This window comes from Tursiops truncatus, chromosome 11 (assembly GCF_011762595.2).
Source record: "Tursiops truncatus isolate mTurTru1 chromosome 11, mTurTru1.mat.Y, whole genome shotgun sequence".
Taxonomy (NCBI): domain Eukaryota; kingdom Metazoa; phylum Chordata; class Mammalia; order Artiodactyla; family Delphinidae; genus Tursiops; species Tursiops truncatus.
In genome coordinates, this window is record NC_047044.1 from 56,347,408 (window position 1) to 56,491,586 (window position 144,179).

General features: G+C 40.4%; 2 long non-coding RNA genes and 1 other non-coding gene across 3 annotated transcripts in view; 2 read left to right on the forward strand and 1 right to left on the reverse strand.

Annotated features, from left to right (window-relative positions):
• Positions 1–2,691, reverse strand: part of LOC141275780 (uncharacterized) — a 5,582-nt gene extending 2,891 nt beyond the window's left edge. Inside the window, exon 1 of the long non-coding RNA XR_012324072.1 lies at positions 2,211–2,691. This is a non-coding gene — a long non-coding RNA (uncharacterized lncRNA). The remainder of the gene's footprint in view (positions 1–2,210) is intronic.
• Positions 2,692–40,508: 37,817 nt separating this feature from the next.
• On the forward strand, positions 40,509–99,997 carry LOC141275858 (uncharacterized). Its single transcript, XR_012324326.1, has 3 exons — positions 40,509–40,609; positions 98,593–98,882; positions 99,749–99,997. It is a non-coding gene; the product is annotated as an uncharacterized lncRNA (long non-coding RNA).
• Positions 99,998–133,518: 33,521 nt separating this feature from the next.
• Positions 133,519–133,591, forward strand: TRNAG-CCC (transfer RNA glycine (anticodon CCC)). The gene has a single exon. It is a non-coding gene; the product is annotated as a tRNA-Gly (tRNA).
• The last annotated feature ends 10,588 nt before the right edge of the window (positions 133,592–144,179 follow it).

Sequence of the window (144,179 nt, forward strand, 5' to 3'; positions counted from 1 at the left end):
TTTTAACTCCTGCGTCTTGCAAATGTACTTTCTTGTTGGCATCTTACTCCTAGTCCTGTGGAAGATTACCTCTGGAATGATTTTTTTAATTAGACTGCAAAAGAAAAACCAGAATAAAGAAGAAAAAGACATAAAGATAGTGCTGGCATTCTTGAGCCAGTTCGTTAGAGCATATCCGTTTGGGTCTTATGAGTCACTTATATGGTGAGATGGCTTTAGGCATTGAGAATATGGAACAAACTGTAAATACCACTGTTATCACAAGTGTTCATTTATTGAGCACTTCCACCCTATACAGAACAAAGTGTCATACATGCACTATTTCCCAGCTAATCCATGGGATAGATATTGTGATGACTGTTTATAGATGAGGAAATTGAGATTCCAAGAATTGTAATGAATTGCTCAAAGTCACACACATCTACCTTGTACAAGGTAGATCTGGGACTTGAACCCAGGTTGTGTGACTCGGTAGACAGTCCTCTAAAAAAAACAGATGTCACAAATTCCACTAATAAAGTATTTTATCCTGCAGTGACCTTAATTTAAAGATCACCTAATCAAACTACTCATTCCTCATTAAGGCGGCTGAAACCATTAGATAATTCCTGCTATATTTGCATTTAGGCACCCCCCCCCAAAAAAAAATGTAACACTTGGAATTTAAAGTCTGAGACTGACAGTTTTAAGCAGGATCACGCATACAAAGAAAGAGGACTCAACTGAGCTAAAAGACACAGTGAACTTTGATCTGAGCAATTTCACTCAGAAAAGACGTTTTTGGAAGAAAAGTCTATTAGAAAATAAGATAGAAGTTCTTGGAGTAAACTTGCTACTTTGCCTTTAAAACAGAGTAAAAAAGGGTGGGAACTGTTTTGAAGCTCTTCTGATGAAAATAAAAATCATTTCCTCAATAAGGAATTGGAAAACGTTAACTTAAAAAACGACGTTCAAGCTACTGCAACTGTCGACTCTGAAAGAAACATTAACAGTTCAAGAAGAAAGCAAGAAAAGAGGAACGAACAAATGAAGAGGGGGAATAAGGAAAGGGAAGAGGAGGAAAAGGAGATGAAGGAGATGGGCAGGGTCAGGAAGTAAGGACGAAAAGAGAAAAGAAAAAAGGTAGAATAAAAAAGACATTTAAAAGGCAAGAGCTGCTCATTTACCTGTATTCTTATCCTTCCATTAATCTTTTTCCATTGAATAGATACTCACTAAGGTATTTTATGGAGCATATTATTATTTTTGATATGGTCAGAATGTAAAATATGTCAGGTCAGAGATTTAGTTTTTTACTTTGTTCACTGTTTTTCTCCCCAGCATCTAGAACAACAGAAGGCATATAGATGACATCCATAATGTTTGTTGAATGAATGTTGAAGCTATGCTTTCCTCTAAGGAGAGCTAGTCAGTTAGGTAATTAATCTATTCCTTATATTGAATAACTTAGCAATAGAGAGAATAACTGCCTTCTGACAGAATGAACTTTTCTGAACAAATGCATTTCAATTTAGCATGTAACGTGTCAACTTTGGAGCTATTTCAGACACACAGCAAATTATCAAAATTGTCAGTTGGGTCTGTGTACTGACTAGTTCCTACTTCCTCTCAGAAACCCTGTATTCATTACTTCTGCCAACAGGAAAATTTTTCTTGATGTCGAACTTAAATAGAATTGGGTAGGGGGGTTGATAATTTTGAATGTGAAATACTTCTAGTAATGGGTCTAAGGAGAGAGTAAATATGGGCTGTGGTAGCTTCTGACCTTTCCTACTTTATCCTGGAAAATATCAGAGTGTCCTGTAGGCACTTACGTGAGTGCAGCTACTACCATCCCAATATATATATATGATCAACAATAGCAACAAAACAAACAGTGGTCATTTTATTTAGCACTTATTAGATGCCAGGGACTTTTCTGAGCATTTTCCATGTAGGAACTCCTTTAAATCTCAGAACAGCCCTGCAAGATAAACACAACTTGATTTCTTTTGAAGTCTCTTGTTTCCTTTTCTCCATTTCTCACCACTGAAGCCACAAGTATCTATTTCTGAGGTTGACAGATTCCTATTTGTTGCCTGTTTCTATAAATAAAGTTATTGGAAAAGAGCCACACCCATTCATCTCTGTACTGTCTATGGCTGCTTTTGCATTATAAAAGTAGCTGTGATAGAGAACAGGCAGCCCACAGAGCCAAAAGTGTCTACTACCTGGCAATTGACAAAAGCCAGCCGACCCACGACCTGCGCAGTCTGCAGAGGAATTCGGCAACTCTTGCTTCTTCCTTTTCAGCTGTCTGAAAGTTCTGCTCCATTTTTGTTGCTCCAGTCCCCCATTGTCCTGACATTTTGTCCTGGAGAGTTAGCTGGAGAGGCAGGGTGCAGACTTCAGACCCAGACTGCTGAGGCTTAGATTCCATCTGCTCTGTAAACTTGGCAAACCTGCTGAACTCCTCTGTGCTGAGGTTGTCCCTGGGGCAACTGCTCCCATGTCTGCTCTACTGTTGTTGTTTTGGCCACTCTCCGCCTTCATGTCTGTTGTACTAAAACAAGAATCTCAGGGACTAGCCATCCCTGTGTTTGCTGCCAGGATGGATTCCCAGTCAGGCTGACCCTGCTGTCCTTCCACACAACAGCAGAAACTCTGGCCTCCCATGAAGCTTTCCATCTCCAGCCCTTTTTTAGGGGAAGCGTCTCCTAGGAGCTAAAGTCGCTTGTGTTCGTTAATGAGCTAGACACCACTTCACAAAATATGGAGGCTTTGGGGAGTCTTTCGGCTGAGAGATTAATTTGCTAGAAGCATTGACTTTTTAGAGTGTTGAGCCTGCTACAATAATAATGGCATGCCTCTCTATTTTTTATGGTTTTCTTTGCTGTTCTTCAGTAAAGTTTTCTTTATAATGAAAGTAAATAAATAAATAAAGAGTCGCTTGTGGATACTGTAGCCAAGCTGGACGGGGAAGGAAGTCCGACTTTCTTCTCCCCAAGCAGTTTCCGGGAGTCCCACAGTGCCCTCACTGCTACCTTCCCTCTACCAGGCTGCCTACTGCTGGCGAGGGATCTGCTACTTAATTGCCCACATACCACATCCACAATCAAATCTCTGGATGATGATACTAAGGACTTTTGTTTGTGTCCCTTGCAAAACATTACATAATGGAACAAACTCCAAACTGAGAGTAGAATTGCCTAGATTTTAGTCCTGGTTCTACCCCAAATGACTTCATGACCTTAAGCTATCCCTTTAACTTCTCCCTATTTTCCTTTTCTCACCTCTAAAATCAGGCACACTAGATAATCTATAAAGCCCCTATAGCTGTAGGATTTTTATGATGCTATATAACCCCGAACTGACTATAAGGGACACTTAAAACTTGCCCAAATGGAGTCTATTCAAGCAGGATTCAGCCTGTGATCCTCAACTCTCTGGGCTACTGAAACAATGACCTTTGTCTTAGAAAAAGGGGTTAATGGGTCATCCTTTCTGAGGCTCCTTCATACCAAACAGGTTCAAAAATTGTAGAGAAGAAAATAAAAAGAGCTTGCATAGTCCTTTTAGATCTAGGCCAACTGTTTCTTGCAAAGGAAAAGAAATGACTTACTTTTCTTAGCAATGATTTCTACACCTCAAGCTGTATTTTAACATAAGCCTCTTGGCTTCTGGCAGAGGAAATATATATGACAGTATATTGGAGGAGTTTAAATGTCAGATTTATTCAATGTTTTCAAAGCAATAGCTTCAATAAAAGGGAAAAAAAAAAGACATCCAAGGACTAAATTTGAGAACAAAGATTAAAGGCTGTTCGTTTGTGTGAAGAAGGAGGGAAAAATGACATGATGAGTTGGGAACTGAAAATAATATGAAAGTGTGGATGTTTTAATTTCAAGAAGCATAAAATAAAAATTTCAAACTATGCTTGATACATTATGAGGGGTCTTTATTTTTAATCCTATTTCAAGAGAACAGGATTAAAATTATTAAATTTTAGTCTGTGAGAGATATTCCTCAAATTCCATTCCTAAGTAAAGAATGACTATACTAAGCACAGGTATTTGGCCCTAAATATTGTAGAGAAGTCTTTGAGGACATGTTCGTGGGCCCCTTTGATCAGTGACATATTGAAGATTATATTTCTCAGATGCTGTTTCAAGAGTTTTACCACTTCTGTTCAAACCCATTTAAAATGAAGAAAGGAGAAATCAGATTCAAAAACGAGTCTTTTGTTTTCGTAATTTATGGAGTCCAGTACATGGTTTCTTTCTTTGTTTTTTATATAGATATATATATAGAGAGAGAGAGAGAATTTGTGTGTGTAGTTTTTTTTTTTTTTTAACATCTTTATTGGGGTATAATTGCTTTACAATGGTGTGTTAGTTTCTGCTTTATAACAGAGTGAATCAGTTATACATATATATATGTTCCCATATCTCTTCCCTCTTGCATCTTCCTCTCTCCCACCCTCCCTATCCCACCCCTCCAGGCAGTCACAAAGCACCGAGCTGATCTCCCTGTGCTATGCGGCTGCTTCCCACTAGCTATCTACCTTACGTTTGGTAGTGTATATATGTCCATGCCTCTCTCTCGCTTTGTCACAGCTCACCCTTCCCCCTCCCCATATCCTCAAGTCCGTTCTCCAGTAGGTCTGTGTCTTTATTCCTGTCTTACCCCTAGGTTAGTCATGACATTTTTTTTCTTAAATTCCATATATATGTGTTAGCATATGGTATTTGTCTCTCTCTTTCTGACTTACTTCACTCTGTATGACAGACTCTAGGTCTATCCACCTCATTACAAATAGCTCAATTTCATTTCTTTTTATGGCTGAGTAATATTCCATTGTATATATGTGCCACATCTTCTTTATCCATTCATCTGATGATGGGCACTTAGGTTGTTTCCATCTCCAGGCTATTGTAAATAGAGCTGCAATGAACATTTTGGTACATGACTCTTTTTGAATTATGGTTTTCTCAGGGTATATGCCCAGTAGTGGGATTGCTGGGTCAGTTGGTGGTTCTATTTGTAGTTTTTTAAGAAACCTCCATACTGTTCTCCATAGTGGCTGTACCAATTCACAGTCCCACCAGCAGTGCAAGAGTGTGCCCTTTTCTCCACACCCTCTCCAGCATTTATTGTTTCTAGATTTTTTGATGATGGCCATTCTGACTGGTGTGAGATGATATCTCATTGTAGTTTTGATTTGCATTTCTCTAATGATTAATGATGTTGAGCATTCTTTCATGTGTTTGTTGACAGTTTGTATATCTACTATGGAGAAATGTCGATTTAAGTCTTCTGCCCATTTTTGGATTGGGTTGTTTGTTTTTCTGTTATTGAGGTGCATGTAAATTTTGGAAGTTAATCCTTTGTCAGTTGCTTCATTTGCAAATATTTTCTCCCATTCTGAGGGTTGTCTTTTGGTGTTGTTTATGGTTTCCTTTGCTGTGCAAAAGCTTTGAAGTTTCATTAGGTCCCATTTGTTTAGTTTTGTTTTTATTTCAATTTCTCTAGGATGTGGGTCAAAAAGGAACTTGCTGTGATTTATGTCATAGAGTGTTCTGCCTATGTTTCCCTCTAAGAGTTTGATAGTTTCTGGCCTTACATTTAGGTCTTTAATCCATTTTGAGCTTACTTTTGTGTATGGTGTTAGGGAGTGATCTAATCTCATAGTTTTACATGTACCTGTCCAGTTTTCCCAGCACCACTTATTGAAGAGGCTGTCCTTTCTCCACTGTACATTCCTGCCACCTTTATCAAAGATGAGGTGACCATATGTACGTGGGTTTATCTCTGGGCTTTCTATCCTGTTCCATTGATCTATCTTTCTGTTTTTGTGCCAGTACCATACTGTCATGATTACTGTAGCTTTTTAGTATAGTCTGAAGTCAGGGAGCCTGATTCCTCCAGCCTTATTTTTCGTTCTCAAGATTGCTTTGGCTATTTGGGGTCTTTTGTGTTTCCATACAAATTGTGAAATTTTTTGTTCTAGTTCTGTGAAAAATGCCAGTGGTAGTTTGATAGGGATTGCATTGAATCTGTAGATTGCTTTGGGTAGTAGAGTCATTTTTACAATGTTGATCCTTCCAATCCAAGAACATGGTATATCTCTCCATCTATTTGTATCATCTTTAATTTCTTTCATCAGTGTCCTGTAATTTTCTGCATACAGGTCTTTTGTCTCCTTAGGTAGGTTTATTCCTAGATATTTTATTCTTTTTGTTGCAGTGGTAAATGGGAATGTTTTCTTGATTTCACTTTCAGATTTTTCTTCTTTAGTGTATAGGAATGCCAGAGATTTCTGTGCATTAATTTTGTATCCTGCTACTTTACCAAATTTATTGATTAGCTCTAGTAGTTTTCTGGTAGCATCTTTAGGATTCTCTGTGTATAGTATCATGTCATCTGCAAACAGTGACAGCTTTACTTCTTCTTTTCCGATTTGGATTCCTTTTATTTCCTTTTCTTCTCTGATTGCTGTGGCTAAAACTTCCAAAACTAAGTTGAATAAGAGCGGTGAGAGTGGGCAACCTTGTCTTGTTCCCGATCTTAGTGGAAATGCCTTCAGTTTTTCACCATTGAGGACGATGTTGGTTGTGGGCTTGTCATATATGGCCTTTATTATGTTGAGGAACATTCCCTCTATGCCTGCTTTCTGCAGGGTTTTTATCAAAAATGGGTGTTGAATTTTGTCAAAGCTTTCTCTGCATCTATTGAGATGATCATATGGTTTTTCTCCTTCAATTTGTTAATATGGTTTATCACGTTGATTGATTTGCATATATTGAAGAATCCTTGCATTCCTGGAATAAACCCCACTTGATCATGGTGTATGAACTTTTTAATGTGCTGTTGGATTCTGTTTGCTAGTGTTTTGTTGAGGATTCTTGCATCTATGTTCATTAGTGATATTGGCCTGTAGTTTTCTTTCTTTGTGACATCCTAGTCTGGTTTTGGTATCAGGGTGATGGTGGCCTTGTAGAATGAGTTGGGGAGTGTTCCTCCTTCTGCTATATTTTGGAAGAGTCTGAGAAGGATAGGTGTTAGCTCTTCTCTAAATGTTTGATAGAATTCGCCTGTGAAGCCATCTGGTCCTGGCCTTTTGTTTGTTGGAAGATTTTTAATCACAGTTTCAATTTCAGTGCTTGTGATTGGTCTGTTCATATTTTCTATTTCTTCCTGATTCAGTCTTGGCAGGTTGTGCCTTTCTAAGAATTTGTCCATTTCTTCCAGGTTGTCCATTTTATTGGCATAGAGTTGCTTGTAGTAATCTCACATGATCTTTTGTATTTCTGCAGTGTCAGTTGTTACGTCTCCTTTTTCATTTGTAATTCTGTTGATTTGAGTCTTCTCCCTGTTTTTCTTGATGAGTCTGGCTAATGGTTTATCAATTTTTTTATCTTCTCAAAGAACCAGCTTTTAGTTTTATTGATCTTTGCTATCGTTTCCTTCATTTCTTTTTCATTTATTTCTGATCTGATCTTTATGATTTCTTTCCTTTTGCTAACTTTGGGGTTTTTTGTTCTTCTTTCTCTAATTGCTTTAGGTGCAAGTTTAGGTTGTTTATTCGAGATGTTTCCTGTTTCTTAAGGTAGGATTGTATTGCTATAAACTTCTCTCTTAGAACTGCTTTTGCTGCATCCCATAGATTTTGGGTCGTCGTGTCTCCATTGTCATTTGTTTCTAGGTATTTTTTTTTATTTCCTCTTTGATTTCTTCAGTGATAACTTTGTTATTAAGTAGTGTATTGTTTAGCCTCCATGTGTTTGTATTTTTTACAGATCTTTTCCTGTAATTGATATCTAGTCTCATAGCGTTGTGGTCGGAAAAGATACTTGATACCATTTCAATTTTCTTAAATTTACCAAGACTTGACTTGTGACCCGAGATATGATCTACCCTGGAGAATGTTCCATGAGCACTTGAGAAGAATGTGTATTCTGTTGTTTCTGGATGGAATGTCCTATAAATATCAATTAAGTCCATCTTCTTTAATGTATCATTTAAAGCTTGTGTGTCCTTATTTATTTTCATTTTGGATGATCTGTCCATTGGTGAAAGTGGGGTATTAAAGTCCCCTACTATGAAAGTGTTACTGATGATTTCCTCTTTTATGGCTGTTAGTGTTTGCCTTATGTATTGAGGTGCTCCTATGTTGGGTGCATAATATTTACAATTGTTATATCTTCACCTTGGATCGATCCCTTGATCATTATGTAGTGTCCTTCTTTGTCTCTTGTAACAGTCTTTATTTTAAAGTCTGTTTTGTGTGATATGAGAATTGCTACTCCAGCTTTCTTTTGGTTTCCATTTGCATGGAATATCTTTTTCCATCCCCTTACTTTCACTCTGTATGTGTCTCTAGGTCTGAAGTGGGTCTCTTGTAGACAGCAAATATATGCCTCTTGTTTTTGCATCCATTCAGCCAATCTGTGTCTTTTGGTGGGAGCATTTAGTCCATTTACATTTAAGGTAATTATAGATATGTATGTTCCTATTCCCATTTTCTAAATTGTTTTGGGTTCGTTATTGTAGGTCTTTTTCTTCTCTTGTGTTTCTTGCCTAGAGAAGTTCCTTTAGCATTTGTTGTAAAGCTGGTTTGGTGGTGCTGAACTCTCTCAACTTTTGCTTGTCTGTAAAGGTTTTAATTTCTCCATCAAATCTGAATGAGATCCTTGCTGGGTAGAGTAATCTTGGTAGCAGGTTTTTCTCCTTCATCACTTTAAATATGTCCTGCCATTCCCTTCTGGCTTACAGCGTTTCTGCTGAAAAATCAGCTGTTAACCTTATGGGGATTCCCTTGTGTGTTATTTGTTGTTTTTCCCTTGCTGCTTTTAATATGCTTTCTTTGTATATAATTTTTAACAGTTTGATTAATATGTGTCTTGGCGTATTTCTCCTTGGATTTACCCTTTATGGGACTCTCTGTGCTTCCTGGACTTGATTAACTATTTCCTTTCCCATATTAGGGAAGTTTTCAACTATAATCTCTTCAAATATTTTCTCAGTCCCTTTCTTTTTCTCTTCTTCTTCTGGAACCCCTATAATTCGAATGTTGGTGCTTTAATGTTGTTCCAGAGGTCTCTGAGACTGTCCTCAGTTCTTTTCATTCTTTTTTCTTTATTCTTCTCTGCAGTAGTTATTTACACTATTTTATCTTCCAGGTCACTTATCCGTTCTTCTGCCTCAGTTATTCTGCTATTGATCCCATCTAGAGTATTTTTCATTTCATTTATTGTGTTGTTCATCGTTGTTTGTTTCATCTTTAGTTCTTCTAGGTCCTTGTTAAATGTTCCTTGCATTTTGTCTATTCTATTTCCAAGATTTTGGATTATCTTTACTATCATTATTCTGAATTCTTTTTTCAGGTAGACTGCCTATTTCCTCTTCACTTGTTAGGTCTGGTGGGTTTTTATCTTGCTCCTTCATCTGCAGTGTGTTTTTCTGTCTTCTCATTTTGCTTATCTTACTGTGTTTGGGGTCTCCTTTTTGCAGGCTGTAGGTTCGTAGTTTCTGTTATTTTTGATGTCTGTCCCCAGTGGATAAGGTTGGTTCAGTGAGTTGTGTAGGCTTCCTGGTGGAGGGGACTAGTGCCTGTGTTCTGGTGGATGAGGCTGGATCTTGTCTTTCTGGTGGGCAGGTCCACGTCTGGTGGTGTGTTTTGGGGTGTCTGTGGACTTATTATGATTTTAGACAGCCTCTCTGCTAAGGGTGGGGTTGTGTTCCTGTCTTGCTAGTTGTTTGGCATAATATGTCCAGCACTGTAGCTTGCTGGTCGTTGAGTGAAGCTGGGTGCTGGTGTTGAGATGGAGATCTCTGGGAGATTTTCACTGTTTGATATTATGTGGAGCTGAGAGGTTTCTTGTGGACCAGTGTCCTGAAGTTGGCTCTCCCTCCTCAGAGGCACAGCACTGACTCCTGGCTGCTGCACCAAGAGCCTTTCATCCACATGGCTCAGAATAAAAGGGAGAAAAAGTAGAGAGAAAGAATCAGTCGAAGTAGAAAGAAAGAAAGAAGGAAAGGCGGGAGGCAGGGAGGAAGGAAGGAAGGAGGGAAGAAAGGAAAAAAAGGAGATAAAGTAAAATAAAATAATATAAAATATAATAGTTATTAAAATAAAATAATTATTAAGAGAAAAAAAGAAAAAAATTAAAACAACAACAAGAACAAAAAAAACGGAGGCATAGACCCCTAGGACAAATGGTGGAAACAAAGCTATACAGACAAAACCTCACATAGAAGCATACACATACACACTCACAAAAAGAGAAAAAGGGGAAAAAATCATAAATCTTGCTCTCATAGTCCACCTCCTTAATTTGGGATGATTCGTAGTCTTTTCATGTATTCCACAGATGCAGGGCACATCAAGTTGATTGTGGAGCTTTAATCCGCTGCTCCTGAGGCTGCTGGGAGAGATTTCCCTTTCTCTTCTTTGTTCTCACAGCTCCCAGGTGCTCAGCTTTGGATTGGCCCCGCCTCTGCGTGTAGGTCGTGGGAGGGCGGCTGTTCTTCGCTCAGACAGGACGAGGTTAAAGGAGCCGCTGACTCGGGGGCTGTGGCTCACTCAGGCCGGGGAGAGGGAGGGGCGTGGAATGCAGGCGGGCCTGCGGCGGCAGAGGCCGGCGTGACGTTGCAGCAGCGTGAGGCGCGCCGTGCGTTCTCCCGGAGGAGTTGACCCTGGATCCCGTGACCCTGGCAGTGGCGGGCTGCCCAGGCTCCCCGGAAGGGGAGTGTGGAGAGTGACCTGTGCTCGCACACAGGCTTCTTGGGGGCGGCAGCAGCAGCCTTAGCGTCTCCTGCCCGTCTCTGGGGTCCGCGGTTTTAGCCGCGGCTCGCTCCCGTCTCTGGAGCTCCTTTAAGCAGCGCTTTTAATCCCCTCTCCTCGCGCACCTGGAAACAGAGGTAAGAAAAAGTCTCTTGCCTCTTTGGCAGGTCCAGACTTTTCCCCGGACTCCCTCCCGGCTAGCCGTGGCGCACTAACCCCTTGCAAGCTGTGTTCATGCCGCCAACCCCAGTCCTCTCCCTGCGCTCCGACCGAAGCCCGAGCCTCAACTCCCAGCCCCGCCCGCCCCGGCGGGTGAGCAGACAAGCCTCTCGGGCTGGTGAGTGCTGGTCGGCCCTGATCCTCTGTGCGGGAATCTCTCCGCTTTGCCCTCCGCAGCCCTGTGGCTGCGCTCTCCTCCGCGGCTCCAAAGCTCGCCCCCTCCGCCACCTGCAGTCTCAACCGGCGAAGGGCCTTCCTAGTGTGAGGAAAGCTTTCCTCCTTGACGGCTCCCTCCCACTGGTGCGGGTCCCGTCCCTATTCTTTTGTCTCTGTTGTTTCTTTTTTCTTTTGCCCTACCCAGGTACGGGTGTGTGGGGGGGTTTCTTGCGTTTTGGGAGGTCTGAGGTCTTCTGCCAGCGTTCAGTAGGTGTTCTGTAGGAGTTGTTCCACGTGTAGCTGTATTTCTGGTGTATCTGTGGGGAGGAGGGTGATCTTCGTGTCTTACTCTTCCGCCATCTTCCCGGAAGCCTTCGAGCAATCTCACTTCTATGTGTATTTGAGAAGAAAATGAAATCAGTATGTTGAAAAGATATCTGCACCTCGATGCATTATTCACAACAGCTAAGATATGGAAACAGCCTACATTTCTGTCAATGGATGAATAAGATATGATGTGTGTGTGTGTGTGTGTGTGTGTGTGTGTGTGTGTATGTGTGTACAGATATATTATCCAACCTTACAAGAAGGAAATCGTGTCATCTGTGACAACATGGATGAACCTGGAGAACTTTATGCTAAGTGAAACAAGCCAGTCACAGACGGGCAAATACTACATGATACTACTTACATGAAGAATCTAAAATAGTCAGACTCATAAGAGCAGAGAATAGAATGGTGGTTATCAGGGGCTTCGGCGCAGGGAAAACGGGAAGTTGTGGCTCACTGGGTATGACGTCTCAGTTACCAAAGATGAATACATTTTAGAGATCTGTTGTACAACATAAATGTCTACAATTGACAATACTGTACTGTACACAGAAATTTGTTAAGAGGCTAGATCTCGTGTTAAGTGTTCTTACCACAATTTTTTTTTTTAAAAAGGTGAGCATTGAAGATGTTTCTCCGAGAAGAAAATATCAAAATGTTATATATCTGTTTTGAGTTTTTCTTACAAAAGAAGCTTTTTGAAAAATAAAATAGTAAATAAGAAGTGCTCAGAATTCCATCCTGGAGTTACTAACTATAAATAATGACCTCTGACAGTCTGCGTTCCCTCTCTGGTTTCAGTTCCCATCTATAAGTGAAGGTGTTGGTCCGAGACACTATGCCAAACAAAATATGTGTCAATGAGGGTTGCATAGGACTTGGAACCTATATTTATTTTATCTTTCAGATCAATACTACTCTGTGCCAGATATAAAAATATTTCTAAATTGTCTCTCATCACCCAAAATACAAAATAGTTATAGAGATTTTCAAACTGAACTGTGGTTTAGGTTGGTGTTGGTAATTACAGCTACATTATCGTAGATGTTGAAATTTTTTGAGGCATGGTTAACCAGCTTCTGCTGCCATATTGACCCAGTTTCCCAAACATTTTATTCTCAGCCAATATAGACATGGTAATTAAACTTCCAGAGGGAGATTCTTTTTGGCCACAATGTATTTTTCTTTTGTTAAAAAATTTGTGATTTCTTTAGTCCTGCTTAAAACTGGGCTTATGCATTTTAGCTTAGGCATCTGGAAAAGTAGAGGAGGAAAATAGAACTACTTGGTCTTTCTTCGAGATTGTCACTCAGTTCTCAGTTGTCTACGAAATGAGTCCATTGTTACTAAGGTCTTAGAAATCTACAGAAATACCCGGAAGGCCTTTCAGGTTTACTGGGGTGTGTTTAGATTAATTCTGAGGCAGCTCAAACATTTCTTCCATGTGGTAGACTGTAAAATTAAATTCATCCTCAATGTCTGTCCTACCAGTTCTTTACAATAAGATTGGATGAAGTCATTGTGAATTGGAAATTTGACTATTCAACCAAAGTAAGTTTTGGGAGACATGATGTTTCTGGTAAAAATATGCAACTACTTACTACTTGGATTACCATATAACCTTGTTATTTGGGAATTGGTCTCTGAGGTAAATACCAAAATAAACAGATAATGCCTCCAGGGTGAACCTAATAAGAGATTTTTAACTCCTGCGTCTTGCAAATGTACTTTCTTGTTGGCATCTTACTCCTAGTCCTGTGGAAGAGTACTTCTGGAATGATTTTTTTAATTAGACTGCAATAGAAAAACCAGAATAAAGAAGAAAAAGATATAAAGATAGTGCTGGCATTCTTGAGCCAGTTCGTTAGAGCATATCCGTTTGGGTCTTATGAGTCACTTATATGGTGAGATGGCTTTAGGCATTGAGAATATGGAACAAACTGTAAATACCACTGTCATCACACGTGTTCATTTATTGAGCACTTCTACCCTATACAGAACAAAGTGTCATACATGCACTATTTCCCAGCTAATCCATGGGATAGATATTGTGATGACTGTTTACAGATGAGGAAATTGAGATTCCAAGAATTGTAATGAATTGCTCAAAGTCACACACATCTACCTTGTACAGGGTAGATCTGGGACTTGAACCCAGGTTGTGTGACTGGGTAGACACTCTTCTAAAAAAAAACAGATGTCACAAATTCCACTAATAAAGTATTTTATCCTGCAGTGACCTTAATTTAAAGATCACCTAATCAAACTACTCATTCCTCATTAAGGCGGCTGAAACCATTAGATAATTCCTGCTATATTTGCATTTAGGCCCCCCCCCCGAAAATGTAACACTTGGAATTTAAAGTCTGAGACTGACAGTTTTAAGCAGGATCACGCATACAAAGAAAGAGGACTCAACTGAGCTAAAAGACACAGTGAACTTTGATCTGAGCAATTTCACTCAGAAAAGACGTTTTTGGAAGAAAAGTCTATTAGAAAATAAGATAGAAGTTCTTGGAGTAAACTAGCTACTTTGCCTTTAAAACAGAGTAAAAAAGGGTGGGAACTGTTTTGAAGCTCTTCTGATGAAAATAAAAATCATTTCCTCAATAAGGAATTGGAAAACGTTAACTTAAAAAACGACGTTCAAGCTACTGCAACTGCCGACTCTGAAAGAAACATTAACAGTTCAAGAAGAAAGCAAGAAAAGAGGAACGAACAAATGAAGAGGGGGAATAAGGAAAGGGAAGAGGAGGAAAAGGAGATGAAGGAGATGGGCAGGGTCAGGAAGTAAGGACGAAAAGAGAAAAGAAAAAAGGTAGAATAAAAAAGACATTTAAAAGGCAAGAGCTGCTCATTTACCTGTATTCTTTTCCTTCCATTAATCTTTTTCCATTGAATAGATACTCACTAAGGTATTTTATGGAGCATATTATTATTTTTGATATGGTCAGAATGTAAAATATGTCAGGTCAGAGATTTATATTTTTACTTTGTTCACTGTTTTCTCCCCAGCATCTAGAACAACAGAAGGCATATAGATGACATCCATAATGTTTGTTGAATGAATGTTGAAGCTATGCTTTCCTCTAAGGAGAGCTAGTCAGTTAGGTAATTAATCTATTCCTTATATTGAATAACTTAGCAATAGAGAGAATAACTGTCTTCTGACAGAATGAACTTTTCTGAACAAATGCATTTCAATTTAGCATGTAACGTGTCAACTTTGGAGCTATTTCAGACACACAGCAAATTATCAAAATTGTCAGTTGGGTCTGTGTACTGACTAGTTCCTACTTCCTCTCAGAAACCCTGTATTCATTACTTCTGCCAACAGGAAAATTTTTCTTGATGTCGAACTTAAATAGAATTGGGTAGGGGGGTTGATAATTTTGAATGTGAAATACTTCTAGTAATGGGTCTAAGGAGAGAGTAAATATGGGCTGTGGTAGCTTCTGACCTTTCCTACTTTATCCTGGAAAATATCAGAGTGTCCTGTAGGCACTTACGTGAGTGCAGCTACTACCATCCCAATATATATATATGATCAACAATAGCAACAAAACAAACAGTGGTCATTTTATTTAGCACTTATTAGATGCCAGGGACTTTTCTGAGCATTTTCCATGTAGGAACTCCTTTAAATCTCAGAAGAGCCCTGCAAGATAAACACAACTTGATTTCTTTTGAAGTCTCTTGTTTCCTTTTCTCCATTTCTCACCACTGAAGCCACAAGGATCTATTTCTGAGGTTGACAGATTCCTATTTGTTGCCTGTTTCTATAAATAAAGTTATTGGAAAAGAGCCACACCCATTCATCTCTGTACTGTCTATGGCTGCTTTTGCATTATAAAAGTAGCTGTGATAGAGAACAGACAGCCCACAGAGCCAAAAGTGTCTACTACCTGGCAATTGACAAAAGCCAGCCGACCCACGACCTGTGCAGTCTGCAGAGGAATTCGGCAACTCTTGCTTCTTCCTTTTCAGCTGTCTGAAAGTTCTGCTCCATTTTTGTTGCTCCAGTCCCCCATTGTCCTGACATTTTGTCCTGGAGAGTTAGCTGGAGAGGCAGGGTGCAGACTTCAGACCCAGACTGCTGAGGCTTAGATTCCATCTGCTCTGTAAACTTGGCAAACCTGCTGAACTCCTCTGTGCTGAGGTTGTCCCTGGGGCAACTGCTCCCATGTCTGCTCTACTGTTGTTGTTTTGGCCACTCTCCGCCTTCATGTCTGTTGTACTAAAACAAGAATCTCAGGGACTAGCCATCCCTGTGTTTGCTGCCAGGATGGATTCCCAGTCAGGCTGACCCTGCTGTCCTTCCACACAACAGCAGAAACTCTGGCCTCCCATGAAGCTTTCCATCTCCAGCCCTTTTTTAGGGGAAGCGTTTCCTAGGAGCTAAAGTCGCTTGTGTTCGTTAATGAGCTAGACACCACTTCACAAAATATGGAGGCTTTGGGGAGTCTTTCGGCTGAGAGATTAATTTGCTAGAAGCATTGACTTTTTAGAGTATTGAGCCTGCTACAATAATAATGGCATGTCTCTCTATTTTTTATGGTTTTCTTTGCTGTTCTTCAGTAAAGTTTTCTTTATAATGAAAATAAATAAATAAATAAAGAGTCGCTTGTGGATACTGTAGCCAAGCTGGATGGGGAAGGAAGTCCGACTTTCTTCTCCCCAAGCAGTTTCCGGGAGTCCCACAGTGCCCTCACTGCTACCTTCCCTCTACCAGGCTGCCTACTGCTGGCGAGGGATCTGCTACTTAATTGCCCACATACCACATCCACAATCAAATCTCTGGATGAGGATACTAAGGACTTTTGTTTGTGTCCCTTGCAAAACATTACATAATGGAACAAACTCCAAACAGAGTAGAATTGCCTAGATTTTAGTCCTGGTTCTACCCCAAATGACTTCATGACCTTAAGCTATCCCTTTAACTTCTCCCTGTTTTCCTTTTCTCACCTCTAAAATCAGGCACACTAGATAATCTATAAAGCCCCTATAGCTGTAGGATTTTTATGATGCTATATAACCCCGAACTGACTATAAGGGACACTTAAAACTTGCCCAAATGGAGTCTATTCAAGCAGAATTCAGCCTGTGATCCTCAACTCTCTGGGCTACTGAAACAATGACCTTTGTCTTAGAAAAAGGGGTTAATGGGTCATCCTTTCTGAGGCTCCTTCATATCAAACAGGTTCAAAAATTGTAGAGAAGAAAATAAAAAGAGCTTGCATAGTCCTTTTAGATCTAGGCCAACTGTTTCTTGCAAAGGAAAAGAAATGACTTACTTTTCTTAGCAATGATTTCTACACCTCAAGCTATATTTTAACATAAGCCTCTTGGCTTCTGGCAGAGGAAATATATATGACAGTATATTGGAGGAGTTTAAATGTCAGATTTATTCAATGTTTTCAAAGCAATAGCTTCAATAAAAGGGGAAAAGAAAAAGACATCCAAGGACTAAATTTGAGAACAAAGATTAAAGGCTGTTCGTTTGTGTGAAGAAGGAGGCAAAAAGGACATGATAATTTGGGAACTGAAAATAATATGAAAGTGTGGATGTTTTAATTTCAATAGCATAAAATAAAAATTTCAAACTATGCTTGATACATTATGAGAGGTCTTTATTTTTAATCCTATTTCAAGAGAACAGGATTAAAATTATTAAATTTTAGTTTATGAGAGATATTCCTCAAATTCCATTCCTAAGTAAAGAATGACTATACTAAGCACAGGTATTTGGCCCTAAATATTGTAGAGAAGTCTTTGAGGACATGTTCGTGGGCCCCTTTGATCAGTGACATATTGAAGATCATATTTCTCAGATGCTGTTTCAAGAGTTTTACCACTTCTGTTCAAACCCATTTAAAATGATAAAAGGAGAAATCAGATTCAAAAATGAGTCTTTTGTTTTCGTAATTTATGGAGTCCACTACATGGTTTCTTTATATATATATATATATATATATATATATATATACATACACACACATACATATACAGAGAATTTGTGTGTGTGGTTTTTTTTTTTTAACATCTTTATTGGGGTATAATTGCTTTACAATGGTGTGTTAGTTTCTGCTTTATAACAAAGTGAATCAGTTATACATATATATATGTTCCCATATCTCTTCACTCTTGCGTCTCCCTCCCTCCCATCCTCCCTGTCCCACTCCTCCAGGCGGTCACAAAGCACCAAGCTGATCTCCCTGTGCTATGCGGCTGCTTCCCACTAGCTATCTACCTTACGTTTGGTAGTGTATATATGTCCATGCCTCTCTCTCGCTTTGTCACAGCTCACCCTTCCCCCTCCCCATATCCTCAAGTCCGTTCTCTAGTAGGTCTGTGTCTTTATTCCTGTCTTACCCCTAGGTTCTTCATGACATTTCTTTTTTTAAATTCCATATATATGTGTTAGCATACGGTATTTGTCTTTCTCTTTCTGACTTACTTCACTCTGTATGACAGACTCTAGGTCTATCCACCTCATTACAAATAGCTCAATTTCGTTTCTTTTTATGGCTGAGTAATATTCTATTGTATATATGTGCCACATCTTCTTTATTCATTCATCCGATGATGGACACTCAGGTTGTTTCCATCTCCGGGCTATTGTAAATAGAGCTGCAATGAACATTTTGGTACATGACTCTTCTTGAATTATGGTTTTCTCAGGGTATATGCCCAGTAGTGGGATTGCTGGGTTATATGGTAGTTCTATTTGTAGTTTTTTAAGGAACCTCCATACTGTTCTCCATAGTGGCTGTACCAATTCACAGTCCCACCAGCAGTGCAAGAGTGTGCCCTTTTCTCCACACCCTCTCCAGCATTTATTGTTTCTAGATTTTTTGATGATGGCCATTCTGACTGGTGTGAGATGATATCTCATTGTAGTTTTGATTTGCATTTCTCTAATGATGAATGATGTTGAGCATTCTTTCATGTGTTTGTTGGCAGTCTGTATATCTTCTTTGGAGAAATGTCTATTTAAGTCTTCTGCCCATTTTTGGATTGGGTTTGTTTGTCTGTTATTGAGGTACATGTAAATTTTGGAAGTTAATCCTTTGTCAGTTGCTTCATTTGCAAATATTTTCTCCCATTCTGAGGGTTGTCTTTTGGTCTTGTTTATGGTTTCCTTTGGTGTGCAAAAGCTTTGAAGTTTCATTAGGTCCCATTTGTTTAGTTTTGTTTTTATTTCCATTTCTCTAGGAGGTGGGTCAAAAAGGACCTTGCTGTGATTTATGTCATAGAGTGTTCTGCCTATGTTTCCCTCTAAGAGTTTGATAGTTTCTGGCCTTACATTTAGGTCTTTAATCCATTTTGAGCTTATTTTTGTGTATGGTGTTAGGGAGTGATCTAATCTCATAGTTTTACATGTACCTGTCCAGTTTTCCCAGCACCACTTATTGAAGAGGCTGTCCTTTCTCCACTGTACATTCCTGCCTCCTTTATCAAAGATGAGGTGACCATATGTGAGTGGGTTTATCTCTGGGCTTTCTATCCTGTTCCATTGATCTGTCTTTCTGTTTTTGTGCCAGTACCATACCATCTTGATTACTGTAGCTTTTTAGTATAGTCTGAAATCAGGGAGCCTGATTCCTCCAGCCTCATTTTTCGTTCTCAAGATTGCTTTGGCTATTCGGGGTCTTCTGTGTTTCCATACAAATTTTGAAATTTTTTGTTCTAGTTCTGTGAAAAATGCCAGTGGTAGTTTGATAGGGATTGCATTGAATCTGTAGATTGCTTTGGGTAGTAGAGTCATTTTCACAATATTGATCCTTCCAATCCAAGAACATAGTATATCTCTCCATCTATTTGTATCATCTTTAATTTCTTTCATCAGTGTCCTGTAATTTTCTGCATACGGGTCTTTTGTCTCCTTAGGTAGGTTTATTCGTAGATATTTTATTCTTTTTGTTGCACTGGTAAATGGGAATGTTTTTTTGATTTCACTTTCAGATTTTTCATCCTTAGTGTATAGGAATGCCAGAGATTTCTGTGCATTAATTTTGTATCCTGCTACTTAACCAAATTCATTGATTAGCTCTAGTAGTTTTCTGGTAGCATCTTTAGGATTCTCTGTGTATAGTATCATGTCATCTGCAAACAGTGACAGCTTTACTTCTTCTTTTCCGATTTGGATTCCTTTTATTTCCTTTTCTTCTCTGATTGCTGTGGCTAAAACTTCCAAAACTAAGTTGAATAAGAGCGGTGAGAGTGGGCAACCTTGTCTTGTTCCCGATCTTAGTGGAAATGCCTTCAGTTTTTCACCATTGAGGACGATGTTGGTTGTGGGCTTGTCATATATGGCCTTTATTATGTTGAGGAACATTCCCTCTATGCCTACTTTCTGCAGGGTTTTTATCAAAAATGGGTGTTGAATTTTGTCAAAGCTTTCTCTGCATCTATTGAGATGATCATATGGTTTTTCTCCTTCAATTTGTTAATATGGTTTATCACATTGATAGATTTGCATATATTGAAGAATCCTTGCATCCTGGAATAAACCCCACTTGATCATGGTGTATGAACCTTTTAATGTGCTGTTGGATTCTGTTTGCTAGTGTTTTGTTGAGGATTTTGCATCTATGTTCATCAGTGATATTGGCCTGTAGTTTTCTTTCTGTGTGACATCCTTGTCTCGTTTTGGTATCAAGGTGATGGTGGCCTCGTAGAATGAATTTGGGAGTGTTCCTCCTTCTGCTGTATTTTGGAAGAGTGTGAGAAGGGTAGGTGTTAGCTCTTCTCTAAATGTTTGATAGAATTCGCCTGTGAAGCCATCTGGTCCTGGCCTTTTGTTTTTTGGAAGATTTTTAATCACAGTTTCAATTTCAGTGCTTGTGATTGGTCTGTTCATATTTTCTATTTCTTCCTGATTCAGTCTTGGCAGGTTGTGTATTTCTAAGAGTTTGTCCATTTCTTCCAGTTTGACCATTTTATTGGCATAGAGTTGCTTGTAGTAATCTCTCATGATCTTATGTATTTCTGCAGTGTCAGTTGTTACTTCTCCTTTTTCATTTGTAATTCTATTGATTTGAGTCTTCTCCTTTTTTTTCTTGATGAGTCTGGCTAATGGTTTATCAATTTTGTTTATCTTCTCACAGAACCAGCTTTTAGTTTTATTGATCTTTGCTATAGTTTCCTTCATTTCTTTTTCATTTATTTCTGACCTGATCTTTATGATTTCTTTCCTTCTGCCAACTTTGGGTTTTTTTTGTTCTTCTTTCTCTAATTGCTTTAGGTGCAAGGTTAGGTTGTTTATTCGAGATGTTTCCTGTTCCTTAAGGTGGGCTTGTATTGCTATAAACTACCGTCTTAGAACTGCTTTTGTTGCATCCTGTAGGCTTTGGGTTGTCGTGTCTCCATTGTCATTTGTTTCTAAGTATTTTTTTATTTCCTCTTTGATTTCTTCAGTGATAACTTCCTTATTAAGTAGTGTATTGTTTAGCCTCCATGTGTTTGTATTTTTTACCGCTTTTCCTGTAATTGATATCTAGTCTCATAGCGTTGTGGTCGGAAAAGATACTTGATACCATTTCAGGTTTCTTAAATTTACCAAGACTTGACTTGTGACCCAAGATATGATCTATACTGGAGAATGTTCCATGAGCACTTGAGAAGAATGTGTATTCTGTTGTTTTTGGATGGAGTGTCTTACAAATATCAATTAAGTCCATCTTGTTTAATGTATCATTTAAAGCTTGTGTTTTCTTATTTATTTTCATTTTGGATGATCTGTCCATGGGTGAAAGTGGGGTATTAAAGTCCGCTACTATGAAAGTGTTACTGACGATTTCCTCTTTTATGGCTGTTAGTATTTGCCTTATGTATTGAGGTGCTCTTATTTTGGGTGCATAAATATTATAATTGTTATATCTTCACCTTGGATCGATCCCTTGATCATTATGTAGTGTCCTTCTTTGTCTCTTGTTATAGTCTTTATTTTAAAGTCTATTTTGTGTGATATGAGAATTGCTACTCCAGCTTTCTTTTGGTTTCCATTTGCATGGAATATCTTTTTCCATCCCCTCACTTTCAGTCTGTATGTGTCTCTAGGTCTGAAGTGGGTCTCTTGTAGACAGCATATATATGGGTCTTGTTTTTGTATCCATTCAGCCAATCTGTGTCTTTTGGTGGGAGCATTTAGTCTATTTACATTTAAGGTAATTATCGATATGTATGTTCCTATTCCCATTTTTAAATTGTTTTGGTTCTTTATTGTAGGTCTTCTCCTTCTCTTGTGTTTCTTGCCTACAGAAGTTCCTTTAGCAGTTGTTGTAAAGCTGGTTTGATGGTGCTGAACTTTCTCAACTTTTGCTTGTCTGTAAAGGTTTTAATTTCTCCATCAAATCTGAATGAGATCCTTGCTGGGTAGAGTAATCTTGGTTGCAGGTTTTTCTCCTTCATCACTTTAAATATGTCCTGCCACTCCCTTCTGGCTTACAGAGTTTCTGCTGAAAGATCAGCTGTTAACCTTATGGGGATTCCCTTGTGTGTTATTTGTTGTTTTTCCCTTGCTGCTTTTAATATGCTTTCTTTGTATTTAATTTTTAACAGTTTGATTAATATGTGTCTTGGTGTGTTTCTCCTTGGATTTACCCTGTATGGGACTCTCTGTGCTTCCTGGACTTGATTAACTATTTCCTTTCCCATATTAGGGAAGTTTTCAACTATAATCTCTTCAAATATTTTCTCAGTCCCTTTCTTTTTCTCTTCTTCTTCTGGAAACCCTATAATTCGAATGTTGGTGTGTTTAATGTTGTTCCAGAGGTCTCTGAGACTGTCCTCTGTTCTTTTCATTCTTTTTTCTTTATTCTGCTCTGCAGTAGTTATTTCCACTATTTTGTCTTCCAGGTCACTTATCCGTTCTTCTGTCTCAATTCTGCTATTGATCCCATCTAGAGTATTTTTCATTTCATTTATTGTGTTGTTCATCATTGTTTTTTGCATCTTTAGTTCTTCTAGGTCCTTGTTAAATGTTTCTTGCATTTTGTCTATTTCCAAGATTTTGGATCATCTTTACTATCATCATTCTGAATTCTTTTTCAGGTAGACTGCCTATTTCCTCTTCATTTGTTAGGTCTGGTGGGTTTTTATCTTGCTCCTTCATCTGCTGTGTGTTTTTCTGTCTTCTCATTTTGCTTATCTTACTGTGTTTGAGTCTCCTTTTTGCAGGCTGCAGGTTCATAGTTCCCGTTGTTTTTGGTGTCTGTCCCCAGTGGCTAAGGTTGGTTCAGTGGGTTGTGTAGGCTTCCTGGTGGAGGGGACTAGTGCCTGTGTTCTGGTGGATGAGGCTGGATCTTTTCTCTCTGGTGGGCAGGTCCACGTCTGGTGGTGTGTTTTGGGGTGTCTGTGGACTTACTATGATTTTAGCCAGCCTGTCTGCTAATGGGTGGGGTTGTGTTCCTGTTTTGCTGGTTGTTTGGCATAGGGTGTCCAGCACTGTAGCTTGCTGGTCGTTGAGTGAAGTTGGGTGCTGGCGTTGAGATGGAGATCTCTGGGAGATTTTCGCCGTTTGATATTATGTGGAGCTGAGAGGTCTCTTGTGGACCAGTGTCCTGAAGTTGGCTCTCCCACCTCAGAGGCACAGCACTGACTCCTGGCTGCTGCACCAAGAGCCTTTCATCCACATGGCTCAGAATAAAAGGGAGAAAAAGTAGAAAGAAAGAATTAGTAGAAGTAGGAAGAAAGAAAGAAAAAGAAAGAAAGGAAGGAAGGAAGAAGAAAAGAAGGAAAGAAAGAACGAAAGGAAGGAGGGAGGGAGGGAGGGAGGGCGGTGGGAGGATGAAAGGAAGGAGGGAGGGAAGGAAGGGAAAAAGAAAGAAAGAAAGAAGATAAAGTAAAATAAAATAGGTAAAATATAATAAGGTTATTAAATTAAAAAATAATTATTAAGAAAAAAAATTTTTTTAAAAAAACGGACGGATAGGACCTTAGGACAAATGGTGGAAGCAAAGCTATACAGACAAAATCTCACACAGGTGCATACACATACACACTCACAAAAAGAGGAAATGGGGAAAAAAATCATAAATCTTGCTCTCAAAGTCCACCTCCTTAATTTGGGATGATTCGTAGTCTATTCATGTATTCCACAGATGCAGGGTATATCAAGTTGATTCTGGAACTTTAATCCGCTGCTTCTGAGACTGGTGGGAGAGATTTCCCTTTCTCTTCTTTGTTCTCACAGCTCCCAGGGGCTCAGCTTTGGATTTGGCCCAGTCTCTGCATTTAGGTCGCCGGAGGGCGTCTCTTTTTTGCTCAGACAGGACGGGGTTAAAGGAGCCGCTGATTCGGGGCCTCTGGCTCACTCAGGCAGGGGGGGGATGGGCACGGAGTGTGGGGCGAGCCTGCGGCGGCAGAGGCCAGCGTGACGTTGCACCAGCGTGAGGCGCGCCGTGCGTTCTCCCGGGGAAGTTGTCCCTGGATCTCGGGACCCTGGCAGTGGCGGGCTGCACAGGCTCCCCGGAAAGGAAGTGTGGATAGTGACCTGTGCTCGCACACAGGCTTCTTGGCGGCGGCAGCAGCAGCAGCCTTAGCGTCTCCTGCCGGTCTCTGGGGTCCGCGCTTTTAGCCGCGGCTCGCGCCGTCTCTGGAGCTCCTTTAAGCAGCGCTTTTAATCCCCTCTCCTCGCGCACCAGGTAACAAAGAGGTAAGAAAAGGTCTCTTGCCTCTTCGGCAGGTCCAGACTTTTCCCCGGACTCCCTCCCGGCTAGCCGTGGCGCACTAACCCCTTGCAGGCAGTGTTCATGCCACCAACCCCAGTCCTCTCCCTGCGCTCCGTCCGAAACCGAAACCCGAGCCTCAGAGCCTCAGCTCGCAGCCCCGCCCGCCCCGGCGGGTGAGCAGACAAGCCTCTTGGGCTGGTGAGTGCCGGTCGGCACCGTTCTGCTGTGCGGGAATCTCCCCGCTTTACCCTCTGCACCCTTCTTTCTGTGCTCTCCTCCGCGGCTCGGAAGTTCCCCCCCGTCCGCCACCCGCAGTCTCCGCCCGCGAAGGGGCTTCCTAGTGTGGGGAAACGGTTCCTCCTTTACAGCTCCCTCCCACTGGTGCAGGTCCAGTCCCTATTCTTTTGTCTCTGTTTTTTCTTTTGCCCTACCCAGGTACTTGGGGAGTTTCTTGCCTTTTGGGAGGTCTGAGGTCTTCTGCCAGCGTTCAGTAGGTGTTCTGTAGCAGTTGTTCCATGTGTAGATGTATTTCTGGTGTATCTGTGGGGAGGAAGGTGATGTCCGCGTCTTACTCTTCCACCATCTTCCCCTCGTCCCCAGTACATGGTTTCTTACAACTAGATTTATAATACTTTTTTCAAAACAGGATATAGAGATTCCTTAGTTTGGAATGTGTGTGTAGAGGGGGTTTTGCAAAGAAGAGGTGACAAATAGTAGAAAGGGCTTGTTCATATCTTTATCTGGGTAGAAGAACTGTGTTTAAGCAGTGCGCCTACCACTCCAGTAGCCCCTGAAGGGCATGGCAGTGCCCAAGATTGAAGGACAACCCGCTCATTAAGCCCAGGGGTCATGGCAGGTAAACTTCATTGCCCAACTTCTACTCACTCCAGCCTTGTTGGGCTTTGTACCACACTTAGAAAGCTAGAATTTCTGGAAACATTCAAAAAGGTTAAAAAAACTCAAGACAGGCTTTAAAAATTTATCAACAGTGACAGGACAATTATTACTGTCTAACAGTGACTCATATTGTCTATGAAAGCACCCGTGAGTCATCCCATCACTCACTTGGTAGGCCTTCAGCACTGCACTGAGGTCCTGTATGAATAGAACTGTTTCTTGCCTTGACCTCACCCTTATGTACTTGAGAGGCTGAGTTTTCTTCTTGCGTGCTCCAATAAACAAGTTCTCTAGATTTGGCCCAGGCTAGCCCCCATGCTGGTCCTCCTACTTTCAACCCCACTGATATGTACCCTCCTCTACAGATGAATACATAAACCTCTCAATTCCACATTCATCCAACTGCATCACTGTGGCAATGTGTATACTCACTTGTAGCCAAAGTAAATTTTACACCTTGATCAAAATTAATTGGTGTAAAGACTTCACAGTGAGCCAGAGTGTTTGGGAATTCTGATAGGTAACCACTGAGTGATTTAAAAACCAGCAACAACAAAAACCTGTTAATTCAATAGGCTTAAAGATTTAATGATTGAAGATTCTGGGGTTCCTGACTTTTACATAATGATTTTTAACTAAGACACACTCAGATATACTTTGCCACATATAACCCTTTTCTGACCCATCAAGATTCAAGTCATATTTAAATGTTAAAATGTTTGCTCTACAATATTTATGGTCCCTGCATATCTGGTTTAGCTACTCTGTGCTGCAGCAATTTTCATAATTATTTTCCCTTTCAGAGCTTTTATAGTAATTTTATATTCATACTGTGAGATGCTGCATTGTGTTTTCTTTCAGCTTACTAAATGACTTGGACATCACAGTCGGTTGGACACATTTGCCCTGTTTGTGTCTCAGGGTTTGGGAGGCAGGGGATTGTTAAGGAATTGGATAGATTATATGGTATGGTATTTTAGTGCTCATTTGTATCCGTCTAGCAGAAGCTTGTGTGTCACTCAAAAGTAGCCCCACTTAGGCTGTCAACACTGTGGCCCAATAGCAGAGTGATTGTAAGTTATTCCTAGAGGAGCATGTGCCTGCCAAACACACAACAGTGCTTCCCAGGCTTGACCTTCTTTCACGTCGTCCCTCTTGCAACTAGAGTCTGGCACAGAGGCTGGACTTCCAGTTGGTACTTTAGGTTCATTGGGCCACCAGAGGCAATGAACGCACTTGCCATTTACAAAATGTTTGCTCTGAATGCACGACGATAACAAATAGCCGGAGTTGAATTAATGAGTGACCAGTATGCAGAGATACAGACTGTCTCAATGGAGACCTCCCTGCAGTGTCCAGGCTTACAAAAAGAAAGAAACACATTTGGAAGCTAAGAATGGTTCGTGGATTAGGTGCGCCCAACATGTGCAAGACTCAGCAGGAAGAACACAGCCAGGTATCTGAACTGGAGATTTGAAGAGCACCCATGCATGTCAGGGGAAGGGAGTTCTACCTCAGGTTCAGCCAGCTCTCTATGAAGCTTGTATCCTCAGTTAGCACCCAACTCAAGACTTTCATAGTTATGTATTGAGCCAAATATTTCTTTATTTGACTGGCAGTTGAGTAAGTGTGGCAGAACTGTGAAAACCAGTATTTTCTGACAATGAAGGGAATTAAGCCTTTCTTATCGCCCTCAGAAAAGGAGAAGAGAAAATGTTCCTTTATTCCATTTTATTATTATCAAAGAGATACACTTTTGTTAAAAAGTAAAAATGCAAAAATGTATAAAGAAAGATATAAAAACCACTTGCCGTCCTCACCGTCTCAGATAAACCCTTTAAGTAGTTTGGTTAATATCCTTCTAGTCTCTTTTTAATATATGTGTATATGATTAATTTAAAATACATATAATATAAAGTATAAAAATACATAACCTGCTTTATCTTTCCTCACCAACACAAGACTATCATCTTTCCATGACATTATTCTTCCACTGTTTCATTTTTAATGGTACATGATATTCCAGTACAACCCTACTGTAATTTACTTAACCTCACACATTTATGTTACGGCCACCTGTTTTGCTACTAGAAGCAATGCTGTAATGAACATTAAGTAGAGGCATGGCCCTTGAAATTGGGTCCACTTTTAACATTTCCCAGCATTCTTCTGCCCTTGCCTCCATTTTAAATTAACCATGCACCCACCTACTCACCAAGCATCTAGTTTTCCTTTTTATCTGAAACTTTACTGATGTCCCAATATAGAAATGACAGGAAATATTCAAAGAGCTGCCACATAGAAGAGGATTTATAATGGTTCTATGTTTTCTCTAGGACAGAACCTGAACCAATGGTGAGAAGTGATGGGGAAACTGATGTCCACTCAACATGTAAACTTTGAAACAATGAAATAGGCAGAGCTGTAGAGTATGGAGTTCACATTCCTAGGATTCAAGCAGAGGCTGGAACGATATCTGTTCCAGATATTTTAGAAGGGATTCTCATTTCAGATGGGAAGTAGATTAGCTTAGACTTTTTTGAGGTTTTTGTTTGTTTTTCAGATGGAACCTTTCCTGCAAACTTAATGTGAACCCTGTATAAATAAGAGCAGCATTTTATTAGCATAAATATGACTTAGTACAAACTTTTGACACTTACTTATTGTGAAGTCCGTCATGAGGAAATTGAAAACTGGTGGTCCCCAATATGTTTAAAACTTAAATATCTGACATATTTGGGGAGAGCTTTATTTTTAATAATTTACAAATTCATATAGTTGGAAAAACTTGTTTTGAATCAAACAATTAGAGTCCTTGAACTAGCTCTGCAACTTTATGGTTTTGTGGAATGAAGATTGAAAACTAGGGCACCAGACTGTCCTTAAGAAACTTTCTAAGTCTAAGAATTCATATTTCTGCAAAATTTGAAAAGGATCTTATCTATATGAGCCAGTTTCTTGATTTAAATGTTGCTATATTTTATTCAGTGATGCATCTATTGGCAGAGAGTGTAACAATTGGAGAATATATGTGGAGTATTGTCAGTCAAATTGAGGCAGGGTTTGAACTTGGGACCAAGAAAAAGCTGGAGTTAGTTTGCACTGATTCTCAAAAGAGTCCGGGCTAAACAGATGGGAGGGGAGAATAAGTCAGGCATCAGGGATCAAAAGCCTAAGACAGGAACTTCCCTGGTGGTCCGGTGGTGAAGAATCTGCATTACAATGCAGGCAACACGGGGTTCCATCCCTGGTTGGGGAACTAAGATCCCACATGCCACGGGGCAACTAAGCCCACACACCACAGCTACTGAGGTTTCAGGCCTCAACTAGAGAGCCTGCATGCCACAAACTACAGAGCCCACGTGCTCTGGAACCCACACACCACAACCAGAGAAGAGAAAAAAAACCCACACGCCACAACTAGAGAGAAACCCATGCACCGCAACCAAGAGCCCAGCGCCCAGCAATGAAAGATCCCCCCGCATGCCTCAACAAAGATCCCCCTGGCCACAACTAAGACCCGACGCAGCCAGAAATAAAATAAATAAATAAATAAATAATAAAATAAATATTTTAAAAAGGCCTAAGACAACAAGAGTTGAAATCTAGTTCATGGGTATTGATGTCAGGGAAGGATACCAGCAAGGAAGAAAGTAGCTTATTATATGGCAAATTTCATTCAAAGTGGGAAGTCTTTCTCTTTTTCCTGCCAAAGACATGTCATGCCCTCAAACAGTGGAGAGATCTGAGCTCAGAATTATAGGTTAGTAAAGGGTCCTGTTTTTAATTGCATGAAGATGCAGAGGAAGAGTAGAACATCTCTGACACTCACAGTTTGTGGATGGGCAGTTTTTTAAACAACTAATTATGCTTAGAAATAGTGTTTGTTGGTCTGGTAAAGTTTTTAAGGAGATTTTCTAGGCTTATGAGCACGTGGTGCCCTCTGGAGTGAGAGAGTCTAGTGTGATGATATGAGGAGAAACTTTAAGAAAATTAGCTTCACTTCCATTCTGAAGCAGGTAACGAATGAATCAAGATCAAATCGTAGTGTTATTTCCAGGGCAGCACAGACTCAATGCTTGGTATTCTGTCCAACAAAAGGAAGAAAATTAAGAAGGCACATTTGTGTTTTAGGATGTTGGTGGTCCTCGATCCACTGGCTTTGTTACCAAACCAAACTTGGGTCTGCTCACTAGAGGCGCAGCAAAGCCAATCTACTGACACCAGGTTGTGGTGAAGGAAGGTACAGCATTTACTGTAGAGCCCAGCAAGGAGAATGTGTAGCTTGTACTCAAAAGACCTGAGCTTCCCAGTTGTTTTGGGAGAAGGGTGTTTTTTTTTTGTTTTGGGGGCTTTTTGTTTTTTGGTTTTTTTTGGCTTAAACAACAGATATTTCTTTCTTACAATTCTGGTTGGCTTGGAAGTTCAAGATCAAGGTGCTAGCTGGTTTGGTTCCTGGTGAGCCCCCTCTTTCTGACTTGAAGATGACTACCTTCTCACTGTGTCCTCATATGGCAGAGAGAGCCGGCTCTGGTCTCTCTCTTCTTATAAGGACACTAATCCCATTGTGGGGGTCCCACCCTCATGACTTCATTAAACCTAATAATCTCCCAAAGACCCTTCCTTCAAATACCATTGTATTGGGTGTTGGGACTTCAACATATGAATTTGGGAGGGACACAAACATTCAGTCAATAACAATATACATCACCTTATATAGGTATCCCCGCTTTTCAAAAGTTCATTTCACGTCACTTTGCCTTTATGAAAGATCTACATTAGTATCTGTTTTCACTAACTGAAAGAAATCTGGAGAGGATTTTCACTTTTACAAAATAGATGAAAAGTAAAAATAGCATTCAGCATTTGTTTTGCCACACGGCCATTATAGAGGCAGCACTCACTCTGGGCAGCCAGAGAGGTACTGCCAAGATGCAGAAGGGTTTTTAAAGGCAGTGTGATGGGGAGGGGTTCATGGGGTGTGTGATCAACTTGTGGACATACTTCTAACTGGGTGGTGGTGAGGTAACAGTGTGGTATTTCAGGTGTCGACATTATCAACTTTCTGGTTTCAATCAATCTGGGGGCTCCATGATGGTAGTGAGCATGCAGTTAACTTCCTCCACCTGTTGGGGGTTTTAGGCTCTACAAAACAACTTAGGAATGTATGTCAGACTTAGCTTTACCTTTGAAACAGAACTGGGGGTCCTTGTGACTGATTCATTGTTTAAGTTATGGCTACTCTCTACCTGACTGCCCTTTGTTTCTGTATTCTTTACTTCCCCAAACATTAACTGCTAGGCCCTGTTCTTTGTTCCACATGGAGGGTCTAGGAGGGCACAGTGTATTTCCATAACCTCTCTTCTCCGTCAACAATAACCGGGGACACAGAGGGGCCTGTCGCCAGGAAGGCCCCTACGTGGTCCTTCTTGGTTTCAACTTTTTCATCTACACCTACATAAATAATAACCTCAGAAGTCATTTCAGATACAAAAGCTGCTAATATATATGTGTATATATGTAATACTTACAGATGACTGTATAGTTATGCAGTTATTTTTATTTTGAAGGGAAGATATTTATTCATTAAGTAATCATTCATTAATTAGGTATTTGTTGATTTCCCTATCCTAAATACTGCTAGGTACAAACTAAATGACTTCTGTGCTTAAGGAAATTAAAATGTTGCTAAGAAACACACAATGTATACTTTTAAGCAGTAGTCTTATGCTTTATGTTTTGTGGATTCTTTCCATATATGTTATCTCATTTGTTCCCCAGTATTTCAGAAATTTCCAGCTGAAAGAGATCCAGAGATCACCTCCTCCACCGAGTGTATAGATGAACAGACATGAGACTAACTTGCTTAGACAATTAATATCAGAACCAAAGTCTTCTGACCCGAGAGCAGTGCACAGACTACATTCATTCTTCCTGTGCAAACAGATATGCCAATTCTTTTCTTTGTAATACACATTTAATTTTCAGTTTGTCCAGTTCAATTCAAAGTCTGTCAAATAGCTTGAACTACTTTTCACATATTTGAGGTTTGGCTTGATATAAATCATATTTGTGAAGAACATTTTATTTTAATTTACAAAGCTGTATATACATTTTAAGGGAGAATTAGAACATACGTTTCTGATTTATTTACAATTAACCTTTTATTTTTCAATAGTCATTTGATGCTTAGATACTTCATTGTGACTTCAAAATAGTTTCTCCTAAAAGTAGAAATGATAGTTCATTAAGATTAAATAAATTACGCCTAAAAACTCACTGTGTGTGCCTCAAAACTAGTTTTCATAATATTTTATTAGATTCCAAACTTAATAGACATGGCTCATTTTTACTAAGGCAAACTTATTCTCCATTTAAAATCTTTTCCAACTCTTTATGTGCTATTCAGATAGTGATTTTATTTTACATTTTCTCCAAATCATTTAGAATATATATATCACAGTTATTGAAATGGATTTTTGGTGTCAAAAAGGAAAGAAAAAGGAGAGAAAAAAAATCACAGGGTTTTTTTCAAGAGAAGGTAATAACAAGACTTTTAAATGAATACCTCCTTTCACCATTCAGACGTGAGTGAACTTGGCATTAAACCCGTTCTTAATTCAATCCATCTGTTCAGTGCCCACTGCTTTATTCTTAGTGCCACCATTTAAACCACCTGAAATACTTCACAGTGAAAATTAACAAAGAGCACAGCATTCCCAAGATAATAAGCATATATATATGTTCACCAATGAACCATCTTCTCTGATGGGGTAGTATTTATCTAATGTCTCTTAATACCAAAGACACCTTTTGAAAAAAATTCTGCAATTTTTATGTCAGGGAAATGTAACCACTAATCATGTGGTCTATTCAGTGTGGCATTTGAGTGTAAATTATTCATTTAATGTAGTGTCAAGTACATAGACTGGATGTTAACAATTACTAGCAACAAAATAGAAGAGGCATACTTTGTCGATGTATAAAAATGTAAGAGGCAATGAAGACAAACAACCTAGGTATATTTACTAAAATTCTGTAGATGATGTTGTCTGCAGTGCCAAGCGGTTTGTTGAAGCTCAGGCTTCGTCACTATCTTCAGACCGACTGACATCCTACAGCTACACCATGACTGCACAGCCACATGGAGGGAACTGCAGTCAGCCTGGGACAGCAGCCAGCAAGCCTTGCTGGTCTGTGCCCAAGCTTCCCCTGCTGACCCTCCTCTTTCCAAAACAGCCCTGGGAGTTTCTCAAAAAGACCTGATTGTACTGCTTTGGACTACAGTTTTAGGCTCTGTACGCTTCAAAACCAGAGTTTCCTGTTTCAGCAGGAATTCCTGGTATTTACTTTTAAAGCCAAAAATCAGAAGTTTCGCATACTCTAAAACTTTTTATTTTACATAAATAAAAAGCTGTACATCAGGGCTTCCCTGGTGGCGCAGTGGTTGAGAGTCCGCCTGCCGATACAGGGGACACGGGTTCGTGCCCCGGTCCAGGAAGATCCCACATGCCAACAGGAAGTTGTCAACAGGGCAAATTCCCATACTGTTACCAAACCAAACTCAGGTCCACTTACAGTAAAGCCAGTCTACTGACACCAGGTTGTGGTGAAGCAAAGTACAGTGTTTATTGCAAGCCCAAGCAAGGAGAACAGGCAGCTCATGCTCAAAAGACCCAAATTCTCCAATGGCTTTCAAGAAAGCGTTTTTTAAGACAGTGTAGGGAAGAGGGCTATGAGGTGCATGACCAGCTCATGCTCAGTTCTCTGATTGGTTGATGGTGTGGTAACAGCATGCTGTTTCAGGAATCTCAATCATCAACATTCTGGTTCCAACCAGTCTGGGGTCTACATGCTGGTGGTCAGCATGCAGTTAACTTCCTCCACCTGATAAGGGTTTTAGTATCTGCAAAACAACTGAAGGATATGGCTCAGGATACTATTTTTAGTCCCAGTCTGGGGTCTACATGCTGGTGGTCAGCATGCAGTTAACTTCCTCCACCTGATAAGGGTTTTAGTATCTGCAAAACAACTGAAGGATATGGCTCAGGATACTATTTTTAGTCCTTGAGGAGGAACTAGAGGGCCCTGACTTTGTTTTATGACTAAACTATTATTATTTTGTCTTTCTTGACTGCTTTCCTTTGTTTCTGCATTTTCTCACTTCTCTGATTAAATTTTCTCTTTGGAACTTGGGGAAGGCCCAGGAGGCTAAAGCTTTTTTGCAAACAAGATGCAGGGGACATGGGGAGGTCTGCCCCCAGGAAGACCCCCACAGGGTCCTGCTCAGTTTCAAGACAAAGAATAGAATTGCTGTGGTATATGTCTTATTTTTTCAGTAAATGCCCTGAGACTGAATGTAGTCCTTCTGAATTTCTTCTTCAAATGAACTAGACCCAGTTGTTTTCAAGTCATTATCTGGAGGAGTCATTAATTTTTTTCCATGCCAACCATTTTACTCCCAAAGGTAAATGCCTTAATCTTGAAAGCATCTAGTTTGGCGACCAGGGGTGGGAGATATCCACTACCTGGGAGGTTCACTCCTTTCTCCTTTTCCCATCCTCTTCTCTTTATTTAAGTGCCTGGTATTAAGAATGCTTTATTCCACTGGTTTATGTGGGTTAGGGAAGAGTGGGATAATCCATTTCCCACAACTCTAATTCCTTCACCAAATAAACAGAGGTTTCCTATATATCATAAATAAATGTTACAATGCATTTGCTAAGAACTACTGCTAAGAGATGTAAAGATAATGCTGAAAAAATGGGTAAAATATATTTCGTGCTTTCAGGTATCCCACAGTCTCATGTTGTATAAGGTCATTCAAAGATAGAAAAATTATAATTTTTCATAGCATAATGTCTAAATACTGAAGAAGTAGAAGCCAAGGCAGAAAATATAAAATGAGACCAAGTTGCCTGAGGACTCCAATGTCAGGCACATAGCAGACAGTTATGGCCCACAAATTAAAGAAAGGTAATCTGGGAGTGGTGTGCATTCAACAGAGTGGAGGGACCCAAGTCATAGAGACCAGGCAGAAGGATATTGCATTAGGCTGAACAGGAGGGGCTGGCAGAAGTAGAATTTAAAAGATCTGTTGACTGATGGGAGGTAGAAGAGATCAGAAGGGGAGTCGAGATTGACCACCAGTCTTGCTCTCTCCCTGTAGGAAGCTCCTATCTGGTTGGGAATCTCTGTTGATAGACAATAAACACCAGGATCCAAGAAATCCACCTAAACATGAAACCACCATGTAAACAGGACTGCAGAGCATTTCCCTCAGGGTTTTGTCTTAATGAGGAGGATAACTATAACCAGGTTATGAAAGTCAGTCATTGCTTCTGCAATTGAATTTATGTCAGACCCCTTACCTGACCTTTTATGTCTCAGGGATTCTCCCTTGGATTTGTCCAACTATGTCCTCCCTTAAAACCACTTCTGTTGCTACTTATTTTCTTGCCAATGACAATCAGTTCTTGTTTCCATGGCATTGTTGCTCCTCATTCTGTCACTCTTGTACAGGGAAGCAAATCTCTCTGTTTCCATGGTAAAACAGAGATTTTACTTCTAAAATCCTTCACCTGAGAGAAGAGATAGACTTGGTTGGGTTGATGGGATCTTCTGAGACCTGAGGACCCAATAATAGAGCTACAGGTGCCCATTTGTCTCCTTCTGATCAGTGAAAGGACACGGGAAATGTAAAGGGAAACCTTCAAGTTTGGTAAGAAGATATACTTGGTCTTCTTCTCCCAAAGCCTCTTCCCTAAGTAGTATTCATAAAGCTCCTCCCATCAATAGGTTATATGTGTCACTAAAAATGGAGGGATGGAGCATAAGAGTGATGGAGCAAATGATGTGAGAGATGGGGGAAAGAAGATGAGGGAAGCAAAGGGAAAAGTGAGCAGATAGGAATATGTGAACAGGAAGTGAGTTGATCTGTTGAGAATGAAGTTTGTGGAAGTGGATTAAGACATCAGCAAAGTGGCGCTTTTGATGGGTAACAATGATGTGGAGCGCTTGGTAGGGCACATGTGATCTTTATGCAGTGCTGAGGACCAACTGGCAGGGCAGAGCAGGGATCTGTTATAGATTCTTTTGTCTCCTTTCTGAGGTCCTGGTGGGAAAAACAGTCCTTGGTGTGGAATCAGTGTAACACAAATGAGGGGCAAGTGAACAGCGATTTTCAGAAATGTACATACTGCTGCTTCCAGCTTCACCCAGACACCAGTAAACACAATGGTGAAGCAACGATGTGAGGGTCCTGTGATGTCAAACCGTGACTCAGGGTCGGGGGAGGGGGCTTGAAGATAACTGCATGGAGGTGAAATACCTAAAGACATGATTGGTTGCTGAGGTTATATGCTTCTGGCGGTGAAGGACACCATCCATATTAACATAATTTGCGTTTTACTTTTAGGGTTTTTTTTTTTTCTCTCTCCTAACCACCCCACTCAGGGACAGGGTAAAGAGCTTTAGGGTGGGGAGGGGGATTAACTTATGAGAATTTTATATACTATTTTAAAGAAGGTGAAAGTGGATGTCTTGTTGTCCCCTTTAATGCTGATTTAAGTAGGGTCTCTGTCCTTTTACAGCCCTACTAGAGGCCCCTAACACTTCCTAGGTACACAAGTCCCATGAGAAGAAAGGGCAAGTGGGAGACAGACTATCATAAAACTATTTTAGAAACCCCAAGGCAAGGGCAGTAATTGCCAAAATTTTTTTTCATCTTCAGTTCTGGAGTCTGACAATCTTTCATGAGAAAACTAATCCCACAATTTATGATGCATTTATGACTCATTTACACTTAATTTATCAAAGCCACATTTTTCAGATAATTCTCAGATAACAGACAGACGACAGGCCTCTTTATTAAGCCACTTTAAAAGGTAATTCTTTGAAAGCGAAAAAACCAGACTTTACCCAAACTTACTAGAATTTGTTCTTGAGTTTGATTCAGCTCTGAGTATCTCAGAGCTTGGAGGATTTCAAACATGAAACAACCTGTTCTCCAGTCTAATTATCAAGCTAAGCTTTAACTGACGAGGTATATTTTATTTATCAGGCACTTATGTCATCAAGGGTTTTAACCAACTCTGTATTGGGCAAGACCTGGCTACCTTCCAATTTATAATGTGCCATCTGATCTCTCCAGAGCCACAGGGCCAGCAATTATACAAGCCATCTATACTGACACAACAAAAACAGATTAGCCATCTAAAACAAATGGATTTACAATTAGGTCATTAAGAAGATGGCCACCCTTCTAACCCCTTTTCTCCATCTCTGTCAGAAAGAAGGCCAAATAGGTCTGCTCATTTCCCACTGTTTCTCCCCTAACTTCTGAGGTATTTGGTGAGTGAAAAACCTATAAACTTTTCCCAGTGCTTTTTATCTTCTGCCATTTTCCTCCATCCTGCCGTAGGTCATTTAAATAAATGTTTGTTTCTTGAATCCATTTGTCCTGGTGGCAGTGATTAATGTACCTGCTTGGTTTAATTTTATATGCATTCTATATCACCCACTGTACAGAGACTTATTAAATAAGTGCTCCCTCTTTTCACACATAGTCAGTAAGCATTTTATTTATACAATGTGAGAGTGTGTATATCTGATTATAAAACCCATTTTCTTTTCCTTTGAAAATAGAAATACCTAGCCTTAACCACCTAGAGTTATGTTTGTTTTCTAATGCACATGCTGCACTGCAAAATGAAGACAAAGCTCTGAGTTTAATAATCGCTTCATTCATTTAAAACAAAACAGCTTCAAATTTAACTCTTTATTGACAGTGCATTAAGTAGATTTCCTAATAACTCACCCAGAAGCGAATATCTACACTTTTCTTAACAAATAGCTTTGGGTTAGGGGACTTTATAATATGAATTTATAGGCAAGATTTTTTTTTTTTTTTTTTTTTGCGGTACGCGGGCCTCTCACTGTTGTGGCCTCTCCCGTTGTGGAGCACAGGCTCCAGACGCGCCGGCTTAGTGGCCATGGCTCACGGGCCCAGCCACTCCGCGGCACGTGGGATCTTCCCGGACCCGGGCGCGAACCCGCGTCCCCTGCATCGGCAGGCCGACTGTCAACCACTGCGACACCAGGGAAGCCCTGGAGCTTACCTTTTAATAGAGGTGTATAACAACGTAACCAGAAGGTGTAAAGAAACTAGGGACTTTCCTGAATGGAAAATAGTTTATTTTCAGGTTCATGTTCTCTTGTTACTCTAGTAAGCTTGACTTTGCTTGAAACATTGCTTAGTATTTTCTTAGACCACCCACTTCTACCCTTGTTCAGCCACCTGTTCCAGGTCCTTTAAGTCACCGTATATTTCCTCGCTAATTTACTTCTGTCCCATCATGTTTATAATGCTGTATATTCTGGTTTCACCTCTTACTACCTATGTGTACTTGGATAATTTACCTCCTAAGCCTTAATTTCCTCATCTGGAAAATAAAGGGTGTTCAGTGAGTACTAAACAAAACAATTCATGTTGGGAGCTCAGTATAGTGACGGATGCACAGTAATACCTCTTAGCTATTTTGTTCATGATGATAATGATGGAGAGGAGGAGGTAATGAGTATGTGTGAGGCATTCAGTAGTTACTGAATCTCCCGGACTAGGTCACGGGTCCACAAACATTCCTACAAAGAGCCAGATAGTAAATATCTGGCTTTGCAGGCCATGTAGACTCTGTGTTGACTACTCAACTCTGCTATTGTAGTGTGAAAGCAGCCGAGGCAATATAGAAACCAATGGACATGATTGTGTTCCAATAAAATTTTATTTATAAGAACGTTTGTTGGGTCAGGTCTGACCTGTGAATGGTAGTTTGCCAACCCCTGGACTGGATCATAGGATTTCCAAATCTAGGAGAGTTTTGTGTAAGAAATTTAAGCAACGTAAGGGATCAAATACCTTTTGGGCAAAAGCTTTCGGCTGACTTTCAACAGAAGCTATTTAACTTTAGGGACAGTTCATTCAAATAAAGGGGAACAAAAGCAAACTATGAGTTAAACCAAATGGAAAATGTAGCATGAACCCCTGTATGCTTTAAATATGGCTTGAAATTATACTGTAAATCCCAGAAGTGCTAACAAGCTAGAGCTCATGAACAAGTGTTATAAAAAAACAAAAACAGTGTGTCGCCACTGCTGATGGCCAAAGTTGATGTAGAAGAAATTGTAGAATGAATGTGAAGGTCAAGATTCATACTTTATGAGATTTAGGAAGAAATTAGTATGTAATAGTATAGGTTAATGTAAGCTAGTTTCTGTTTGTTTTTTTAAAATAGTGTGCACTTAATAAATCATTTCTTTTTTTTCTCTTAAAACTATTCTTTAATCCATGGTGACATTTTACTATACATGACATCTAAGAATTGAAGAAATATAGTATTCCTTTCATGAGGCAGTTTGTTTCAACAGAAATTTTGTAAAAATAGAGTTGAAGCTTAGGAATGTATTTGTGTTTACCCAGAACTGTTTAAAGAAGAGAAACTGATTCTGGCAGATGTGAGTGTTACGGTAACTGACATAGTAAACACAGCAATGGACAAATACTTTTCTAAGCTTGAATAAAATATTCTATAATAATAGAAAAAGCAAAACTAAATAGCAGCTTCATTTTATAACATTTGGTGTTCATCAAACTACCTACTGATTAGTCATATGATTTTCCAGATATTAGGATAACAGAAATAGATCATGTTCACATGATCTTCATTAATAATAACTGCTGCTTATTGACTGACTCTAGTCCCATAAAAAGCACTTCCTATGAATTGTCATGACAATTTCATGAAACAGAACTATTATCTTCATTTTATAGGTGGGGAAACCAAGGCTTATAGAATTATGCAAGGTTACGCAGCTAGTAAGTGGTGGACCTTAACTTAAATCCAAGACTGACTGACCCTAATGCCCACACTATAAACCTCTGATCATTCTTGCCACCGGAAGGAAATAACCACCCACTGGAAACCATTAAATGGTACTTCTGGTTGATAAACTCAGCTCTCTTGAGCTGATATGAATCAGTTGCTAAGCCTATACAGATAGGAACGGACCTTTGAATGCCAGGTGTCCCGATGTGGTAAGTGCCGAAAAACTCACCCAACCAAACTCTCTACTAAGCCATATATCTAGCAGTTAAACTACATCATTATAGTAGTTAACTCTGATAATGTCCCTACAGGGTAAATAAATACAAGGTACAAGTGAACGCAAATTCTAGAACCAAATTGCCTGGGCTCATATCTCAATATCCCCACTTAGCAGCTGTGTGGCCTTGGACAGGCTACTTAAGCCTGAGTTTACTCATCTATAAAATGGAGATTCTATTCAGACCTGCCTCATAAGGTTATAGAGAGGATTAAATGAGATATAATTTATGTAAAGCACTTGATACAGCACTTAGAACACAGTTAATGTGCAACACTTAGTATCTTAAAAAAAAAACCAAAGACCATGACTCAAATAGTTGATTGGCACTGTTCAAAAACAATATCTTTAATGTCTGTCTCTACCATACTGAGGCCAAAATGGTTGACTGCTGGGAGTTCCCTGGCAGTCCAGTGCTTATGGCTCTGTGCTTTCACTGCCGAGGGTGCGGGCTCCATCCCTAATTGGGGAACTAGGATTCTGCAAGTATTACAGTAGTTACTTACAGTAATTACAGTAGTAATTACAAGTAGTTCAGTACACTTATGGGGCAGCGGCCAAAAGAAAAAAGATTGCTTTGGCTGCTTTGCTTTGACTAATAAACCCATATCTATGGTAGAGTACATACAATGGTAAAAGTTCCGATTTTTCAAATGTCCCTCGTTTTACCCTTGACATGTCTAGTTAATTTTAGACAATATAGTAAAATGCACGGTGTCCTTTCTGAATGGCATTTCAAACATGAAACCCCAACTTAGAGATTGGATAAGCCAACCCAGTTTCTGCCCACTTAATGGGGTAGTCAGTTCCAGCCTAAGGTTCACTGCAAAATTTTCAGTAGTAAAATTATTTAAATATGTTGGAAGCTGTCCTTCCAGACTACTTGCTTCAGTCATGGAAACCATAAGAATGAATTACCCAGCAGAAGCCAGGTGTTCCGCAAACTTAGGCATTACATTTAAAGACGGACCGGGGAGGAAGACTGCCATTTACACCACACCAACGTCACTTGCTCAGGTCAGCTTATTCCAAAACCAGATACACAGCAGGTCCATCATATATGCAGATGAATGTTCTTGAAAATGTTAATAAAATGGCTGTTAGTTAAATCTGACAGCTTTGAGATTTGGGAGCCAGTCTTCCAAATAAATATGGTATTAACTGGACAATGGCTCTAATCTGAACCTAGTCTTTATGTCTGACTCTATGTCTGTGTCTGGCTTTTTTCTAAGTATGTGCTTAGAAATAACAATTAGAATACATAGGTGCTAATGCAAGTGATGTATCTTTCTTTCCTCTCCAGGACCTATTGCATAATTCTGAGTTTTGGAAATGAAGAATTATGAAGGTATTTTGCAAATAAAGAAACTCAAAGAGATGATGGAAGAGGACCACACGGCATTTGAAGGTACCGCATTTTAAATTATTTACTTATCTTGGTTTGCAAGGCTTTGTTTCTGAATGTACGTGCGATTTTAACAAATGTTTTTAACAAGCAAAATTAACAATATTACTTAAGTACAATCAACAATGAAGTGCCAAATTATCTGAAATCAGAGTATTCTGGATAAAACACAGGGGGAAACAATGGCTTTCCCCCATTTAAAAAGGCACAAGAGCACCTCTTTTCTATTTGCTTCTCTTCAAGTGTTCAAAATGGTAAGAACACTTTCCACGCCACTGGAGGCAAGAGTTTCCAAACAGACTTGCCTTTAAAAGCTCAGTAACTGGTTCAGGGTGTCACGTTTTTTAGATTCCAACCATATCTCTTAAAATTAATTTCAGTCCTGAGTGGACGACAGTGCAGATATTATTATAGACAAAAAAATTGCAAAATCAAATAATTACCTTGTCAAAAACTAAAATTAAAAAAGAAAAACTGGGCTTCCCTGGTGGTTCAGTGGTTGAGAGTCCACCTGCCGATGCAGGGGACACGGGTTCGTGCCCCAGTCTGGGAGGATCCCACATGCCGTGGAGCGGCTGGGCCCGTGAGCCATGGCCACTGAGCCTGCACGTCCGGAGCCTGTGCTCCGCAACAGGAGAGGCCACAACAGTGAGAGGCCTGTGTACCGCAAAGAAAGAAGAAAAGGAAAAGAAGAAAAACTGTTTAGGACTTCTTTTTAACTCCTGAAAATATTCATTAGTATGTAAGTTTATTAATAGTAAAAAGATGCTTTAGGTAGCTTTGTCATCTGCCTAAATTTTTAGTTTACTTCTACTGTGTTTTAAGGTTTTCTTTTTCTTTTTAATTATAAATATTCTCTGGAGTATCAGTTGCAAGTGGTTCAGTACGCTGAATGTTCTATAATAAGTATGAATGCAGCATTTGCAGCTTACGGCACTTTCTATGTTTCTGAAAGCATTTTTATGAATGATAGTATTGTTCACTAGACTAGCAAAATCGCACTCATCCTTTAAGGCCCAATTTAAATCTAATCTCCACAGAGCTGTCTCTAATCACCGCAGACTAAAAGACATCTAATCTCTTAGAGTACATATCTTCTGTGCACTTGTTTTTATTATCTTTTATTTTCCATGACCATTAATGACTTAATTATCTGCTCATTTGTACAGTTATTCACCTACTCTTTCGTCCATTCATCCTTTAATAAACATGTCCTAAGTACATTCAATATGTAAGTCATTGTACTAAAATCTGGGAATATTAAATTACATAATCGTAATTGCTTTACAATAAGGGTATTATATACAATATAACAAGAGAACCAGAGGTCAGAAAACCTAGCTCTGTCAAGAGGAGTCAAAGAAAGCATTGCAGAGGAAAAGACATTGGGACTGGGACTTACAGGATTAGACGCTTAACAGTTACAGGATTGGATGCTTAACAGTTTTCTAGGTGAAAAAGAGATCATTCCAGACCAAAAGAGACTAGGAAGTCATAAAATGGCATGGAAGTTTTCAAAATGGATGCATTTTCACTGAGATTTCATCTCTTGGCCCAGATGCATTATTTCCCAGTGACCACATTCTTCTGAGCACCAAGGCTTTCTCTGTTCATACTTGAATGGAAATGTGGTCACACAAGTCCCTGTTTGGAAAGGGCCCTGCAAGGGAACTAGATGTTAATCCTTCAACTAGAAGAGTAATTAAATGCCCCACTGAGTGAGACACCCTGTTGTGATAGAATACCTTTATTTGGAGGGCATAGAAAGAATGAATTGAGAAATCTAATGTTAGTTGGCACAGAATTATAAAATCTGGCCCTCTGGAAGAACATATACTACAGATGTCAGGACTAGATATTAACCTTTTTGTAAAGATGCATGCACTTCTATATAAATAGATAACTTGGTTAAGCAGAAATGCTCGGATTTTCCATGTAGAAAGTTCTTTGTTTCATCACTTTTAGTTGGAAAGTTTAAGTTTACCTCCTCTTTTTTGAAATGAAGTATACTAAATATTCCTAAACCTTTTTTAATAGGTAGAGATCTTACCTCATGTTAGTAATTTTGCTCACTACTGGACAGTACCAAAAATCTATACAGCAAAGGCGATTGGGATTAATGGTCAGTAACCTCAACAAAACAGAGTTCATGAGGAAATCACTAATAAAATCCTCTTGTGTGTGTGTGTAAAAACCAAGTGAATGGGGGGAAAATGTAATATGGAAAACTGGATTTCTGCTAATTTAATGTGGGTGACTGGGTGAAATAGGCATTTCCTTCATTAAGCTCCATCTTCATTAGATTCAAATTATATTATCTGTCATGGCAATTCTTTTAGGTGTTACCTGTAGCTCTGATGGCTCTATGTTTCTCAACCGAAAACCTTGATAAATCATTTGGCAAAGGAATTTCTGAAAACTGAAAAATGAATTTCAATGAAAAATGTTTTAAAGATTTTAGAAGTCTCATTTCACTAGCTCTTTGCCAATTTAACTTTTGTGACAGAAGAAATTGTGTTCTAAGAGAAGCAGCCCCAAGATAAAAATTTGTGCTCGTGACTTATTAAGGAAGTGCCCAGGAAAACCATGGAAGGGAATAGAAAGAGAAAATGAAGGGAAAATGGCAGGAATGTGCCATCTCAGGGTACCTCAACCAGAGTTTCTGCAGGAGAACTATGGAGCATGAGCTGTGTCTCTAAAGTTGTCCTAACAAAAACAAGGAAGGCAGGTTTTCACACCCCAGTAGCCACAGAATTTGACCACCTGTAGACCTGTGAAACTTTCCAGACATTTTGTCTCTCAGAGTATGCAGAAAAAGCATCCTGTGGTAGCCTGAGGACAGGCTACCAAAAAAAAGACACTGGCTATTGGAAAAGAAGGAGTATTTAAAAGAGAGAGAAAAGCAAAAGGAATGGAGGGAGAGGAAGAGGAAGAAGGGGAGGGAAGGAGGAAGGCAAGGAAAAGAGGAGAAGAAGAAAAGAAAAAATGGAGGAAAGAGAGAGGGGAAAAGGAAATAACAGTAAAAAGGGAAGGGATGTAGAAGATCTAAATGGAGCGCTGGTACAGGCTCACTTGAGAAGAACCTAAGAAAATGCCAGATATATAATCTGATACCTATTTTAATTTTCCTTACCTGCCTTGCCTGCCACTTGGGGAAACTTCATTATTAAACCTATTAACCCTAACATCCAGGGATGCCAAAGTATTTAGATGGGGCAGGGATGAGAACAAATCACTACACTTTATTCATATTCTACCCGCTATCCTCCCTCTGGGTACCTCTGTGACACTTTAGTGTCTGTAAGTAACATATTCTAAAGAAATTCTGTCCAAGTCGATTAGCACAGTCCTGTCATGTGTTGTGGTTGATTCTTGCTTGTCATTTTCTTTTGCATGCTTTCTAAGCTCAAAATTTTGTAACCCACATTGGGCCCCCCTGTCATTAGTGTGAGGTGAGAGATTGTGCTTCTGTATGAAATAGGCAGGTATGTATTAGTTTGATTTCTCATCACGGGAGAGAACTGTAAGGTAATTTGCATGCTCTGATGCTCCAAGATAACTTAAAAGGTACCCCTGCTTTGCTTGACATTGATGAAACAAGACAATACCCACAGGCAATGGCTCAAGGTCACGCTTTGGATTTTCCTTCATCTTTGATTTCCCTTCATTCAATCCCTACAAATTTATATTGGTAAAATGAGCTCACTTTGTACTGAATGACCCATCTTAATGAATACTGATGTTGTATAACTTCTCATACTTGGAGTTCTGTCAGACATTTACATGACAGTCTCTAGTGGATAGAGCAGGTTAGAATATAATGATTCCATGAATTCTTTTCTGCCCCTGGAGCTAAAATTTCTACCAGCTTCACTGAGATTTAAAAAGAAGAAGAAGAAGTAATTCTACATTCTGATAAAATTCTGTGCCTCAAATCTTTCCTTTCAACTATATCCTCAAAGGACATATCTTGATATCACTATTTGTTAATATAGGTGAAGATGCTACATCTATAGGTAAAGTTCTCAGGAATCAATTTAAAGCATTTATTGTTATAAATATCAAAGAAAACAGCCAGATAAAACTTGAAATTAATTGTATTTGTGACCCTCTTAATTTGAGAAAAATCTGTTTTTAAAATATTTACATGCACATCGCAAAAATAAAATGAAATCATACCCCACTCTCATTTCCCAGCAAGAAACACCACTAAAGTTTCCTGTGCATTTAACAAGACTTTATAACACATGCATACAAATATATGGATATTTATAGGTTTTCTTTTTCTAAACAAATACTGGAGCATACTATATATACTTTACAAATTGTTTTATCACTGAACAATATATCCTCAACAACTTTCCATACCAGTCCGTAAGATCCACTTTATTGCTTTTAAAATCTTCATAGTAGTGCATAATGTGGAAGTGTTGCCAAATCCAAGTTCATGTACCCAGTGCGCAGTGAGGCCAAACAAACCCAAACATCAGAGTTTAGAGCAGAGAAGAGTTTATTTCAGGGCTTCAAGCAAGGAGAATGGGCGGCTCATGCTCAAAAGACCCAAACTCCCCAGTGATTTGGGGGGAAGAGATTTAAAGGCAAAATTTGGGGTGAGGGCTTCATGGTGTGTGACTTTCTTCTGATTGATTGGTGGTGAGGTAACAGGGTGATATTTCCAGAATTTCAGCTTTTGGTTCCAGCCAGTCTGGGGTCTACATGCTTGTGATCAGCATGTAGTCACCATCCTCCACCCTGTGAGGGATCTTTGTTTGTGTAGAATAACTCAAAGATGTGCATCAGATTGTTACCTGTATCCCTTCTGGAGGAGCTAGGAGTCCTGTGACTCTATTATCCTATTAACTGCTTGAGCCTCTTCTTTGGAACTCAGGGAAGGCCTAGGAGACGAAAGCCTTTTTTCTACAAACAAGAAACAGGAGACATGGAGGGGCTTTTATACCCAGAAGGACCCCGAAGGATCCTGCTTGGTTTCAGAAGCACCATCATTGTTTTTCTCTGTTCCCTGTTAGTGGATATTCACATCATCTCTAGATGTTTGCTCTACCAAATAATGCTCCAGACATCTCTGCTCTCCTTCTTTTCAGCAGGTCTTCTTAGAACTTCACTTCAGAGGATCACTTTTACCTGAGTAATGAAAACACCAGAGATTTCTCTACTTTTTTCTGGACTTTTCCCCTCAACTTTATCTCTCAAATCTTGGTTGTCCTTTCCTGGGATTCTTTCCACAGTGATATTCATTTTATTCATCTGGAATATTTGCCTTTCCCTACATCTATTCTTGTTGTAATCTGGCCTTGTTCTCCTTACTTACCAAGATCTGCTTCTTTCTGGTGCCTTAGAAATATCTTTATAAACTCCATTATCTTCCTAAACTCTAACCTGAAGATCTGTTGCATGTTAGGACCCTCAGTTGGTGACAGGACCACAAAATTTCCATTTTGGAATCCCTCTTAAATTTCACTGACTCCAACTTGTCATTGCAACCACAAAGCAGCATGGAGGACTCTCTGGCCTGCTCATCTAACCTGGGTTTGAGCCTGGAGCTCCACCTACCAAGAACTTCCACTAGCCTGGTAACCCAGTGGAGGCACCAACCCTGTTACATCTACTGCCCTAGGAAACCTTACATTTGACTCAGTTTATCCAACAATAAAATGGGCCTATATATAATAACAACATTAAATTTTTGATAAGGATGAAATAAGATAGTAAATGAGATTGCATCCATAAAGCATGTAGATGGATCCCCAGTACATATTTCGTACCCATAATAGTCATTATTCTCATTATCCATTGAATGACTGTTTCTCAGTCGCAGCTAAACATCAGCATCACCTACATAACCTTTAAAAAAAATACAGCTTTGGGCTTCCCTGGTGGCTCAGTGGTTGAGAGTCTGCCTGCTGAGGCAGGGGACACGGGTTCGTGCCCCGGTCCGGGAAGATCCCACATGCCGCGGAGCGGCTGGGCCCGTGAGCCATGGCCGCTGAGCCTGTGCGTCCGGAGCCTGTGCTCTGCAACGGGAGAGGCCACAACAGTGAGAGGCTCGCATACCGCAAAAAAAAAAAAATACAGCTTTCCCTCCTCACACTTCCTTGGAGCTGGGCCTGGGTGTCTGCAGTATTAAGAAAGCCCCATAGGTGATTCTACTGCACATCTGGGTTATGTGAAAATGTCATTCGTCAACCAGCTTTTGGAAAGTTTCATCTTTCCAAAGCTCCAACTTCTAGAAAGATCTTCCTTTTATTTAGTCAAATTTAATTTCTATTCATATTTTTATTTTTGACCCTGAGGAGTAGACAGAACAAGCGAAGAACATTTTCTCCTTGCAAGTCCTTCAGATACATGAAAACAGCTATTACCTCTCCCCATGTCTTTTCTCCTCTTGACTAAATATTCCCGGTTTTTCAGCCACTCCCATATGACATGGTTTTAGCCTCTTCATCCTTCTGGCGTACTGAGTTTCAGTGCCTAGGACAAAACGCAGCACTCCCGACTTCTTCTGATCGGCCACAGGAAGAAGGGTCCTGTTGCCGCCCTAAGTCGGTATCAGGTTTGTTTGTGTTTTTGCTGAGAGGTTGGGAGCAAGGCGCTATTAACCTTTATTGACTCATCTTTATGGTGCTTGTTGTCACCTAAAGCTCCCCTATTATCACCTACAAAAGGATCCCCTTCTCTTTCTTGGCACCATCTCACTGTGCTTCTTGATCCATGAGTCAAATTTGATATTTATCTCACTCGTATATCTTTTCATTAGTCAGTCTGTCCTGCCACTTAAATTTCACCTGAATCCCAAATCTATCATCCAATGCAATTGCTACAATTCTACAGAATTGTGACCTCAACATTTTAACACAACATTAGTAAAAAATATTGAACAGGCCAGGAATGAGAAGACTGGTGGTATACTACTAAAAAATAGCTTTTTTCTTTCTTTTCTTTCTTTCTTTCCTTTCTCCCTTCCTTCCTTCCTTTCTTTCTCTCTTTCTTCTTCCTCTTCTTCTCCCTCTTCCTTTTCCCTTTCCCCTCCCCCTCTTCTTCCCCCTCCAATTCCTCCCCCTCTTCCTCCCCCTCCCCCCTCCCCTCGTCCTCCCCCTCCTCCTCCTCCTCCTCTTCCTCCTCCTTCTTCCTCCTCCTCCTCTTGTATGTCACTAGACTGAGAGGCAGACTCTGAATGGCAGTTTCTTGTTCCAACTGCAGCTTCTCTACTTATTAATGACATGACTTTTGGGGAAGTTAATCAAGTTTCCTGTGCCTCAATGGTCTAATCTATAAAATGGGGATAATATAATAATAGCTCTTGACTCCTAGGGTTTCTTTGATTCAGTGAGCAATTCATGTCGAGTAAGAAAAGAAAGCTGGTGACTGTTAGGGACAGGAAGTGTTAGGTATGCATTTAAATTCAAGCTGTGCTACCACTCACCAGTACCTTCCACCTCTGAACCACAAGCTCCCCTCTGTGAAATGAAGATGTAATCTTACCAACTTATGTAATTATGAGTATTACATGAGATGATGCATGTAAAACACTTATCGCAGTAGCTGTTACATAGAGATCACTAAATTAAGTGTAGCCTTGTTGCTGTTATTGTCATTATTTATAATAGCATTCAGTTCTTTTGATTCCCTGTGCATTATTCTTTCCATTATTTTATATTACTCAGGTCCCTCTTTTCAAAACTAAACTATTTGGCTGTCAGTGCCTAAATAAATCTTTGTTCTTTTGAAGGGAACAAAATGCAATAAATAAAAAATTTTATATATAATCCTCCCCAATTTTTATAACTTCCCCTACAATAGACTTTTAAACACACTGCTTAGAATACCATTTCAAAGATTTAATAAATCTTTGAAGCCTTTTATTTTTTCTAGTTGTGTCTCAAGTTTCTTTCACTACATGTAGAAAAATCATGTTATGACTTTAGAACAGTGCCGCTGTTCATTCTGCAGTCCTGAATTGTCCTTGAAATAAGGCCAAGCCTTCACATTGCTATTACTGCAGGATTCTCAAGTTAGAAAAAAATCAGTGCATTTAAGGACCCTTACCACCACCTCTTATTGATATTATATCTGAGTACACATGAGTTATCACACAAAAACTCGACTCAGGTGCCAGATACTAATGAAAGTTCTGATATGGGGAAATAATGATTGATACACTAGATTGCTTGCTGGGAATCTCTTCCCTGGGGCTTCCCTGGCAGGTGGAGGTGAGACAGATGATGTGTCTGTGTTCCTGGCAGCCATGCATCGTGCCTCTGCTTGTTGATCCTGACGCCTGCTCATGTTGCTAGACTCCCATCTGCAGATCCTCTTAAGCTCTGATCCTCCCCTTAAGAATTATTTCCGGGCTTCCCTGGTGGTTCAGTGGTTGAGAGTCCGCCTGCCGATGCAGGGGACGCGGGTTCGTGCCCCTGGTCCGGGAAGATCCCACATGCCGCGGAGCGGCTGGGCCCGTGAGCCATGGCCGCTGAGCCTGCGTGTCCGGAGCCTGTGCTCCGTAACGGGAGAGGCCACAGCAGTGGGAGGCCCGCGTAGCACAAAAAAAAAAAAAAAAAAAAAAAAAAAGAATTATTTCCTTCACTCCTGACTCAAGCATGGATTCCATCCTTCTGCTACAGGGCTCTATTCTCCCATGATTTCAGGACGCTCCTTTTTTCGAGCTCTTCTTGAAGGTTGACTCAGGAAGTCTGCCATCTTGTCCCCCATCTCTCTTCACATGCTTCTTCCCATGCCCTCTGCTCCCAGAAGGATTAACCCCAGACACATGTAATCTGGAATTCTATGAACTACTTTGTTGGCTATTACCTGGAGAACTTGGTATAAATACAGATAATGGATTTCCCAATTCATCTGGTCTTGGTATATAGGTCTGTCTGATTAAAAAGCTTCCCAGTTCATCCTGAAGTACATCTAAATTTAGGAGCTACTTTTTACATATCACATATCACTACCACAACAGTTTTCTTAAATCATGGTTCCGATAGTAACAAGTTCCTGCTCAAAATACCTTAATGTTTCTCCAGTGCCTACAAATTAAATTCAAAATCCCTAACCTGATATATAAGATCACCACAATTTGGCTCCAACAGTTATCTACTTTTCTTTCCATTGCTCCCATGTACATATCATTTTCTCTAGCCAAATTCTGCCATAGGCATTCCATCCTCCGTGATTTAACAAATGCCTTGTTCTCAACCACTGCGCCACCAGGGAAGCCCTCCATCTTTTAAGAGTCAACTCAAACTCTACATCAGAGTCTTGCCTAACCTTCCACCTTCACCCCCATATGGAACCTTCATTCAATCAGCAGATATTTACTGAGAAGCAACAATGTGCCCGGTAATGAGGAAAACACTGGTGATATAGGGCCTCATGAAACAGAGCCTTCACGGAGCTTACAGTCTAGTAGAGTTATGCCTTTGAACCCTTACATCACTTGGTTTATGCCTTTCTCCTGACACTGACCTTGTCTCAGCTATTTGTGTGCTGTCCTGTGTCCTCTCTTAAACTGTAAATCCATCTATTGTGCCCTGCAGCACCTGCCATGAGGGTGCACACATGGCTGGTGCTCGTCAGCGTGTTACTGGACTGAACTGAATTCCTCCACAAGGTTGAGCACAGAGTAGATGTTCCACACTGATTGACATGGGACACTTCAGCTACTGGGGATCGTTGTCTGCAACAGAGTATATGTTTATGGATACCAAAGCAGCAAGTCAGGCAAAATATCGCTCAGTTTCTAAAGGTAAATGTGCTTTCCTCAAAATGCCCTTAATATTAGTGTCTGAAGCTAGAATACTTTGAATTACCCTTCAGAGGAAAGTACTGAAGTCATTATAAGCCCATGTATGATTCATCAGCCTCATTGTTGAACGGAGATAAGAGAATATGCACAAGGTGCCCATGTCAGCTTAATTCTCAGGAATAAAATTGAAGAGTTTCCTTTCTTGAAAACCTCAAGATAAGCAGGCCCAGGAAGAAATAATAGTAATAAAAAAGCCTTGGAGGTATGTGACCAGTCTCTAAATTCTGCAATAAATGTGCTTTGTTGAACTTTAGTGTCAGCATGTCATAACGTCAGCTCATTTGATGTGGCATAACTCCTGTAAGTCTTCTTAAAATGTTAAAATATAGGCTAGAGCTCTTTTTTCTCCTGTGGAGGAAATAGGAAATAGTAATAAATTTCTCTGCTGTGTGTGGGCTGCTGGACAGGTCTGTTTCCCTGCTCCTGGGCTAGTTGTCAAGTGGCTCTACCCTTGAGGAACATGAAACATTGTTCCGTGGGTATCCGGTGATGAGTCTCCTCTGTTTACTAAAAGGCTAAAAAGCAGAGTTCCCAGGGACGAGCAGGGAGTGAAGGGTGAGGAAAACCTGGGGAAATGTCTCTGTTCAGAAAAAGGATCTGGCTACACTGTGCTTCTGTGACCAGCATTGTGTAGGGCAAGCAGTAGACACTCAATACATACCTGCTCACAGGCGAATGTTGAATGAATTCTAGCTTCTCACTACTGGCATGTACAGAGGCTGGGTCAGATGCTGAAAGAACACTTGATAAACCTATGAAACTTATCCATGGGGGCATCCAGGTGGTAGAGCTTCAGAAAAAGGCCAGAGAAACATTATTCAACATATATTGCCAACTTCCCTTCTCCAATCTATTTAGAAATATCCTATTATACTGGCAATGATAAGTTTCTCAAGTGCAGGACATACAACTCATATATCTTGTGTATCCTCCATAGGTCCCACAAACTTCAGAGCATGCTTGATGCGTGTTTATTAGCTAATTAAGAATGGGAAGCAAACAGGCAAGAGGGTCCTTTGGTGTCAGCACACATGCCAAACCCACAGACCCCAAGAGAGAATATGACTTAGGTCCCCAGTGGGGCTTTGAGACACAGCTGCTCCTGCAGTTTCTATTCCCTCCTGTCTGTCCCAGCCTCTCTTCTACTTTATCACTGCTGGGGTACAGGAACTGCGCCTAATGAAAAATAGAAACTAAATACATATTCGTATCATTTCCCTCACTCCTCACAGTAAGCTGACCTTACTTCCACCTGCTGGATCCCCTTCCTGCATGGTGAGTCTTATCTTTTTGGCTGGCTCCATCGAAGTTTCTTGAAAGGAGGCCACCTTTCGCCACTTTATTACCCTCCTATACTCTTTGGACTGTCTATCAGGGAGAGGTTTTATTTTTCTTTTTTTTCCCCCCAAAGATCTCATGTCCCTGTCAAAGAGAAGTCTAAATCTGAAGAGATTCAAATGAGTCCTTCCGAGCTGGCACACTCGAAAGCATTCAGAGTCGCATTGACATTTCTGAGGACAGGTGTCTCTATAAGAACAGGCCCAGGTACGTTCTACCGGAGTTGTCAGCAAGAATATAAACGCTTCAGTCAAGCCTGAAGGACACTCTACTTGGAACTGGTATCCCAAGCCAGATCCTCAAAGTGAGCTATTTCCTCAACCCACACCTGGTCCCTCACCTCTGACACCAGCCAGAGGATATATCACAAGCATCATGCATCAGGAGCGAGAAGTAACTCACCAGGTTTGTCAGGACTGACAGGGGTAGCGTGGCTTTGTGAAAAGACTCTTGGATTAAAGGAAAGAGCAGTCCTTGTTTTCAGACCTGACAAGTCACTTATTAACTATATGACCTAGGGCAAGTCACTTCACCTGTGTATAACACTCTTTCTTCAGAGTGAACATGTGTCCTACAAACCCTCATAGACCTTCTAAGGATTTGGTGAAGTTAATGTGCAGAAAAATACTGTGAAATGTTACCCACATGTAAGGAAATGTCTATACTCTGGTATGTACAGAGATGAGGCAACCGTCCTGTAACTACTGGAACTCTTTCTTCATTCATTGATTCATTCAGTCCATCAACACATATGTATTGAATGCCTATGTGCCAGGTAGTGTTCTAGGTATATAGATCTATATTGGGGATATAGAAGTAAACAAAGCAAAACCTTTGCTCTCATGAAGCTTACACGCTAGTGGAGATAGACGAACGATAAGTGCTGGGAAGCAAAATGAAGAGTGTTGTGAGGAGAACTGATTTTTGCGGGAGAATATGACATTACATATAGGGTGGGCTGGAAAGTCTCCTCCGATACAACGACATTTGGGCGGACCCCCGAAGGAAACAAGGGACAAAGCCACGAGAATATCTGGAGAAGCAGTATTCCACACAGAAAGGACAGAAAGTGCAAAGGCCTTGAGAAGGAAGCATGCTCAGTGCTCTCAAGAACAGGAAGGAGATTGGTGGAGCCCAGTGGGGCAGAATCAGAGTGGTCGCGGAAATAGTCTGGTGGCAAGGGGCCAGGAAGCACAGTTAAGGTATGACTCGCTATTGTCGTGGGTCTGATGAAACTTATTGGAGAGCTTTGGAGAGAAGGGAAACAACACCTGTCTTTCTTTTTAAGGGGAACTCTCAGACTGGAGGGTCGATCATGAGAGCAGGGATGGAGACAGAGACCAGTTAGAAGCATTTTCCAGTAACGCAGCAAGAATTTATGAGGATTTGGATTAGGGAGCTGAAAATAGTGATTCTGGATATATTTTTAAGATAGAGCCAAGAGGATTGTTGACGTATTGGATGTGAGATGTAAAGAATAAAATGAGTAAGAAATGATTCCACTTTAAAAGCAGGTTTTCTTTCTGAGGATAGGGAGTTGGGAGGGGAGCAATCAAAGAGATCAAACTTTACATTAATTTTCCTAAGAAATGATTTATTGAGTTCCTAATATATATGACATGATTTCTGACCTCAAAGGAACTCACAACCATTTGGGTAAGCAAGACCCAAATGAGGAATAGGAAAAGTTAAACAACAATATTTAACAGAATTAATTACAAATCTCACAGGTTTTAAAATATGTGGATTTTTAAAAATAAATTTACTTATTTTATTTATTTACTTTTGGCTGCGTTGGGTCTTCGTTGCTGCATGCATGCGTTCTCTAGTTGTGGCGAGCAGCGGCTACTCTTCGCTGTGGTTCACAGGCTTCTCACTGCGGTGGATTCTCTTGTTGTGGAGCACGGGCTCTAGGCGCTCGGGCTTCAGTAGTTGTGGCTCATGGGCCCTAGAGCTCAGGCTCAGTAGTTGTGGTGCACGGGCTTAGTTGCTCCGCAGCATGTGGAATCTTCCCGGACCAGGGCTCGAACCGTGTCCCCTGCATTGGCAGGCGGATTCTTAACCACTGCGCCACCAGGAAAGTCCCAAATATGTGACTATTTTTAATGAAAAAAAATGAAGCAATGCCTCATCCAATGAAATTATTTCTGGCTGGTTCATTGAGGCCAAGACTGAAATCTCAGTGCTGCTGTAAATTGTGCAATTTGGAGCCAATTAGCCACAGTAGCCACAACAATATAATACAAATATTTACTTGTCCTAATCCAATTTAGTTTGATAGATATGGGTTCTAACAATACTTCCATCATTTAATAGCAGTGTGACCTTGGGCAAGCTCCTTACGTGCTCCTAACCTAGTTCCCTCTTCTGTACACTCTGAATGATAATCCTGGCTAGCTTACGGGGCTGTCATTGAAGATGATGTTGTGATATGATATTATATATGACACATAGCTCTCAATAACTAGTTGGTGCTGCCACCATTGTTACTTCCTCTGCAAGGCCTCCCACGTGATCTGTAAGTCAGCCTCACTCATTTGAGTGCCTACTATTCAGCATATTCTTTTCAAAGAGGTGGCCAGTCTGTGCCACAAATGGCAAGAATCATTTTTATACTCTTCACTTTCCCGGAGTGCCTGGTACTGTGCTGAATGCTGGGAGGAGAGGAAGATGTGCTTACTGTTTGACACGCAGCAAAGCTGTATGAAAATATTTGCTAATTGGCATGCAGCAGGGCAATATGGGAGTGTTTGCTGACCCGCCGCCACGCAGTAGGGGGTAGAATGCGCCCTAAATTGTACAAGTCATTAACAAAAAACGTGAACCTCACAACTTTGCTCTTCCTCAGTTTATTCGTTTGGAAGGGCTGCCACAACAGAGTACCACAGACTGAGTGGCTTAAACAACAAAAATGTATTGTCTCAGCTCTGGAGACTAGATGTTCAAGACCAAAATGTCAGCAGGGTTGATTCCTTCTGAGGGTGGTGAAGAAGAATCTGTTCCAGGCCTCTCTCCTCATTTCGGGTGGTTTCCAGGCCATCGTTGGCATTCTTTGCCTCGTGAGCATCACCCCAGTCTCTGTCTTCATCTTCACCTGGTGTTCTCCCTGTACGTGTCTGTGTCCAAATTGCCCATTTTTATAAGGACACCAGTCATATACTGGAGTAAGGGTCCCTGCTCAAGTATGACCTCATCTTAACTAATTACATAGGGAAATGACCCTATTTCCAAATAAGGTCACACACTCTGAGATACTGGAGGGTTAGGACTTCAACATATGAATTCTGGGGAACACAAGTAATTCCATAACACAGTGGTGCTGCATGCCATCCTTCGCTCTCTCCTTGTCCAGGACATCGGCTTCCTCTTGCCTTCTTTTTCCTTATTTTATACAGTTCAGTTTCCTAACTAGTGTCTAATAAGCCCACACCCATGAGTCCCCTGCAGCAGCGCTCTGTATGCTCTGTATTCTTATCACCGCTGGCTTGCCACCTTACAGTTCAGGCCCTGTGCTCTGAACGGAAGGAAGTTTGCTATCTTGGGAACCCTCCAGATTATAAAGAACAAACAGAACAAATTGTTTGAGGGACCCTTTCATGACTCACTCATCATTCCTTCCCTCCTATTGTCTTTGTTCATGTCTCCTCACTCACTGACCTTTCTTCTTGGCAAACTGCTCCAGACAAAGCGCTCCCCTTCTCCTTCAACTCAGCCCACCCAGCAGAGAATCCTACATGAGGGCCATGCACAGAAATGATCAGCACAGGCACCATGGAGCAAGGTTAATGAGGGGCAGTTTAATTCTATGGCCATCTCCACACCCCTCCTCTCCATTTATATTTTCAACATACGGTTGGCTTTTTAATGTTGCTTTAAGGTTTTCTCTTGTATTTAATTATTTAAAGATTTAATAACAAGCTGCCTAGAATCAATCGTACACAGGGACACATTGCTTTGAATTCTTGCTCTTTTTTTTTCCACTTTTGCCAGAGTGAAATGAAGTCACTGGAAACTAAGAGCACAAAGCTAAAAGGGGAAGAGAAGAGAAGGACTTAAATACCCTCAGAAAAGGGTATCTGTAGGTGAAATCAAACTCTCAACAGTATCTGATATGTATCTCTTATCAGCGGTGGACAGTGGTGATAACTAAGGAACACCAAAACAAATTACTTTAATTCCATTTTCTTTCTAATAAGATAAACGCAGTAGCTTACATGTCAAAATTTTCTTTTTAAAATAAATTCCTCTTGGGGTTGTTTCTGAGTGTTGGGGACCAGGAGATGGAAGGATAAATACGGCTCTAGTTCTAGTAACAGAGAGAGGGATTTTTTTTTTTTTAATATCCCCTTTAGAATTTTAAATGTTTCATTGCCCAGTATTTTAGGATCTCTTTTCCTCATTCCTAACTATTGTCTGGATGAGCTAAGCTAGTTAGGAAGACATTCACTCATTAACATATTCTACTTACATGTTTTGAATGACCAACTCTGTTGGATAGTGTGGAAAGCACTAAGAATCCAGCCAGAAGCAATGCCAACTCCATCCTGCCTTCATAGCCACTCACATCCACCCTTGGGGAACAGGGTTCAGGAAAGGACAGTTGCAGTGCATATGCTCTGATGTGGGAAGTACAAGATATTATGGAAGCCCAGAGGAAGGGCATTAATCCAGAGGTGGAGGAAACAGGAAGTGCTTCCTAGAAGAAAAGACAAATACCATGAGACCTGAAAAATCAATGGGAGTATAACCAATGAAGTTTGGTAAGAAGGATAAATAATGACCTTTACGGAGAATCCACTGCTATTTAGTTACTTCCTATATGTGTATTTTTAAATAAAAAATTAGAAATTAAGCAAAAGCATTTTGCAAATAACTCTGGAAACTGTCTTTTTAAAGCAACATCTCATTGACTTTCCCTAGAAAAAAGCCTTCCCAAATTCTCACCAAATGACGGAGTCTGACGCTCTCTTTGCTAACTCGAGCTAACACTGCTAAGGGGAGAAAACCAAGTCTGCATCTGACCATGGGGTTCCCTGGACCAGAACCTCTTAAACTCTTGGAATCCTGACTTTTGGACTGCCCAGTCTTGAAAAGTCAGTCCAAAAAGAGCAGTGCTGTTTTGGACCGAAAAGTCAGTCCAAAAAAGTCAAATAGTAGAATCAAGAGACTTCTCCTGACTTTGAACCAAAGCTTCACATCCCTTGAGATTCTCCCTGTGCCAGATTCCTTAGCCCCTTACAATCCATCTTCACACCGTAACACTTATTTGCAAATAAAAATCCAATTAAAAGTATATATGCCAAAGAATATTATATGCCATTGTGATTTTTTCCAGACCATATATATATATAAGCTCATTTCAGCTAACTTTCTTAATTCAGGGGACACATACTTATGAAATATATAGTTTAAAAAAATTTTAGGGCTTCCCTGGTGGCACAGTGGTTGAGAGTCCGCCTGCCGATGCAGGGGATACGGGTTCGTGCCCTGGTCCGGGAAGATCCCACATGCCGCGGAGCGGCTGGGCCCGTGAGCCATGGCCGCTGAGCCTGCGCTTCCAGAGCCTGTACTCCGCAACAGAAGAGGCCACAACAGTGAGAGGCCCGCGTACCGCAAAAAAAAAAAAAAAATTTAATTAATGAATAAGTTAGTCATGACTTACCATCCTGAGCTCCGAAAATCAACATCGACATGATTGTTATCATCTTCAAACAGCACATGTTAACAAGGAGTTGAGACGGTTTGTGATTTACTGAGGGACAGTGTACAGAATGCACTGCAAAGTACAGCACAGTATGACAGAGCATCCTAAAAATCCCATCAAAGGAATGAGTTGCCCGACGAAGCCCTGTGTTCCCCATCCTTAAGAGACTGAGGCAGCAAGAAGAGTACTGGAGAAAGGATCTTTGGTTTGAGTTGGGGGTTAAATTATAAATTACTACTATTTTAATGTTACAAATAATATATTTGGGGTTCATTTTCATTATAGGGTCATTGTAAGGATCATTTGAGATCTACAGCAACAGTGTAGACCAGAGCCTGGCAAATAAAATATATTTAATAATTGGTGATTATGCTAGTAATATAAGTAGCAGTGATAGTAATGAGTTGTTAGAAAAAAAGAAGGAGAGAAAAAAGAAAATACAGAAAAGTAAAAGAAAATTTTAAATATTCTGTAATGTTTCTACCCAGAGAAAAACGCTTCACATTTTTGATATTTTCTTTGGGATGGATGGATGGAAGAATGGATGGGAAAGAAAGAGGGAGAGAGAGAAAGAAGAGAGGAAGGACTGTTGAAAGAAAGGAACAAAGGAGAAAGGAAGAAAATCGGGAAAGAAGAAAGGAAGGGAGGGAGGGAGGGAGGAGAAAAGAAAGACATGAGTGATAAACTATGAAGGCTTACTTTTTGCCTTAGTACTTGATAAGCTGGCAGATACAGGGCATCTCAGTTCAAAACCATTTTCCTCCAGAACTTTGTACACACTGTCTTGTTATTTTTTTAGCATCCTGTATGGCAACTGAGCATTCTGCTATTAGTCTGATTATTAGTCTTATTATAAGTTAGTCTTATAATAAGTCTTATTATAAGCATTAGTCTTATTATAAGCAACTTTTTCTCTCACTTAACTCACAGGATTTTCTTTTTACTTTTGCTCAGAGGTTTCATAAACATGTTCCTATGAGTGTTTCTTTTTCTATTTGTTTTAATTTCCCTCCATCCCTGTCAAGTCTTTATTCATATCAGAAAATTTTACTTGTACTTATCTTCCTTGCTCATTTCTCCTCCATTTTCTTCACTTCTTTTACTATTATTAGACAAATATTGAATATCTTAGACAGATCTTCCATATCTCAGCAAAAGGGGCAACCATTTTCTCCCTCAGCAGTGAAGAAGTTGCTAATCAAAGAAAATTTGACTGCCGTGAATGGGGGAACGTGAATAAAGAGAGAGCTTGCCTCCTGAGCCTAGGAGCTCCATGTCCATTGCTTTATTGTACTACTTCCCCTGCAATCAATACTCAACGCTGGATTTTCCCGTAAATCAATTGCCCCATTTGTTTAAAGAACTGTTCCTGCACCGCTAAACTGCAGCAACTGCTGATTCAGCCACTAAACAGTAAAGACTGGAGCAGTTGGTCCCACAGGGCTTTTAATAATCACCGCATAAGCATCCCTTGGCTTATTTCTACTTGCAAGTCTTGAATCTCTGATCTAGGGGTTTTTCCTGAGATCAGTCGGAAAACTTCATTCTTGAAAGTGAATGGTGCTCACTTTCATTTTTATGGGCCACAGGCAGCCCTCTATCCATCCAAGTCCATCTGCTGTGTGTCTTCCAGAAATTCCTTAACATTCCTGGCCTGCTGATGACGCCCTTTCCAAGGGCTGACAAAAATGCTATTTTTATTGCCCAGTGGTATACAGTGGCTCTGCCCTTTTGCAGTTTCTAGTTTCACTATGGGTTTATCCTTATTTTTATATTCTTTTCTACCTTTTCAGTAGGATCACAGGAGAAAAAGCAAATGGATTTTCTTAGATATCTTGAACTGGAGTTGTTGAATTAAGTTTCTTTTTTTAATAACCATTTTTTAATTGAAGTAAATTAGTTTACAATGTTGTGTTAGTTTCAGTTACACATATATATATTCTTTTTCATATTCTTTTCCATTATAGGTTATTGCAACATATTGAATATAGTTCCCTGTGCTATACAGTAGGTCTTTGTTGTTTATTTTATATATAGTAGTGTGTATATGTAAATCTCAAACTCCTAATTTATCTCCCCCCCCATCCCCTTTGGTAATCATAAGTTTGTTTTCTATGTCTGTGTGTGCTGAAATAAGTTTCAGTTGTTCATTTCCATGCCTTTGTTTCCCATTAGATTATAAGCCCCTTGATGCCAAGATCTCCATATTACTTCACTTTTATACACCTGCCCTTGACACAAAGGAGATACAGAATAGAGATTCCTTAATGCATAATTGATTAAATTAGGTAAAATGGCTATAAACAAATATTTTATTACATTAAGTGTGCACAAGTAATAGAAAATAGTCATCTGTTGAACTTGCCACAAAGTGATAAGAGAGGAAAGTCTTACCGTGGCCATTGCATTGTGCTATGCAGAGGAGGAAGCTTTGTAAAGAACGCAGCGTTTTATGGGAGCTCAGATGAGGGTGCCTAGAGTGGCTGAGGTGCAGAAAGGGTGAGCAGCGGAGGGAGGATATATTCTAAGGTGCTCTCCTCATCCTGTCTTTACGAGAGATTCCATCCCCGTCTCATGCCTTCCACACTCTCAGTCATCTCTCGTCTTTTCTGAATTCACGCTTATCTTCATTTCTCTGGCTACAACCTGGTTTCCTACCCCAGCTTCCCTGATTTACATCCGGCTGAATTCAATCCTCAGTGTGTATTCCTTGCTCCTTGCCCTTCCAACCATCCTCATCCCAGCCCCAGAAGTCAGAACTGGACAAGTTTGTACACTTGGCCTAATTTTCCTCAGTTTCATATTTAACCCTAACAAAATTAGTGTTATAATTCCCTCTCTCCCTCAGTCCAGGGCTAACAGTAAGTTCAACACATCATCATTTATTTTCAGAGCATTTGGGAAGTATAAATTGTACCTAATATACAAGAGCCATGTTGACTCTGAGCAAAAAATAAAGTAAATAAAAAGTCAAAGCATCGAGACTTCCGAAGCTACTAGCCACTTGCCCCCCAACCCAAGTTAAAAGAAATGATGAATAAAGGTCTATGTGCATTAAGAAGTCAAAGTAATCAAACCCGACTTTTCAAAGTAAAAAGGACTTTACATGTAACAAGTAAAGAGAGCAACAAAGATGATTGTAGCTCCATAAAGGCAAAGAGCTTATGACTGAATAAATGTACACGTTTTATTGTTAGTCATTCTAGCAGCTAATGTAGCCAACCATTTCCTTATTGGAAGAACAGGCGTGGCTTCAGGTTATTTTGAGGCATTGAATTCAATGACCTGGGGAGTATATGCTGTGAATTTCTACTTGTGACAAGAAGTTTTGCATTGAAGCATTACATTTGTAATTCAGGATTGAATCTTGATTCATTGTTGAGATTTGTGAAAATGGGCCAGTTTGTGGGGATAAGTGGGATGTGTGATATTAACAGTATCTAAAATAAGTGAGAGAAAATAATCATTGGAGATAAATTCACTGTCACAGGCCCATTTTATCATTTACACTTTTTTCTGGCTTTACGGTGGTCAGTACATTTGGTTATTTTTCAGACCTTAGAAAGAGGAGCTCTGGAGAAGCTGACTATGGCAGAAACTGGCCAGCCTTTCACAAAATTATTTTCCTCTCCTTCCAGGACCACAGGAAGCTACATTTCCTAGCCACTTTTGCACTGAGACATAGCCTCATGCTAGAATATGCACATCGCCACTTTTATTGCAGGTACACAAAATCTTCCCATATGTGATCCTTTCTTTCCCCATCCTCTGGCTAAATGTGGAGAACTCTGAGGTCCTAGAGGAGGATGGGGCCAGAAGATGGAGGAAGTCTGGATCTCAAAAGGTCACGTGCAGACAAAGAACACCCACATTGAACTGTTACGTAAACAAGAAATTAGACTGTGTTGTGGGTTAGCCACTGATATTTTGGAATTCATTTGTGAGAGTGGCTAGCGTTAGCCTGACTGATTTATTATACTTACATTTAAGTTACTGGCTAGCCTTTCAAAAGTAGAATTGGTCACTATGACAAAGAAAGTTTTTTTATAATCTCAGTGACCATGGAGGTAAATAGAACTAGATGGTGAAAAGTAAACCGTATACCTGCAGTGACAAGCATCTTTAACTCACCTCAGTTAAGCTTAACTCTGGAATCTTCCCATCCTATAGGACAGAGAGATACAATGGGTCATCCTCAGAGGTCTCCATTCATCACGTTAACCCCAACCAACATTCCTACTACGTGGTTCTCTCCGTAGAACTAATCACTCATCATTTTAAATTATCTTGGACCATTATTTACAATATTTATTTATTTATTATTTATTTATTATTTATTTATTTGCTTTCACCCTCCCTCTCAACTACCAGCTTTATGAGAAAGGAGACCTTGCTGATAGCTCTGTATTAGAGACTCAGTGGTCATTTTTGTTGAATTAATGAACTACCCTTGATGTCCACGACTAAAAAGATTTGTTTTTTATTATTAGAGTCTTCCTCCAGTCAATAAATATCATAACTTAAAATGAGTCTAAGCCATTAGTCACTGCTCTGAAGGAGCCTGTAGTCCAGGTGACGCAAGATAGGACATGACAGAGTACAGCACAATAAATGGTGAGTGATAAATGCTAAATTGAATGAAGGTGGTAGAATTCAAGTGTTTATAGGACTTCAGAGAGAAAGAATGAGTGGTTAAGAAAATTCCATAGGAAAAAGCAGCTTGAATTAAATCTTAAAAAGTTGGTAGAAACTGACAGCCTAGAGATGTGTTCACCAAGTGAGATGTGGTTACCTCGAGTGGGGGCAGGGTGAGGTTCACAGGACATCTACTGGAGTGGATGGAGAAATACTAGAACTTTCATATGTGTTCACTTTTTATACTTGTTTTAAATTAGGCTTTCTGATATTTACTATATGAACTAATAATATACATGCATACAGTTTATAAAATAAACACACATGTTATGGGGACATATTCATTATCAGATCGTTTAAAGATTACTTTTATAGAGAGGGCATTTTAATGAGGAGACGTGAACCAGGCATGGGCGCAGGAATGCACAAAGGGGCTTAATTGAACCACAGCTTGGACAGCACCGACAGGCATGTAGGAGTGAAATGTAAGTTAAAGTTAGGGTAAATGGTTGTAGCCAAACCATGAGGAGCATTACATATCAGTAAAAGCACTTATATTTGATTGCTGGCTCTTCCTCAGCAACATATCCCGATGTGTCCACTGTTTTCATCTCTATGATTGCCTCCCTAAGAGAAGCCCCCATCAGTTAGCCGTGGGGTGCCTGCAACACCTCCTAAATCATCTCCGTGCCGGCCCCACTACTGTCTGCTCCCCACACAGTGGCCACTGTGATATTTTAAAAATTTACATGAGATCATTCCCCTCCCTTACTCAAAAGTTTCAAAAGATAACCACTGCACTTAGAAGAAAATCAAATCTCTACCATTTCTATGTGGCCTGTTCCTTGCTTATTTTTCCATATGCGACACATGTCACTCCTGCCCTCGCTCCCTATACTTGAGCCACATCAGTCCTTTGTTTTTCCTCGTGCATGCAAACCCTTTCCTTCTGTAGCATCATCGCACTAGCTGTGCCTCTGCTTGGAGTGTTTCTCCCCTCGGATGCATGACCCAGCCCTTCTCCTCATCTAAGCCTCCCCTGTGCTAGGTACTTGCATATATACATATCATTAATTTTATCCTCCCCACAACATAGTGAGGCAGGTACAGTAAGAAAGGGTCGATTTGGGCTTCCCTGGTGGCGCAGTGGTTGAGAGTCCGCCTGCCGATGCAGGGGACATGGGTTCGTGCCCCGGTCCGGGAAGATCCCACACGCCGCGGAGCGGCTGGGCCCGTGAGCCATGGCCGCTGGGCCTGTGCGTCCGGAGCCTGTGCTCCGCAACGGGAGAGGCCACGACAGTGAGAGGCCCGCGTACTGCAAAAAAAAAAAAAAAAGAAAAGAAAGAGTCGATTCAATTTGAAATGGATGTATGTATACATGTATGTATATATACGCGCATTGATTAGTTTACAAAGTACTTTACTATGAGTCCATTTGATCCTCACCGCAACTCTGTCAGGTAGAAAGAGATTTGTAGAGGAAAGAAGTGAAATTAGAAAGATTGTGACTTCACCAAAGTCACACACAGATTGTAAATGCTGGATCGAGGATTCAGCGAAGGTCATGTGGCTGCGAAATCTAGTGGTCATTTTACTCCATACCCCGTGAAGGCAGAGATAGTTTCAAGGATGTGAGGCAGGGTGATAGCATCTCTTAGAGAGTCAGCGAAGAAAAAAATGTATTAATTAGGAAGTCAGCAGTGGCCTCTGATAACATAATGAATAACCAATGCATTTGTTAAAATTAAAACATTCATTAAATCCTTACCATGTACAAAGCACTGACCTAGGCTGAAAGCAGCATAAAGAGCGGTTCCTATTCCCTACAGTGGAATTTTCAAAGAATAATGGCAACAGAGGTCAAATTAAATGAGTATGAGATACAGTGCTCTGGAGAAAGAGAAAGCACACTGTGTCAGTTGTCTGAGAATCTGGCTGTGAAAGGTGGAGACAACACTTTGGTACAGGAAGGAGGAAGAACAGACCAATGAAGGTTGCGTTCAAGACCTAAGACAACAAGCAATTAGGTAAATTTCAGCTTTTCTAGCCTGACATTGCTTTGTGGGCTTCTCAGCCTATAATAAGAAATTTGCCTTTTCACCTCAGTCCTCCAGTTACCAGGTTTCATCAAATTGACTTTTCCTAAGGGCTGCTTCTGGGAGCACCTGTCAATATTGAAAGCTCAGTATCCAGGGAGGGGTGATGACTCACACCTCACAGAAAATGCCCTTCTGATGACTGATGCCCTTGCTGCCTCAAGCTGGCAGAGTGACACATTGGCCCAGAGCCTCCTGGGATTTGGCTGTTCCTTGGGAGTAAGATGAGAGCTTGGAAAGCCTCATAAATAACCCTGGTGGGGGCAGAGGCATTTGATAAAGACACGTGTCTGGCTTAGTGTACTCATCGGTACTCTAGAGACATACAAGTGGGAAATCAACTTCCAAAAGTCTGCTTACCACCTACGTGTCCATCGACAGATGAATGGATAAAGAAGATGTGACACATATATACGATGGACTATTAGCCATAAAAAGAAATGAAATTGGGTTATTTGTGGTGAGGTGGATGGACCTAGAGTCTGTCATACAGAGTGAAGTAAGTCAGAAAGAGAAAAACAAATACCATGTGCTAACACATACATATGGAATCTAAAAAAAAAAAAAAAAGGTTCTGATGAACCTAGGGGCAGGACAGGAATAAAGACGAAGACGTAGAGAATGGACTTGAGGACACGGGGAGGGGCAGGGTAAGCTGGGACAAAGCGAAGAGTGGCATTGACGTATATACACTACCAAACGTAAAATAGTTGAAGCAGCTGCATAGCACAGGGAGATCAGCTCGATGCTTTGTGAGGACCTAGAGGGGTGGGATGGGGGAGGTGCGAGGGAGATGCAAGAGGGAGGGGATGTGGGGATACATGTATACATATAGCTGATTCACTTTGTTATACAGCAGAAACTAACACAACATTGTAAAGCAATTATACTCCAATAAAGATGTTAAAAATTTTAAAACTGCTTACTTATGCAAGAAGAATAGAAAGACTCTTGAATTTAACCCCAAATACTTCCCTATCAGATCTGAATCCATTTTACAGTGGGTCCCTTATTAGCATTGTCTTAAATTGCTACTGGCATCCTGTACTGCCCAATTGTTCAGCTTCTTCCTTTGAGGGGCATTCCTCAAAAGGTTTGGTATATGAGAAAGTGCAGCATGGCCTCAAGAAATGAGGTGGATTAGGGAATTTTTAATAGACTTCCCAGGAGAAGAGATGAAAGTGTGACAAGGAAGGAAGCTGAGTGAAAAGCTAGATACGCTGAAGGGATCAGGCCAGGATACAACAAAATCAGGTTAATTCAGCAGACTTAGAAATTGTATTTACTGCGTTAATTAAGGGAAATGCTAACTAGTTTCTATAGACTACATGCAAACACAGAATTGTTGGGGAAGCTCAGGATTTCAACATCCTTTCTCTTCATCTGGGTCTTGATCTGAAAGCCTTGTTGATGGGTGCTGCTTCCTGATTCTGGTCCAAATTCTTCCTACTGTCCAGTTTGTCTGATATTCCTATTAATGTTGATTTCAGACCTCTCCTTTACTGTGCTGGGAGGCTGTCTCTTTCTGTTCCACAGTTATTACACTCAGGTAGCTGTAAAACGTTATCTACTTTGGAGGAGAAAGGTAGGTAAGAACCCTTACAATATATTCCAATGGAGCTTTTCCTAACTTCTTTTTCCAAATATTACTGCCCCTCCATACCAGCGTCCTACAAATACCCAGTTGCCACCCTGATCTTGTTTAGTTTTTCTCACCTTTTTTCTTCTATCATATTTCTCTCCAGAAATCTCCAAGAGAAGAGAAATTACAGTCCAGTAGCCATGGGAGTAACAACCAGGCACTCCTCCAATTAACAATAAATCCAGCATTTCTCCTGGTCTGTATAATCAGCATGAACCAATCATACTTTGGAAAATATAACTATAATCCATAGACATTAGATTAAGAATTTGCCTTTTCTCACAACTGTGTAGATAAACAAGTTGACTGTACTACTCTGAAAGGCCAGACATGGCTATATCTAGGTAACGTACTGAGAAGGGGCAGGATATGATTCAGTGATTCTCAACCCTGGATGCACATCTGGCTTTTAAAACATACGAATGCCCAGATCCCACTGCAGACCAATTAATTCATAATACATGAATGTGGGGTCACCCTTATTTTGTCAAAGCTCCCAGGCTATGCTCTTAGACAGCAGATTGCGAACCAGTGATATCACACTCAGGAGTGTAAGTCCGAGGAATGATTCTGGTCTCTACTCCACATTCACTTGTGCTATGAACAAGCTACCTAGCCCATTGGGTTTGAGTCTCCTCCTCCATAAAATGTCTTTGGCCTCCTCCTCTCTCTTCTCCCCTTCTTTCACTTAGACTAAATGCTCTACAAATATCATCCAGTTTTAAAGGTTTATAATTTTCAAAGGCTCAAATGGGATTATTTTGGCTTCTCAGATCATAGAATGATCTCACGACAAAAGGCACTGAACTCATTAAGGATGATAGAGAGATTGTCTAGGGGGAAAGGCAGGAACCAGCTGGTGGGCAACCAGAGAGTTAAACCGAGCAACGGGGCTGGAAGAAAGATCCAAGCTTCCCAAATATCAACCCTCCATGGACTGAGGAGGAAAATAATAAGGAAGGAATTTCCCAGATCGTTGACAAAGCAGTACAGCCATGGAAGAGTTCAAATGGGACATATCAGAATATTGGTGGTTCCATTTTTAAATTTTCAGTTCTGCACTTTGCAAGAAATCAAACAAAATAAACTTGACAACCTAGTCTTATTTTATGTGAACACTATAACACACATCTATGTATCTATTCAAATACACACATTTGCATCAGTTACATACCGATGTAAGTGTATTCATATGTTCAGTGCAGTTTTTCATTAAACAAATATTCATCAAGCACCTGTTATATGTTTTACATACTGAGGATACAGCATACACAAAACCACAAAAGTTCCTTCCCTATGAGAGCTTTCAGTCTAGTGGAGAAGACAGACTATAAACAAGATAAGTAAATATATGCTGATAAAACTAGATAGAAAAATATTGCAGGAAAAAGATATCAGAAATGTTGGGAAGGGAGTATAGTTTCAGGTAGGGAACCAGAGAGAAATATAATCCCATATATTTTATTTGGATCTAGATCAAATTTAATGTAGGTTTCCATTTGTGAAATGAAGGTTGTTGCCTTCCTCTCCAGGTTTGCTGGGAGAGTTAAGTGAAATTTCATAAGGTGCCTGGCAGGTACTAAAGAGTTCAATTAGCAGACAAAGAAAAGGATATTGGATAGCTAACCCAAAGTCATCAACAGGTCAGGAGCAGAGCTAGAACCTAAACTCAGACCTTCAGACCTCACGGTGGGTACCTGCCCCTTCCCACCTCAACCCTGCAGGATTGTGTTTGAATATCGGTTCTGAATATTTAAAGTTGTGGCACTCACACCGTACCTGTGGGGAAAATGTGATTTCAGCAAAAGCAGAGAGGAACAGTTTGGTCCCCACTACAATCCAGGAAGGTAGTAAGGACTCAAGTAATATTTGTGGAATATTCATTTTAATTATTACCGTAGTTTCTAAAGGTAACACAGAAAATTCAGCAAATGTGAGCCGTGGACATGCTGCACCTCTGTAGGGGGATTTGGTTCTACGCTGTGGGCTGAATGAGGCACGAACACATGTTTAGCTAAATTAATGTTTTGTTTATTGGTTCAGTTTACTTTAGACTACATGAGAGTAAGTGGATTTCCAGGTTTGAAATAAGAATACAAAAAAGTACCCTATTGAATAAATGTTTACCTTTTTCAAGCCCTTGTCTATCACCATGGCATTTCAATGCCCAACCTATTTTCTCTGTAAATAAGGAAGAGAGCTTTATAATTTAATTATAACATGCTGTTTCCACGTCTAAACTCCTAACCCACTCTTCACCCTCTTGCCCCATGATGGACACCACTCTTTTGGAGATCACTGATGCCGCTTCAGGACCTCAGTTCTGTCCCCTTGGCTTCCCAGCAGCCTTTGAGCCCTGGTGAACATCAGCAGCCATCCTTGAAACTGTCCCCTTCCCTCTGCTTTCAGAAGGCTGGATCTTTGGTTCTTTGTCCTCTCCCACTCCCTCGTCCCTGTCCTTCTGCACGTACGCCTTCCACTCTCTGCTCCCTACCTGTTTTCATCTCCCAGAATGTCGTCCACATTCCTCTTCCCTTCTCCCTTGGTTAACCTGTCCTTGTTTTAATCTTGACTTCGACTATCACCTGTATGAGGGATGCCTCCAATTCTGTCTCCAGGTCAGTCTTCTGGGACGGCTTCTAGGTCTGCATTTAGGTAACCAGGACAGTTTCTTGGGCATGTTTCCCTGTTCTCGTATCATAGCCCACCCCATATGGAACTCTCTATCCTCAGGCCTTTTATCCCCCGCAATCCTCCTTCTTTCTCTGTGTTCTCTACCTCTGCTCATGGCATGGCTGTGCATCCACTCACCCAGGCTTAAAACTACCCCTTAACTACTCATTCCTGTCCTCTACTCCCCATATGGGATGAGCCATCAAATCCAGTACACTCTGGTTCCATGATGTTTCTCACCCCCATCTCTTTCGCTGAACTCCCTCTATTGTGGTCAACATTAACTCTCACCTACACTGTTGCCTCATAGCAGTTCTTGGTCTCCCCATGTCCTTCGATTCTAACTGTGTCCCTCTCCTTCTGTTGCTGTCAGAATAAAGCTCAAAAACATGTCTAAAACTGTTAACAATCTGGCCCCAAATACCCTTTCCCACTTAGTCTCCTATTATCTTTCCCCTCACACGTGCTGTGTTTCAGCTGCACCAAATCACTCCCTATTACTTGCTGCCTTAGAGCCTTTGCTCCTGTGGTACCTTCAGCCTGGAAAGGATTGCCCCCACCTCTGCCTACCAAGTCCTTCCCCTCTTCCTCCCAGGTTCTCCTTCAGGATGTTTCTCTTGGTTCTCCCAAAGTAAGATCACATTTTTCACTTCTGTGCTCCATTAGCACTTCATTTGTTCTCTTCTCATCCCTCCATCACACTGTCTTTTAGTATAGTCGTAAGTGTATATATTGTAGAGACATTCAGTCATGTGACCACATGGCTCCCTCCCTGCTACTGTTCATTGTATTGACCTAGCATATCCTCCATGACTGTCCTATTATTTTCGTTGTTACCCAAATGGCCACCAGGCTCAGCAAGTCTCCATCATCACCTTTCGACAAGCCTGGCTCCCTTTTGCAACTTAGTACCCTCTCGGGGTGAGCATCCTCAAATGCCCAACACCACTCACCTTAATAACGACTCTCCTTTGCGAAAGGGCGAGAAATTTCAGTGAATGTGTAATATTTACATCTCCCTTTTTCCTTTCACTTAGGGTTGCTAATCAGTTCTTTTTAATCACCATTTTTCCCAAAGACCCCACCATCTTCTGCTTCCTTAGGCTAAGATCCTGAGAGCAGAGTCATGCTGCAAATCAGGGATACCTCTCATAGGAACCTCTTCATTTTGCAGTTAGAAATGCATGCAGCAGCCCTGCCTGACTGCTTCGCTTCAGGGCTGAGAATTGAAACAAATTCCCTTTGCAGAGACTATTATGTGTTTACTTAGCGGCGAGGAAAGCACTTTCTAAATAATTAATTGCAAGTTCAGGATCTTCCTGACCTGTACTCAGTTCCTGGAATCCACCCTGAAGGATCCTGTGTGCTACCCATTCATATCTGTCACTGTAGCTATAGATCTGCCTCTGGATGCTTTTGATGTTTCTTTCTGCTTTTCTCCAAAGGGGTGAAAAATGAATTCTCAGCCACAGTGTAATTTTAAAGATTTATTTTGATTAGTCAAAAATGGAGAAGATGAAAAAGCTTTTCCTTGGGATACTAATCCTCCGAATGCTTACGTTTGAATTTGTCCTTAGCGTGCTGTTCCTCCCAGTCCTGCTCAAGTCCTTTGCCTGAGCATGCTTTCCGTCTCTGCTTCTGTTTGGAGGTTTAGAATCTTAGACTACAAGTGGTGCAAATTTTAAACAAAGCAGGCCTCAGTTCAAGGGAGATGGATGGGTCATATCAAAGGATACCTGTGCAAAGAGTAGGAAAATTATTTTCCCACCACCTCCTAAATTCATTTTGGCCAAATAAAACTTACAGGCCTAAACCAGATAATAACTCAAAATTAGCTTTATGATAAATAAATACACTAAATCTCCCTAGAATTATGGGTTTTTTCCAGTGTTGTATTGTGGCAACAAAATATGCTGTTAGGACCTGCAAGAATTACTGTACCAAAACAAAGACTCATAATTGATATAAAAGACAAAGGATATCAGGAGTGCTCGGTTGCCCAGAAATGAACATCATACAGTTGTAGAGCTGTGAGCCATCATCCAAGCCAGGCCTCCTAGGAAACTGAGGCTCCGACAGGTAAAGGAGCTTCCCAAACAAGGTCTCACAATTAATTTATTACTGCTAAAACTAGATGAAAGTTTCATGACTCCTTTAAGTCATGCCACTAAACCAAACCACATCTAGGATTGTACATATGAGGTAGCCTGTTGAGATCTGCCCAGAGTTTATCAGAGAAACTGGATTTTAAGAAAAAAGAATCCTTTCAACTGTTCAATAAAATCTCTTATTTGGAGTCAGGATGGCATGAGGATGATATAAAACCAAATCAAAGTAATCTCAAGCTTGAGGGCCTAATAATCATGTATTAAAATAAACGAGATAAATTTGCTACCAAGTGGTCTCTCTTTGTTCTCCATCCTTACATTTCCTCTCTCTTCCTCTTGCTTCCAGTCCCTTTCTTTTCTCTCCTCTTCCCTCTCCTACTGAAGAATCCAACCAAAATTAGCCAATAGCTCTTAAATCAACCCAGTTAAGGAGAAATCTCTGCCATTTGCCTTCAGTTAATCAAATGGCAAATGTGAAGTGTTGCTCAGAGCAAGCTTCTGGGGAATCTCTGTGATAAGTGTGCTATCAGGGTTGAAGAGCTGTCAGTGTACCTAGAAGCCTTCTTCTCTTCATTGAAGAAATAGATTCAACCTGATTGCGTAAGTGGTCTGAATGGATACTTAAAGTGATTTCGTTTAGTGGCAGCCATCCATGGCTGAGCTGTCAGAGCCCAGTGTATGAGAACCAAAGAATCAGATCTTGACAAAATTTTTTATCTCCATGGAGACGTAGAAGCTGTAGGAAAGCTCATGGCATCACCTATTTACGCTTCTCACCATCTTGCCTGTGCCCAGCCCAGCCTGGCCTTTTCTCACCAGCAGGCTCCATCCATCAACTTCCTATGTACTCTTCTGGGTCAAAAAGATCCCAATTAAGTGGTACCAAACGTGGTGTTTTGTGTTTCATTTTTTCTATATACTGTACAACTTTTAAAATTTGTCCCACAGTGAGACCTGTGCAAAATGACTCCCAGTGTTCCCTTGGCCAGACCCAAATTCTCCTTTAGGTTCTTTTCCATTTTACTTCTCTTACCTACCCACCCCAACCCAGTTTTTCTCTAACATTCCAGTGCCTAAGTTCCGAGGGCTGTGTCTTATTCATCTTGTAACCTTTGCCCTAGTGCAGTGCCTGGTAAATAACAAGTTTTTGACTTGTACGTTGAATGAAGGAATAAATAAGGACTTAGATTTCTGCTTTCTCTGTGAAGCAGTATCTTTGGGTCTATTTAGCTCTACATTCCCTTCCTCTCAAAACATTTTCCTTATTTCTGAACTTTTTCTGCAGACTTTCTCAGATAGCCTTACAAGCATCTCTCATCTGCAGACTCTCTGCTTTCATGATGGGGCTGGACATCGAGTGCTTTTGTGTCTGGGTCTTTTTTTTCTAAGGCAACTGGAGACATTTCTAGCAAGTATATCAAGTGATTTTTCAGTGGCTAACCAAGGTGTGGTAGGCATTTAGCACTGCCAAATAGTAAAGATCTTTGACACTACTTGGTACCCAGCTCTCCTTTATTTATTTATATAAAAGATTTCAGTGCTCTGTTGTGCACTTAAAACAGCTCCAGAGAAGTGCAGCAGGAAGCAAGTCAATAGGGGGATTAATGGGCCTTTGTTTGTAGAATGCAGAATTTTGTAATAATTCTGGAAGCAGATTTCTGGAGCGTGAGATATTTTCAAATTCATTATTGCTTTTAGAACAACATAATTTTCTGTATGAGCAGCAGCTTGGGACTGTTAGGAATGGAATTAGCAAGAGAGGTGGCTTTACTTTTTGTCTTTGCAGGGGGCAGGTAATTTTCCTTTTTATACTTGGAAGCTCTCTTGCCCCTGTGGAACGTGATCGGTGGATTCAATAGTTGGGGGTGGGCTTCCCTGGTGGCGCAGTGGTTGAGAGTCCACCTGCTGATGCAGGGGACACGGGTTTGTGCCCCGGTCCGGGAAGATCCCACATGCCGCGGAGCGGCTGGGCCCGTGAGCCATGGCCGCTGAGCCTGCGTGTCTGGAGCCTGTGCTTCGCAACGGAAGAGGCCACAACAGTGAGAGGCCCGCGTACCGCAAAAAAAAAAAAAAAAAAAAAAAAAGTTGGGGGTATTTGACTGAGAGTAAAGGGAGAAGGATTAATTCTAAGAACTTCCAGCAATAGTTAATCAAGAGGTAGGACTTAAAAAAAATAATATCTTTAATCCTGCTTGTACCAGACCTATATTACAGAGCAATTGATTGCTCGATTTTATCAGGCTGGTGAGTCTGGAAATAGTTCATTGTATTGATTAAGGGCTTAGCGTTTCTGTGCAACCTACCTGCTTGCATCTCAGGCACCTTGCAGAAATAGGTGTCACCATCTCCAGATCACATGATCAATCTATTGTTTTAATTAAGTTATGTATTGATTCTAATTTTTTTTACTAAATTTGATATGGAGAAAAATTGGGGTAGGGGGTAGAATCTCTCGTAAAATTTCTCCACCAAGAGAGAAGAGCTTTTCCATCTATTGTGAAAAGTGGCCCCCCACCCTGCCACTCTGAATGACTTTGTGGGCTGTGGTCATGCCAGCTGCTGGTCTCTATGACAGAGTCTGTGAAATGTGACTGGAGTGGAAAGGAAGTTCACTGCTTCCTTCGATAGAGAGTCTAAGGAAAGGTGGGGGAGGGGCGGGGGAGGTAGGATGCATCCCAAATGCCAGTAAGAATGAAAGCTCCTGAATGGAGAAGTTAAAAGACTGTGAGACACTTCAGGAGGGGCATTAACTCCTTAAGGAGTTAGAAGCTAGAGTACATTGTTAAAGTGAAAATTTAGCTTTACCATATCCAATTTTTAAAAAGGGAAATAGATAAAATCAGTGCTCATATATCACATTTTAAATTCCAAGGGTCCTCACAGTAAGACTCTTTGTGTAGAGCTGGTGGGTTCAAACCATCTGTTTGAAACCTAGCTCTCCAATCTTAGGGAAGAAAAATACTTCTAAAGGTGCATTCCTGTGCACAAGGCAAAGAGAATTCATCTTCCCTCTTCGGTATTTGCTGCAATGGGAACATTTTGTCCTCTCTGGAGCACCCTTGAACAGCTTGGGGAGATGGTGTACTAGTTTTCTATTGCCACGTAACAAATTACTAAACGAAGCAGCTTAAAACAATGTCTATTCATTAGCTCATAATACCATAGATCAGAAGTCTTGTCCGGCATGATGAGATCTTCATTCAGGGCAGCACAAAGCTGTGAAATGACGGTGTTGGCAGGGCTGGCTTCTCATCTGGAGAAAAATCTGCTTCCAGGCTCATTCTTGATGTTGGCAGAATTCATCTCCTTGCAGCTGTAGGACTGAGGTCTCTGCTTCCTTGTTGGCATCAGCCACAGGCTACTCTCAGCCCCTCAAGGCCACCCACATTCCTTGCCATGTCGTCTCCTCCATCGTCAAAGCAGCAGTGAAGCTTCAAAAGCTTCGCACACTTTCGGAGTCTGACTTCCTCTTCTCTGAGCAGCTGGAGGGAACTTTTTGCAAAGGTTCGATGTGATTAAATCAGACCCACACAGATAATCTCCCTATTTTAAAATCAATTGTTTTATGACCTTAATTACATCTGCAAACTTCCTTCACCACAGTCCTTAGATTGGTGTTGGATTGAATAGCCGGGAGAAGGGGTGTGTATATCAGGTGCCAGGAACCTTGGTGGGCCATCAGAATTCTTCCTGCCACACATGGCACTGTGGTACCTGTGCAAAGGCAAGAATAATGCCTCTTTTCTTCCTTAAGAAGTGCTGCCTCGCAACACCGAAGATTCAGAGACACAGATATTTTTGTTTAGCATGAGCCCAATGTTAAAGTCAGAATTTTATATTTTAATCTCTGTGGCCTAAACCACCCGGACTTGGATGCGAGATTGGTATGACCACGCGTACATATTTCTGGGCAGGGGTCCGAAAATTTTATCAGATTATAAGGGTTTGGGATCTTCCACCCAGTCATGGTCCTCTCACTCCCATCAGAATATAGATAATCCTTGTTTTAATCCTGCTGGAAGCTGTATGTCACCCTCCTCACACAGAGGACATGAGCAGTTAGTAAAAAAAAACCTCCAAATTTCTTCTCTCTCTCTATTAGGAACAGTTCTTGATCTAGCTTAGGTTGCTTGCTGTGGACTCGCTACCACTTGGCCCTGGTGTCCCCATTCCCTTGTGTCCTGCACACCTCAAGGCCTCCACTCTTGTTTGTGTCTCCAGATTCTTCACAAATTGCAAGGCTAGAACTCTCTGCAACTCCAAATGACTCAGCTTTTGTGGCCATCTCATAAATAGAATGAGTTGTCATCAGTAGGTGTGACACAGTCCTAGCAAGCAAAAGGAAGCTGTGTACACAGTGGCTAAGAGAACAGACCGCAGATCAGCCTGGCTGGATTGGAATCCTGCTTGCATTGCTCGCTGGGTGACCTGGAGCAAGTTCCATAACTTCCCTGGGCTTTGATCTGCTTATCTGCAAAACAGGATTCATACTAATACTTATTTACAGGGTTAATGGAAGGTAATCGTACATGTAAAGTACTTAGAAATCACTCAATAAATTCAAGACTAGTTTCTATTACACCATCAATATTGTTGTTATAATTTCTCAGCTCTTATCACCATCTCTCTCATCTGAAGCAAGGCATATATCCAGTGGCTCTCTGGGGGCTTATTCTCCCACTTTTCCAAGGTGCCCTCTTCAACTGTGTGCAAGGCACCATCACTTTACTTCAGAGCACAGTGAGAAGGATGTCAAACCAAATTCAGAAGAACTGATACAAGCTCACAAAATCTCCCACAAAGGCCTCCTTCTGTAGTTCTTTGTTCAAATAGTCTCCAACACATAACATAGGTGCCGGAGAAATAAACTTGGAAACTTAGTCTCAACCCAGGATCACAGTGCAATGAAAGAAATAGGCTTAAAACCTCGGAAAAACTAACATAGAAAGATTCCTTATTTCATCATTGGATAAATTTACTATAGACTGCAGCCAGAAATAAATGATTGTAGGAAATATCAGTGATTGCTGATGTGATGGAAGAGAAAGGAATATAATACTGAATACCAAACAGTTGTGGTAGCCTCTATTGCTGTAGACGGTACATAGTTGGTGCCTCCTGTCATTCAGTGTAAAACAAAGACTAGCCTCCCAGGAAGAACACCAGGTGAGAAGGAGAGTGAGTGACCGTGACCTGAAGCTGTGATCCCAAAGGGAAATAAAGGAATTATGATAATAGAGTCTGCAGTCCTTCTGGTACGACATAGAGAAATAACTTTAGAACTGGGATATGCAATATTACATGGAGCAACATAAATAAAGGACGAATTTATTATAATAAGATATTACAGGGACTTCCCTGGTGGCTCAGTGGTTAAGAATCTGCCTGCCAATGCAGGGGACAAAGATTCGATCCATGGTCCGGGAAGATCTCACATGCCGCAGAGCAACTAAGCCCGTGCGCCACAACTACTGAGCCTGCACTCTAGAGCCCGCGAGCCACAACTACTGAGCCTTCATGCCACAACTACTGAAGCCCACGCTCCTAGAGCCTGTGCATCACGGCAAGAGAAGCCCACGCACCGCAATGAAGAGTAGCCCCCACCGGCCGCAACTAGAGAAAGCCCGCGCGCAGCAACGAAGACCCAACACAGCCAAAAGTAAATAAAATAAATTTATTTTTAAAAAAGATATTACATTATTGTCTTCACTGTTTAAAGTCTTTAAAATGTCAATAAGCAATAATGTCTCAGTAAATTAACGTGAATTTGAATTTGGTCTTCTCACAAATCAATTATGAGGACAATGATGATGGTAATGGTCAAGAGATGACGATGATGAGAGAGAAATTGTAATGTTCAACCATAGTAGTTTGGGGAATAAACAATATCACTCTACAATAACAACCCCAGAGTGCATTTCTCTCCAACGTGGCAGGGAAGCCTGAGGGTTCCCTGGGGCTCTCAATCACCTGCAAAATCCAGCACTACCAGGAGGTCCTTACTCATGTGCAAAGATTTGGGCTTTGTGACTTCTCATACTTCATTACTAATAAAGGTTGAATCAGATGCACCTTCCTAAGACCAGAGGATTCCACAACTATTCACCCAAATGTTATTTGCTCCAAAACTTGCTAACACCGCTACTGCTACTACTGCTACCATCAAAGACCAAAGTTTGATTCCCCTGTCTGCTAACTGCCTGTCCACGAGATGTGCCTTGACCAGGCCATTTGCTCCCACTTGCATTTTCTCGCCCAGCAGCCCAGAGTGTCTTGCACAGGTATAGAGGCTGATCCAGCTGCCCAGGCTTCTCTTACCATAGATGTGAATTATCTTCTGGGGCCCTCCATTATGCTCTCTTGCCACTGAGCTCTGAGTCAGAACTATCCTGGATCTTCAGGTATATTTTAGTAACTGTAAACTTCAGTGGAATGGGGTTAAGATACTTATCACGCTGCTTGCACACTCTCCTCTGTTATTATGTAAATTCATGGGTAAAATAGGTATAAGGGTTAATGGCTCTGCCCAATTCACCCAAAGCAACTTCCATGTTCTATATAACAACCAATGTGCCAGGGACAAACATAGCATGGAACCATTACTCCATCTTGGTGCAGACATTAGAGCTGAACCAAGACCCTCTTACAGTCCAATGTGATTTCACAACAAGAGCAATACCAATAGCAGGTAAGATTACAGAGCACTTGCTGTGAGGCAGGAACTGAGCAAAGCAGTTTGCTTATTAAATCAGGTATGGGTAAAGCTATGGGTACTATCCGTTTAGGGCCACAATTTCCCTTCATCTCTGAGCCTGTAAAACTCAAGAAACAAGTTATCTGCTCCCATAATACAATGAACAGAATACCAATAGGAAGGGATATAGGTTTCTCATTTACCCCCGTCCCACTCATGCACAGCTTCCCCCATTTTCCGCATTCCCCACCAGAGTGGTATATTTGTCACAATTGATAAACCTATTGTACATTAACATATCATAGTCACCCAAGTCCATAGTTTACATTACACTTCACTCTTGGTGTTGTACATTCTATAGGTTTGGACAAATATAGAATATTTTAGAATCCTTTCTACGTTATATGTTATGTTTTACATATATTATACTTGTATTATATATTATTCTCAATAGATTCATATGATAAAATCTACTTTTTAACCTGATTTTTAAGCCTAACAACAACTCATGTGTATTTCATGTCAAGATATATATTTCTGAAACACACTTTTTAATGACCAAATAGTATTCCATTATGGAGGCATGCCATGATTTTGTTCAACCAATTCCTTATTGCTGTGCACTTAGGTTGTTTCCACCTTTTAGGAAAGAATGCAGAGTAGGCACAATTCCTAGAAAATGAATTAGCAACAAAATATGAAAACAATTTTAAAATCTAAACATGTACAGAATTGTTTTAAAAAGCACAAAGTGTCAGGAAATCTCAACTATAATAAATCAATACTGTCAATAGGTGGGGGTGAAATCCATATACAACTTAGAGTATTTATTTTTGGACCTGTTCTCTTTGCCAATTTTTATCTGGGTCATTTTTCCAAATTAAATAGCTTTAACTAAATAATTTACATCAAGCCTGGTTCAGTGAGGAAGTACTTTGCTTTTTCATTCCATCACATGGTTTTTCAGCAAAGTTAAAATTAGTACTGAGAAATGTGCCCCTGATGAGAAGGGAAAAAACTTTCTAACTCAAGACAAAAAACGAAAGAGCAGAGTGTGATGGCATTGGCAGGCAGTAAAGAGAATACAGGGGATTAGTTAACTAGAAGAATCAAATATCATTATTGTTTTGAAAATGCCAAGATCATATTAATCTGAAATACGAAAATAGTGCTGGCAGCCATATCTTGGGTTTATATCACATCTTCGGGGGAGACATTTCCAATCCAAAGTCATTCACCTTGGCTGTGAATGCTGGCAGAGATAATATTGCCCTAATTCAAATTATGAGTTGATCTCCATGAGTCATTTGTCCTGAAATTTAAAGCAGACACTTTACCTTGTTCCCTGTTAACATTCTCAGTACTGTGGAGCTACAGGATAAATGCAGGAAGCATCAACTCTTGTCATAGATTAAAATTATTTCTAAATTGTTAACTGGCTGGTTTAACTAATTCCCCCTTTAAGTCCTATTAGAAGCCTCCATACTTTACCAAGATGTGATACTACACCTTCAAAAACTTTTTGAAAAGTAACTTATTTCCTCTAAATGTATCAAATTCTTTAAAACTGATAGTGTTTCTATATTATTCTAAATGTAAATGTAGATTACCTATGGCAATTTAATTTAATGCAGTTTATTGTCCAGTAGAATTTAACTTGACCTGGTCAAAATTTCATTGGTTAATTCAAAAAAAAGTAACAAATGTTTTCATTCTTGTATATAAACCTTATTTTTTCATTCAACATTTATGGGTAATTTGTAGCAACATGGATGGACTTAGAGATTATCATACTAAGTGAAGTAAGCTAGACAGAGAAAGACAAATATCATATGATATCACTTATATGTGAAATCTATAAAAATGATACAAATGAACTTATCTACAAAACAGAAATAGATTCACAGACACAGAAAACAAACTCACGGTTACCAAAGGGGAAAGGGGGTGGAGGAGATAAATTAGGAGTTTGGGATTAACATATATACACTATATATAAATAGACAAACAACAAGGACCTACTGTATAGCACAGGGAACTATACTCAATATCTTGTAATAACCTATAATGGAAAATAATCTGAAAAAGAATGTATATACATATATGTATGTATATATATATGTATGTATAACTGAATCACTTTGCTACACACCTGAAATATCACAGCATTGTGAATTAACTACACTTCAATTTAAAAGAAGACATAGGAATCAATAGAAAAAAATGACAAGAGATATGCACAAAGTGTTCACAGAAAAGAAATTCAGAATGACCAATAAAGCATGGAAAATGACAAATATATTAGTAATCATGAAATTTCAAATTAATGCCACAACAAAATAGTTATTTCACATCAAAAAAATTTATGGGTAGTTATCACATACTAGGGAAAGAGAAAGAGAGAGAGAGAGAGAGAGGAAGGAGGGAAGGAAGGAAGGAAGGAACTTTGCATCAAGCAGTGGCTCAGGGACTTAGAACAATGCCCAGCACACAGTAAGTTCTCAATAAATGCTGAATAAATAGAAGATAAGGAGGAAAGGGGAAGGGGAGGAAGGAAAGAGGAAGGAAGGACAAGGTATCTTCCCTTAATAACTTACAAATCTTTTTGTGGAGTTATAGAAAAGCCCTAGGCTAGGAGGCAGGACACCTGGGTTCCCATAGCCAGCTACTAACAACCCAGAATCTGGGAAAGTTATTTCTCTTCCCTGGTCCTTAATTTCCTGAAGTGCAGAATTTGGCTTCATTTTGGTTGAAAGTTCTAGAATGCTATAAATAACACCTTATCCACAAAAGTGGTAATTTCTTTTTCCTAACTGCCTTTTGCACACACACGGTCACCCTCATGGCAGAAGCTCAGCTCACCTTTCTCTCCTCTATGCTCCTCACTAAAAAGCATCAGGCTTGAGGATAATCATCTTCTTTGAGCTCTAATCCTGTATTCTAATGATAAATATTGCTTTCTTTTTTGGCCACATGCTAGCCTTTCTCTTTGATGAAAGGAAAGGTAGCCAGTTGGACTTTGCCCAGGTATACAGCACAGTGCATGCAACTCTAAGTCAGAGACCAACTGGAAATGGAAGCTCTTCTCTTAAACATGAGTGTCCTAATGTGGCTCAGCTGGGTTGGACCCACAAAAACTGCTTTCAGGGGACACCCCTAAAATCTGAAGTGAATCTAGGGAAATGAGTTTGGATATTAGGACAGAAGAGGAGAAAATAAAAGCTCCTGGTCTATCTTGCTGCGGTTACAGGCACTGAGGTTGCTAACGCTGCTTTTCTCTCAGGCTGCTGCCTTTTGGGTCCCCATTAAAAACCTCTTGCATGATAATTACTACTCTTTGCTTCTTCAAAATGTCTTGGAGCCTATTTAGCCAATAGATCATCTCATGCAAGGCTACAACTGCTCTTTTAAATATTGCATTAATCATTTAAATGTCTAATGATGTGAGTTATTAGCTTGGCAACAAGATGGTTTTTTCCTCTTGGCTCTTTTTATTTCTTCTCTTATTATTACAGAAAAGCCAAACCAATACTTCACAATGGACACTTATGTCCTCAGGGTCTAAATAATGTTCTTTTGTTTCCACCTATCATTCACTGTGCATGCTATGCTGTAGAGGCATAGCTTCCCGGTCATGCCCACCAAGGACATGGCCCTCCCATTGGCACATCAGCTGAGATTCTAAAGATGGTGCACAGCTGAGAAGAGGGAGTGAAAGGAGTCTAGGACGATGCATCCAAGACCTAGATCTGGTCTAGCTCTGTCACAGATCAGCTGTGCAACCTAGGGGAAGTCAATTAACTCCTCTGAATTCTTCTCTAATATAAGGGAATTATAAAGATCATCTCTTAGTTCTGAAATTCTGTGATTGTTATTGAACCAGGTTTGTGACACTTGGAAAACATGCATATTTTTGTAAAAACAGTCAGAGCAAACTTGACCAGTGAAGGCAGGTTATGGTTCATTATTTATCAAGCAAGTTGTAATTTAATGGAGCTAACTGATGGTTACCCTCAGTTTCATGATCATCAGACTCTTTTCTGGCCAAAGTATTTTAGAAAGAGGATAGAGTATGGCAAGAAGCTTATATTGTAAACTTTGGTCAACAGAGGCATAACTGGTTCACATAATACATGAGAACAGTGGTTGGTATTGGTATATATGATACTTCCTTTCTGAAATTAGGCTAGTGATGCAATAAATGTTCATTGGAGCAGAACTCCTTTTCTCACATCCTGGATCTATCATTTATGATGGACTTAGGTGAATCACCTAAATTATCTAACCTCAGTTCCCTCACTTGTACAACAAGTATATATGTGTATTTCTGTCTCTTGTCTGTGATACTGTGAATGCAGTGCTGTGTTAATTTTCAGAAACATTTGCCATGTCCCTGTGTCCAGCTGGCCCTGTCATAGTATGGTAATTACACGAGTCTGAGTCTATGCTGCCATGACTGAGAGTTTCCGTATCACGGGTATGTCTGTGGCACTCTTCATGTCCTTGTTGCCTTGGGTCGGCGACTGGGTCTATCACAGCTGTGTGGCTAAATGCTGCTAGGCTTGTCTGTGATTTCCACCCTAGCTGTCTTACAGAGCTGCTGGGAGGATGGAGTAAAATGATGAGCAGGAATAATGTGCCACATTTCTATAGCATTTTATAACATACAAAGGGCTTGCCCGTGTGACATTTGTTTTTGGCATCCTAACAGCTGAATGAAGTGTTTTATTACTTGTATTATTATTATTGTATAGATAAGGAGACCTAGAATTTAACTGATTAACTTAAAGTAACTCAGCTAATCAAGGGAATAGCTATATTAACCTAGATCTTCGTCATGGCCCATATTTCAGGTATGTGTTTTTCCCATTGTTGATATTACAGAAAACTCTGGAAGGAAGGCTATGCAGTTGTAATTTCCTAGGTTATTTACTGATCAGGTTTTCCTAAGTAATTGCATCATTTCTTACTTCTTTACCATTGAAGATATAGCTGAAGTTGATAGCAAAGTCAGAGGAAAGTCACAGTTCGGGATGCCAGCTGGTAAAGGAATTTGTCTGAAAGACTCGTACTACATGTTCTGTGGCTAAAATTGTTGTAATGTCTGCTTAATGCTTTCAGTGTATGGACTGAGTCTGCTCCTGATTTACTCTATGATCAATACTTTCTCCAGCAGATATTGCAAAGGCCTCACCTTTCCTCTACTAAGATACCACGACTGAGTCATCAGCAGAATAGGGCATGAGCTGTGAACTACTTCTACAGGGTCAGGGGTGAAGTTCCACTGAGCCAATTTCCTCTTTCTTTTTTTTTATTCATTTTAACATCTTTATTGGAGTATAATTGCTTTTCAATGGTATGTTAGTTTCAGCTTCACAACAAAATGAATCAGTTATATATATACATATGTTCCCATATCTCTTCCCGCTTGCGTCTCCCTCCCTCCCACCCTCCCTATCCCACCCCTCCAGGCGGTCACAAAGCACGGAGCTGATCTCCCTGTGCTATGCGGCTGCTTCCCACTTACCTACCTTACGTTTGGTAGTGTATATATGTCCATGCCTCTCTCTCGCTTTGTCACAGCTTACCCTTCCCCCTCCCCATATCCTCAAGTCCATTCTCTAGTAAGTCTGTGTCTTTATTCCTGTTTCACCCCTAGTTTCTTCATGACACTTTTTTTTTCTTAAATTCCATATATATGTGTTAGCATATGGTATTTGTCTCTCTCTTTCTGACTTACTTCACTCTGTATGACAGACTCTAGGTCTATCCACCTCATTACAAATAGCTCAATTTCGTTTCTTTTTATGGCTGAGTAATATTCCATTGTATATATGTGCCACATCTTCTTTATCCATTCATCCGATGGTGGACACTCAGGTTGTTTCCATCTCCGGGCTATTGTAAATAGAGCTGCAATGAACATTTTGGTACATGAGTCTTTTTGAATTATGGTTTTCTCAGGGTATATGCCCAGTAGTGGGATTGCTGGGTCATATGGTAGTTCTATTTGTAGTTTTTTAAGGAACCTCCATACTGTTCTCCACAGTGGCTGTATCAATTTACATTCCCATCAACAGTGTAAGAGGGTTTCCTTTACTCCACACCCTCTCCAGCATTTATTGTTTCTAGATTTTTTGATGATGGCCATTCTGACTGGTGTGAGATGATATCTCATTGTAGTTTTGATTTGCATTTCTCTAATGATTAATGATGTTGAGCATTCTTTCATGTGTTTGTTGGCAGTCTGTATATCTTCTTTGGAGAAATGTCTATTTAGGTCTTCTGCCCATTTTTGGATTGGGTTGTTTGTTTTTTTGTTATTAAGCTGCATGAGCTGCTTATAAATTTTGGAGATTAATCCTTTGTCAGTTGCTTCATTTGCAAATATTTTCTCCCATTCTGAGGGTTGTCTTTTGGTCTTGTTTATGGTTTCCTTTGCTGCGCAAAAGCTTTTAAGTTTCATTAGGTCCCATTTGTTTATTTTTGTTTTTATTTCCATTTCTCTAGGAGGTGGGTCAAAAAGGACCTTGCTGTGATTTATGTCATAGAGTGTTCTGCCTATGTTTTCCTCTAAGAGTTTGATAGTTTCTGGCCTTACATTTAGGTCTTTAATCCACCTTGAGCTTATCGTTGTGCATGGTGTTAGGGAGTGATCCAATCTCATACTTTTACATGTGGCTGTCCAGTTTTCCCAGCACCACTTATTGAAGAGGCTGTCCTTTCTCCACTGTACATTCCTGCCTCCTTTATCAAAGATAAGGAGACCATATGTGCGTGGGTTTATCTCTGGGCATTCTATCCTGTTCCATTGATCTATATTTCTGTTTTTGTGCCAGTACCATACTGTCTTGATTACTGTAGCTTTGTAGTATAGTCTGAAGTCAGGAAGCCTGATTCCTCCAGCTCCGTTTTTCATTCTCAAGATTGCTTTGGCTATTCGGGGTCTTCTGTGTTTCCATACAAATTGTGAAATTTTTTGTTCTAGTTCTGTGAAAAATGCCAGTGGTAGTTTGATAGGGATTGCATTGAATCTGTAGACTGCTTTGGGTAGTAGAGTCATTTTCACAATGTTGATTCTTCCAATCCAAGAACATGGTATATCTCTCCATCTATTTGTATCATCTTTAATTTCTTTCATCAGTGTCTTATAATTTTCTGCATACAGGTCTTTGTCTCCTTACGTAGGTTTATTCCTAGATATTTTATTCTTTTTGTTGCAGTGGTAAATGGGAGTGTTTTCTTGATTTCACTTTCAGATTTTTCATCCTTAGTGTATAGGAATGCCAGAGATTTCTGTGCATTAATTTTGTATCCTGCTACTTTACCAAATTCATTGATTAGCTCTAGTAGTTTTCTGGTAGCATCTTTAGGATTCTCTATGTATACTATCATGTCATCTGCAAATAGTGACAGCTTTACTTCTTCTTTTCCGATTTGGATTCCTTTTATTTCCTTTTCTTCTCTGATTGCTGTGGCTAAAACTTCCAAAACTATGTTGAATAAAAGTGGTGAGAGTGGGCAACCTTGTCTTGTTCCTGATCTTAGTGGAAATGCTTTCAGTTTTTCACCATTGAGAACGATGTTGGCTGTGGGTTTGTCATATATGGCCTTTATTATGTTGAGGAAAGTTCCCTCTATGCCTACTTTCTGCAGGGTTTTTATCATAAATAGGTGTTGAATTTTGTCAAAAGCTTTCTCTGCATCTATTGAGATGACCATATGGTTTTTCTCCTTCAGTTTGTTAATATGGTGTATCACGTTGATTGATTTGCATATATTGAAGAATCCTTGCATTCGTGGAATAAACCCCACTTGATCATGGTGTATGATCCGTTTAATGTGCTGTTGGATTCTGTTTGCTAGTGTTTTGTTGAGGATTTTTGCATCTATGTTCATCAGTGATATTGGCCTGTAGTTTTCTTTCTTTGTGACATCCTTGTCTGGTTTTGGTATCAGGGTGATGGTGGCCTCGTAGAATGAGTTGGGGAGTGTTCCTCCCTCTGCTATATTTTGGAAGAGTTTGAGAAGGATAGGTGATAGCTCTCCTCTAAATGTTTGATAGAATTCGCCTGTGAAGCCATCTGGTCCTGGGCTTTTGCTTTTTGGAAGATTTTTAATCACAGTTTCAATTTCAGTGCTTGTGATTGGTCTGTTCATATTTTCTATTTCTTCCTGATTCAGTCTTGGCAGGTTGTGCCTTTCTAAGAATTTGTCCATTTTTTCCAGGTTGACCATTTTATTGGCATAGAGTTGCTTGTAGTAATCTCTCATGATCTTATGTATTTCTGCAGTGTCAGTTGTTACTTCTCCTTTTTCATTTCTAATTCTATTGATTTCAGTCTTCTCCCTTTTTTTCTTGATGAGTCTGGCTAATGGTTTATCAATTTTGTTTATCCTTTCAAAGAACCAGCTTTTAGTTTTATTGATCTTTGCTATCGTTTCTTTCAGTTCTTTTTCATTTATTTCTGATCTGATTTTTATGATTTCTTTCCTTCTGCTAACTTTGGGGTTTTTTTTGTTCTTCTTTCTCTAATTGCTTTAGGTGCAAGGTTAGGTTGTTTATTCGAGATGTTTCCTGTTTCTTAAGGTAGGATTGTATTGCTATAAACTTCCCTCTTAGAACTGCTTTTGTTGCATCCCATAGATTTTGAGTCGTCGTGTCTCCATTGTCATTTGTTTCTAGGTATTTTTTGATTTCCTTTTTGATTTCTTCAGTGATCACTTCGTTATTAAGTAGTATATTGTTTAGCCTCCATGTGTTTGTATTTTTTACAGATCTTTTCCTGTAATTGATATCTAGTCTCATAGCATTGTGGTCGGAAAAGATACTTGATACCATTTCAATTTTCTTAAATTTACCAAGGCTTGATTTGTGACCCAAGATATGATCTATCCTGGAGAATGTTCCATGAGCACTTGAGAAAAATGTGTATTCTGTTGTTTTTGGATGGAATGTCCTATAAATATCAGTTAAGTCCATCTTGTTTAATGTGTCATTTAAAGCTTGTGTTTTCCTTATTTATTTTCATTTTGGATGATCTGTCCATTGGTGAAAGTGGGGTGTTAAAGTCCCCTACTATGAATGTGTTACTGTCGATTTCCCCTTTTATGGCTGTTAGTATTTGCCTTATGTATTGAGGTGCTCCTATGTTGGGTGCATAAATATTTACAATTGTTCTATCTTCTTCTTGGATCGATCCCTTGATCATTATGTAGTGTCCTTCTTTGTCTCTTCTAATAGTCTTTATTTTAAAGTCTATTTTGTCTGATACGAAAATTGCTACTCCAGCTTTCTTTTGGTTTCCATTTGCATGAAATACCTTTTTCCATCCCCTTACTTTCAGTCTGTATGGGTCTCTTGGTTAGACAGCATATATCTGTGTCTTGTTGTTGCATCCATTCAGCCAATCTGTGTCTTTTGGTGGGAGCATTTAGTCCATTTACATTTAAGGTAATTATCGATATGTATGTTCCCATTCCCATTTTCTTAATTGTTTTGGGTTCGTTATTGTAGGTCTTCTCCTTCTCTTGTGTTTGTTGCCTAGAGAAGTTCCTTTAGCAGTTGTTGTAGAGCTGGTTTGGTGGTGCTGAACTCTCTCAGCTTTTGCTTGTCTGTAAAGGTTTTAATTTCTCCATCAAATCTGAATGAGATCCTTGCTGGGTAGAGTAATCTTGGCTGCAGGTTTTTCTCCTTCATCACTTTCAGTATGTCCTGCCACTCCTTTCTGGCTTTCAGAGTTTCTGCTGAAAGATCAGCTGTTAACCTTATGGGGATTCCCTTGTGTGTTATTTGTTGGTTTTCCCTTGCTGCTTTTAATATGCTTTCTTTGTATTTAATTTTTGACAGTTTGATTAATATGTGTCTTGGCGTATTTCTCCTTGGATTTATCCTGGATGGGACTCTCTGTGCTTCCTGGACTTGATTAACTATTTCCTTTCCCATATTAGGGAAGTTTTCAACTATAATCTCTTCAAATATTCTCAGTCCCTTTCTTTGTCTCTTCTTTTTCTGGAACCCCTATAATTCGAATGTTGGTGCATTTAATGTTGTCCCAGAGGTCTCTGAGACTGTCCTCAGTTCTTTTCATTCTTTTTTCTTTATTCTGCTCTGCACTAGTTATTTCCACTATTTTATCTTCCAGGTCACTTATCCGTTCTTCTGCCTCAGTTATTCTGCTATTGATCCCATCTAGAGTATTTTTCATTTCATTTATTGTGTTGTTCATCGTTGCTTGTTTCATCTTTAGTTCTTCTAGGTCCTTGTTAAATGTTTCTTGCATTTTGTCTATTCTATTTCCAAGATTTTGGATCATCTTTACTATCATTATTCTGAATTCTTTTTCAAGTAGAGTGTCTATTTCCTCTTCATTTGTTAGGTCTGGTGGGTTTTCATCTTGCTCCTTCATCTGTGGTGTGTTTTTCTGTCTTTTCATTTTGCTTATCTTACTGTGTTTGGGGTCTCCTTTTTGCAGGCTGAAGGTTCGTAGTTCCTGTTGTTTTTGGTGTCTATCCCCAGTGGCCAAGGTTGGTTCAGTGGGTTGTGTAGGCTTCCTGGTGGAGGGGACTAGTGCCTGTGTTCTGGTGGATGAGGCTGGATCTTGTCTTTCTGGTGGGCAGGTCCACATCTGGTGCTGTGTTTTGGGGTGTCTGTAGACTTATGATTTTGGGCAGCCTCTCTGCTAAGGGTGGGGTTGTGTTCCTGTGTTGCTAGTTGTTTGGCATAGGATGTCCAGCACTGTAGCTTGCTGGTCGTTGAGTGGAGCTGGTTGCTGGCATTGAGATGGAGATCTCTGGGAGATTTTTGCCGTTTGATATTATGTGCAGCTGGGAGGCCTCTTGTGGACCAGTGTCCTGAAGTTGGCTCTCCCACCTCAGAGGCACAGTACTAACTCCTCGCTGCACCACCAAGAGCCTTTCATCCACACGGCTCCTTAATTTGGGATGATTCGTAGTCTTTTCATGTATTCCACAGATGCAGGGCACATCAAGTTGATTGTGGAGCTTTAATCCACTGCTCCTATGGCTGCTGGGAGAGATTTCCCTTTCTCTTCTTTGTTCTCACAGCTCCTAGGGGCTCAGCTTTGGATTTGGCCCCGCCTCTGTTGTAGGTTGCCTGAGGGCGTCTGTTCTTTACTCAGACAGGACGGGGTTAAAGGAGCCGCTGATTCGGGGGCTCTGGCTCACTCAGGCCGGGGGGGGGCGGGCACGGAGTGCTGAGGGGGGAGGGACGGGCATGGAGTGCAGGGCGGGCCTGTGGAGGCAGAGGCCAGCATGACATTATGACAGCCTGAGGCGCCGTCTGTTCTCCCAGGGGAGTTATCCCTGGATCCCGGGACCTTGGCAGTGGCGGGCTGCACAGGCTCCCCGGAATGGGGTGTGGATAGTGACCTGTGTTCGCACACAGGCTTCTTGGTGGAGGTAGCAGCGGCCTTACCGTCTCATGTCTGTCTCTGGGGTCCGCACTTATAGCCGCGGCTCGCGCCCCTCTCTGGAGCTCCTTTAAGCAGCGCTCTTAATCCCCTCTCCTCGCGCACCAGGAAATAAAGAGGGAAGAAAATGTCTCTTGCCTCTTCGGCAGGTCCAGACTTTTCCCTGGACTCCTTCCCGGCTAGCCGCGGCGCACTAACGCCCTGCAGGCTGTGTTCACGCCGCCAACCCCACTCCTCCCCTTGGCACTCCGACCGAAGCCGGAGCCTCAGCTCCCAGCCCTGCCCGCCGCAGCGGGTGAGCAGACAAGTCTCTTGGCTGGTGAGTGCCGGTCAGCCCTGATACTCTGTGCTGGAATCTCTCCGCTTTGCCCCCCACACCCCTGTTGCTGTGCTCTCCTCCGCGGCTGCGAAGCTCCCCCACTTCGCCACCCGCAGTCTCTGCCCGCGAAGGGGCTTCCTAGTGTGTGGACACTTTTCCTCCTTCACAGCTCCCTCCCGCTGGTGCAGGACCCGTCCCTATCCTTCTGTCTCTGTTTACCAGTTACGTGGGGGGTTTCTTGCCTTTTGGGAGGTCTGAGGTCTTCTGCCAGCGTTCAGTAGGTGTTCTGTAGGAGTTGTTCCACGTGTAGATGTATTTCTGGTGTATCTGTGGGGAGGAGGGTGATCTCTGCGTCTTACTCTTCCCTTGCAGTGTTTCTTGATTCAGCCAATTTTCTCTTTCTCATCACCCTGGTGATCACTTGCTCAGGGTAGGAGCAGATCCCACAATCAAGCACTCTAAGTTCCCTTATCTGTCAAAGTGTGTAACAATAGCTGCCTTGCAGCATTAGTATGAGTATTTATAAAATAGTGTGTGCAGAGTGGTTTACAAAATAAATAATAGTTATTTTAACAGAGACATTATTACAGGGAATCACACCCAAGATCTTTGTCTTTTTGCATAGAACTCCCATCAGCTGAGCCAAGAAGCCAGCCATAGTCACTTACATTCTATATTCTGACAATCATTTCTTAAACACTTAAAGGGGGTGGGGGGGAGGGGAGGTTAATTAAATAAACACTTTAATAAATATTCTTAAATCAGAGAGACATATCTTTGAAATTTCTTATCTAAGTTTTGTGCATTTGTTTACGTCTCTCTTTGGAAGAATGAATAAATTAATTTCTCCTATCACTTGGCAAAGGTAGGAAGCCTTTGTCAGTGCCGTTTATGCACAAGAGGACAACTTTAGGTCTGTACTGAAGAGAGATTAAATACACAGACTTCTATAGGTCAAGAGGCAAGAAGTTAACATGCTGTTATTATTGTTGTTATTAACATCTATTTATTTAACACACAGTATATGCCAGGTTCTGAACTAAAATTTTTATATATACCATTCATTCATTAATTTAATGAGCACCTACCATGTGCCAGGGGTTATAGTTAAATAAGTTGTTGAGAAGCCAGTCTGATCTCTGAATAGTAACATACCCGCTTAAAAAAAATCATGAATCATGATTTTCTGGGACTTATATTCCTCATCTGTATAATGAGGATAATAAAACCTGTTTTTCTATCCAGGACCTCTACAAAGATCAAAAGAGACAATATACATAAAACCTTGTGAATAATTAAGAGTTTTGAAAATATAAATGTTAAGAATAGCACTGAAATGTTTGGTTTCAATTTTTGTTCTGTTCATTTATTTGTTTTACTAGATTCTGAAACACCTTTTATATCACCTCAGATTGTATTAGTCTGCCTTCCAGAGAAAACCAAACTAAAGTGGTTTAACTGGAAAACACTTATTTTTGCCAAATAACGAAAAATACGGGGGTAGGCAATCTAAGGCTCAACACTGATGTTAAGGACCCAGGTTAATCCTACCTTCATGCCACTCCAACCTTAGAGTTTGATTTTCTTCATGATCATACAATGGCTGCTGCACCTCCAGGATTGCAGCCACATTCTAGGCAGACATCTTTATGAAGTTTTGTCAGATACGTCAGGAAAAGAAGCTCTTTCCAGTTGTAGTTAGAATTCAAGATACAAAGTATAGCTTCCCCCATAGGAAAAAAATGGTCAATTTATTAATAAACAAAAAGGAATGGGATCTTATTCATATTCATAATTCTTATTATACTGCAGACTCAAAGGTTATAAAAAAATTAAAAGGAAAATAAAGATGAAATTAAATGTACACATGCCTGGAATTAAATTCACTCAGAGAAATAAGGGGGAACTAGAGGCGTTCATTACTCAGTACTATCAGGGAGCAGGGCAAGAATAAAACAACATAAAGGCTAGTAGATTAAACTAGAGTGAAAAAACAGTTTCTCTAAAGGGAATATGTTCATCAGGGTTCTATAGAGAAACAAGCCAATAGGAACCCAAAGAAAACTTGAAGACCGTCAGCTGACAGAATTCTTCTTCTTCTAGGGATGCCAGTTTTTTTCTTAAGGTCTTCAACTGATTGGATGAGGTCCACCACACTATGGAGGATAACCTGCTTCACTCTACATCTACTGACTTAAATGTTTACCTCATCTAAAAAAAAAACCTTTACAGCAACATCCAGATACGTTTGCCCGTACATCTAGGTACTATAGTCTAGCCAAGCTGACACATAAAATTAAACGTCACAGGGACCCCTGAGATCTTAAAATACAAGCCAGACATATACGAAGTGCAGATTTTAGTGGTTTTTCCCGAGTGTTGGGATCTAGGAAATGATTGGGAGGCAACCTCCTAAAACTCAGAAATTCCATATTAAAAAATAATTCCTTGAATTTCTTGACAGCTATATCTCGTGGTTACAGAAAACTGGACAGAATTGAGAAAGAACAGTATGATTATAAAATACACAAAGATTATTAGAGTACATTGTTAAAATAATGGCCCCCAATGAACCATTCCTCCTTTTGTTCATTCCCATTTTATGTCACTTTGCTATGCCTTCCACCCAGAGGTGGAACCCATTTCCTCACTCCTTAAATCTGGGGTTGTCTAGTGACTCTTGACAATAGAATGCAGCAGAACTGATGTTATACAACTTGCGGGGATGGCATCTCCTGCTTTCACTCTCTTAACACTACCCTGAGACCACTACTCTGTGAAGGAACCCAGGCAAGTGGAAAGAGAGGTCCTACTGTCCCAGCTCTGGCTGCTGAGTCCAGTCCCCACTGACGCTCCAGCTACGTGTAGCCTCATGAGTGATCCCAGGCAAAATTAGCAGATAACCCAGCCAACCCAAAGAATTATAAAAAGTAATACGTCACTGTTGCTGTCAGCCACTAAGTTTTGAGGTGGTTTGTTGCACAACTGTAGATAACTAAAGCATAACTGCAATTCATTTATTTTCATAGCTGCCTAGTACTTCATCGAATAACTTCACGATTTTAAAAAATCCATTTCTTTCTTGATAACTATTTGAAATGTTCCCAGTTTATTGCTGTCAAGAAAAATGCCTCTTATGAACATTTATATACATTTATATGAACAGTTACATAAATACAAGAATTTCTCCGGAATATATACCTAGGAGTAGAATTACTGCTGTAAATATGAGCATTTTCAGGTTAACTATCAAAGTAGGCATCAAGCTGCTTTCCAAAGTACAAACAAACCGTGCAGCGATTAGACAGATAAACCATAAAAGAAAAGGTTAGTACATACACTAACTTAAGTCAAGAACTTTTTCATTAAAGACAACATAATGAAAGGAAAAGACGAGCAACAAACTGGAAAAAGGCATCTGCCTACATTTAATTAACAAAGAATTAGTAATACTTAACACATAAAGAATTATGAATCAATGGGGAAGAAGATAAACAACTTATTAGGAAAAAATACAAACAAACATATCACAGAAGGAAAACATAAAATGGCCCATAAACATGTAAAATAAATTTCCAGTTCATTAGTAAATAGGGAAATGGGTTTCTTAAGGAACCCAAGACATTTCTTTGCCATTTTAAAGGGGGTGGATGATATTGGTAAAACAAAATTTAAGTCGGGTCTCCTAACTATTCACCTACTAAATTTATGTCTTAAATATTCAAAAATAAAAAATCTGGAATTGAAATGGTGACAGTAAAATACACAATGTTGATGCAGGTGCAGGGAAAAGTAACTAATTCTGCAGGTAAGAACGTAAATGAATACATTTCTAGAGATGGATTTGGTAATATATACCGAAAGCTCTTAAAGTGTTTATGCTCTGAGTCAGGAATTTGACTTCTGGGAACTTATATGCCAGCTGCAGAGATATTTGCCCTGGAAGTGTTGACTGCTGCACACCTTGACCATACGCCCTTCTAAAGGGTTTGTCTCACCTGTAGTTCTTCCTGAGAGGTAAGGTCAACTTTTACACCAGATGAACCTGACCTCATCCTGCCAGAGATGAAGGTACTGATGGGTCAGCACAAAGTGATGAGCATGGACAAACAGGAAACCAAGAGACTAAAGCTGTCGGTTATGGAGACAGGAGCCGAAAGGATGGATTAAAGGTTGCCACGATGCATTCATCTAGACAGGGAAGACCATCACATAACAGAGACGAGAATTATGAGGAGGTAAAGGAACACTGTTAGTAAAAAGAAAGAATGAAATAGATGCACAGAGAGAAGCAACTCTCCTAGAGCTGCTTAGACGGCCACAGCCTTCTAGGTCCAGCTCCAGCCCACATGTGTCGTAACAGTAAAACACTTTTTCATTGAGGAGCCTCAAGCAAGACTATTTCTTGAAACCAAGAAGGTTCTCACTAAAACAACCCCGAATGAAATAATGTATAAGGGCATAAAAGTGTGATGCTGAAGCAAGCATATTGATTAAATGACAAGTTCACCATGATAGGTTTTTTGTCTCCTCTATGTGATATATGGTCTGCATCTTTTGTGCAATTTACTTCTGGGGAAGAAAATTAGTAGGAAACTTTGACTAGAGGATCAAACTCTGTCTTCTAATCTGATCCCGCCAGCAATATACAGCATTTAAAGTCAACTAAAATAAGTTAATAAAATTAAAAAGAAGCACATTCAGAAAAGTATACCAAATATTTGCATTTTTTCCTTGATATTTACATATACAGTGTGTGATAAACACAGACATAGATCAGAAAGAATGTACATCAAAATATTAAAGTTTTTTAACTCTATGGGTTCTTTATGTACAGTAAAATGGATAATTTTAGAAATAAACACTTTAATGTGAGCTTGTGAATATTTGTGCCTTTGGATAGCACCCCCATATGGTTCTTCCATGGGAAAGGACAGTTCCACGGGAACAGTTTGAAGATGCTGATTCATGGTCAAATGTTTCACACTCACTGTCATAAATGAGCACTACACAAGGTCAGAAACACAAAGTAAGGGTCAGCCCTGCAGTTGGACATTGGGAAGCTGTTCGTAGTTTTAACTGAGCTCCTGGCTAAGCCATTTCAGGGCCACCATGGTTAGACATCCTGATTGTTCGATTTGCTGCTTTGCTCATGAAATTTAGGAGGAAATGCCATAGACTGTTATTGGCAAAGCAAGTTATTTGACGTATTATTCGACATCAAAAAGTTGTCTCAATGAGAAAAAATTAGTAGCTGAGTTTATTTCTGTGATAATGTTTTGAATTTAAATTCTCTGATAAACTTATCATTAAGGTTTTATAAGAAGGTTGTTCAATGTTAGTTTATTATTGCAGACTATTTAGTAATGGCTTTAAAATAGATTCTATTTGTAATGTGCAGCAAATAGGATTTTAATAATCAAGGAATTTTTACTTTTATGCCATGTTAATCATTAAATTGAGCCAGGAAATAACAGAGTTGAATCAGATGAAAATATTAAATCTTTTAGCAGGAGGCTGGATAAAACAGTTTGATCATTTGAGGTTTACCTATGAATTAACTCACTGTGAAAAGATAATAAATGATTTCATTACTCACCATCTGTTAGAAATTCAATTAAATGCCATTTAGTTTCCGTCACCACAAACCTCCTGCCATCCCTCCAGTCTCAGTATTATCCCTACTGCATGTTGACCCTGCTGGGGGGTAAACCTCAGCCATCTAGAGAAGGGACATAGCGTGAATCCTATGTTAGATCCATGACATAGCTACACGCTAAATTCCATCCATCACGTGTCATTCACTCCCCTCATCAGTGATATAAAGCAGTGGATCCCCTGAATCCCCAGGCACACTTGGTCCTCCACCCTCAGCATTCCTCTGACACTTGGGAGCTCTCTCTCTACTTAACTTGCAGTGCTGTCATGATACACCTACCTGGCTACTTCTTCACAAACTGACGAGTACTTTAAGGTCCAGGACAATATCTAGTTTACTGTGATGTAATGGGACAAAAAATATTATTTAAAGCCAAAGCTGACTGTATCAACTTCTACCCAATAGGAAAAATGCCATAGTTCTATTCTCTTTCTCAGAGACTTTTGTAGAAAAGACTAAAATTGCAAGACCTCTTCCAATTCTTTTGTGCTGTTTCACGGTGGAAAGTAGAGCACACATCCCATTGTTTAGCAGAATGCCTGAGGTGTATCTCCACCTATTCAAAAGTATACCCAAAGCAGGGCTTCCCTGGTGGCGCAGTGGTTGAGTCCGCCTGCCGATGCAGGGGACACGGGTTTGTGCCCTGGTCCGGGAGGATCCCACATGCCGCAGAGCGGCTGGGCCCGTGAGCCATGGCCGCTGAGCCTGCACATCCGGAGCCTGTGTCCGCAACGCAAGAGGCCACAACAGTGAGAGGGCCGTGTACCGCAAAAAAAAAAAAAAAAAAAGTATACCCAAAGCAGAGGAACAGGAAATAAATTGCCCCGCATAACACAGTAAGGAGAATTGAGTTTCCCTGGGTTGCTTAAGGATGAAGGCGGGGGGGAGTCCACTAAACTGAAAACTAGAGATTCTGGAGAATGGCTCTCAAACTATCTGTGGTGAAGGACAGGGTTTTTGGGTTTTCTTTTTAGTTTTTTGTTGTTGGAGTGAGCTGTTCTTGTGGGGGGGGGGTAGTTAGTTTTGATCATCACTGATTAATTGTTGTAAATGCTTACTCTCAATTTCAGGATTTACCTCATGGTGAATTGATAAGAGTCCACCACTTTGAGTAGCATTTGTCTAGAGGGTGGGGAGGTTGAAGGACTCTCAAGAACAATAATGTCTAATATTCAATTTTAAGTTGTCATTGCTGATATATATGTACCCTTTATGTCACCAAATTTTTAAATGCTTTGCATGAATGGATTTTGTTTTGGTTGCAGTTGGGGATAGGGATTTTGGAAGACAAGGAAGGGAGAAAATTTTATGTCTTGGTCAACGTAGAGCAGACAAGAGAAGGGAATAGATGGTGACACATAAAAGTTTGATGAGATCAAAAACTAAAGCCAGAATCACCTTAAGGATATAATCTCTATAGATAGCCAACTAACCAAAAAGCCCACCAAAAGTTTTATAGATTAAGCAAAGTCAAGTTTATAGCTTATTTCAATAAAGGAGGTCATTACCTTGATGGAGTCTTAGAAGCATCTTGACAGAGAGAGTACAGAGGAAAGATAAGAGTCTGGTTTAAGATGGGTCCTTCAGTGTGAAAGGAAATTGAGCAGGGTTTGTGGTATAATAGTTTAGAACTGGCAGATGCAGTGAGAACAAGGTTATAAAGGAAGTCTTGAAGAGTAAACAGTCCTTTGATAAACCCAGTTGAATAACCTATTGTTCTGAGAAGGAGGCTGTTTACCTTGATGAAGGCTACTTGAGTAGTCTACCACTGAAATAAATGGATTTCAGAAAGTCCATGAGACAGACATCTTCCTGGATAAGAATTTCCTGGAAAAATAAAGTCAGGTTAATGCACAGTGGTGAGTAGTTAAAGTCATGCTAAGGTTGACAGTAAGCTACAGTTTTCAGTTCTGAGTAACCAGTAAATGCAAACCCTGTAGAAGATACTAGATTTCTCAGAGGTTTTAGGACAGGAAATTGGTCTCATGTGACACGTTTGTCACCCCTGTCTTCCAGCAATGAGAGGCATGTAGTAGGGACTTGACAAATACTTACGAAAACAGAATGAATAAATAACTGAGTGCATGAATGAGCACACCACCCTGTTAGTATTGAATTCAAAGCCTGAAAGCTCCAGTTTTTTAATGTCCTCTATCATAATGACTTCTTGTTTCAACATCATCTATTTCTTTAAGAAGAAAAAGAAAAAGCAACCATGCTAAACTTCAAACATGAGCACATGAGCATGTCTGATGAATGACCCTGTAGAGCACTGGAATCTTACACAACTCATCGTGAACCGACTGGAAATCTGGTCTCCCACCATCAGCCCTGTGAAACCTGAAAGTGACCATTTATAAAGAAGTGGTGACTCTGCCATGGGATGCAATGAGAGCCCTGAACTCAGAATCCTGCCTGATATATTTCATGTGATTCCTCCTTTTTTTTTTTTTTTTTGCGGTACGCAGGCCTCTCACTATTGTGGCCTCTCCCGTTTAGGAGCACAGGCTCCGGACGCGCAGGCTCAGCGACCATGGCTCATGGGCCCAGCCGCTCCGCGGCATGTGGGATCCTCCCGGACCGGGGTGCAAACCCGTGTCCCCTGCATCGGCAGGCGGACTCTCAACCACTGCGCCACCAGGGAAGCCCGATTCCTCCTTTTAATTTCCACTTGGAGAGACTCATTGAACTTGTAGCTGACTGATGGAACTTTCCTTTGCCAGGCAAGCAATAAATTCAGCTTTGTTTCCAATCTTAATTTGGTGGTCATTTTTTCTCAGTGCTTAACAATTCCAATAGAATCAGAACCCCCAGATATAACAAAGAGGTAGACTATTAATAAAATCCCAACCCCACCGTCAATGAGGTTCCAAAAATAAAAGTATTGTTTTCTCCAAACCTACAATCCAAAACTTTGTAATACAATTAAAACTTTATAATAGTGTAATTTTAAAATGCAGTCTTTACAGACTGAGGCATATACATTGTGGCTGACTGGTCATGTATTTCAAACAAATATTAAAACATTCTGTGGACAATGACATGACCTATTTGAAACCAGAACTGCCCCCCAGAAAATCTAAGACACTAGGTCTTGAATCCAAAACATCTCTACCCACACTCCTTTGATTGTGTACGTTGTTTTACAAGACTGTTTGAAATTTCTTTAGATGTGTGTTTGGAACCAACAACATTTGTTTTTTAAGCAAACTTCTCTAGGAAAAACAGGGTATTATTCATTTATATACACTCATTTATATATTAATGAATTTGGTCAAATAAAGGCATATGATTTGGGCACTTACTAGATATCAGGGGAAGGTCTGAGTCTGAGTCAGCTACCTCAAAGGTCTTGGTTAAGACAGAAAGAAAGTGCTCTAAGCCAGTAAGCCCTGGGAGAGTAACGATCAAAAGAAGACGGGAATATCCCAGTCTGTACATTCAAGGAACATTCTCCAAAACTGAAGGAGGTCTGGATCTCCCTCTGTTTGTGAGTTGGGACCTGCCTATAATATTTTTAGGATGTCTTGGTCATTGAAATACTATATCTCTGAGCAGAAGGGGAGAGATACCTCAGCTATATATACTTTCAGAATATTTTCATTTTGGTTGTCTCTCCAGCTGAGCTTGGGTTTCCCACCTGATAGACTGCATTTAAAATGTTCTGTTGGAGTATTCAGTTCATTTATTTTTAATTAAAATGTTATTAAGATTATAAAACTGGTATTAAGATTAAAAGCAGACAGGGCAAATTATGTATGTGATGTGGTAACATTAAATATTCACTCACCCAGCTAATCTGGATAACTTCAGAGTGAAGAGCAAAAAATCACTGTGGCTTCCAACTCTGTTCTTTTCAGTTTCCCAGCAGATGTCCCTGGGTGCCCTCTCTGTTGCGATTCATGAGTCTGTCCTCCTAGACTGCTTCTAATGGAGCCTTGCAAATAAGTGATATCTCACCAGCCCATCAGTGTGGAAAAATGGGGGAAAGGGAGTATCAGCTACCTGTTATCACCCCAGAGAAGAAAAACCAGTTTCATGATCAACAGAGCCCATGGAACGAACGTAACATGGGCACCTTGAAATGACGGAAGAGCTTCAGTGCACATTAAGCTGTCTCCAACCACTGGTTCCAGGACCCACAGGAAAGGTGACTATACGCAGATGGGAAAAGCACTACAGTTGATCTGGCTTGGACATGACTCCTACCTTGTGGGTAGACACTAGAAATAGGCCTACAGAGAACCCATGGCTTAACAGGAAAAGAAATTATAGCCAACAAGCACTTTAAAATTCATGATCTATCTTACCTTTCAACAAGCCATTGTGGTTGACAGCAAAAGTTCACGAAACAACCTATATAAAAAAATAAATTAAATTAAATTAATTAAAAAAAAGACACCATTGACACTAAGTAAAATCAGGCCTCTCCATCAAAAGAGAGAGCTGCTCTATCCTATGGTATTTCTGGCAAAAGATTTCAGCTGGGTAATGTACTAAAGTCACTCATCAAATAAAGATAATATATTTATTTAAGGAAAAAAAAGTTAACAAAACAGAAATGAACTTCTCAAGGCCATTCTAGAGATGCAGGTTGTTGAGTGAGAATTGGAACTAGCCTCTAAATCCTACGGGAGTTCTAGGTGATATATATGTACGTATGTTTGTATGTATGTATGCGCACGTGCATGTGTGCATGCGTGCGTGTGTGTGTGTGAGAGAGAGAGAGAAACTGATCAGGAGGCTTCTATATAGGATGTACAAACCCTTCACCTTCTTACTCTTGTTTCTGGGATATGCAATTGTATTAGTTGATCTCAGCTATGCATTTTTAGAAATTGAGCACTTTACCCACCTTGGAATGCTGGATTGGGTAATCTGACCATTAATAAGGTTATGTCAGATTACTTTTAGAGGCTTCTTAAAATCAAAGTTAATGTTTTGTATGAGTATTTCTATTAAAGAGAATAAATCCAGAATAAAAAATATTTTTCTTTCCCCCTAAACATTACTCAGGTAAAAAGCAGGCAGTCTGGGCTTCCCTGGTGGCGCAGTGGTTGAGAGTCAGCCTGCCGATGCAGGGGACACGGGTTTGTGCTGTGGTCCAGGAAGATCCCACATGTCGCCGAGCGGCTGAGCCTGCGCGTCCGGAGCCTGTGCTCCGCAACGAGAGAGGCCACAACAGTGAGAGGCCCACGTACCGCAAAAAAATTTTAAAAAGCAGGCAGTCTGAAAAATGTCAAATATTTCAAAAATAAAGTTGATATAAATGCAAGAATCTACAATGGTTTATGAAAACAAGGAAGCAACTGGAAAATTTTCATTAACATAATCCTTTTCAAAGAAGAAAAAGGAAAAAATAACAGTAAATTTACTGCTGAGTTTCTTAGCTAGAGAAGAAATCCTAAACTGTATCAATCATTTGCTTCAGATCAGAATCTACATTTAGCTTAGGAAACAGACATCTTTTCCTAAGTCCTGGGTCCAGGATCCAAATACAGGCTGTGGGGCCTGTGTCCACTTAGGTCCAGTAGGGTCCCCACTGGAGTGGCCAGTATGTCACTGGAGAATGGTCTCATTTGTAGCCTCCAAATCCAGTTCTCTGGCCCTCCCAGAGTTTCTGTGAGCTCCCTAGTGTTCTTGAATTCATTCCTTTTCTGTTTAAACTGCCTAGACTGACCTTTATTTTTGGAACACCCTCACACAGAGGCACACATGAAGGACATCCTCCACACGATAGCCAGGGTGAGATTTCTATGCAAACATCAATACATTACACTCCCTTAATCAAAACCCTCTAATGGACTTCCCACTGCCACCACACTATAGCCCAGACCCCTCACCAGGAATGTGGGCCCACACCTTGACCATGGAGACCTCTGCTACAGCCTATATTCCCATAAGATCTGCCCTACCCATCTCCTTCCCCTCTCCCTGTCAATCACTCCACTCCAGCCACACTGGCCTCTTTCTGTCCCTCAGACACACCAGCTCCTTCCCATCTCAGGGCCTTTGCGCTTGCTATTCCTTCTGCTTCCAGAACCTCTCATTGCTGCTACCCTCACACTACTGAGATCTCAATAAAATAATCAATGTCTTATTTCCTTTACCACTCCAGGCCCTCTCTATTACATTCTCTTTTTTTATCTTCTACTTACTTAGTTCTAACACGTCCAGAAAATTACTTTATTGATTTATTTCCTTAACTGCATTTTGTCTATTTCCTCCTATGTGAATGTAAACAGTCTGAAGGTAGGAACTCTGCCTCATCCAGTATTCAGAACTCTGCCAAGAATATTGTAGATATTCAATAAATATTTTTTACTACATGACAGACTTCAAAATATCTTTGAATATTTTTATGAAGTTTTAATTTTAAAACAGATATTGCTTATTTTCTAAAAGAAAGCAATCCATTCTTATTCGAAATAACTTGGAAGATACAAAAGATTACAGAGGGGGCCTCCCAGGGGCTCCCTGGTGGCGCAGTGGTTGAGAGTCCGCCTGCCGATGCAGGGGACACGTGTTCGTGCCCCGGTCCGGGAAGATCCCACATGCCACGGAGCGGCTGGGCCCGTGAGCCATGGCCGCTGAGCCTGCGCGTCCGGAGCCTGTGCTCCGCGATGGGAGAGGCCACAGCAGTGAGAGGCCCGCGTACCACAAAAAAAAAAAAAAAAAAGATTACAGAGGAGAAAACAAAAATCACCTTTATTTCCACACCGAGGGAGAAGCACTAATAACAATTTGATCTATTTCCTTTATGCATTTTTTTTCTATAGAACATAGAGCCATTTTACATAATTGAAATTATTTTCCATACTGTATCAGTTTCCTAGGGCTGCTGTTACAAATTGCCACAAACTGGAGGGCTTAATATAACAGAGATAAGCAACTTACAGACTGGGAGAAAATATTTGCAAACCATATATCTGATAAGGGGTTAATATCCAAAATATATAAAGAATTCCTACAACTCAGCAAAAACCACAAAGAATCCAATTTAAAAAATGGGCAGAAGATCTGAATAGACATTTCTCCAAAGACATAAAATGGCCAATGAAAAAAATGCTCATCAACACTATTCATTAGGGGAATGCAAATCAAAATCTCAACGAGGTATATTACCTTAAAGCTATTAAAATCTGCTACCAAAATGACAAGACATAAAAGTGTTACACTTTTTTTTTTTATGTTAAAAGTGTTAACTTTTAACATAAAAGTGTTAAAGGGCTAAAGATGTGGAAAAATTGGAGCCCTTGTACACTGTCAGTGGGAATGTAAAAAGTGCAGCCACTACGGAAAACTGTATGGAGGTTTCTCAAAAAGTTAAAAATACAACTAACATATGATCCAGCAATCCCACATCTGGGTATATATCCAAAAATATTGAAATATAGATCTTGAAGATGTATTTGCACTTTTATATTCACTGCATCATTATTAACAATAGCCAAGAAGTAGAAATAACTTAAATGCCCATCTATGGATGAATAGAATAGATAAAAAAAATTTGGTGTATACTTAAAATAGAATAATATCCAGCCATAAGAAAAAGAAGGCTATCCGTCCCTTTTTTTTAATAAGAATTTTTTAATTCAATAACTTTATTATACTTTATTTTATTTTTACTGTATCTTCTTTCTTTCTGTATTTTTTCCTTCTTTCCCTCCTTCCTTCCTCCCTCCCTCCCTCCTTTCTTTCCTTCTTTGCTTCTTTCTTTCTTTCTTCCTTCCTTCATTCCCTCCTTTCCTTCTTTCCTCATACTTCTACTAATTCTCTACTTTTTCTCCCTTTTATTCTGAGCCGTGTGGATGAAAGGCTCTTGGTGCTCCAGCCAGGAGTCAGGGCTCTGCCTCTGAGGTGGGAGAGCCAACTTCAGGACACTGGTCAACAAGAGACCTCCCAGCTCCACATAATATCAAACGGCGAAAATCTCCCAGAGACCTCCATCTTAACACCAGCACCCAGCTTCACTCAACGACCAGCAAGCCACAGTGCTGGACAACCTATGCCAAACAACTAGCAAAACAGGAACACAACCCCACCCATTAGCAGAGAGGCTGCCTAAAATCATAATAAGGCCACAGACACCCCAAAACACACCACCAGACGTGAACCTGCCCACTAGAGAGACGAGATCCAGCCTCATCCACCACAACACAGGCACTAGTCCCCTCCACCAGGAAGCCTACACAACCCACTGAACCAACCTTAGCCACTGGAGACAGACATCAAAACAGCGGGAACTACGAACCTGCAGTCTGCAAAAAGGAGACCCCAAACACAGTAAGATAAGCAAACTGTGAAGACAGAAAAACACACAGCAGATAGAGGAGCAAGATAAAAATGCACCAGACCTAACAAATGAAGAGGAAATAGGCAGTCTACCTGAAAAAGAATTCAGAATAATGATAGTAAGGATGATCCGAAATCTTGGAAACAGAATGGACAAAATGCAAGAAACAGTTAACAAGGACCTAGAAAAACTAAAGATGAAACAAGCAACGATGAACAACACAATAAATGAAATTAAAAGTACTCTAGATGGGATCAATAGCAGAATAACTGAGGCAGAAGAACGGATAAGTGACCTGGAATATAAAACAGTGGAAACAACTACTGCAGAGCAGAGTAAAGAAAAAAAGAATGAAAAGAACTGAGGACAGTCTCAGAGACTTCTGGGACAACATGAAATGCACCAGCATTCGAATTATAGGGGTTCCAGAAGAAGAAGAGAAAAAGAAAGGGACTGAGAAAATATTTGAAGAGATTATAGTTGAAAACTTCCCTAATATGGGAAAGGAAATAGTTAATCAAGTCCAGGAAGCACAGAGAGTCCCATACAGGATAAATACACGGAGAAATACGCCAAGACATATATTAATCAAACTGTCAAAAATTAAATACAAAGAAAGCATATTAAAAGCAGCAAGGGAAAAACAACAAATAACACACAAGGGAATCCCCATAAGGTTAACAGCTGATCTTTCAGCAGAAACTCTGCAAGCCACAAGGGAGTGGCAGGACATACTTAAAGTGATAAAGGAGAAAAACCTGCAACCAAGATTACTCCAGCCAGCAAGGATCTCATTCAGATTTGATGGAGAAATTAAAACCTTTACAGACAAGCAAAAGCTGAGAGAGTTCAGCACCACCAAACCAGCTTTACAACAAATGCTAAAGGAACCTCTCTAGACAAGAAACACAAGAGAAGGAAAAGACCTATAACGAACCCAAAACAATTTAGAAAATGGGAATAGGAACATACATATCGATAATTACCTTAAATGTAAATGGACTAAATGCTCCTACCAAAAGACACAGATTGGCTGAATGGATACAAAAACAAGACCCTTATATATGCTGTCTACAAGAGACCCACTTCAGACCTAGAGACACATACAGAATGAAAGTAAGGGGATGGAAAAAGATATTCCATGCAAATGGAAACCAAAAGAAAGCTGGAGTAGCAATTCTCATATCACACAAAATAGACTTTAAAATAAGGACTATTAAAAGAGACAAAGAAGGACACTACATAATGATCAAGGGATCGATCCAAGAAGAAGATATAACAATTGTAAATATTTATGCACCCAACATAGGAGCACCTCAATACATAAGGCAAATACTAACAGCCATAAAAGGGGAACTTGACAGTAACACCATTACAGTAGGGGACTTTAACACCCCACTTTAACCCATGGACAGATCATGCAAAATGAAAATAAATAAGGAAACACAAGCTTTAAATGATACATTAAACAAGATGGACTTAATTGATATTTATAGGACACTCCATCCAAAAAACAACAGAATACACATTTTTCTCAAGTGCTCGTGGAACATTCTCCAGGATCATATCTTGGGTCACAAATCAAGCCTTGGTAAATTTAAGAAAATTGAAATTGTATCAAGTATCTTTTCCAACCACAACGCTATGAGACTAGATATCAATTACAGGAAAAGATCTGTAAAAAATACAAACACATGGAAGCTAAACAATACACTACTTAATAATGAAGTGATCACTGAAGAAATCAAAGAGGAAATAAAAAAAATACCTAGAAACAAATGACAATGGAGACACAACGACCCAAAACTATGGGATGCAGCAAAAGCAGTTCTAAGGGGGAAGTTTATAGCAATACAAGCCCACCTTAAGAAGCAAGAAACATCTCGAATAAACAACCTAACCTTGCACCTAAAGCAATTAGAGAAAGAAGAACAAAAAAACCCCAAAGCTAGCAGAAGGAAAGAAATCATAAAAGTCAGATCAGAAATAAATGAAAAAGAAATGAAGGAAACAATAGCAAAGATCAATAAAACTAAAAGCTGGTTCTTTGAGAAGATAAACAAAATAGATAAACCACTAGCCAGACTCATCAAGAAAAAAAGGGAGAAGACCCAAATCAATAGAATTAGAAATGAAAAAAGAGAGGTAACAACTGACACTGCAGAAATGCAAAAGATCATGAGAGATTACTACAAGCAACTCTATGCCAATAAAATGGACAATCTGGAAGAAATGGACAAATTCTTAGAAATGCACAACCTGCCAAGACTGAATCAGGAAGAAATAGAAAATATGAACAGACCAATCACAAGCACTGAAATTGAAATTGTGATTAAAAATCTTCCAACAAGCAAAAGCCCAGGACCAGATGGCTTCACAGGCGAATTCTATCAAACATTTAGAGAAGAGCTAACACCTATCCTTCTCAAACTCTTCCAAAATATAGTAGAGGGAGGAACACTCCCAAATTCCTTCTACAAGGCCACCATCACCTTGATACCAAAACCAGACAAGGATGTCACAAAGAAAGAAAACTACAGGCCAATATCACTGATGAACATAGATGCAAAAATCCTCAACAAAATACTAGCAAACAGAATCCAACAGCACATTAAAGGTATCATACACCATGACAAAAGACCCGTATGCAGAAAATTATAAGACACTGATGAAAGAAATTAAAGATGATACAAATAGATGGAGAGATATACCATGTTCTTGGATTGGAAGAATCAACACTGTGAAAATGACTGTACTACCCAAAGCAATCTACAGATTCAATGCAATCCCTATCAAAGTACCACTGGCATTTTTCACAGAACTAGAACAAAAAATTTCACAATTTGTATGGAAACACAAAAGACCCCAAATAGCCAAAGCAATCTTGAGAACAAAAATAGGAGCTGGAGGAATCAGGCTCCCTGACTTCAGACTATACTACAAAGCTACAGTAATCAAGACAGTATGGTACTGGCACAAAAACAGAAAGACAGATCAATGGAACAGGATAGAAAGCCCAGAGATAAACCCACGCACATATGGACACCTTATCTTTGATAAAGGTGGCAGGAACGTACAGTGGAGAAAGGACAGCCTCTTCAATAAGTGGTGCTGGGAAAACTGGACAGGTACATGTAAAACTATGAGATTAGATCACTCCCTAACACCATACACAAAAGTAAGCTCAAAATGGATTAAAGACCTAAATGTAAGGCCAGAAACTATCAAACTCTTAGAGGGAAACATAGGCAGAACACTCTATGACATAAATCACAGCAAGATCCTTTCTGACCCACCTCCTAGAGTAATGGAAATAAAAACAAAAATAAACAAATGGGACCTAATGAAACTGAAAAGCTTTTGCGCAGCAAAGGAAACCATAAACAAGACCAAAAGACAACCCTCAGAATGGGAGAAAATATTTGCAAATGAAGCAATTGACAAAGGATTAATCTCCAAAATTTACAAGCAGCTCATGCAGCTCAATAACAAAAAAACAAACAACCCAATCCAAAAATGGGCAGAAGACCTAAATAGACATTTCTCCAAAGAAGATATACAGACTGCCAACAAACACATGAAAGAATGCTCAACCTCATTAATCATTAGAGAAATGCAAATCAAAACTACAATGAGATATCATCTCACATCTGTCAGAATGGCCATCATCAAAAAATCTAGAAACAGTAAATGCTGGAGAGGGTGTGGAGAAAAGGGCACACTCTTGCACTGCTGGGGGGAATGTGAATTGGTTCAGCCACTATGGAGAACAGTATGGAGGTTCCTTAAAAAACTACAAATAGAACTACCATATGACCCAGCAATCCCACCACTGGGCATATACCCTAAGAAAACCAAAATTCAAAAAGAGTCATGTACCAAAATGTTCATTGCAGCTCTATTTACAATAGCCCGGAGATGGAAACAACCTGAGTGTCCATCAACGGATGAATGGATAAAGAAGATGTGGCACATATATACAATGGAATATTACTCAGCCGTAAAAAGAAATGAAATTGAGCTGTTTGTAATGAGGTGGATAGACCTAGAGTCTGTCATACAGAGTGAAGTAAGTCAGAAAGAAAAAGATAAATACCGTATGCCTACACATATATATGGAATTTAAGAAAAAAAAATGTCATGAAGAACCTAGGGGTAAGGCAGGAATAAAGATGCAGACCTACCAGAGAACGGACTAGAGGTTATGGGGAGGGGGAAGGTTGAGCTGTGACAGGGCGAGAGAGAGTCATGGACATATACACACTAGCAAACGTAGTAAGGTAGATAGCTAGTGGGAAGCAGCCGCATGGCACAGGGATATTGGCTCGGTGCTTTGTGACAGCCTGGAGGGGTGGGATAGGGAAGGTGGGAGGGAGGGAGACGCAAGAGGGAAGACATATGGTAACATATGTGTATGTATAACTGATTCACTTTGTTATAAAGCAGAAACTAACACACCATTGTAAAGCAATTATACCCCAATAAAGATGTTAAATAAATTAATTAATTAAATAAATAAAAAAACAAAAAACAAAAACCAAAAGAAAAAGAAGGAAATCCTGTTCTCTGCTAAAACATGAATTTTGAGGACGTTATGTTAAGTATAATAAAAGCCAGTAACAGAAGGACAAATACTGCCTTGTTTCCACAAATATGAGGTATTTAAAGTATTTAAATTGATAGAAAAAGTAGAATGATAGCTTTTGGGGACTCGAAGGAGGGGAAAATGGGAAGTTGCTATTCAATATGTACAGTCTCAGTCATGCAAGATGAAAAAGTTCTACAGACCTGAATACAACATTATACACTTAAAAATTTGAGAAACAAAAGAAAAAATTTATTAAGAGGGTAGATCTTCTGTGTTTTTTACAATTTTTTTCAAAACATTTTTGAAAAAAGAGATTTATTCATTCAAAATTCAAGAGGCCACAAGTCCAAAATCAAGATGTCAGCAGAGCCTCGCTCTCTCTGAAAGCTCTAGGGAAGCGGAAGCTAGAGCCTCCTTGCCGCCTCCTAACTTCTGGCAGTTTCTGACAGTCTCTGGCATTTCTTGGCCTATTGATGCATCATTTCAATCTCTGCCTCTGTTGTCCCATGGCCTTCTCCTCTGTGTGTCTATGTCTCTGTGTGTTCACAAGGCCTTCTATAAAAATACCAGTCATTGGATTCAGGGCCCACCCTCATCTAGTATGACCTCATCTTATTACATCTGCAAAGACCCTATTTCTAAATAGGGTCTAGAGATCTCAGTCCCTGCCAGGACTCACCCTAACTTCTTTCAGGCTTTACTCTGAGACCCAAGCTCAAAGCTATACTTAAGCTATACTTAAGCTCTGAAATGACTCCAGCCATTCTGTCCTCCTGTCCCTGCTCCTCTGGGTGAGGCAGTTCTATTCTGCCTCCAAAGACAGGCAGTTCTTTGCCACCAGATTACCCTATACTAAGCCTGCAGGTTTCTCCTGCATCACTACCAGAGATTTCTCTGATCTTAGCCCAGGGAAGTTGACCTCTAGTCCCTAAACCATTTCTTTTATTAGTGTAATTAATTTGAGACACATTCACCAGAGATTCTACAACTAGTTCCACCCTTCAGAGAGGTTCAACTTTTTCACATGTTGCTGTAGGACAGCACTTGGATTTAGTTTCTTATGGGGCCTCCTATGTGGATCTTCTCTACCTAGCTTATCAAAGGTGGGCTTACATTATCTTCTGAAAGCTTATAGACTGTTGAACATGGCCTTGAATTTCTGGGATTCCACCTCATTAGAAGAACAGAAAGACCAAGAACGCTCTAGGCTAAGGAGTGCTTAGGCAACACCCTCGGCTGATTTCTGCTCTTCCAATCAGTCTTCTCCCAGGAAAGTATCATTCAAACAATATCAAAATACATTTGAAAATATGGAAATATTAAAATACATTTTTCAGAGACATTAAAGATTTCTGATTAGAATTGTGCTTGGGAAAGCTAGTTCTTGTAGCATGGACAGGGAATAAAGGATGGGAGAGAGACTAGACAAGAGACTGGTCAGTAGGTCATTTTGAGACTAGACGCAATTCGGGGAGCTAGGGGAGGACCAGAGACAAGGAAGCAGTCATGAGACCTCTGTTCAGTATAAGCTATGGGCTACTATGACTTGGCCAACCTTCCCATATGTCAAGGAAATGTGTCCTTGAGCTGCTTCAGACATGTATAGACCATCAGAAGAACATCTATCTGAAAGAGACTGAGTGGAGTGCCAGCAGGGGGGAGATGACAACACAGAGCTTTGATACCGATGCCTAAGCGAAGCAACATGCAAAGTAAGAAATCTCTAGGTGGCTTGTGACAGCAGTTCTACCATCAGATCCAACAAGCTTTTAAAATCCTACATGTCCCCATGGAATGAAGACAGACCGGGGAAGGCAGGCTACTTTGCTTAACAAATATCAATATTTGAGAAAATAGAAAAATATTCATGTTCTAAATAAAACTCTTAGACAAGATACCAGGGTGCTTGTAATAAAAATATTACAATATTACAATTGTATAGAAGGTCCAATAATTGTCAGAGATATCATAAAAGTGGTGAGGAATTAATTTACTGACAAGAGTTTTAAAAAGAGTTGCACTTGGACCCTACCATTTCTAGTATTGAAAATTGCACATTTAAATGCCATTAAAAAAATTATTTGGGGGCTTTTACTTTCAAATTCTAAAGAGAAGGAAGTGTGGAACAAATATCTCTGTACTTCCTCAGGCACAACAAATATGACATAATCCCTTTTATCATTCTTGTTTTCCTGTGGAAAAATTCAAAGCCAGAAATATGATTCAATTTAATAAACTTTAACCTTATTTCATGTGATACTGTGCTGTTTGTCATTAAGACAATTCTGATTAAAGGTTTACTGACTCAGTACATACTCTCTATTATATATTACTGTTTTAAAAGAGCAAAGCCAACTCATTAGTTAGAAACCAGCAAAGCATGGAAGTGCTTTGTTCAACTGACAATATGAGAGAGAACCAGTGGAAATTTACTGCTAGAAAGCATTATCACCAGAAGATATTCACTGAGCTGACATTTCTGACATTTCCCATGTTCCTTCTGAAAATATTTGTGTTCAAATCAGATCTTTCAACATCACCAAATAAACATCTGATTGATTTCCCATATGATTTTACAAACTCTGGAAACTGAAGTACAAGAAAGATGGGCCAGGTGTCTCTGAATCCACACACCAGACCCAAAGCCACACCAACATCACCCATTCCCCCACCACCAGCACCAACAGGGCTGAACCTGAACAATAATAGAACCTTGTGTAACCCATATTTCTGCAACCGCCCCCCCAAAGAAAACCCACAGAAGGGAACAATCGAGGCATGTTAACAAAAATAATAACAATACTAACAAAAAATAACCTTGTCTCTGACTGGAGGGGAATGGCTGGATCCTTCTTTCCCTGGCAGGGAAACTCAAACTCCCCAGACCGCATGTTCTCTGCGGAGCCCTCACCTTCACTTGCTGCAGGGGTCTTGCTGTCTGCTGTCCAGTGACCTGAGTGATGCAGTCTCCAGGGAGCTTCTGCTCCTGCTAGCTACATCGACCCCAGATGCACCCTCAAAACTTATTACTGGGGCTGCTGGGGCTCAGCCTTGCCTTCATTCCTACGACATGTCTTCTTATCACAACTTCCACTGCCCTCACTGAGCGGGTATAATTCCCTTCTACGCTCCCGCAGAGAGTGCCCTATTTCAGAGGATGGGTTTGCCTTTTTCTGCCCACAGGACTTTGCCAAGCACCACTACCCAGGATTTACACAGCGTTTATTCTGCTGACGTGGGATACCGCCTAATATCGCATCAGAACAGGGGACCCACCTGACAGCAAGTGCAGGCCTGACAGAGCAATGGAATGACCTTTAGAAAGAGCTACTGAGGCACCGCCTAGAAGATGATGCTCTGTGAGACTGGTGAGCACCCTCCAGGATGCAGTGTACACCTTCAAATAACAACCACCAGGTGGTGTGGTGTGTTCTGAGTCAGTCAGATACACAGGTCCAGGTGTAAGCAGCTGTTTTGCCCCTTTTTTGTTTGTTCATCTCTGTTTTCCTCAGACCTTAATCATAAAGATGAGATCACTAGGCAACGTTTAATCTAACTCCTGATTTGTGCTTTACTGAATGTATACAATGCCTTGCCTGACCTGTTGATTCCTTTCCTAGATTAGAAGGAATAAGAATGAAGAATGAAGTAGTTAAAGAAGACTGACTCTCTACGCCCAGCTTCCCCCTTAGCAAATTTGCAGGCAGACCGTGAGGGCAAGACAGCATCCGAAAGAAGGTCAGGAGAAGTCAGCGGGTCTGCACACAATGGAAAAATGACAAAGAGTCTGACCTCCTACCTTAATGATTAACTGAGATTGTTTCCCCTCTTTCCCTTTAAAAATTGTCATGACTGAGCAGAATCTTTGGAGTTGGTCTCCAGACAAGAGTCCACCTTCTCCCCAGATTGCTGGCTTTTCTGAAAAAAGCACCTTTCCTTTCTACTGACACTTGCCCCTCAATTATTATTTCTTGAGCAGTGAACAGCCGAACTTGAGTTTGGTAACACAGGAAGCAAGGAGTGGAAGTAGTAGAGGCCCATCTTACCATCATTCCCAGTGACCCTCCTGGGAAATTAGTGCTTCCCAATTCTACATCTCTAGGCTCTGGATATCAATAGGTCCCGGATCTCAGAAGGGGAACGCTTCTACCAGAGACATGAAGTCCTATTGAACTTTAAGCTACAGCTGCCACCCAGTTTCTTTGAGTCCTTTGTGCCAAGAGACCAGTAGGCAAGGAAGAGTGTCACTGAATTGGCAAGATTAATGATCCTTATCATAAGGAGGAGGCAGGACCTTTTATACAGTTGAGGTAAGGAAGAGTATGGTTGACACACAGGTGACGCACTGGGCATCTCTTAGTGCTCTCCTATCCAGCTTTGATAGAGAATGGAGAAGTACTGTAGCTGTGGCTTGAGAAAGGTATGGTGACCAGGGGCTCAGACCCCTCGGGGATGATTCTGGGTCACCATGCCAGGTAAGATGTATAAAGCAGCAGGTGTTCATCAAGACTGAGGGGGATCTACAGTGGGTAGCAGAGGAAGGAGATGAATATCAGTAGTAACATCTGGACAGCTACGGTGGCAAGGGCCTGAGCTGGACTCACTAAGCTTCCCTGGTTAAATTTCATAAGGAAACGAGATCAATCAGAATTTTAGAGGAGTTGTTCCCAGAGGAGGGGATTTTACTGTAGGAAATAAGTTGATCCTAGGGTAAGACCATGGTGAGTGGTGTGGTGTATCACCTAGCTCTCTTCTTCACAAATAAGGCACTAGCTTCTGAGAATGTGTGCTAATGACAGATCTAGGAATTGCCCTCAGCCAAATGGAGCTGCCTCTCCTCGGGGTCAGTGGCATCCAATGACTGGTCCATGGGAGGTTTCAGAGGACTGGCTCCCTCACCTTGACATGACACAGCTCTGAAAGGCCATCCTGGTAGCAGAGCTCCATGGGGGATTCCCTGCAGCCTCAGTCACATCTTCCCATTTCAACATTTCCCTCTGCCCAGCGTATTTTCCTCACTCCTTTACAGGTGCCGCTCAGCACCCCTCCACAAATCTGTACACAGACCACAGAAGCTGTTTCCAGGGGAACTCAACCTAAGACATTCTCATGAGCCTTGGTCTCTGCATTTGTAAAACTCCTACATTATAGGATTTCTATGAGGATTAAATGAAAAACGACATGTAAAGCATTAAGCATAATACCTCATTCATGCAAGATTCAATAAGCACTCATTCTTGTGTGGTCCTGTTACAGATTAATTCCTGGTTTGCTTGTCAATAGTGACATCTCTAGCACCAGCATCTAGAAAGTCTGTCCTTTAGCATCTCCTAAGACTAGTGCTATATGAGGGCCTTTTCTATTTCCCTGGACCTCTCTCCCGTTGTAGTTTATCTTCAAACCTGAGTCTCCTAGTTTCAACTTAAAGTCTCTGAAAGGTTTTGCGGTGTCTGTGACCTTTGCCCTTGGGAATGCAAGAAAAAAATCCCTAAGACCATGAAAGAAATGAAGGAAAACTATCAGACCCAGATCGGAAAGAAAAGTGGTTTTCAAATTATTTCTAACTTGATTGTAGTGCATGTTTGAAGACTGTAAAATGAGAATTTGGGGATCTGTTATTGACCTCAAGGAAATGAATTAAGCATTCAGAATTATGCCTAATAATTACAATGCCCAGAATTAAGCATTCAGTTCCTAACCTGGAAGCCATGAGTTATCTTTGGAAGGATAACAAGTAGGGAGTTTCTCTATTTTCTTCTTAGCGTGCCTCAGAGCTCTAGCTAAATAACCCATTCTGCTAAGAATTGATAGGCAGCTGACCACTCTCCTCTCTGGTCAGCCTTCTATCTGGGTGGAGGGAAGGTGGATGGGGAAAGGCATGTTGACTGTCTAACATAAAATTCTCACATCTTTCTGTTAAAATAAAATTCTTCCCATCACCTTGTCCAAATTTCTGCATTATTTATCCACCAATCTAATCTCCTCACTGCCTCCAGAGGGTACTATATTCCCTCCAGCCTTTGATCACACCATGTCCTCCATTCTCAAAGCTGACATTCTTTGACCACTGCAAACCTTACCACACCTCCCTCTCCTGGGATCCCATGGCAACTAGAAGCTGTACATCAAGCCTGAAAATATATTCCTTTTATAGTTCTCTCTTGTTTTAGATATATTTGTTTGGTCTCTAATGAAACTAAGAACTCCTTCAAGGGAGAGATTCACATTCTAAATGAACTTGAAGGTGATAGTCTGGGGGATGGTAAGCATCCTTCAGTGGCCATCTCCCAGTGGATATTGATATCCATTGTCCCATTGACTACGAAATCAAATACGTCTGTTTATGTGGGCAAAGTAAAGGCCTAGATCTATACCATTCCCAATAAGAAAGAGTCAGAACTCCTTGGAGAAATAGCTGATTCTAAAGCTTGCAGAAGGGAAGAACAAAGTAAGTCTGGAAATCGTTCTGTGTCAGAAAATGCAAATGTGCTCAAAAAATAATGGGGACATATCAGAATGGAGACATAGGATCCAGTGTGAGGGGCTCCCTGTGGTCAAATCTGACAACTGAGCATCAAATTGAACATTGGTTGAATAAATTATAAATCATCGAGTAAGATAAAAATCCACGAGTCTATATTGATAAATAAATTATCTTTGCCTCTTCCTAGGTCACAAAGGTATTTTCATATGTTTTCTTCTAGAAGCTTTATAGTTTTAGAGGTTATATGTAGATCTGCAGTTCATCTGAAATTCATTTTTGTGTAGAACATAAAGTAGAGATCAAGGTTCATTTTTTTTCATATGTTTATCCAGTTGTTCCAGTACACTCATTGAAAAAAAAATCTCATTAAACTAATTTGTTCCTTGGTAAAAAAAAAAAAAAAAAAGAAAAGAAAAAAATCTGTTTATCATATATATATGTGAGTCTATTTCTGGACTCTATTCTGTTCCATTTTTTTTTCTTGTTCTCTCATGCTAATTCTGCCCTGTCTTGAATGTGGTGGGCTTTATAGAAAGTTCTGAAATCTAATAAGGTAAGTTTTCAAGATTGTTAGGTTTCCTCCTTTCAGAGATATTTTGTCTCAATTTCCAGCCACCTCAGCATCCCAAACTTTGCCTTCTAATTTCTCAGGTCAATATGACTGTGACGTTCTCTAAGGACTCATGAGAACAGGAAGAGGTGCTTTCAGGAGAAGAGCCTTATGTATGTGGATTTCACCCAATGTAGTAGTTTCCTTCTTTCAAGGGTTAAATCGACTCCAGTTCTTACTAGCTTTTGGAGATATGTATCTGTAGAGAGTCTATAAGAGTTGTCAGCAGAAGAATTAGCTTAATATAAACTATTTGGCCATTACTGGGAGACCTAACTTTCCACTGGTTTTCAACACTGAATTTCAGGTTTGTGCTGAAAGCTCCCATCAGCCCTACCTGGAGACTCTTACCAGATGGGTGAGCTAGGAAGTACGCTCCATTGTCCTGGCAGCTTTTCATTTCCTCCATGCCTCTGACCATGTCTCCCCACCCTCAAGCACCCAATCTCACCATGGCACTGCTGTGCTCCTAGATGGCCATCTAGCCCCTTTCTGTGAGGGCATAGTTCCAAGCCTCCTTCAGGACATATGGGGACAGAAGTGAAACCAGGGAGGAAGCACTTGTAAACACCTAGAGGAAAGATGGAAGAGCCCTGGGGGGAGGGAAAGAGCAGGAAACTCAGCCATATCTGAAGGTGAATGGGGCGTGGAGAGGAGGTACTGGAGCCAGGGATGCTAGGATTTAGAACAAAGTCTTATCTTTCGTGGGAGCCATTTGTCAATGTCTGTTGGTATTAAAGAGTTTTATTACTCTATTGACACTGTCTCTTTGTCCTCCCTGGGACCACTAATCCCTTAATTATTCCCAGGGGAACCAAAACTGTAATTACACTTCCAGTTACTCTTGATTCCCTGGCCAGCTTGGATATCACAGTTCTGTCAACCCTCCCTTCCCTACCATGGCTTCTTTTGTCTCTTTCCATTTCAAAGGCAGTCATTCTTATTTCTGAACCACCCCTATTATTAATCTTTTTCAATTTCTATAAAAAGCAAAACTACATGTTTTCTAGTAAAAAGAAAACTCATCCTCTTTCGGAAATTGTCCTCGTCTTTGAAAATCATGTAGCCATTTCAGTGGGAAGGGCACGAAGGAAAAAAAAAATCATTATAATCATCTTCAACTCTTTGACCGCAGTTGAGTAAAACGTGAAGAGCCTCAGGTTATGTGACTTAAGGCCAATAGTTTCATTTATCAGACAAAGATAAGGTAAGTCCTAAACAAATCCAGTGGCATCCTTGTTTTCCGACCTGTCATTGAATGGTTATCAGTTGTCACTTTGGCTTGCAGACCGACATTAAAAAGGATGAAAATATTGCTTCCTTAGTACAGATTCCTATTGACACTGCTTTTGTTCAGGCTATGAGGCGCTGACAAATTAGCCCAGAACAACAGAGGAGGAAAGACTGTCTCGATTTCTGCTTGTTATCATCTTTAATATTACCAGAGCAGTTATCCTTCCATATGTTCCTAACTCTTCACTTCTTATTAGGGAATGGGGTCTGCATAAATTACTGGATGGCAAACTAGACTGTGAATTCTGTGGGTGGGGAGCTTGTTTTAAACGCCCACAGCACTCAGCATACTTCTGGGCACATAGAAAGTACTCAGTACTTCTTGTTCGATCACATAGCTCACAAGTTGTTCAATATTAATATTCTATACTCAGTCTCTGTTTCCCTGAGTGTTAAAAATCCACACTAATTTTGCACTGGTTCTACATCGATAGCAAAGTCTTTTTTTCATGGCTTTTGTGAATACAGTAGGAAAATCTTTAATAATGCTGGTTAAGGGGTTTTATCTTGAGCTTCTTCTGCACTTAGTAACAAAATTGGAGGAGACAAGGCCTTTTAGCACACTCAGATCCATATAACACACTTCACATTACAATGGCAGGTTCTATTTTACCACATTTCACACTGAGAAATAGTGTTGATAAGTATGATACTGCTTGGAGTGGTGATTAATGCCTTAAATATGTTTGACCAGCCAGAAATCACTAAATAATTTCAAATTCCTCTTTGCTCTCTGTACTCTGTAGACTAAAATAGGGCAAATTACTTGGGGGGAGAATCTCTCAGCCCTAATCTCTTTGCTTGTATCAATAATAGGGAAATTATAACATCTGTCCAGCCTACTGCTCAGATATGTTGTGAGGGTCAAATGGGATAATGCATGAGAAAATAATTTGTGAACTGCAAAGCTTTGCACAAATGCAAGTTATTATAATTTGCATTGTACATAGGTCAAAGCCTTCCTGGGCAAAGATCCATTCTAAACTTCTCAAACATTTTAAACTATTTCTAAGTCTGCAGCATGTAAGGTCGACTATTTCTTTCTGTGCCACAGGTCAATGATGATAGTGCCTAGTCACTTATTTCATCTGACGGGCCCCTAAATAAAAATAATTAAAAGCTAATCTGCATACCACATCTTCTTCATTGCCATACAGAGCCTTACAAGCTAGTAACAGATCAATTAATCAATGTTTCCCTCAATTATGGTCTGTCAGCAGATCAATCTACCAAACCAATCAAGAATATTATGGGCTTACTGTTGTGCAGGAATGAATTTTGCAGCTGCGGAGCCATTTCTCTTGAAAGCCAAGGGTGAGAAATGGTTGTTTTACCTCATCTTTTCTGCAAGCATAAGAGGTTTCCAGCTGACGAAAAGGTTATGTTGACAAATTCACAGTAAGACACTTGGAATCCATGGGTAAACTTTGTGAAGGATGTGGCCCTAGCACAGAGAACTGGAGACGTTCTGAGAAAGACCTCATCTGTTTCTTCTGGCACATCAGGGAAATGAACCCCACCAGTGTATTCCTTTGTGGGTAAGAAAGAGCACAAGGCCCTGTTTCTGAACCTACATAAAGGAATTGATAATATTGTCGCTACTCTTGGAAAAGGCATGAGGTTCCAAGGTGACTATCTTTGCATGTTTGTATATTCATTGTGATGTATGGAACAATAAGACAGTTTTCACTAAGCATGGAAACCATTTTAACTTAAATGCAAACTTTTAAGTAAGGAAGAATTTTAATATTTTGTTCCTCTAACAAATATCCCTAGACACATTTCACTTACTACGGAATCCCACCTCATTTGGTTTTATTTTTTCTTTTATTTTCTCCTTCTCAAAGAGAATATGGTAAGGAGACAAACACAGGGATCTGACTGCTTAGACAGACTTGGCCTTCTCTGTACTCAACTAGGCACATGGGTCTCTTGAAGTTTTGTTTCCCCTTCTGGAATATGAAAAGCTTAGCGCACGATGAACTTCTTCTTAGGAAAGTTATCCCAAATAAGTTTTCATTTCTAAGGTAGCAAGTGGTAGATTCTGGGTAACTGGCAGGGGTTTATGTGACCCTAGAAGCACTTAAATCATGAGTCCTCTATCTGCTTCTCTCTTTCCTTGGTCATTCTATCCCCTTCCTCTAGATAATTTAATCTGTGTTATAATTTACAGCCAAAAAAAATTTAGATTGTGTTTCTGTCAGTGACTTTTCAACCCTTTCAAAAAATTATCAATCCCTGGGTCCCACCCCTAGATATTTAGTTGGTTTGAGCTAGGGCCTGGGAAGCAATACTACTTAGAATCTCCTTGAGTAGTTTTAATGTGTGGCCAGGGTTGAGAACCACAGTCTAGAATGTAATTTGTAACGGATCTTGGAAAAACTAACTTTGCTTGGGAAATGCTATAGTTTATGGGAATTAATGTTTATATTATAAACTGTTGCCTGGTCACATGTTGTAAAATAAATGTACTTAAGTTTCTAAAATGCTGCAGGTACGGGCCTTGTATTAATGCATTCCTATGTATCCTGTTAACCCTGTGGAATTTTGGAGAAGTGCAGCATATGAAAGAAGAAAATTAATCCACTTTGGGAGATTTAGAAGGAACTACAGAAGCTCCCACGGATGCCCCAAGCAGAAGCTGCCCAGGTGAGTTAGATTCTAACCAGGCTGCTAAAAGAAGTTCCTTTGGCTGATATTAAGAAGAAAAAGAACAATGAAAGAGGAAATTGTTTTGTATATACCATGAGTGACTAATTTATTTAGGGAAACAGGAAGAAGAGGCTTTCATTTCTTCATAAGAACAAAGAATTAATCGTGGAGCATGGAGAGCTGGGGATTTTGACAGGTTTTGTAACGAAGGTGACATCTAGTTCCAGGAAAAATTTAATTGAATAATATCCTGATGCCTTTTGGAGCTTTCTGCAGAAAATAAGCAAAAGATATTCATGAAGTTCTTTGGAAATAGAAACTGCTCACTCCCTTGGCCTAAATAGATATGTCAGTGTCATGATGGATTGGAGCAGTAGTTTCTCAAATGTACAGGCAAGACATCTCAGACTGGGATTACCTTCTCCTTTAAGGGCAACAACAACCTCTCAGGCAGGTAAATCACTGGATTAAGTGATTTCCTTTAGGAGGAGCTCAAGACTCAGATATGCTACACAAAGAGCCAATTATTTGGTAGAGGTCAAGGGCACTTAAGTGGTTTAAGTGGAGTTTTTCAGTGCAATAAGCAGGGGTCTCTACCTCTTTTGAGATTTCTCTCTCTCTCTCTCCTCCTGTCTCTATCTTGGATTCTTGCTCCTTCCTTTTGGTTTGCTTTGTGTTGCTTTTCTCTATTTTATCTCTTCCCTTAGAGCTGGTGGGATAAGAGCCAATTATATAGGTTCTTTCAGAGGAAAAACACCCTCCCTTTCAGTTCTTCAAGTTCTACACTTCAAAAGGGAATGGAGGACTTCAGACCTAGAGACATACAGACTGAAAGTAAGGGGATGGAAAAAGGTATTTCATGCAAATGGAAACCAAAAGAAAGCTGGAGTAGCAATTCTCGTATCAGACAAAATAGACTTTAAAATAAAGACTATTAGAAGAGACAAAGAAGGACACTACATAATGATCAAGGGATCGATCCAAGGTGAAGATATAACAATTGTAAATATTTATGCACCCAACATAGGAGCACCTCAATACATAAGGCAAATACTAACAGCCATAAAAGGGGAAATCGACAGTAACACATAGTAGGGGACTTTAACACCCCACTTTCACCAATGGACAGATCATCCAAAATGAAAATAAATAAGGAAACACAAGCTTTAAATGATACATTAAACAAGATGGACTTAATTGATATTTATAGGACATTCCATCCAAAAACAACAGAATACACATTTTTCTCAAGTGCTCATGAAACATTCTCCAGGATAGATCATATCTTGGGTCACAAATCAAGCCTTGGTAAATTTAAGAAAATTGAACTTGTATCAAGTATCTTTTTCGACCACAATGCTATGAGACTAGATATCAATTACAGGAAAAGATCTGTAAAAAATACAAACACATGGAAGCTAAACAATACACTAGTTAATAACGAAGTGATCACTGAAGAAATCAAAGAGGAAATCAAAAAATACCTAGAAACAAATGACAATGGAGAAACGACGACTCAAAATCTATGGGATGCAACAAAAGCAGTTCTAAGAGGGAAGTTTATAGCAATACAATCCTACCTTAAGAAACAGGAAACATCTCGAATAAACAACCTAACCTTGCACCTAAAGCAATTAGAGAAAGAAGAACAAAAAAAAACCCAAAGTTAGCAGAAGGAAAGAAATCATAAAAATCAGATCAGAAATAAATGAAAAAGAAATGAAGGAAATGATAGCAAAGATCAATAAAACTAAAAGCTGGTTCTTTGAAAGGATAAACAAAATTGATAAACTATTAGCCAGACTCATCAAGAAAAACAGGGAGAAGACTCAAATCAATAGAATTACAAATGAAAAAGGAGAAGTGACAACTGACACTGCAGAAATACAAAAGATCATGAGAGATTATTACAAGCAACTCTATGCCAATAAAATGGACAACCTGGAGGAAATGGACAAATTCTTAGAAAGGCACAACCTGCCAAGACTGAATCAGGAAGAAATAGAAAATATGAACAGACCAATCACAAACACTGAAATTGAAACTGTGATTAAAAATCTTCCAACAAGCAAAAGCCCAGGACCAGATGGCTTCACAGGCGAATTCTATCAAACATTTAGAGAAGAGCTATCACCTATCCTTCTCAAACTCTTCCAAAATATAGCAGAGGGAGGAACACTCCCCAACTCATTCTACGAGGCCACCATCATCCTGATACCAAAACCAGACAAGGATGTCACAAAGAAAGAAAACTACAGGCCAATATCACTGATGAACATAGATGCAAAAATCCTCAACAAAATACTAGCAAACAGAATCCAACAGCACATTAAACGGATCATACACCATGATCAAGTGGGGTTTATTCCACGAATGCAAGGATTCTTCAATATATGCAAATCAATCAACGTGATACACCATATTAACAAACTGAAGGAGAAAAACCATATGGTCATCTCAATAGATGCAGAGAAAGCTTTTGACAAAATTCAACACCCATTTTTGATAAAAACCCTGCAGAAAGTAGGCATAGAGGGAACTTTCCTCAACATAATAAAGGCCATATATGACAAACCCACAGCCAACATTGTCCTCAATGGTGAAAAACTGAAAGCATTTCCACTAAGATCAGGAACAAGACAAGGTTGCCCACTCTCACCACTCTTATTCAACATAGTTTTGGAAGTTTTAGCCACAGCAATCAGAGAAAAGGAAATAAAAGGAATCCAAATCGGAAAAGAAGAAGTAAAACTGTCACTCTTTGCAGATGACATGATAGTATACATAGAGAATCCTAAAGATGCTACCAGAAAACTACTAGAGCTAATCAATGAATTTGGTAAAGTAGCAGTATACAAAATTAATGCACAGAAATCTCTGGCATTCCTATACACTAAGGATGAAAAATCTGAAAGTGAAATCAAGAAAACACTCCTATTTACCACTGCAACAAAAAGAATAAAATATCTAGGCATAAACCTACGTAAGGAGACAAAAGACCTGTATGCAGAAAATTATAAGACACTGATGAAAGAAATTAAAGATGATACAAATAGATGGAGAGATATACCATGTTCTTGGATTGGAAGAATCAACATTGTGAAAATGACTCTACTACCCAAAGCAATCTACAGATTCAATGCAATCCCTATCAAACTACCACTGGCATTCTTCACGGAACTAGAACAAAAAATTTCACAATTTGTATGGAAACACAAAAGACCCCAAATAGCCAAAGCAATCTTGAGAACGAAAAACAGAGCTGGAGGAATCAGGCTTCCTGACTTTAGACTATACTACAAAGCTACAGTAATCAAGACAGTATGGTACTGGCACAAAAACAGAAATATAGATAAATGGAACAGGATAGAAAGCCCAGAGATAATCCCATGCACCTTATCTTTGATAAAGGAGGCAGGAATGTACAGTGGAGAAAGGACAGCCTCTTCAATAACTGGTGCTGGGAAAACTGGACAGCTACATGTAAAAGTATGAAATTAGATCACTCTCTAACACCATACACAAAAATAAGCTCAAAATGGATTAAAGACCTAAATGTAAGGCCAGAAACTATCAAACTCTTAGAGGAAAACATAGGCAGGACACTCTATGACATAAATCACAGCAAGGTCCTTTTTGACTCACCTCCTAGAGAAATGGAAATAAAAATAAACAAATGGGACCTAATGAAACTTAAAAGCTTTTGCGCAGCAAAGGAAACCATAAACAAGACCAAAAGACAACCCTCAGAATGGGAGAAAATATTTGCAAATGAAGCAACTGACAAAGGATTAATCTCCAAAATTTATAAGCAGCTCATGCAACTTAATAACAAAAACACAAACAACCCAATCCAAAAATGGGCAGAAGATCTAAATAGACATTTCTCCAAAGAAGATATACAGACTGCCAACAAACACATGAAAGAATGCTCAACATCACTAATCATTAGAGAAATGCAAATGAAAACTACAATGAGATATCATCTCACACCAGTCAGAATGGCCATCATCAAAAAATCTAGAAACAATAAATGCTGGAGAGGGTGTGGAGAAAAGAGAACACTCTTACACTGTTGGTGGGAATGTAAATTGATACAGCCACTGTGGAGAACAGTATGGAGGTTCCTTAAAAAACTACAAATAGAACTACCATATGACCCAGCAGTCCCACTACTGCGCATATACCCTGAGAAAACCATAATTCAAAAAGAGTCATGTACCAAAATGTTCACTGCAGCTCTATTTACAATAGCCCAGAGATGGAAACAACCTAGGTGCCCATCATCGGATGAATGGATAAAGAAGATGTGGCACATACATACAATGGAATATTACTCAGCCATAAAAAGAAACGAAATTGAGCTATTTGTAATGAGGTGGATAGACCTAGAGTCTGTCATACAGAGTGAAGTAAGTCAGAAAGAGAGAGACAAATACCATATGCTAACACATATATATGGAATTTAAGAAAAAAAAAATGTCATGAAAAACCTAGGGGTGAAACAGGAATAAAGACACAGACTTACTAGAGAATGGACTTGAGGATATGGGGAGGGGAGGGGGAAGGGTAAACTGTGACAAAGCGAGAGAGAGGCATGGACATATATACACTGCCAAACGTAAGGTAGATAGCTAGTGGGAAGCAGCCGCATAGCACAGGGAGATCAGCTCGGTGCTTTGTGACCGCCTGGAGGGGTGGGATAGGGAGGGTGGGAGGGAGGCAGGCGCAAGCGGAAGAGATATGGGAACATATGTATATATATAACTGATTCATTTTATTGTGAAGCTGAAACTAACATTCCATTGTAAAGCAATTATACTCCAATAAAGATGTTAAAAAAAAAAGGGAATGGAGGAATGAACTGATTTTCAAAACAGAAATACGCCCCCAGACATAGAAAACAAACTTATGGTTACCAAATGAGGAGCGGGGGGAGGCATAAATTAGAAATTTGGGATTAACAGATATACACTACTATATATAAAATAAACAACGAGGACCTACTGTACAGCACAGGGAACTATATTCAATATCTTGTAATAACCTATAATGAAAAAGAATCTGAAAAAGAATATATGTATGTATATATTTATACACACATGTATAACTGAATCGCTTTGCTGTACACATGAAACACTGTAAATCAACTTTACTTCAATTTTTAAAAAAAATTTTAATAAAAGGGAATGAAGTAAAGGAAGCTTAGAATGGGTGATTCAAGTCTACTCTGCTATGGGCTGAAATGAGAACCTTCTTTCTCTTGGATTCATCTTTTGGCCACCCAAAAGATGATGAAACTCCAGCCCAGATGAAGGGGTAGCCCTGGGGAAAGGAGTCAAGAGAGCCCATTGGCCTGCTCCTGGTAAAGGGTCTTGGAATAGATGCACAAATGGGATCATGGAGGCTCTCATTTCATCTATTCCAGTTCACTGTATTTAGAAACAAGAGCCCCATGATGGGAAACTAGAGAAGTGGGGCCAGAGCTCCAGCTAAACTAATTATAGATCTTCTTCAGAAAAACCACTATAGGGCTTCTCTGGTGGCTCAGTGGTTGAGAGTCCGCCTGCTGATGCAGGGGACGCGGGTTCGTGCCCAGGTCCGGGAAGATCCCACATGCCGCCGAGCGGCTGGGCCCATGAGCCATGGCCGCTGAGCCTGCGCATCTGGAGCCTGTGCTCCGCAACGGGAAAGGCCACAACAGTGAGAGGCCCGCGTACCGCAAAAAAAAAAAAAAAAAAAACCCACAATATCAGCAGTGCCGAAAATACAGATATTTGGCTCCTGGCCGTCTCTACTTCTCTCTATGCAGTATGCAACAATTAGCAATTAAAGTTGGTGCCCTATGCTCTCACCCTTACTTCTTTACCACCTCTCCTTGCTCATCTGGACTCAAGGGGTTTACTAAATCTCATGCCTCATCCTGCTTTGAATGCGACATCAAATAAATGTTACGACTGGTCTTAGCTCCCTGTCCTAGTCAACCTACCTTTTCTAAGCAATGGTTTGAGCCCCGAGTTTTACCTAAATACCTAGAATCTCTGTAATTGTTGATAAAATGCAATATTCTCTATATCTTTCCCTATGTTCTGCATCAAGGTATCTGAAACTTTCATCTAGTGTTGGCTAAAAACAAACAAAAAATAACAACACAAGGACCAGTATTCCTTGTGAGTTGCAAGTCAAGAATTAAAGCTCAGAGGTCACTGACCACTGATTTCTAGAATCTAACACTAGACTATTATTCTTGCTTTTAAGCGGTCAATTTTATTTTCCTGAATTATGCATTAATAGTAGCATGAAAGCAACACTTTGTTGTTTTGTTTGCTTGTTTGTTTTAACAAACACATATTTTATTTATTTAATTTGTCATCATCCATCTCAGAGTAAAATACCTCTTGTGGCACTGTGGGCTAAATTACAAATGAATGGAAACATTAGCAAATGAGAACACTGCAGTTATTTCATTATAATGTGATTCAATTTTCTTCTCCAAATGTTTGTTTTACAGCCCAGCTCTTCAGGAAAAGGGCAGAGGCCATTTGGATAAGTACAGCAACCCAGACTTTCTTTTATTTTTTTTAATTTCATGTATATTTGGCTGTGTTGGGTCTTTGTTGCTGTGCTCAGGCTTCCTCTAGTTGCAGGGAGTGGGGCTACTCTTCGTTGTGGTGCGCCGGCTTCTCACTGCGGTGGCCTCTCCCGTTGCGGAGCACAGGCTCCGGACGCGCAGGCTCAGCGGCCATGGCTCACGGGCCCAGCCGCTCCGCGGCATGTGGGATCTTCCCGGACCAGGGCTCAAACCCCTGTCCCCTGCATTGGCAGGCAGATGCTTAACCATTGAGCCACCAGGGAAATCTCCCACACTTTCATTTTATATCAACAAAGATGAAGATACAATCATTCAAGACCAAAAATGAAGTATAAATGGAAGATTGGAAGATATATTTCTCTAGCAGGTTCTCTTTTAAAAAATTACAGTATTCAGATGCATCCCAAATTCAGGGACTGAAGTGTCCAGAGCTGTGAAAAGTCTGAGACTTTTCTCCCTATTCACAACATAACAAGTTACCCAGCCCCATTTTCATAGGTGCCGGCAGAAGACACGAGACTCCTGGGTCAGAGACAAAGGACTCAGCATAGCAAGCAGCATGAGCTTTGTGTTCACGGCAGGGCCACTCTCCCTCCCAGGCTCACATCACATAGAGACAGTGTGGAAGAGCCACGGTGGACACTGAGCAAGGGGTTTGCATCACAGCTGAAGAATCCCAAGCTTAGGGATCCCAAATCTTCTATAACGTGCTACGAGCAAACCTACGCCAACATTTGCCCCAGAAGGGCACATTATCTTTATTATACAGAAACGTAAGCAAATCTAATCTCTGCTCCATAGAGAAACATGATTCCTGTGTTTCAAGGCTGTTCTCTGTATAAACATTCTGAAAAGATAATCCAGTGCCAGTGCCTCTGCTAACAAGACATGCAGAGAGATCCATGGAGGATGGTCCCCCAACATGAAGTTCATTATGAAGCAGCCCATCAAAGTTGATTCTAGTTCACATAGTAATGAATGAAAGCACATTTCTGTTTATTCTCTAATAATCCACCTCTTCCCAATTAGACTCTGAACTCCTAGAAGGAAGAGACAGTCTGGTTTGTCTTCATATCTCCATGGCATAGTTCAGAACCCTGCACACCTTGTAAGTGCATTATAGATGTTTAATAAATGAGCAAATGATTGGGACCACACAGCAAAATTTACTTTAAGATAATCTAAAGATATAAAATATGTCACATGAGGGAGGAATTAATTTTAATATTCATTCCTTATTATATTCAGGAATAAACTGATCCTTAATAGATATGGGCACCCATGTGTACCAAAGCCTCTAGACAAAAGTTTTCATTAAATTTTTCTTAAAAGCTATTTTATGATTATGTCTTAGAATAAGGAGCTTTTGCCAGGCAAAATGGTTACTTAGTGTGCTGTTAAACTAGCTAAAATAGTTCCTTGCCCTAGGTCTCGGTATTTATGGAATCCCCTTAATGGCTGGTGGTTAAATTGAGTAAGTCTTACACGGTTTTGTGTAACCACCAAAAGTGATCACTTAGAAATACTGAAGTAGCCACTAAGAGAAGAAGTCGGAACATTTCAACATCTAGTCCTCACATCTTAACCCTTACCTCCCAAATAAAGAGCTGATCTCTTGGATTTAGTTTCCATTCTTGTGGCTCATCTTAAGGATGTATGGATGGTAAGAATCATCATATATAAAAAACAACAAAAATAATGACAAGGCAGGTCTTAAAATTGTCTTCGACTTTTAAGGCATCTAGTAAAATGATGCTGGAGCTTAGAGGCTAAAACTTAGAATGACTGCCAAGGTCCTGGTCCAGGCACTAGGCAGGAAGTCTAAGATTCCTGATCTATTATGGCTCCCAGGATGGGCCCAGAACCAGGATGGAGGTAGAGAGGACACCCACATAAATCCATGGGTGTGTTTATAATGCATTTATTATAAGTAATATTATATTATTATAAGTAAGTATTATAAGTAATGGACTTACATGATACAGTAACATTCATCCTGGAGTTGACAGAAATCAAGCTGGTGAAGGACTTTTGAAGTGTCCATTTGAAAATACCACATTGACTTAGAGTAGATCTGTGGCCAAGGTCCAGCACCCCTGTTTACCTATGTGGGCTTGGGTTACTTAAATAATCTGTAGAAATATCTGTAGTAATACCCACCTCACAGGTCTGCTTTAGGTATTGAGTGAATTAATAGATGTGAAAGGGCTTCATATGATATGAATGGTGATTATTATCATTGCTCAGGTGACATGATATGAAGGCTATTTGGTTGGGTTAGTGACATGATGGAATAGAAAAGCTGTACCCCATTCAGGCCTTCACTGAAAAGTAAACCAGGCAACCAGGATTTTGGCAAAATTGATAGAAAGACTACCAAATTAAAAACTGAGAACAAATCAGATATCTCTCTGTAAATATTATAATAGCCTTGAAATGTCTAAAGGTCACCTATAATATTTCAGCTACGTGATTGCCAGATTGTGCACCAGATTGGTTTCCAGAACTGCAGTGGAATTAATTTGTTTAGATTAACTTTTGAGCAAATCTGTATCCTAAAAGCCTATCATCCTACATTAAGCCACCAGGTTAAGCACAAAGGCTTCTCAAGAATGGCTTCTCTATCTTGTGACTTCTTACTTATTTTAGCCTTTCTCACCTCCACTGAAATCTTGGGAATACGCCGATCAGAGACCACAGAAAATAACTTTAGTGCCTGTGCATAATTATAACGCTAAATACAAATAGCACTTGTTCCATTAGTATACGTGGTACAATTTTTGTGGTGATAGTAAATGATGATCCCCTTTTTAAGTGACTTCCTTTTTTTTTTTTTTTTTTTTTTGCGGTACGCGGGCCTCTCACTGCTGTGGCCCCTCCCGTTGCGGAGCACAGGCTCCAGACGCGCAGGCTCAGCGGCCATGGCTCACTGGCCCAGCAGCTCCGGGCATGTGGGATCTTCCCGGACCGGGGCACAAACCCGTGTCCCCTGCATCGGCAGGCAGACTCTCAACCACTGCGCCACCAGGGAAGCCCTAAGTGACTTCTTAAATGTGTGAAATAAACAAGATGTGGTGAGTTGGGGAAAAAAATGTTTTGACTCATCTAAAACATTTCTGCACCTTTTGGTATTTCTCCAAGGATGTAAATTTTTCTTGGAGGCTTAATGAAGGGACTAGCACACAGTGTATGATTAATACATGTTGAATGGAAGGAAAAAAAGAAAGGAAGAGGGGGAGGGAATGGGGAAGGAAAAAAGGAGGGATAAAGAAAATAAGGAAGAAAAGAAAGAGGGAAGGAAAGAGGAAAAGGAAGAAGGGAAAGAAGGAGGAAAGAATGAAGGAAGAGAGAAGAAGAGAAAAAGAGAGAGGAAACAGAGAGGAAGGGGTGGAGGAAAAAGAAGAAGGAAGGAAAGAAGCAAGGGAGGCAGGAGAGGAGGGAGGAAAAACTCCTATCGTATAGAATGTTAAAGAACTGCAACCTTCAGTTACCAATCAAGAAAGTCAGTTTGAATTCAGTTATCAAATGACCCGGCGCAACGTAACTTCTCTCGCTGTGGTCAATCTAACATCTCCGAGAATCAGAGCAGGGTACTTGCTTTTTGCGTCAACCATTTCGACAGACCTCCACCTGTGAATGTGTGAACACTTCTTACATTCAACCCATCCCTGAGCCTCAACAGACTCCTCCTCCCCCTCTGCCCTTCACTCTCTGCTTTCCCTCCCTCTCACTCCACAGTGGGCTCTGCCCAGTGCCTGAGCCTGACTCCAGTCTGAAGCTGTGCCTTGTCTCTGAGCCTTAGGGAAATATTGAGTTTTGTGGTCAACTGGGGTAAGAATGTCACTGACCCCATTGCTTAGTAATTTAAAATTTTAAATGCTAATGAGTATCTAAAAGAAAAACCATATCAAACAGTCTCGGCATTAAACTGTTCCCCCTTCTAAATGGCAGCATTAAATTGGCTACATCCAATTATTTTGTACCTACTATTAAGCCGTTGCTTCCTACTGCGGTTATGTTTTCATCATCAATGTCCAACAAAGACAACTCATGCAATCTTGCATCACGATCTGGGGGAGGCCCTAACAATTTCTAATTAGCTTCCCCTTGATGAATAATTCTAGACGAGTGCCAATTTAATCAGGCCTTTGGTGCACAGAAGGTATCACTTACTTTAGTAGATCAGAGCAATGGAGGGTTGGTTGCTGGGTTTTATTTCTCTTTTTTTTTTCTTTTTTTCTTTATCATAGAATAAAGAAAGCCCTCTTGTGGGCTCTTACTCCACACAAATACATCCTCATCTGAAGTCTTGAAAAGAAAGCATTGACTTTGCCATAAAAGACATGCTAACTATCAGTTGTGATACTGACACTGCTTATGCACCTAATTGATGACTTACACACTGCTCCCCACCCTTACTTTTACCCTCAACCTTTCTCTCCCCAGGGCCCTGTTTGTCAGCTGTGTAATTGCCTCTTGTTGATGGTCTCCCCAAATTTCCAGATTCCTTAATCTTTCTTTTACCACTCAGTGTTGCACCATCAGCTTTTTGTTAATCTCCTCTGATGCATATCGACATGCCCTTCCTTCATCCTTCCAGGCTCTTTGATCTCCTCTTTAGCCCTCTTCCTGTACCTAAGAGAGTAAGCCTAGCACCAGTGGCTGCCTCCTTTCCACCTACTTTGTCCTCTTGATCTCTGAATTCCCATTTCTCTTAAGCCTTTCTGATGTTTTTCTGGGCTTTTAGATTGTTAGTCAATGTCTCTTCTCCTTTTAGTTTATTCATCATTTTTACATCATTTTTACTTCCATTTAAGCTTTCATTTATTCAACAGAAGGTATTGATTGCCTATTACGAACCAGATCCTCCTATAATATCTCCATAGCGATTACATCAACAACAGATTCCCATGCATCATTCATATCTAAACTTGCCACTTCTTGATATACATACGTTTTGTGGGTAAATAGTGAAAGTTAGAGGATGAAAGCCCTCCTCGGTTCCCTATGTGAGCTTGGGTTACTCACAATTCATGGGAGCGCAGCTCTGTTAGTGGAGCACATATATTATGAGTGTGTGACATTAACACTGCTTGTGCACAACTGCTTGCTGAAGGAATGAGGAATGTTTGGGGAGGTGGGAGAGGAAAACTTAGCCTGGAATGACTAGCACAGCTCCACAGATTCTTTCAGAACTGCCATTACTCACTTCCTCTACGGCAGAATATAACCCTTATCTAGCTTTAAAGGTCAAAACAATGAAGAAAATAATTGACATCATACCGTCATTTTATTAAAAATTACCTAAGCCTGTGATTGCTAGATTGCATTATTTCAGTTCTCAGTCATCCAGGTCCTCTGGGCATAGCAGAGGACAATTTTTTTTTTTTTACATCTTTATTGGAGTATAATTGCTTTACAATGGCGTGTTAGTTTCTGCTTTATAACAAAGTGAATCAGCTATACATGTACATATATCGCCATATCTCTTTCCTCTTGCATCTCCCTCCCTCCCACCCTCCCTATCCCACCCCTCTAGGTGGTCACAAAGCACCGAGCTGATCTCCCTGTGCTATGCGGCTGCTTCCCACTAGCTATCTATTTTACGTTTGGTAGTGTATATATGTCCATGCCACTCGCTTTGTCACAGCTTACCCTTCCCGCTCCCCGTATCGCAGAGGACAGTTTTTAACAGAAGGCTTAAGAAAAAGGGAAGGAAGGAAAACAATCAGAATGAGAGAAAAAGAATCGTGGAAATCTGGTTGTAGGGTTTATACAGAAAGATCTTTATTTTGGATGGTGCTGCGTTGACTTGTATGATAAATGTAGTTTATGATCGTCTCAGCTGAGGAGATTTTCGTTCTCTCTTAAAGAGTTCTCCACAGCTAAGCTAATTGCTCTTACAATTCAAGAAGAGGGATGTTTAGTCGATCTCCCTCTCAAAGTAACTCTGAAATTCAAAAAATGGAAGGCATTAAAAGTAAAAACTCACTTCACCAAAAGGACAATTTGGGGTGTATGAGGGAACAGTTTGTACTTTCGCTGAGTTCGGAAAAGATTCTTTTACAGGGCAACTATGAAATTGAGTAGTGAAGCGGCAACTTAGTAAAATTGCTGGCTGGAGGGCAAGCCTGCTTTTATCCGTTGCATCTCATCCACAGCCCAGGAACACCCAGCAAGACTGTCTGCCGAAGTGCTACGCTGCCATCTGCAGGAACTGCCTCACCTGAGCGCGACACCCTGGGGCAGGTCACACCACCCGGCATGTCTCCTTTTGGTGTGCTATCTTTACTAGAAGACTACACTTAAGTTTTCATTAAGAGTAATCACTCTGTGAAAAGCCCAGGTCGTCATCAACTTAACGTCAGCAAGCAAGGGACTAAATAACGTTAAGGGGTACGTTTCCTTGTTGCAGGGCGAGCTATTCTTAAACCTAAAAGACTTCCTTTAAAAAACTTAATAAATCTGGTGGCGCAGTGGTTGCGAGTCCGCCTACCGATTCAGGGGACACGGGTTCGTGCCCCGGTCCGAGAAGATCCCACATGCGGCGGAGCGGCTGGGCCCGTGAGCCATGGCTGCTGAGCCTGCGCTCCGCAACGGGAGAGGCTACACCAGTGAGAGGCCCGCGTACCGAACTTAATAAATCGGTAATGCGTCTACTGTATTGTTCTTCGCTGTCAAAGTATGATTATACAAACAACAAGCACTTAGCTAGGAGCAGACCATTTTCCTTGACCCTCATTTCTAAAATATTCTCCAAATAAGGAGGTCATTTACATGTAGAGCCATATGAATAGGATGCCCTTTAAAAAAAAAAAAAGCACACTTGTATATTTGATATTTGAAACATGATTAGAGGTTCCTATCTCTACAGCACAGCTTAACCCAAGGCAGTCTGCATAGCCTTGGTCCCCAGATGATGGTTTGGGGTCTGTTCAGCAGATGAAGTCCCATGTAGAGCAATACCGAATTATTCTAGAGTTGAGACTCCTACAAAGGTAATTCCATATTTATTCATACAGTTGCTCCCTTAGACAGAGCAGGATAAATTTTTCATATGCGACCAAAGATGACCAATAAACCCACAAAAAGCTCAGTATCAAATGAAACAATAACTCCCAGGCTGGTTTGACAGCACTGTCTCTGCTCTGACAGTAAGTCTGTGTGCCTGATTTGATAAACCACAGACAACAGTATGCTAAACCATTCCAGATCCTCTCCTTTTTGCTCCACACAAATGCTCAAAAGGCAACAGTTTTTTAAACATAGCAGAAGCACATTTAAGAGGATACAGAGGCCCCAGAAAATGGGAGGTTTCTTTCCCCACTTTCTGGTGGATCAACTGTAACAGCAATGTTGACTTATTGAAAATGATATGAAAATCAGAAGGATAATTAAAGCTCATTTCTACTTGAAGCAGCAGCCTGAAATTTTCATTGAATTTACACAAACTAGAGAAAAATTGAAGTTGGCACTATCTCATTTTGAGGTTTTTTACTCCTACCAAGAAGGTCCATTTTCTCAGCGGCAAGGAGATGGAGGGCATGGTGTCGTGTAGGTTTATTGCTGCTGCCTCCTACCACTGTTTTTCTTCCCTCTGTTTCATCTTTTTTATTTTTTTAATTGACTTAACCTTGCTCTGTTGTTTGCATCTTTGAAAGAAACTCTAAATCCTTTTTAGGATACGGTGAGAAGAAAAACAAATAGGTGTATGAATTCTGCAGCTGCACTTTATGATGGTCCTCAGATTTTCACTGTTAATCTCTCTCTGGAATTCTACGGATCTGTTCAAATGGACAAAACCAATCACGTCAGTCATGAATCCAGTCACTTCCCATGACTGACCTAGTGTGGTTCACAGGCAAGAGGCCATGTGTGCAGCCGGTTCACCATGGCCCCCATGCAAGGAACTTTAGCAGGACCTTCAGAACCAGGGGTCTTCCATCTGTGGATTACTTTCCTGGGGCTGCCAAAACAAATGACCACAAACCGGCTGGCTCATAACAACAGAAATGTATTCCCTCACAGTTCTGAAATCAAGGTATCCCCAGGCCCATGCTCTCTCTGAAGCCTTTAGAAGAGGATCCTTATTTGACTCTTCTAGCTTCTGATGTTGCCAGCAACCTTGGTGTTCCCTGGCTTGGACATGCCTCACTCCAACCTCTGCCTCCTTCTCACGGCCATCTCCCCTGTGTCTCTGTCTTCACATGGTGTCCTCCTCTCTATATCTGTGTCCAAATATCCCTTTTCTTAGAAGGACACCAGGGGACCTCCCTGGTGGTCCAGTGGCTAAGACTCTGCACTCCCAATGCAGGGAGCCCAGGTTCGATCCCTGGTCAGGGAACTAGATCCCACATGCCGTAACTAAAATAAATGAAGAAATAAATAAAATAAAGAAGGACCCCAGTCACTCAGAGGGATGCGGTTGATTAGGGTCCACCCTAATTCAGTGTGACCTCATTTTCACTTGATTTTGTCCACAAAGGTCTATTACCATATAAAGTCATCTGGGAGAGACCAGGCAGGTATGGATTTGGGGGGATACTATTCAACCCAGTACAATGTGTGGAACTGGAATAATAGTAGCTACCAGAGACAGCTGTGTGACAATACACGGGACTCTCCATGGCACGCACTGAGCACAGACTTAAAATTTAACCGCGCCTGCCTCTACTTCTCATAGTCTTGTCCACAGTGATGATTGTTCTATCAGAAGCCCAAACTCAACTGTCTTCTTTGCTTTTATTTTTGTACGTTTCTCTTTAAAGCAAGCTTTCTTGGTTCACTTTCAATATTTTGCACTGTTTTCCAACATTTGATCAAGGTAGTATGCCTACATATATCAAGCAACATACTCTTCTACAAAAGGCAAGGAACTGCACCAGTTATTTGACACACTTGGTGGGAAAGCAGGTGGGGTAGGAGTGTGGAGCAGAGAGGATTTTGTTTCCAGATGCTGGCTAGAGGCTAGAAGCATCTGCTCTGGGACCCAACAGCTCTTTTACGTTTGTTTGCCCTGGGCCTTCCTCAGAATTCCATTCACCCCCACCTCCCTCTCAGTCTTTTCCTATTGCTTCTAGAGACTGCAAGTGGTACTTTATTTTTCCCCTTTCCCCTCCAATAATCCAGAGAAGCCAGTGAAAGCTTAAAGAAGACCAGGTTAACGTGAAAAGACACCTTCAGATGCAATTCAGAGCAACACCAAGTAATTATTCGACTCCAGCAGACTCAAAACAGAGCCTCCAGTGAGAGTGAGAAATAAGAGATTATTCTATCCCTTTGAGGTTCTTATTAACCTAACAGCCTTTCTCACCATCACTCACACTCCAGAGAAGTTTGGCATGGAATGAATCCTGAATGCTAAGCTTTGGCCTCACTTAAAGAGGACTAGCTCCAGGTTTATCATGGTGCAGCGACAGTTCTAGTTTTAAAATATTTTAATGTGTGTCTTTCCCAGCAGCAGGTGTGTACAGGCTTCACTTGGCCAGGATAGATGCCCTCTTCACTCAATCCACAGCAATGACCATCCATTCTTGCATCCTGGAATCCATTCCTGGGATTCTTGACGCAGAGCACGTTGACGGCAAGACGGGACAGGCATGCTGGTGCTTGTTACCAGCGTGTCCTTAAGGTGCACGGGCCACGCAGAGAACCTCTGTAGACACAAGCTCCTCCCACACACGTTATTCTTCAGTCGGGGCACACGCATGGCAGGAAAAACCGGAACATCCTTCTTCTAGAGGGAAAATTTGGAACCAAGAGTTGACGTTTCCCCATCTGTGTTGGCAATGGAAGTCACTTAAGGTGAATACAACTCTTGCGATCTAAGCCAGGACCAGGAAGGAACACAATTACACTGGGACTACAATTAAGTAGTGGTAAGAGTAGGGTTATGTTAGGAGGAACAACAGTCTTTTTCATAGGAGACAACTATGATGTCCCTAACAGAAGCTAATGCTCGCTTCAGCAGGGAGCCCTGTCTTGTAAATAAACCAGAGCAAATTAACCTCTCGGCTCTGGCAGATGAGAAGACCAGGATGGGATTGGAATACTTCACCCTGAATCTAAGGAAGCGTCAGCTTCCGGTCCCCACGAGCACCGCGAAGTGCTGAGAGATGTAGTGTTCTAGGAGGTTAGAGAAAGCCGGGATGCGATCAGGAAGCATTGTAATTGTAGTCATTTCTGGTAAATTGCCTAAAAAGATCTTTAAAAATGCTGGCGTATGAAGGCTCTGATAATTAGTTGTGAATTCTTTGCTTGTTCAATTATTTATCTACTTTTTAATTTATAATTTTGTCTTCTTTCTCTTAAAAAAGAGGGCTCTGCTGCAGGCCCTGCAGAGCTGAATATCCCCTGACTCTCACTTAAGGGACAAAGCGGCCCTGCCCTGCTTTCTGGAATCACCACTGAGCTATCAGAGGCAGACCATCATGGCTGGAAGGTGGGGCAGGGAAGTGAACTTTCTCCTACTGTCAGACGCAGTAGAGCTCCGAGTGAGGGTTGCAGCGTCTGTTCAGACCAGGCACTGAGATATTGAGGAGAGTGGAGACACTATTCTCTCGAAAGTCTTAAACTGTAGGCCCTTTCTTTGGATGGACCCAGGGTAAAGTAAAACTGTTCATTTCATACTCTTTAGAGCTCTAACTGATCCTTCATAGAGGAGCTGTGAACTGCCACCATGGGTCTTGTGGGTAAAGCAGGAGGTCCTCAGGATGGGATGGTAACCACTTTTTTTTTCTTCTTTTCTTCTGTTTTTTTTGTTTTGTTTTAATTTTGGTAGCCACTTCTGAACTGGTTTGTGGAGCTTCAGTGAACTCGGGGCTGGGAAGACACACCCTGGTGGATTCCTAAACAGATCTGCCATTGGTTTTTGGCCACAACGAGAACCTCTCATGGCACTATTGCCAAGCAAAATCCCAAAGCAAGAGAAACATTAAGAATGAATTCACTATTCCTCATCCTTCAGACATACTGACAATAAACAATTCCTTCTGAGATTAAAAACAGGTGCTGTGCTGCACCCACACTGCCTTTATATGATTGGAGTACATGCTTTGCTGGTTTCAGACCAAGGGAAACAAGACTGTACAAAACATCTAAAATTTAAATTACAGCCCAGGTGGTCATGATGATATCTTGTGGGAGATGGAATGTAAAGGCTTTGCTCTAAAATATGACTATAAACATTGGGACTGCATATTGTAAAACTAAATAAATTTCTTCCACAATGGGCCTTTATAAATGCATATGCCAATTCTTCCAGGAATATAGTACTGCCTAAAAGCAGGGATGCTAATTGCACTGGGAGCCCAAACATTTTGTGTGTGTGTGTGTGTGTGTGTGTGTGTGTGTGTACGCTGTTGTGTTGTTTAAAGCCTTCAGATCTTCCATGGAGAGGAAGCTGTATACTGATGCTGAAGACCCAGTATGGAAAGAGACAGGAAGGAGACCAGCAACGTCCCAAGAGAACCAGAAGAATGGATTGGGTAGCCAAGCCAGCTGGAAAGTCCATTATATTATTAGATTTCTGAGGACACTGGCCTTGGTTTATTTATTTTTCTGTCTCCTATAAAATGCATTATAACATTCTACACATGGTAGAACCTTAGTAGATATTTGTTGAATGAGTAAATAAAATATAACAGGTTAGGCTTAACTATACAATGGTAGGTACCAATGAATTGGGTCAAGGCTGCTTAGTAGCATCTAAGAGAATTGTTAAAAAATAAATATGATGCCCCACCCCAGGCCAATTAAATTTGGAATCTCTGAGGTTATACATCTTTTTCAAAAGTTCCTCAGGTGATCCTGATATACAGAGAGCAATGAGATCCACTAAACAGAGTGAACTGCCAAGATCCTTTCCAAGACCAAGATTCTGTGGTTTCTAAAACATTGTCAGACTCTTTGGACAACGTGTCAGCACCAGGTATCTAAAAATCCTTCAGCTGTAGCCAGGACCAGCTACCTAGTTTGCAGGGCTCAATGCAAATAAAAATATAAGGCTCCTTGTCCAAAATTATTAAAAGTTAAAAATTATCGATAATTTCAAGATGGCAACTGTAGAGCATTAAACCAAGTGTGGGGTTTTTATAAGCACAAGGCCATGTTAATGCACTGGTCACACAGCCATGAAGCCAGCCCTGTTGATAGCACTGAGCCCCAGGAAATAGCCATCTCGTAATCTTTATCTGCATCCTACTGCAACTCCCTATTCTTGTACTTGCAGAGAAGTGAGATGACTCTCATTTGCTCTTTTCTGCTTCATGAAATTTTAAGAGATAAGAAGGATATTGGAAATAATCTGGCCTACCTTTATATCTAAAGAAAGAATTCCCTCTGAGTTGCCTCTGGCGTAGTAAAAATCAGATGAATCATCTAGTAACATAGAAAAAGTGACTTACTTTCCCACTACCCCATTTTACTCATCTGTAAACGAAGACAGCTGCCCACTGCATCCTGTTGCTATGAGGATTAATTCAGATGTGTAATATAGAAGGGCTATTTTTCCATGACCCACCATGGCTGCTCTGAACCCATTTTAGGGCTACATTCAACATTTATTGGTTTCCAAAAAACAGCTAAAGCCACAGTTCATTAATAAAGCAATGTGTATTTTGCAGATTAGGTATAGAGATGGGGAAAAAAAGATTTCGTACTGGAGACCCCACAACATAAAGGTCATCAAATTCCCCACTGAGCACCTCTGCTCTTCTCTCAGAATTTCTTTCCACTGGCAGCTACCTCACCTCACATTTTTTTCTTCCCTAAAACAATCACCCTAAAAATCCACCCCCAACCCTTCTTCCCTTATCTTGAAATATAGAGCTCTCTCCTCAGTTTGCAAGTGGAATTAAGAAAAAAAAAAAAAAAGTTTGTTAAACAGCTGAACAAGCTGAACAAGGGCCATCTACTCCTCCTCCAGGGCACGAGCATCTCAATACCACCCCCACCCCGTAGGCTTCTCAATATATACCCTCCCTCAAAAAGACGGTAGGGGTTTGAAAGAGTCTGCTGCCAAGAAAATAAGGTTTCCTCCATACAATTATACAGGTAAAGTGACCAGTTCACAATAAATGTTAATTCCTTCCTTCTTCCCACCTTCCTCACCATCTCTGCCCTAACACCTCCAGTGATAAGAGGAATTCACTCCCTCACAAAGTAATTCCACTCTGTTTTTCAACAGCTCTACTTTTTGGAAAATTATTCCTTATGCTGACCCCAAATCCGCTTTCTTGTGACTTTTATCTGAAGTTTGTCATTCCACTGGGACAATTAGAGCAAGCGTCATTCTTTTTCAAGATGGTGGCTTCTCTCTCCATAGTTTTCTCTGTGACAAACTTCTCAAATTCTGAACTATACTAGCTGCCCTCCTGGAACAGTTTCCAACTCCCTCCTTTTAAAAACTTACCCCAAACTAAATACAGTCTCTCAATGTAGCCTTTGATGTAATGTAGATTGCCAAAGGACCATCTCTTCCCTTGATCTGGGCACACTCTGATTAATTATTCAATCAAAGCATCACTCCATTTCCTCAGCTCCTTGGGCAGCCCTCTCAGGAGACGCTTTGAAATAGCACAGGGGTAGAAGAGGAGAGCTGATGACAACCAGGCCTGTGCTTTAGTCACTAACCACACTGAAGCAGGCCACTCACAGTTTCAGCAAAGATGGAATAGTTGTGACTCAGAGCAAAGGCCTCAAGTAGCATTAACTGAAGGAACAAAGGCCCCAAGTGACAGACTCCTTACTCGAAAGGCTTTGGATGAACCCAGAAAATGAACACTGCACTCAACAACAGCTTGCCTGCTTCCTGCCCCGTCTGTGATCCAACCTGGTGAACACCTGCCATCTCTCAGGCACTGATGTGATCCCATTCTCGAGCAACTTAGAGCCTAATGATGGTAAACAAGGAACTGAACAAAGAAGTAGGCAGTTACAAAACTGGAATGAGGGCTACAAAGGGACATAAGAGAGTGTAACTGGAAGCAGGATAAAAGGAAGGACCTAGTTTAAGTGTGGAGGATCAGAAAAGGTGTCTCTGAGGGGATTTTTAAGTTGATACCTGCTAGAAGAGAAAGAGCTAGTCGGGTAAAGAATAGTTGGGGAGAGGTCATAGCAACAAAGGGCATGGTGGGTTAAAAAGTCCTGCGGGAGGAAATTTTGATGTGTTTGAAGGAGCTGAAAGGATGTCAGGTGACTGGAGTTTAGTGAACGAGGAGCGGAGGGGCAGAAAACGTGACGAGGATGGAAAGATGGGCTGGGCTCGGGTCGCACAAGCCCTGGAGAGCCACAGTAAGAAGCTGGGTTATATGGGGTAAGTGCTATGAAAATTGTCTGAATAACATTACGCAGAAGAGTTGGATGGTCTAATTAGGCTTTTAAAAGATAACCATAGCTGCTTTTGAAGGAGAAATTGGAGCGATGCAAGATAGGAAATTGGACACCAATTTGGAGGCTTTTGCAGTTCATGAGACTGATGGTGGCTTGAATATCAATGGTAACAATGAAAATAGAAAAGATGAGCAGATTTGAAAAGCATTCTATGTATCAGAGTTTCAATCAAACTTTAACTCATCTGATCTAGGTATCTAGATATACCTAGATATACCTAGGAGCTCCTAACATGTGGTCCTGACATTCGGGTTAACGCTCCAACAGCATTAACATCACCTCGGAACTTGTCATAAATTCGGATCTTAAGCTCCACTCCAGACCTACTGAATCAGAAACTCTGGAGGAATCTAGTTCTCACAAGCCCTCCAGGGTATTCTGATGCACGCTGATGTCTGAGAGCCACCCACCGACCTACAGGAATGCATTAACTCTGGGCTCTCTGAATACAATAAACGTGTAGGGAATTACTGAGCCCATGTTATGGAATTAAAATACATTTGCTATACAGTTAAAAAACTCTAGATTTCTATGACAGGCTGTGAATATTATAGTAGTATTAAATCAAATTCTAGTTCCTATATACTAGGAATTTGTATCAAATGCTTGACTATTAAGGTGAGGAGAATCCTCTTCTGGTCCTGCCAGGACACTTTTTTTTAGTCCTTACATTGTCCCACCTGAGCTGCTACTCTTGTGCTTCCTGCGACATTTTGTGTTAGGATGGTTGCACCCCTGTATTCAGTCCTCAGTCTTTAATGATTTCTCATCAGTTTCTTCAAATAGACAGTCTATATTTGGATTCCACGGAGATTCCTCCTTTCAGTATACTCTGAGAAATGTCAGGTGCCTGCTTTATTAATCATGGGATAAGATTTTTGGTTTACTTTGGTGTTCTCTCTTATCCTGGGGGAAAAAAAGAAGTGTGATTTACTCCATTGGGTAGGAACATTCACTAACTGGCTGTTCCCTGTTATGCGGTGCCATGGTACTTCCTCTGGCGCACCCTCAAACACCCACCGGTTTAAGGATGACACCACTATACTGTTTCACAACATTGTTGGCTGAGCTAGTTTGTACTGATCAGCACAACTTAGTAATAATTACATATTTATAGCTCGACCCAAAGAGTAGTTTGAGTCTCAAGTTTGGAGTTTGGGCTTGAAAAAGGAAAAGACACGGGGGTGGATTCTGGAAGCCAGGAGTCAGGGCAAAATGATAGAGCTTCCAGAGTGTGGAGACCCCTGGGGAGAAGCAAACATGAGCATTTCCTAGTAAGAACCTCAGGTCTAGAAAAGTGTCCAGAACATTAGTTGGTGCTGAAAAACTAATTATTCATTCATCCTTGAAAAGGAGTGAAATTATGATACATGCTACATGGATGAACTTCGAAAACATCATGCTAAGTGAAATAAGCCAATCATAAAAGGACAAGTACTATATGATTCCACTAATATGAGGTCCCTAGAGTAGGCAAATTAATAGAGACAGAAAGTGGAATAGAGGTTTCCGGGGGCTGGGTGGAGAGAGGAATGGGGAGGCATTGTTTAACGGGTACTGAGTTTCTGTTCGGGATGATGCAAACATTCTGGAACTGAACAGTTCTGATGATTGCACAACACTGCGAGCATGCTTGAAGCTGCTGAAAGGTACACTCAGAAGGGCTAAAATGGTCATTTTTATGTTATGTATGTTTTACCACAATTTAAAAAAAAATTTTTTTAAGGGAATCCCGGGTGGTCCAGTGGTTCGGACACAGTGCTTTCACTGCCGTGGCCCAGGTTTGATCCCTGGTTGGGGAACTAAGATCCCACAAGCTGCACGGCCGGAAAAAAAAAAAAGAAAAAACAATTAAATTAATTTTTTTTAAATTCAGAGTACAAAACAGTATTGAATGAATACTTGTTTACTGATACCTCCTCAGGGCTGTTATAAAGATGGAATACCATGACATAAAATGACTCATTATCATTACAATTACTGCATATTCTGAAACCATTATGTTTACCCTCTGCATTATCAGGAGGCTTCAGAGTTGAAACACAAGAGATCTGTATTTAGAAAGCAGACTTTACAATAGGATTATACAAATATGACCACAAATATTACTCATTAGTCCTTGGAACTCCTAGACCACATTCCTTCATCTTTGGTCCACCAAACACATTTGGTGTCAGTGACTAAAGGAGCATAATTCACAAATGTACTTCGCATGTTCATCTTAATACACCAAGGGAAGAAAAATTTTATTGTGGGATCCCTTCGTTGTTTTTTTTTTTTACACTCAGCCTAAGAAGTCAATAAAATATAAAAGATAAGCAGTTTCTAACTTCAGTTCACACATTTTCTATAAACTACAGAAACCTAACAGAGAAGGATTTTTATGCATAATAAAAACCTGCATAGTTTTCTCAGAAGGGGATTTCATACCACAAGATCCTCACTGCTCTGGAAAGAAAATGCAATTCCTGATCAGTAACCACCGGTACACCCACCTGTCCCTTCTTCCCTAATGAGATGAAATTATAAAGGGGAGAGCAATTTGCAAAGATCCTACCCTTAACTGATTTATGCTTCTACAATGTGTGTCAAATGCGTTCTGAATTCTTTTCGCTAAATGTATGAGAAGACATTTAGAAAAAGGTTTTGGAATGCTTCTAATCTTTTAAATCAACAATAAAGAAAAAATAAAGCAAAGGTCAAGATTTTGATACACGGCTTCTCAAATACATCCCACAGTGAGTAAAATGCCATGAAATCATCTGTCAGAACCGACCTTCTTCTCGAGAGTACATTCCAAGAGCGTGAAGAGAGCTGGAGTGGCTATCGATGGTTTTCTTAGATTCCAATGCACCTTAATCATATTCACAAGACTGTACTTTTTCATCACTGCAGGAGCTGACAGAATTTTGTGACAATTCTGGGAAATGCTTCCAGATGGCCCCTTCTGTGAATTATAAATGTGCCACAAAGCTCTGCGGTGAGTGGACTAGCCTTGCTCTCCACAAACGCAGGGGCTGATTAGAAGGTGGCCTTCCTTTGTCTCCTTGCCTTGAAAGTTAATATTCTTTGCAAAGAGTTAGAGAAAATAAAATTTGATACAGTAAATAGGTTCTGATTAGTTGTAAACAATTATTTCATCTCATAAAAAATTGTATTTATTTTACTCATTAGAGAAGATCCCACAAATCTCACAGTTTTCTTCCCCAGCATGTGGTTAATGTGATAGCAAACAGGTTTATGTGACTCCCTTTAGGTGATAATAAAAAATATATAAAAAATATATGTCAGAGGAAGACAAATAGTACATGCTTTCACCTATATGTGGAATCTAAAAAATAAAACAAATGAACAAATGTAACGAAATAGAAACATCCTCACAGATTCAGAGAACAATCTAGTGGTTACCAGTGGAGGGGGAGAGGGAGGGGCAAGACAGGAGGAAGGGGTTAAGAGCTACAATCTTAAAGGTATACAATAAATAAGTTACAAGAATGTAATGTACAGCACAGGAAAAACAGTCAATATAATAGCTTTGTATGGAGAGTAATCTATAGAAACATCGAATTATTATGTTGTACACCTGAAACTAACATAATATTGTGTCAACTACACATCAATTAAAATAAATGTGTGTGTGTGTGTATATATATATATATATATACACACACACACACATATGCACAGTTGATACTCATTATTCCTTATAGCTATGTTCTATAAATTTGCCACAAACACGGAATTAGTGAATACTGACCCATTGTTCCTAGGAGAAAAATAGGGTCAGTTTCCCGTGAGCCTCTGCTCACATTTTTGTCAACTGAGCAATACATAACCTTGTGTTATGTGTGTTTCTGTTTAAAGAAGCCTCATGTGATATATATTGTTGATGCATTAACACGGGACTCACAGCCAATGGCACCGTAAGTCATGCCCGAACGAGGCTTACCTAGCACACCTATTTTCTCCCTAAGACACGTCGCCGCCCCGTGGTGTGTCTTATGGAGACACTTAGCCAGCACCTCAGCACTATGCTTCGGAACCACTTTAAACACCGAAATCGCCAACCAGTAAGCACACAAATGGAAACGGATGTGCACTGAGCAGACCACAAACAGGACGCTTGTTTACAATATGAAAGCTGAGCTAGGAGGACAGAGGATCACCTTGTTTGACTTCAGCTGGGAACATCAAGCAACTCGAACTTTTCACTGTCGTGGGCATGTCCACGAATGACCGCACAAGTGCCACACGGTATGGATTTGGGGGTTACAAATAAACTTTAGTGAGTGGGTGAATCCACAAGCACGAAGCCCACAAATAATAAAGATCAACAGTGTCCGTATTCACCTAAGACACTGCTCGGTTTGCAGAAGATTTTTCACTTCAAATCAGTGGTCAGTTGTTAGGACACAGTGAGGAAAGCCCACCCAGTTTGTGTGAGACCCATGACAAAGGCGGTCTCCATTCTATTTCCAGAGTCTCCAGAGAGGCTGGCAATGGAAGTTATCTTACTCATCATCGCCCTTTGTTCTGTAGGT